Source organism: Urocitellus parryii, chromosome 8, assembly GCF_045843805.1.
Source record: "Urocitellus parryii isolate mUroPar1 chromosome 8, mUroPar1.hap1, whole genome shotgun sequence".
Taxonomy (NCBI): domain Eukaryota; kingdom Metazoa; phylum Chordata; class Mammalia; order Rodentia; family Sciuridae; genus Urocitellus; species Urocitellus parryii.
In genome coordinates, this window is record NC_135538.1 from 82,196,664 (window position 1) to 82,340,842 (window position 144,179).

Sequence of the window (144,179 nt, forward strand, 5' to 3'; positions counted from 1 at the left end):
CATATTTTCCCATGCTTATATCGTAAAGCCAGTTATCATCATTTGTGTGCCAATACTGTAAGCACCACATTGTAGATCTTTAGCATCTCTAGAACTCTGGTGCTCACCTCCTCATTTCCCATCTCCTTGTATGCAGGCTCTCCTTTTAGCAAATTACCATGAAACCTGTTGTCAGACTTTTTTTTTTTTAACAAGATCATTATTATCTTTAAAAAAAATTTTTTTTTTTGAACTCAGGGGCATTTGACTGCTAAGCCACATTCCCAGCTCTATTTTGTATTTTATTTAGAGACAGGGTCACACTGAGTTTCTAGTGCCTTGCTTTTGTTGAGGTTGACTTTGAACTTGTGATCCTCCAGCCTCAGCTTCCAGAGATGCGGGGAGTATAAGTATGTGCCACGGCACGGACTGTATCATTCAGTTTTATCATTCATTTTAATATAATGGAAATACTATGGACTAGCAAATCACTTGTTCCTCTTAGTCTCCATTCTGATTTGAGATAATAAATATTAAATTTCACGAATTAACATATGGAAAATGTTTTGTGTACTATATAGTGGATACTCTGCAAATTATTGCTATTATTATACTTACTGGATTGTGTTCCAGATTCTCAGCTACTTTCAAGCTCCATTACTGTTCTAGCTGTAGTCACAAACTTTCTGCTAAAACAACTTTGGCTTTATTAATTGCCCAAAACATTTCTTGCCTTTTGATATTTTTTTTTCAATTTCTTATTTTGAACTTTGTGCTTGAAGTGCTCATTTCTAACCTTTTAAAATCTTCCTCTTCCAGAAAAATTTCAGGCACCACTTCAACATACAGTGCTTCTTTCCTCCTATGAACTTCCAACAATCCTTACTGTGGGAGACATTTCTCCATGGTCTCTCACATTTTTGAAAGTATGTTGATTAGAGGCACTTATTGCCTTTTTCCAGATTATCTCTTTGCATACTCACAACTTTGGAAGACAGAGATAATTTCTGCCTCCAGAGCAAAGGGCGGGTTTGTTTACTGTCTAGTATAGCAAAGACACTGTGTTTCTCCAGGGCAAAGGTCCCTTATAAAGGATCCCAAGCTCAGATTTGGTTTTTGTAATGCAATTCTCTGTGTTTGAAAGGGTCACCCGCTATCTTTGCATTGTCCTGTGACTACTACTACTGCCGTGTACAATGAAATCCTTTGTCTTTTGATCCTTGTATATTCTGCCGGCATCCCTGAAATTGCTGTAGGTTAACTTGTAAGCTTGTAAGCAGGATAAAAACTTCAAATCCCTCACAGTCCTCGACAATTACTACTACTATTATTAGGTTGCATAGCTGATACATATTTTTTGCACAATGATCTATTCTTTCTTCCTTTTTTTCCCCTTGTCATTGGTTTGAGGAGAAAGTGGGTCATTTTTCCCCCCACAGAATGTTACACATTCTGTATTGACTTGATCACTTCTTGTGATGTCATTTATCTTGCTTCTCTATCTTTTTAATTTCACCCCAAATTATTTTTCACATTGGTCCTTCAGCTATCAATTATTCACTGCCTCCAGATCTCTAATGAATTTGATTTTCACAAATGTTGATTTATCATCTTTGTTACCACATTTAAGTTTCTTAGAATTGGAACTTATTTTGGTTTTCTTTTTAAAAGATCTCTCATATTTCCTAGTGAACACTCAAAAGTAATAGCACTGGTGAATGAAAATTCAGGATAAAAATGGTTAAACTGAGCCTACTCAGGTAATAGTCATCTTTTCCTCTTCTCCACCAGAGGGCGCATTCCACATTAGATTTAGAAGCATTCCAAAGTCTGGGATCTTGTCTGCCGTGAACACTTGGCTGTCAGTGTTCCATAAATGTAGCTGAATGAATTAGTAAATGTATAAAAATGCATTAAAAATTCAGCTTTTGTCTGATTATATCTCACCCTACACAGAGGCTCCAACTGAGAGCAATGAAACCTCATCATTACTGTAGTTCATTCTACTAGGTATAGTTTTCAAGATCAAAAAATAGGTTCCTGTGTTTTTTCACATTTTCCAGAAACCTAAAAGTGTATGTCAGCCTACACGTATCAATAGCTGACACTTAGAGTAGTGGCCTGTCTAGAAATTGTTTTGTAACTCAGTAGTTACAAAACAAATGGAATCTAAGTCTCCTGTGAAGACAAGGGTGACTTAAGCAGTATTGACTATTAAGGAAACAGAGGAAGAAGAGGTAGAGGGTTCTTTATTAACTCTTAAGTGGATTTATTTCTTTCTACCTTGCACATTTTGCTCAAAGAGGTCAGAGCTAACTAAAAAATCAACTCCTGCAGGACTTGACTTTTAATGAATCCAAATGGTTCATCCTAAGAATATATTGTATGTGGATGAAGCATGTTTTGAAACATGATTGTCTTCTCTAGGTTTGAGCTAGCCAACTGGTATAGTAAGATAAATATGATGCAGCTTTGGGTTTTCGCTCTGAAGTTGTTCACATTCTGGTGGAAGAGATTGTATTTCAGTACAAAGAAGAAGGTCTGTGAGCTTCATGGAGAAAGTGCTTAAGACAGAAGGAGTGCAGGGGATGCAGGGAAGGTTTGGTCTTGGCATTCCTAAGCTTTTCTAGTGCAGAGAGGGTAATTGTTGACTGCTTCTTACTTCTAATGTTAAAACACTTTGAGGCACACTCTTAAGAAATTTATTTATTTATTTTTTCCATATATACCACAATTTCTTTATTCACTTGTCCGTTGTAGGGCACCTAGTTTTGTTCCATAGCTTAGCTATTGTAAATTGAGCTGCTATAAACATCGATGAGGCTGTGTCATTGTCTTAAGAAATTTAAATTGGCCATGGGAAGTTGTCTCAGGCTTCCTTCCCAGGTATTACTTGACAGTTTTGAGGCAATTCCTTGTCATAATTGTCTTTATATCAGCTGCTCTGAGCCCTGATGTAGTACATAGGTGATGCTCATTAAATCATGATACTTGAGATTCCCACAGAGAACTAAAAGAGCATCCAAACCTTTGGTTTTTTGGTCATGCTGGTTAGATTGCCTCTCCGGGCCTGAGAACCAGAGCAGGTAGAACATCACCTCCAACCTTCACACCTTTACCTCCTGTGTGTGTGTGTGTGTGTGTGTGTGTGTGTGTGTGTGTGTTTTCTTCACCCAAGACTCTCAGAGTGTTCTGGGAGGCGGGGCATTCATAGCCATAGAAGCTGGAAAATACATACTCTTTCAGCCCAAGTTTCTTCTTCCCTGCCCATGAGGTAAATCAGCCAGAAATTGCAATGGAAATACCTAGAAACTGTCACTTGTTGCCGGGAGGACTGGCTAAGTTGACTCAAAGCACATTTCACCTTCTTAGAAGTTAAGGACAACGCTTAATAATAATTGCTTTCTGAATCAGATCTTCCCCCTTTCCCACCTCTTCTTCAAAGAAAACAGCCTTTGCGCAAGAATTTCTTTAGGCAGCCAATTAACCCGCACAAAGAAAGTTTATGCTTTCCTTTTTCCTCTTTCTCTCATCTAGTGGCCTTTCAGTCTTGAAAACCAGATCAATGTATGATATATTTTTCAAAAACTACCTCAAGACTTTTAAAACTGTCAACAATTTGCCAGATGTCTTCTATATAACTTTGACCTCCGATGCTAGACTTCGTCATGACCGCTAGATTGCGCTATGGGACAAGAAATCGGAGGGTCTGGAACCACTGGGAACCCAGGACTCGGAGGGAGAAGAGGTGGGAGCAGAGAAAACGGAATGTGAAGAGAAGGAGTTCCTGGGGGTATTGTCAGAGGAATAAAAGCCACGAGAAGCAAACAAACTGTATTAATGTAACCAGATATGCCACAGTCAATAAACACCATGAATTTATTGCCAGCCTTAACGGGAATCAAGGGCTATTAAGAACTGGTCGCTTCACTGAAAGACTGAAGATGGAAGAGAGTTGGCATTTCTTTTTCTTTCTTTCTTTTTTACCCGCCTTTGTCACTTATCCTACTAGACGCTAAAGTAAAGCCTTCAGGAAACCAAGCAACGCGGTCGACAGGTCTCAAATACCCTGAGGTGCCCCCTTGAATCTCTTTGTTTTGCATTTCTGTCCCCTGGGAATAAGAGCGCTTGGATTAGTTTGTGGATTTGAGAGTCAGTGTACTCCCAGTCCCAGGTGTATCCTCTTTCCATTTCTCCTTTTCAGCAATCTTAGAAGTTTTGCATAGGATTCCCCTTGCTTTCAGAGGAGAAAGCGCGTTTGCAGTTGTTGGTCTGTGTTACTGCACTCCTTCGCAGTAATCATTCTCAAATGCATTATATCTAAGTTTGTGAGCGAGAATGCCTAGAACTAGAGAAGCTTGCACGCCAGTTCCCAATGTGAGCGCCTTCGGGGGCAGACGCCTTTTTCACCCAGTGTGCGGTCTCCAGTCTTACAGAAGCTTGCTACCGGCCTTGGCTCCCTAAGGAGTGACTGCGCAACTCCTGGGCGATCCACGGATTAAATGAAGAATAGAAACACCCAGAGTTTCGTGCTCCTCAGTCAGAAACACCGCCATCACAATTTTTAAAAATATTTTTAAAAAAGTAAACACAGAGAGAAAACATCTGGGCGAAACGCAAACCCCAGACAATCTTGCATGGTTTGCAAGGCAGCCCCCCCCCCTCCTTCGCCCGCTGTTTTTTTTTTTTGTTGTTGTTGTTTGTTTTTAAATATTGGAACAACTAACTCCTCTGTTGTCCCGGGGGCTTCTCTGGCTGTTCTAGGCCGCAGGGTCCTCCAGGGCGTTCATCCTGAGGACTGGACACCCAGCATGATCCCTAGGACTTCCCTGCTCCCGGGTTCTGTTCCCACAAGCGTCTGTGAGCCAGGTGGGACTGGGCTTCGTTGTTGTGCATGTGGAGTGGGAGTGCGGGTTTAGGGCAGGCCCGGGGTGGAGACAGATGCTCACTAGCACTGAGGCAAAGTTGCTGCAAACCTGTCTGGGCTGTGTGGCCCACCAATTGGGTTGGGCATGTTAGATTTTTACATCCTGGGGAGGCTCTCAGGCTCTGGAGCTTTGTCAGATGCTAGAATTGTGAGGATTTGAAGGGGGAAAAGCCTGTGCACTGTGTGGGCTCTTTGTGTGAGCTGCCCAGCTGGACTTCGAGTGGGCCGTGTGTGCTCTGAGAATGTGCAGAGGTGGCGATTCCCATTTTTCTAGATTTTTTTTTTTTTTCAGGCTTCTCTTTTGCTTCCGCTGGCTGTTGCCTGGAGCAGCCTGTGCGTGGGGCGAGGTGAGTCAGTTAGGGTGGGCTCTGCACGTTTTTGACATTCTCAAGGCAAGTTTGGAGGCTATCACACCTACTGGAAGGAAGGTCAGATCTTCAGAGGTCAGCCCAAACAGGAAAGAGAAGCTTATAAAGGAGACCTGACCTCCTGGCAGTCAGTTCCAAGGACGCTACTCCTGGTTGGCTCTCCGCCCAGATACCAGGTAGTCAACCCGGCAGGGGTAAACCCTGGCTTCAAAGAGGACAAAAAGCTCAGGGCTTGTGCTGAGCGCGTAGACCTGTGTAATTAGAACCTCTCTTGTATCGCTTTTCTGATACCATGATGTGACTGCTGGAAGCACTTTCCCATGCGCCTTGTACGATTTGGCAACGTAGAGTACCAGACACCTTCAGGGCCAAGGGGTGGGGGTGCTGGAAGTGGGGGAGCTGTAAAAAGGGGCAATAATGCTGGCAGAATACCAGGCTCCTCTTTGGTGTGTGTGTGTGTGTGTGTGTGTGTGTGTGTGTGTTTTGTTTGGGAGATGTCTTTTCTCAATTCACTTTCAATTTATTCCTCTTCGTCCCTTTGACCCCAAGGAATTTTAAGAGAAGGGCTGAGTCTGAAGCCTCCGCCTGGGGCTAGGTTTTGCTCCCAATATAGTGAGAAATTTCTGCGGGTGGACTGAACTTGTCCCTGAGTGGCTTCCTGTTCTGAAGACCCTTAGGTTTCATAGCTTCCCTTTCCCTCCCTCTCTCTTGGCTCAAATTAAACTTCCCAGTTCCATCCCGAAGCACCAGGGGAGCGGGGCAGGACTGGGAAAGCCATCCCCTCTCCTGAGCCCGGTGCGGGCGGCTGTCCGGGTTTCCAATCGCCGCTTGGAGATTGAAAAAGACAGAAGGCCCGCCGCGTGCACAGACAGTTAGTTAATGGAAACCCTGTAAATCGGTTTTAAGTGCACCCAGGACGGAGGGGGAGGAAGGTGGAGGTAACGGTGATGGGGGATGGGGATGGGATGTTGTGGGGGTGAATGGGTTACACGTCTAGCAGTTCTGAAAACAAGAACCGTGTCCCCCCTCTCCATTGTTCTTAATTTAGAAAAAGAAATTTATTAAAGAAAATCGCACCGAGAGGGAAACCCGAACTCCCCAGCCCGCCCCAAGCGGAGGAGTACGCGGCTTCCCTTGGCAGGGAACCCGGCTGCGGCTGTCCCCCTCTCCTCTCCCTCCCTCCACCCCGCCCCCGGCGGGGCACTGCTACTACGGCGATCGCCACCTCACGCCGAAGGAATGCTCGAAGTATGCACACGTTCCCAAAAGTAGACCTCCTTCACCGCCGGAGGAGCATACATCACCCTGTGGCAGGCTTCCACCTTCTCAGGCGTTTCGTAACCGAGTAAACTGAGAGTGGGAACAGCCCTCTATTAAGTAGCCCGCGGCGCGGAGTCTCTTCCCACTCCGCGAAGGCGAGCCGCCCCAGACGCGTCTGTCCGCCGGCAGCTGCAGCCCCTGGCGGCGGTGTCCGTTTGTCTTGCGGCGCCGGGCGATCCTCTCTGGATCCTCCTCCTCCTGGACCTCCCCGCCGCTGTTCCGATTCCCGCCAGGTGCTCCCGGATCGCACAGCCTTTAGCTTAGGCTTGCGGGGGTCACCGCGAGGCTCCGGCTTCTGCGACGTCCGGAAGGTGCTGCCGCTGCCGCTACCTCTATCACCGCCGCCTCAGGTCAGTTTGATTTCTAACTACTTTTTATGCCCCAAAGATAACTAGGGAAACTCGCTTTTAGCCTGTACTTAGATAGGAGCCATGAAGAATACCGGGCAAGGACCTTGTAGGCTTGTAGGAATGGAGAAGCACTTGAGTTTTGCAGTGATGTATAGGGATTTTGTGGCTTACTTGGGGTTTTGAGGGAGAAGGGGAAAAAAGTCTTTTCTTAAAAGCTGATGGAGGGCGACTGTTTGCGCGCAAAGCATCAAGTCGAATATTTCCGTTTGTAGGGGAATTTCATCAATAAAGGCTGTCAATGAAGGGTGCGTTGGGTACTGTGGCAGTTCCTCCCTCAGTATCTTTGCAGGGGAGTGCCGGCGTGAGGCCGGGGCTCTGCGAAGGTATTTTAGTGACGCACCGTGCGGAATTCTTTGGAGAGCCCTCTGAGTGCTCTGCAGCTCGTCCAGGCTGCACGGGTGTGGGTGGCATCTCGAGACAGATTCCTGGTGCAGTGTTGTGATTTCTTCCTCCGGGGTATTTTGAAGCATCTGAGATAGTGGGTTAGGCCAGCTCTCGGGGACTCATTCTTGGCCCATTTTTCCCAGTCCCTGGAGAAAACCCCCTCTTTGATCCCCTTCCCCAGTGCATTATTGAGGCCCTACTCAGGGTTGGTGGGACTTCTGAGGCACTCACCATCTCAAATTCTGAGGTGGATTAGAGAGCCTGGGACGCCCAGATTATTTACGGAGAGGGGACCTGGAACTTGGAAGACCACAAGACCCAAATCCAGCATCCTCAGTGACCCTCCAGTGACCAGTTCTGGGCTTCTGGAATCCGTACCCCCCAAAACCCAGACTAGGCAGTCTTTTAAAGAATGCTGGGGAGACATGGGGCTAGAAAGGACAAGAGCGTTAAGCCAGTCGTTAGCTAAGGTTAGGGTCTCTGTAAGTAGCAGGGACGGTAGAAGGCGGGCATGGGATCTGGAGAGGCTTTGTGTGTGTGTGTGTGTGTGTGTGTGTGTGTGTGTATAAAATCTTCTTTAAAAAACTTGACTCTGGAGTTAAGAAATTGGCTCTTCCAGAGGGGTGGGAGGGAGTGGGGGAAGGGCGAGTTGGCCGAAGGGGACCAGTTCCCGTAGCCCCCCCCTCACCCCGAAACTGACTCATTTTCATTCATGAGGGTGAAGTGAGGGAATCCTCACTGCCACGTAGGGGCGGCCACTTTCAGACACTTATGTCTGAGAATGCTCAATGAAGTGTTGCTAAGTATTCAGATAAATGTTTTGGCTAAAAAAGAGAGAAAACTTTCTCTCTCTCTTTTTTCAACAAATATGGACAGAATGACTGGCTGGCGGAACTGATTCTGCGTTCAGATACCCCAAAGCGAGATGATTCATTCTTAATGTATATCAGACAGCCGATAGGTGGCGCTGTAGACCCAGAGAAAAATGCTTCTGAGCCTCAGGTTTTTGTTAAGTTTTTTTTTCCCCCCTTAAATCTGCACACGGTGTTTCCTGGGTCGATTGTCAGCTTTTAAGTTTTCACATGTACGATTGCCAGCTGGGTTGGAAATTATTATGGCAAAGTTAAGGCAAGAACAACGGGCCAGTCTCACCTCTTGCTTTTCACTGGTGTAGAAGAGCGTTAGAAATATCAGTTATTAATTAGGAAGAATGAAATTGTAGAGCTCTTGGATCTCTTGAGCAACGCCACAATTTTAATCTTGGCTTCATAAAAAGGTGCTCTGGGCAATTTGGCACCCCTGATCATCAGACATTTAAAATGTAATTTACACTAAGGCAGAGGAAAGCTGTCCTAATGCTTTGTGCCAATAATTTGGAAAGACATGGTTGGAGATTTTTTTTTTTTTTTCTCAAGAGAAGTTTGAGCTTTGGCTCATTTTTGGATTCTCAAGCACCAGTCTTTTTCCCCCTCCATTTTTCATGAGGCCTAGCTTGTTGTTGCCTTATTATAATTTGTGTACCTATAGTCAACTCTCTTTTTATGTTTTGCCACTGGAAGCTAGGTCCTAGTTCAGTTCATTCCTGGTAGCTTTTGTCTCTAGATTGGATCTTGGAATATTTTGGGAGATTCCATTCTGTTGACTTGTTTCCCTACTGTGTGTTGGTGTTGGGAAACAAAGATGAATAAGACTCTTTATCTTTAAGGAACTGATAATCTGGTTACAGAAGAAGGAAAACTCAGAATAGAACATATTCACTTCTGGAGCACATATAACTGCAACTTTCTAGGATAAATGAATAATTAAGTGCACAGATTCATTATTAGCAGATTTTTCATTAAAATGTTTTGGGAAAACAGACAAAGATATTTTGCCTCTTCCATTGCCCTCTCTTTATTATGTATTTTAGAGTTGTTTTTCCCTCATCTTGGATAAAGCATTTATCAGATGTGAAAACAACAGTTAGCAGGAGGGTTAGGTTTCAGCTGGGTCTCACATATTTCTGTATAATCCATTTTGGACCTCCAAGACCTGCGTATTTGTAGGCAGGACAAAATGAGGAAAAAAGAGAGTAAAAAGAGGTTTATTATACTTTTCCAAATTACCCTGAGACCACTAAAGTACAGTTACCTAAAGAGTTCAGCAGCTAGGAAAAAGCAGCCAAATAAAATCCCCAGCTGGAAGAGACATTTAGTTGAGTCAGGGATAAAATGACCTCTGAATTAGCCATCACCCAGGATGAAGTCATATGGGGACTGGTAAGGCCTTCCTGGGATGCTATGCAGGGTTGGGCTCCAGGAAAATAGGACCCTCTTTAAACTTGAATTCCCTCTTGGTGCCATGATTAGATTTATGTAGATGAACTTGACTTCCATGGCTCCACAATAGATCCATTATGTGCCGGTTTGGGCTCTGGGATTATTAAAGCAGATTTGGCAGGTTTCTGGATTGTGTCTAGACTCCAGTTCTAGCCTGGTTCCAGACCTGTCCAAACCCGGTTCTGATGCAGTTACTACTTCCTCCTGCAGGTCTTCATGAGGCTGTGAACACTGAGGTCGAGCATGCGGACCAGGCTTCCCACAGCGCTGGCCGCCCTGGGCGTGGCCCTGCTCCTGTCTTCCGTTGAGGCAGAAGGTAAAAGGCTTTTCTTTCCGCCTTCCCGAGTGACACTGCAGAATTCGAGAAAGTAAAAAAACCACATCTTTCCACTTTCTATTGCTTGCTCTGTTTCCCCGGCATTTCGTGCTTTCTCGGGTGGTTTCTCTCCTCCAGAGAAACGCCCCCTTCTGAGGTTTGTCCATTTTCCGGCTCTCAGGTCCAGCTCTTTTGTATTCTGCTTAAGCCATTCCGTACAGTGCTGTGTGGTCTCCTTGCTCTTGTCTCTGCGGTGGTGTGCTGTCCACACTGCCACCTCCACTGGCGCCTTCCGAGAGGACCAGCCCCCCCCACCCCGGGCGGGGGCGACGCTGCATCTAGCTCTACCAACGGGACATCTCCGGGTGGCACCCAGGAGCCTCGGAGCGCAGTTGTACTCACTTGTTGGGCCGGTAAACCATCTGAGTCAGGGATGCGTCCTTGGTGACAAAACGAAATAAAAGACTCCAACAGCTCCAGGTCTGCGCGTCTTTGTGTTTTGTAGGGAGCCCACTGGCTAGGCGGACCATGCAGGGCAATGGGGTCAGCCGGCAAACCGCTCCTGGAATGGGCGGCAAAAAGAGGTGGGGCCCTGGGCCCCGGGTGGCTGTGGGTGTTCCAGTGACCTAGGGGCTCTGCTGTCCCTGTTTGCTTCGAAGGACTCCAAGGCACGTGGCCCAGAACAACCCAGCTCAAGCAATTTGGATCTGGGCCAAGGTTCCCAGCACGGGGAAACCAGTGTGAGCCAAAGAAGCTGGGCGCCACTTCCATTGTCCTTCCCTCCTGCTTTGCTCCTGCCTTCTTCCCAGGAGACTTGGGTGCGGCTGACTTTTATAGTAAGAGACAGTCAGAGACTCTAAAAGGGTCTCCAGACATGTGACCCTTTGGAAAACGAAGGACTTTTGTTAGACTTTCAACCTGTTTTTTTTTTTTTTTTTTTTTTTTTTTTTTTTTTTTTTTTTTTTTTGGTGTGCACTTGATGCCTTACTTTCAAGAAATTCACTGAAAAAGCCATTTCTATATATTAAGTCCATGAGGACTGTCCTCAAACACCAGTGGAAGAACTAGTCATCTTTTTGTGCAATTTAGGGTAATGTCCTTAAAGACATCTCCCCTCCCCCCCAATTAAAAAGTGTTCTTGATGAAGTCAAATGAGAAATTCTGCATGTGACAGTTACTAAAGTTTCAGGGTGGGTTGTGACTTTTTTACAGGTTAGGGGAAAGTGGGGCTATTTTAAAACACTGAGGTTTTCCAGAACTTTCTACAATAAAGCTGCAGGTACAAAAACTAAGATTAGGAAAAACAGAGTCTCCAAAATGTATGCATATTTAGAAAAGTAACAGAAACTGGTTGGCTCTTCTTACTTGATCAGTCTTGTGAATGTAGAGCTTTTTTCAAGTGGCCTCTGTGAAGTAATATTCAGATGAGGTTGCCTTTGGTGCCGGCTTCCTTTGTGGTTGTTAGGAAGGAATTTTATTTGAGGATCTTTTGGAGGCACTACTGAAGATATTTTTAGATAATTCACTGAAGGGGCCCATTTATTGCTTATTAAGAAAATAGTTATTTGAAAATACAAGATTTGAGAATTCTTAGGGAAAGAATTAGGTTGGAAATGATGTAAGTGGAAAAAATCAATTCTGAATTGGCTTATGGCTAGCTAGCAAAATGCAGTTAAAAACAACATTTTACTGTCTAAATTGTTACTTCTGATTATTTCCATATTTCTCACATTTAGTCTTTTTAATTTTCATTAGTTTCCATATGGTATGGTAGTGCTTTCTTAAACTGTGTCTTTTTAAAAAATTTCCTACCCCCTTAAGTCAGTATATTTTAGTAAGATTCTAGTTTGGCACTGTCAAATAGAAGTACAATATGAGCCACAAATGCAACTTAAAAAATTTCTAGTAGTCACATGGAAAAGAAAAAAGGAACAGGAGAAATTAATTTTTACCATATATATTTATTTAACCTAATATTGTTTCAACATGTAATCAATATAAAGTTATTAGACATTTTGCATCTTTGACTAAGTTTCTGAAATTGGGTGTGTATTTTATACTTGTAGCACATTTTATTCTGGACTGGCTACAGTTTACTTGATAGCCACATGTGGCTGGTTTCTCCTGTGCTGGACAGCATAGCTCTAGTGTTAACTACCAACTAAATGTCCCCAGGAGCTTGTGAAGGTCCAACAAAATTTGTGGCCAAAGCCGTGTTGGGGACAATGGGCTGGAAACAGAATTTTTCTGAAATCTTTCTGTTGGGAGCATTCAAAATTTCAACTTGCACCCCTGTTTGGTATTATGCCATTTTGATCTTAGTCCTAAAGTATTCAGAGTTACTTTTCTTTCTTTTTTGTGACTCACACTTGAACACTTATATTGATAGTTTTCTCATCATTTTTATTTAATTAATTTTTATGTGTTGAAACCCAGTACTTTTTTGATATTAATTAAAAGTTTTTGGTATTCACTTTTGTATTTCTCCGTTTTAAAAAATAGAGGTACTGCCTTTGCCCTGTTGTTTTTCTTCTCTGTAGTCATATATTATATTTTTCATACTATTGTATCTTTTTCTATAGAAATAACTGTGAAAATGTGTGTTTTTTTTAACCTTTAATATTTGTAGTAGATACACAATAGACATCAGCAACCTTATAACTAGGTCAGTTCTCTCTGTGGCCTGAATGTATGAATTATTTTTGGTTTATATATTGCATAGTTTTAAAAAATATTTTTCAGAAAATTTAATATCTTAACATTTTTTATTTAAAGTTTAATACTCAATATTTCCTGAGACTTGGATACCTTTCTTTTATTTTTTGTGGTCCTAGGGATTGAACCCAGGGCCTCACAGATGCTCGGCAAGGAAGTGACCACCATACTATATTCCCAGTCCAGAATTGTATACCTTTCTAATTAATATAGAATTTGAAATGGAGGAAAATTTTGTGAAACACAGAGTTCTAACTTTTGTCAGTATTATTTATAGCTTATAATATATAATGAAAAATTGGATATTATCAATTCATCAGTGAGTTGAGGTCATAAGTTTTAATTATCTTATGTATTGTTTAAGAAGCTAATTAATATGTATTTCCAGAATCCTTTGTCTAGCATATCTTATAGCAGAAATTTCAAACCAAAGGAGAATTTAGAGATCATTTATATAATTATCTTATTTTCCAAATGAGAAAATGAGGCCCATAGAGGTGAATAACTTGATCAATTAATATAGCTAGGGCAAAGCACAGAGAAGACCCAGGACTTCTAGTGCTGGTTTAGTGCTGTTTTGGCCACATTATGCTTCATTTTTACTGAGCAAGTGGTCAACCTAGTCAGTTTAATGGGAGAACACATTTTGTAATGTGTATAAACTCATTGTTTGTCTAAAATGTGAATTTTTTCCATTGGTTATTTCTGGCATTTTGTAAACAAAAATTAAATGAATTTTGGTAGCATGGCAAATTTTAAATATATAATAACATTGTATGGAAAATGTAAATTAATGCCTAGGGAGTAAACTCATCACACTTTGCACACTTCTAAAAGACTTTAACATGAAGGTCAAATTCTTTCTAGTGTTATCCCAAATACTGGATGATGACTCTTAATTAGTTAATCAACATGATACTTTAGTGTATGTTCTCAGTTTTGCTTTATCTATAACACTTTAGATTCATTTATCAAGCGTATTAGAATATTTCCCTCTCACTTGTCCATTCATCCACTTAACCATCCATCCATCCATCCATCCATCCATCCATCCATCCATCCATCCATCCATCCATCTATTCATCTCTGCCATGGTTGGTAAATTTTTGGTCACAGATTCCCATTAGGTGACCTAATAAAAATTATTTTTTATTTATTGCATATCAAGGCACACACCTTAGTTTTAGAATTGATTGAACAAGTGTAAGGTTAATACACCAAATTCTATCTCTATCAGAACTGGAGATGACTGCATACCATGTATTTGTAGTTGACCAGGCATCATTTGTTCTAATAGTGGTTTATCATGTAGAAGGAAAATATGTATGCATATATTAACAAACAATTATGTATTAATATTGGGCTCTAAAGTTAATTTTTGGCTGAAATATTTCTTTTTTTTTCATTCTATCTAGTATAGTAGAAAACTGTACTTTAAAGTCAAGACCATGGAATAAAAGTGTTGCTGCCTATTAGCTGTGTTAACCTCTTTTGAATCTCACCTGTAAAAATGCCCACAATTAGGTTATTATAAGGGAAAAAGCAGGCAGTATAAAAAATGATTAGCTCTTTGCTTATTACATAGAAGACAATCAGCAAATGTTATCTAGTATTATCATTCCTAAAATGTCCTAAATTCTGCCAGCTTATGTAACAAAAATCTTATCTGAATGAGACTAACGTAACTGTGTTTTGATAACAAAAAGCATCATTCATAAATATAAAATTAAACTACTTACAAATATTTAAAATTTTAGTCTTAACTATCAACATTTAGGTTTTATGAATAGATATCAGTTATTTATAATTTTAGTTCTCTTTTGATTCAGATTCTCATTCTTTGTAACTATGGCCCTTTGCAATTATAAACCATATATAGCTACTTCATATTTGAAATATTCCAGCATCAGCATTGTTGTAGGGTATGCCTATGATCTATGGCAATGCAATGTAGTTGTAAATTTTTTTATGTAAGATTTTCAAAATTAATAAAAAAATATTTCTGGGGGCTACCAGGAATTAAACTCCAGGGCACTCAACTACTGAGCCACATTGTCAGTCCTATTTTGTATTTTATTTAGAGACAGGGTCTCACTGAGTTGCTTAAGTCCTCGCTGTTTTGCTGAGGCTGGCTTTGAACTCACAATCATCCTGCCTCAGCCTCCCGAGTTGCTGGGATTATAGGTGTACACCTCTGCACCTGGCTGAAAATATATTTTTGCATTGATTTAAGTTGACATGGGTCACATACTCACACCTACTTTACTATTATTTTTTCATGAAACAAACAAAAATGTATACACAGAATGGCAATCTTGAAAGGTTGTATATATGACACAATCAGAAGAAAGTGGAAAGGGCTCTATGATTTACACAGGCTAGTTGGCCATTTCCTACTTTTGATTACCAAGTACCACATCTGAGTTTCTATGAGCACTTTAAAATCCTCTTAAATGTTAAAGACTTTTCCCCACAGTCAATTTTTCAGTTTATCTGGAATCCTGGTCATTTGGATATCAACAAGGTGGGCCGCTGCTGACCTTCAGCAGTTTTAACCTTGTGTCCGCTGCTTCAGGTCAATTTCCTTCCAAGGTTGGTGGTACTATTTTTCCATGTACTGATTTTTTTTTAAAGCATGCTCAGGCCAGTTGTGTCTGCCTTTGCATTAAATTTGTCCTGAGCCATTGCTATTGGAACAATATTTTATAATGATATTCTTAATACCTATTGTCCTATTAACATCTGTTGCATGCTTGTTATACTAAGTGAGGACTTTAGCTAAACTTGTGATATGATTACAGACAGAAGAATGTTCAATAATTAAATATTGCATGTAGATAATTTTTTTTTTCTAATCTCACTGCCTGTGTATGGATAGTAAGAAAATAACATTCATTCCTATGCTAGTGTATTCAATAAAAAAATAAAACCATCTCCCACAGTTGCAAGCAGCAATCCATTAAAGCAATGTTTGCTTAATTTGTTTTATTTTCATTAAAACATGGTATTAATATTATGTAAATCTCTAACCCCAGTTAAATTGGATAACTTTCAGAGCTACTACTGTATTTCAATTGACCTGTATAAGACTCTAAAAGGAGTTTGTACTCTCTCAAAACATAGGCAAAAATTCTAACTCACAAGGAATACTTTCAGACTAAAACATTTTAAGAAGAATATGGCTGAAAATCGTCTTACTTATTGCCCTGCTTCAAGTGTAATAATTTTTAATGCATTGACCATGCACTGACAGTGAGTCAGTACAATGCTGCATGATGAGGCATGAACATTGTAGAGAGAATATCATTATAAAATATTTTGGAAATGTCTTTGTGTAATGACTATTGTACATGGAGGCTTTTGTTTATTGTGGGAAACTAAAAACAAGTCAACATTTCATTGACACATGCATGATGCTGTATAATTTTGTATGTAAACTATTCCTTTCTGTACTTTTCAATTATTCCTGTCATTGATTTCTTCAAGTTTTTTATGCACAGTCATGTCTTCAAATTGCTGATTCTTCTCCACTATTTTCTTTAAGTTCTGTAAATAAATGTCCATAAATATACATTGATGTTGTCTTTTCATAATTAACCATTGTTTTGTAAAGGACCATACTGGCATTTTAACTTAAAATGCCATTTCTAGTATGGAGTATACCTGCTGCAAAGGAAATAATTGTATTGGTTTACACCATGGAAACACATAGCAAGTTGGTGTAAACAGGCAGAATATTAGTTTTCAAAATACCTGTAGATCACTGTTTATATACTTATAAATTATTAACATCTCTTATTATTATGCTTGAATATTTGTCTATATGAATGTGAATATACATTTAAATGTATATTTCCTTGTGAGAAATAACCTAAGTTTCCTATGATTTCTCCTTTTCACTAAGATATAGTTTTTATCTCTGCCACAGATTGAGATTTATGAAACAACAATGAATAATAAGGCAACAGTGCAGAGAATGAACCAAAAATATCATTAATTCCTTTCCACATTATGGAAAAAAAGTACTATGTCAATGTTCTAAATTAACTTCTATTGTTGTAAGCAGGTTGTGATTTGGCATGCTTGTTCAAAATGCACTCAGCATGTATTGATATTCTTTTAATTGTTATGTGAATTGTTTGCATATGTGGTTATTATCTGTGATTTCATTGTACTTGTATGTACCTGTAACCAAATATGTTTCTATTATGCTTGATTTTGCTGGCCATTCTTGAATGACCTAGCAACTCAAGAATCCAAAGTGTTTTGTGCCTGTCCTCTGTAATATGTATACTCTCTGATGTTTTGTCATATCTTGTCAGCTTTTAATTTTATTCTTATCCAACAAGATATCTTTTATATTTGTTGGAAACAAATTTATGCAAAGACAACTTTAGTAAGCTTTGCTCAACACAATTCTTTATTAATTATATTGACCACTCTGTGACATTGGAAAATGTAACTAATATCAACTCTCTCTTTTGCAGTTGATCCGCCTTCAGACTTGAATTTTAAAATTATAGATGAAAATACTGTTCATATGTCATGGGCAAGACCAGTTGATCCAATTGTGGGTTACAGAATAACAGTGGACCCTACAACAGGTAAGTTTTGAGATGTTGTGTTTTTAGGACAGAGTCATCAAAAATGATAAATCCAGTCTTCTCCCTTTCTTCCATCTTATCATAAGGAAGTCAAGTTTTAGCAAGCCTGAGATCTTTGGTTGATGTCATTAGATATTTGGTAGACTGAGGTCCATAGATTTCCATCCCAGTACTCATTTCTATATTTTGTGGTGTTCAGATTCCTTAACATGCTTTGCTGTGCCAAGCTGTTATTAACAATGGACTTCAGCCTGAGATCTTTGGTTGATGTCATTAGATATTTGGTAGACTGAGGTCCACAGATTTCCATCCCAGTACTCATTTCTATATTTTGTGGTGTTCAGATTCCTTAACATGCTTTGCTGTGCCAAGCTGTTATTAACAATGGACTTTTGCATTGTTTAAACTTTATCAGATTATTACTGATAATTTTTTAATTTTTTAAAATAGAATTCTTCTTGAATTACTTAATATTTTTCACATTTAAAATGCTAAGCAATGAAGTGAGTTGTTATGCTTTATCCAGTGCCCTATACATCTGGTGCTCCGGAAACACTATTCATTGTCATGGTGACTGACCATGATGGAAGACAAGAATTTACCTTTGCTAGGTGGATTTAGTAGCTACAGGGGCATTTAGTGCTAATGATGTTTCCCAAGTGTGGAAAACCAAACTCTTGGTGATTAACTTTTACTTATAAAAATGGAGTGAAAAAATAATAATTTTGAACACTGGCCACTATATCTGATTGACAGATGTGGGTGATACCAATATAACTTATCACTATAGCCTGTTATTTATCTTTTGGTCTTTAAAGATACCAATAATTTAAAATGCTGTTTATCAGGGAGTTTTTTAAAATTATGGTTTAAGAACTTAAAATTGGGCCAGGAATTTACTTTTTCCTCTTTGAATCTTTTCTCCCTAAATGTATTTGCAGTTAATTAATTGATCTATTCCAAAGTAGAAAAGCACTCAAATAGGGTCTATTCAGTACCCAGATATTAGAAACTGCTGGTTCCCAACACTCAAAAACCTGGCACAATGAGTACCCAATCCAACATATTCCCAAAGCTTTGATGTCTCCTAGGGGCCTGGCTGCTTTTGCATGTTCCACATGTGAGTCAAGAGCATTTCTCAGGGGTCTGTTCCATATGCCACCTTTCTTAATTATGTTTTTTTTTTAAGTTTTTTTTTTTTTTTAGTTGACTATGGACACTATACCTTTGTTTTACTTATTTATTTATTTTGTGTGGTGCTGAGGATCCAACCCAGTGCCTTACATGTGCAAGGCAAGCACTCTACCACTGAGCTACAACCCCAGTACCTCTAAATTATGTTTTGATGAAAATATGATATAATTAAAAATATTAATACATTTAGTCGTTAGGAATTATCATGTTTTCTGATTTAATTGAGAATTAGAATTTAAAAGAAAATACATTGTCAATATATTAGTAAACATTCAGGATACAGTACCTTGAAATATTTGGACGTTAAATCAATTTAGCAGACATTAAGTTACCCTTTAAGTTCCTATTTGAGCATAGTCTATTATTTCCACACAAGTTGTTTCCTACTGGGGTTAATTTAATTTAATTTTAAAATTTTTATATTTTTTGATACTGGGGATGAACTCAGGGGTGCTTTACCATGGAACTACATCCCCAGCCATTTTTGTTTTAAGACAGGGTCTCACTAAGTTGCCTAGGGCCTTGCTAATTTGCTGAGGCTGGTCTTGAACTTGTGCTCCTCCTATTTCATCCTCCTGAGTCACTGGGATTATGTGTATATGTCACTGCACCAGGCCTAGTGGTTAATTTTAATCTATAAGATTGTATTTTCTGGGGCTGGAGTTGTGGCTCAGCGGTAGAGTGCTCACCTAGCATATGTGAGGCCCTGGGTTCGATCCTCAGCACCACATAAAAATAAGTAAATAAAATAAAGGTATTAAAAAAAGATTGTGTTTTCCTTGAATTTCTTTTTTTTTGTTTTGTTTTGTTCCTGGTTTAATTTATGCTAAAGATTAATTTATGTTTTAGCATATGCAAGAATTCCCTTCCTTTTTAACCCATTGAGTCCTAAGTTTTCAATTCTGCAAATATTTCAATAAAATAGGTTGGAAATAATAATCCAGAACTTATATATCAATTATTATGATCATTAAGAATAAGAATAAGAATTTATTTCTCTTTTTCTTTCTCTCTGCTCTCCTCTAATGTGTAACTTAAAATTAAATTATTTCTGCTTTATATCTCATTTATAACAACTTTTAAAATCTACCATTTGTCTTCAAAACCAAGGAGATTTTTGGTTTGTTATTTTAGTATCACTTAAATCTAGAAGAATCCTGAACCTTCAAAAAGTATTGAAAATGATTTTAACGAATAAAGGCAATGCCATTGAATTTATTGCATTTCTAAAATTCAAGGTTTTAATCTTGATAGATGATTAAAAATAATGTTGGATATCCTGAAAATTCATATATTTAATTTTTCAAATTTTTTAGTACATTTGGGATTGCAATATATTGTGTTGTGTTATATTTTAAAAAGGTTTCATTGCATTCATATTTTCTCTTCCATATTTCCAGATGGGCCCACTAAAGAATTTACCCTTGCAGCAAGTACCACAGAAACTTTATTATCAGACCTTATACCTGGAATAGAGTATTTGGTAACAATAACTTCATATGATGAAGTAGAAGAAAGTGTACCAGTAATAGGCCAACTAACAAGTAAGTTCACATATACATTCAAACTTTTTTATTTTTATTCTGCAATATGTTTTTCTATCTTCAGATTTAATCTCTTATTATATAGAGTAAATTTGCTATTATTAATGGATGCAAATAAATTAATTCCTGGTTTATAACCCTGGTCTCTGGAAGCAGCAGGAATGTTCTAAATGAACATTATTTAGAACACTAAATTTATAGGCAAGAGTGCTAATGTCTTTTTGAAATATCTCTAAAATTTCACTAAAAATAATTTATTGCAAGGAACTGCTTGTTTGGAAGTCTGACCAGGAGGGCATAACCATACTTTTGAAAGACCATGGCAAAATAAATATGTTTATTCTCTTTTAATGAAACATTTGTTTGAATTAACTTCCTTTTCTAATAATGAGATTTTGGTTTAGTTCAAACAGGTGGTCCTCCAAAGCCAGGGGAGAAAAAACCTGGAAAAACAGAGAAACAAAGTAAGTGTTTCCATATGCTTTTCCTTGGATTTGAAGTTGTAAATGTAGTAACAAGCGGATGTGCCAATTATATACAAAGATTGATCTTATTCCTATATTTTTATAAGTTTTATCTAAAAAGGAGCACAAACAATATGAGAGAACTGTATAACTAAGTACTTACAAAAAAGTTCTGACTTTCTAGTTAATTTTTCATTCTAAACACACTGATAAAAATAGTTGGGACTTAGAGCTATATAATAAATATAAGGCTGGAGAAATGCCCTCAGTTATTGTCTGACACAGTTCATCTGCTGCCATGAAAATACACGTCCAAGTCCAGGCATATGTTATGTTCATCTCCAGGATATTTGTGTTGTCTTAGTTGGCAGTTTTTCCAATCTTTTTCAGAGATTCTGTGAGACATCTCTGCTATATTGTTGCATTTGTAATCAGATAAAAGCATGGTGGTTTTGTGATTATCAGCTTCCTTTTATGTTATCCTGCTTTGTCTGACTTACTAGGATGAACTTTTAAGGGATTTCTTGGACTACTGATTTTGCCACTTTGTAAAAGTTGAATTTATGACCTAGAATGACAAGTAAATATTATAAACACAAAAGCCTCTCTACCTGGAAATTTTCCTTCAGATCACTATTTATTATTCTTTTAGCGGTCTAAGAATCTGGAATGAAGTTTATAGTATTAAGTTACAATGCTAGTATTTTCCCCAAACCATCAATGTTTATTCTGCATCAAAGCATTATGCCCCAAATAGACTTTTTAATTTGCTTAAATTGACTTATTAAATAGTGTGCAAAAATTTTTTAAACATATCAACTGTATTTGGCTTGCAAAATTTTCCAGGACCCTTTTCCTCCTCATCCTAGCCAAATGTTTCTTTTACTATCTATACATGTCTTGCAAGAACAAAAATATCTTCAGAAAATCTACTCTGTGTTGCCTTGCAAGTAGAGATTTTCACGAAAACTGACCTGCCACCTCCACTGTAGAGAGAAGGAAAGATGACATCCAGTTATAAAAGTCAATCTTTGTATTTCAGTACTTTAAGGATTTCATATGAATTATCTATTTTGGAGTAAAATGATTATTTCTCCTCTTTTCAGTAAGGTGGGTTTGTCAAATTTGAGTATATTGATGATTAGGACAAGATGTTTTGGTTACTTTGCACCATTTTATGCTTATTTTTACTTCTGTTAGGTTCCATTACCTCTTTAGACTAACCCTATTTCAAATTAGACAATTACATTGAAAAACACACATTAGTTTTTAAAAAATTGCTCTTTTTCTCAATTCAACTGCATTTGCTTGAATTGCACAAGTAATAAAAACAGTTAAACTTACATTTATTTTGTGTATTTCCAAGATACTTCATATAATTTTTACTTGGAGAGAAGAATCAGAATATAGTTCATAAAAGTAGATAAGTTGATAGCAAAAATACTTGGACCACAGTCTCCTGGATAGCACATCACATCTCTAGTTATCTCTTTTTTTAATATTTATTTTTTAGATGTACTTGGACACAATACCTTTATTTTATTTATTTTTATGTGGTGCTGAGGATTGAACTCAGGGCCTTGCACATGCTAGACAAATGCTCTGCTGCTGAGCCACAACCCCAGCCCTCTAGTTATCTCTTAATGCAGAAAGTCTTTTTTTTTTTTTTTGTTAAGTGTGTGTGGGGGGGTACTGGGGATCGAACTCAAGGACACTTGACCACTGAGCTACATCCCCAAGACTATTTTGTATTTTATTTAGAGACAGGGTCTCACTGAGTTGCTTAGTGCCTTGCTCTTGCTGAGAATAGTTTTGAACTTGCAATCCTCCTGCCTCAGCCTCCCAAGCTGCTGGGATTACAGACATGCATCGCTGCTCCCAGCTTATTGCATAAAGTCTTATTTAGCAATTTCAAAACATATAGTTCCATAAATACATCTTGAAAACACTGAAATGCTACCATGTGTTAATAAAAATTTTTAATTCTTTTGTGTGTTTGGATGAAGAATAAGGAAGAAATAAGTTATCATGAATAGGATGATTCATTTTTGCAATGTTGGCTTGTATTTGTTAATAATGGATTGATTGACTAATCTATCATATAAAAATGTATCAAATGTATTTCAGAATGCTCTGTCAGTGCCTGGACTGATTTAGTCTTCCTCGTGGATGGCTCATGGAGTGTGGGAAGAAATAATTTCAAGTACATTTTAGACTTTATTGCTGCTCTTGTGTCTGCTTTTGACATTGGGGAAGAGAAGACAAGGGTGGGAGTTGTTCAGTACAGCTCTGATACCAGGACTGAATTTAACTTAAATCAGTACTACCAAAGGGATGAGCTTCTTGCTGCAATTAAAAAAATCCCATACAAAGGTGGCAACACAATGACAGGTATGGTTTTACAGATTTTATTATTGTTTCTAGTAAATGAATGTTTGTTTTGGAAAGAAATTAAGCATTGCTTAGTAATCATATATTAAATACCTTTGAAATTAATCACATAGTTTTTGACGTTGGCAAAATAGCATAGAGTGAATGAACATGTTTTTTTGTCCTTTTAGGGGATGCCATTGATTTCTTGGTTAAAAATACTTTCACGGAATCTGCTGGAGCAAGAGTTGGCTTCCCTAAAGTAGCAATTATCATTACGGATGGCAAATCTCAGGACGAAGTGGAAATTCCAGCCCGAGAGCTTCGTAATATTGGAGTTGAAGTTTTCTCTTTGGGTGAGTTAGGTTTGGCTAATTATTTTCATTGTAGAACTGCTATAGTACACTTAATAATTAGGAAGATGTGAATTAATTACTCAAGGAAGGATACTATAAGAAGTGTTTACTGCATTTTATAGTGTGGCCATTAAACCAAATTGTCTTTGAGTAAAAACTTTTGTTTATCTCTTTCCCTCATGTAACTCCCTTGGCTTGTGTATTAAAGTAAGGGTATATATACATTCTTTGTTAGCTCTCTACTTTTCAAAGGAAACTGGGCCAATGATTCTAATAAAGATCTTCCTTGTATTATCATTAAGTGTTTTTTATGCGTTTCCTATATTATGTAATACTTGAAGAATTCAGAGGGCTCCAGCTCATTCAGGACTCTGGAAGAGAAAAGTATTATCTTTACAGATGGCAGAGACAAATAATGGTGTGGTTGGGATGAGAGCTTGATCTGTTTTACTAACCAGTCATTTTTCTCTTTGGCTGTTCATTTTATGTGAAATTATAAAATGCTTTTGTCATCTGAACAGTTGCACATTCGTTATGAAGCAAAGTAATTCTGGCTTATGACTTAAGGATTTGAAAATGTGTTCAGCTGTGAAAGACTGAGAAAGTGAAGAAATTTAAGTAGACACCTTTCCCATTTTAATATATCCTTGACTTTTTGTTTTTAAGGCATTAAAGCTGCAGATGCAAAAGAGCTCAAACAAATTGCATCCACACCTTCATTGAATCATGTTTTCAATGTGGCCAATTTTGATGCAATTGTGGATATTCAAAATGAGATCATCTCCCAGGTGTGCTCAGGTGTTGATGAACAGCTTGGTGAATTAGTTAGTGGAGAAGAAGGTAAGTACATTGTTTGTTAACTATTTCCCATGTGTTAGAATTTCCCATTTTTTTTTGCTAACACTTATAGCTTTACAGATATCTTACAAATAATCATATTTAAACATATCCTCCAGTGATTTTCTAATTTCATATTCTATTTGTTTTTCAGAACTTAAATTATTAATGCCATTTGTACTAACCTGTCCCATCAGTGAGCAATTCAATAAAATATTTATGTCATTGTTAAGTTCTTAAAACTTTGGGGGACAAGTTTTGATTTGCTCTGTTCTTTAATACTCGTGCATATTGTCTATCCATAATCAGGCTCTTCTGACACTTGCTTTAATTATCTTTACATTCTGATGTGAAAATTGGCTTGCTGAAAAGACATTTATTTTAGCATTCTATAATTTAAAATAATAACAATGTTTCTACTAATTGACTAAAGACAAGGGTTTTCCATCAAGATACTCTACTTATTATTTTCAAAGCTTTTAAGGATATTTAAAAAACCAGTCAATTTAATACTCCCACATCTGGAAAGCTTTTCCACTTCTATCAGTTATTACTTCTAAATATGTGGAAGAAAGAAGAGACATTTCAAAAAGATGTTTCACAAACATCATTTTGAACATCGAAAGTCACAATTCAAGGTGTTTATATTTTTCCATGATTGTTTGCTTTTTAGTCTAAGAATTGACAAATGATATGTCTCTAAATAGCTACATCCTCGATCCTATAAATCCATTAGTCTCCAAGTCTCAAATATTTTGGCAATGTTCATTGTTGCTAACTTTATCTCACAACCTCTCATTATTTCATGAACTCTGAATCTTTTTCTTTATTTTACTGCCTAATTCCTGACTTTTTGCTCTGTATTATTACAAAATCCATCTCCCCCACAACCACTTTCCTTGAATGAACTGTTTTTACTCTCTTTTTAAAAATATGCTAATTCTTCACTAAGGTGAGGTTGTGTGTATGTAAGGGTAGGTATTTTAGTTAGTTTTGTGTTGCTGTGACCAAAGAACCTGACAAGGACAACATTGAGGAGGAAAAGTTTATTTTGGCTCATAGTTGCAGAGGTTTAGTCCATGGTTGACTGACTCCATAGCTCTGGGTCCAAGATGAGGTAGAACATAATGGTGGAAGGATGTGATGGAGGAAAGCAGCTCAGGACATGACACTAGGAAGGAGAGAGAGAGAGAGAGAGAGAGAGAGAGAGAGAGAGAGAGAGAGAGAGAGCGAGCACTCCATTCACCAAGTACAAAATATAACCCCAAAGGCACACTCCCAGTGACCTACTTCTTCCAGTCATATCCTATCTTTCTACAGTTACCACCCAGTTAATTTGTCTTAATGGGTTAATGCACTGATTAGGTCACACCTCTCATAATCTAATCATTTACCTCTGAAAATTCTTGCATTGTCTCACATATGAGCATTTGGGGAACATCTTATAGCTAAACCATAATAGAAGGGCAAATTTCATCCTACCATGGCTTAAATTCTTCTGTATGGGGACCAGGGGCCACTCCACAGTTGTTCACACCATTCTTTGGTGTTTCTCCTTTTCCTTTGGCATTGGTTTGAGACTTCTGTTCCCTGTACTGTCTCTGTACCACCCAACAGTTTTTGCCAAACTTCCAGTTGGAACATTTATGGCTCTCCTCCTGCTACTTTTCACTAAAACATCATTTTTAGACACTGCATCTGATTGACTGTTTTTAGGAGGTAATGAATAAACTTGTGCCTGTTTTTGCACTTACTTCATCCAGTCTGATTTATAAAAATTTATGATTTTATCTTCTGGGAAGTCAATTCCATTGGCAAGCCTAGAATTTTGGAGACTTGTCTGGAATATCTTTAATATCATAAATACTTAAATTTAAATTACATGACTATGTTTTACAGTGACTAAGGATCAACATTTTTTTACATGATCAATATTTACATATCAAAATATGCCTGTTAGAAACTGTTATTTCACCTCTTGTTTGTGGCATTTCGAATGTAATTGAACTTTTTCTTTTATTCAGTATTAACTGGGGTTAAAATTGTTAAAAAGAACCTGTCATTTGAAAACTGCTAAGTGCTTCTTATTTTTTTGGAATCATATATAGTGTCTTCCAAAGATCAGTTTTTCTCTTTAATGACATTATTAAAAGAGAAAAATTTTCTAATGGATTGTGTGAATCATCGATTTAACAAATATTTATCACCTTTTTGGGACTCTGAGAATAAAGGCAACAGGTGAAATGCCAAAACCAAAATGGAAATCTTGGTTCCAGAGAAGAATCAGGCACCAGGGGCCCTATTGTTAGTTTCTTTTAAATACTTTCTTTTTCCCTAAAATTTTCATCAATCTGACTAAAATCCAGGCACTAGTCACTACTGGTTTGTAGGTACAGATGAAATTAAGGGAAAGAGGGTGTCGGGCATATCCTCATCATTACTGTGAATAAGGAGAACTGAAGGTTCAAACCTAATCAACTAATTAATACAGTTGCATTTTCTTGTTATTAATCATTGTCTACTTATTTATAACTTTTTAGTTGTTGAGCCTCCTTCAAATTTGGTTGCCATGGAAGTCTCATCGAAATACATTAAGCTAAGTTGGGATCCATCTCCCAGTGCAGTGACTGGCTATAAAGTCCTCCTCACACCAATGGCTGCAGGAAGCCGACAGCACGCTCTGAGTGTGGGGCCTCAAACAACCTCGCTCAACGTTCGTGACCTCTTAGCAGACATGGAATACCAGATCAGTGTTTCTGCCATGAAGGGACTGACATCCAGTGAAGCTATCTCAATAATGGAGAAGACTCAGCCAATGAAGGTTCAAGTGGGTGAGTGAGTGCATGCACCATTGGGTTTGTAATTTGTGTAGGTCCATTTGACAGTAAGCCCCACTGGTCCAGACTTGGTTTCAGGTAAAATAATTTGCAATAGTTTTCTTTGAAAGAAGCATGCTAGGAAAGGCAGTACTTATATTTTAAAGATGAATTCATACTTGTTGAAATTTAATGGGCTTTTCTTCTCTTTACAGAATGCTCACGTGGTGTGGATATAAAAGCTGACATTGTGTTTTTGGTTGATGGCTCCTATAGCATCGGCATTGCAAACTTCGTTAAAGTTAGAGCATTTTTGGAAGTTCTTGCAAAAAGTTTCGAGATTTCACCAAACAGGGTCCAGATAAGTCTTGTCCAGTACAGTAGAGATCCTCACACCGAGTTCACTTTGAAAGAATTTACCAGAGTTGAAGATATAATCAAAGCAATAAACACCTTCCCCTACAGAGGAGGATCTACGAACACTGGCAAAGCAATGACTTATGTCAGAGAGAAAATATTTGTGCCTAACAAGGGTTCAAGAAGCAATGTACCAAAGGTTATGATTCTTATCACTGATGGGAAATCATCAGATGCTTTCAGAGATCCTGCCATAAAACTAAGGAATTCAGATGTTGAAATCTTTGCAGTTGGCGTGAAGGATGCTGTTCGCTCGGAATTGGAAGCTATCGCTTCTCCTCCTGCTGAGACCCATGTGTTCACAGTGGAAGATTTTGATGCTTTTCAGAGGATATCTTTTGAACTCACACAATCTATATGCCTTAGAATTGAGCAAGAATTGGCAGCTATCAAGAAAAAAGGTTTGTGGAGTACAAGTTATCTCTTCATGACCAAAGCCTTTTGATTCTAAACCTGTGGATGATAGGCTTCTTCAATTCTTTTTATGAATTGGAGAGAGTAACATTCCTACGTCATTGAAAACTACTGGCCTTAGTCTATTTAGCTCTGAGTGATGGCTGCTGGGTATGGATCATTTCTTTGTTGGCTATGCTCACCCATAAGAGTTGTGAGATGTTTTTGCTCCTAGATTCTCAATCAGGGGTAGGAACCAACTTTATCTCACCTATTGGCCATAGCAAATCAACACCAATTTATTGAGTGTTTATTATGTGCTGGATACTGAGCCAGGTCCTTTGAACAAAGGTGACTAGAACAAAGTCCTGAACCTTTGAATTCTTTTTAGAAATTTACTTTTCTGGATAATTTTTGGGCATCACTCCTCACATCTGGAGTTCCCTATCCTCTTTTTCTTCATTTAACTAAATTCTCTTTCAGTGTTCAGTTAAGAGTTCCATCTCTTGCGTCCTACCTTCCTTAACTATTCTAGCCCTGGAACGCTCACTATTGCTTTCATTCATTTGGCATCCACATGTGTTGCCGTTTTTGTTTATAACTATGCACTTGCTCATCTCTCCAGTTCGAGTAGTATTTCCCTGGAGGACAGGCAATGTGCATTAAGCATTGTCTCATTCTATGATTTTTAAATGCTTAGTTTAATGAGTGTTCTTTTTTAGGAAAAATTTTCTGTAGTTTTATTTTGAAGTATCTACCTACCTACCACCAAAGGTTTATATCCAAGTCCTTGGGAATGAATGGGAAAATCACAGTGGCTCTTTTTGGCTTTGCTAGTACTGAAGTAGCCCACACATGAAGAGTACCATTCTATTACCACTTTGTCTTAAGAAGCTCAGATTCAATTTTAACTAGGCGTTTACATTTCTCAGTAATAATGGATGGTCAAGGCAAATCATCAGGACCTCCTTGTAAGGCTGTGAGTGAAGGGCCCTCTCTCAGTGGTTGTGTGTGGAAGGTTGACTCAGTACATTGGCCTTAATGGCCACTTTCCTAAATTAATATAAGCCATTTCAGAAACATGAAGTCATTAGATCCATTTTTGTTTTATAAATTTTAAAATTTTAAATCAAGTCTTTTTTTTTAATAGCTTATGTGCCTCCAAAGAATATTAGTTTTTCTGAGGTGACATCTTACAGTTTCAAAACCAACTGGTCTCCTGCTGGAGAAAATGTTTTTTCATATCACATCACATACAAGGAAGCTACTGGGGACGACGAGATCACAGTGGTGGAGCCAGCCTCAAGCACCAGTGTTGTTCTCAACAACCTGAAGCCAGAGACCTTGTATTTGGTTAATGTGACTGCAGAGTATGAGGACGGCTTCAGCATTCCCACAGTTGGAGAGGAGACCACTGAAGAAGGTGTGATGGGGTTTCTATCATGGTTTATCATTAACTAGTCATTTATTGCAGAACAAAGTTATAGTTATAACCACCAGCTTTATAGTCCAGAATTGTGAACATCTTTGTAAAATTTGGTATCTTTAAGATACAGCTATTTATACATCTTTTTTAGAAAGAGAAAAACAATTTTAAGTAAAAAACTCTAGATTTGTTGTGATGAATTCAAGGTTAAGAGACAGAGAATTGTTAATACTTGTGGAACTAACTTTTGAAATACTGCTTTTCCATCATGTTCTGTTGTACATTTTGGCAACATCATGTTTTAAACCCTTCTGCAATTGCCTTATATTGCTAATGGAGCTAACTACAGATACATATTGCCACATATTTTCTTTTTTTAAAAAAAATATGGTGAAATATATATAACATAAAATTTATCATTTTAGCCATTTTAAGTGTACATTCATTCCAGTGGCATTAAGCATGTTTATTTTGTTATTCTACCATCACCACCATCCATGTCTAGAATGTACAGAACTGAAACTCCGTAGCCTTTCAACTAAAATTCCCCATTCCTTGATTCCCTCTGTCCTGGAAACCATCATGTTGCTTTCTGTTTGTATGAACTTTTTCACTCTAAGTGACTCATAAGAGTGGAACCATACAGCATTTGTCCTTTTGCATATAATACTTATTTCACTTAGTGCAATGTCCTCAAGATTTGTCTACATTGCAACGCGACTCAGATTCTCCTTTCTTTTTAAGGATGAATACTGTTCTGTATATGTATACCCCATATTTGGTTTATTCATCCGTTGATGGATATTCAGGTGGCTTATACCTTTTAGCTTTCATGAATAAGGCTTCTGTGAACATGGGTGTGCTAATTTTACCAATGCTTTAAGAAGTATTTGTTTAGATGGGTCAACTGGGTAGAGCTGAATACTTTTTGACATAATATTGACAATTAAAGGGCACCAATGTAACCTGGTTAGGACAAGATTAAGACAAAGCAATTACTCTTAATATAAAGACTGGGAATATTACAAGAGGTGTTGATTGTTCTCTATTTTGACTGGAGATATAAGGGAAAGAGCCCAAAGACCAGCATGAGGAATTTACAATAGTTACAGAATGTTTACTGATAGATCTGGCACACATGGCCATATTCTATTGATAAAAGCTAAGGAATTTTTTTTCTCAGAAACTTTCTTTTCATAAAAACAAACTGTAGAAATAAACACGTTAAAACTTGACCCCTCCTCTGAGAAATAGTTTTGGAGTAGAGGCCACTATATTCACAGACACTCTAGTTTTTGGCCGTTGGGCTATTACAACAGAATTTGGCAATGCCTTTCTAATTATACGGTTTGTAGCAAAATCTAAGATGTGAATTTTCTTTAGTCAATAGGGAAATTTCTGATTCAATACTTTCATTAAGATAACACTTTTTGAGCTCCTGCTATGTGTCAGATGCTATGCTAAATATTTTTCCATGGATTATCTTATTCAACCACTTCAATAATCCAATAAGTGGTCCTGTCTTACCGCTGGGTAATCTAAAGCTCACGGTTACATATATGTTAAGTTTCAGAGCCAGGAGACAAACTCCTCAGTCTATCTGCCTCATTTGTTCTGACTAATTTAGTCTTTTTCCTTGCCATACAAAATGAATCATGGCTGTAAGTCTGCCAACCACCATTTCTTTCTTTCCTTTCTTCCTCTTTGGATTGATCTATTGATTTTTAAGTAAAGTTAAATTTTTAAGTAAAAAGTTCTAATTAGGAGGAAGATACAGGCATGTTTCTCTGTAGTGGACTGAGAACACAATGACCTTGAGTTTACCTTTTCTCAATATGTTGTCCATATGGACAGTCTGTCCCCTTGAACAAATAAATGTTTACTAGACATGAAGCCAAATCATGCTCTCATTTGGGCTTAATGAAAATTTCATTGAAGACTGTGAGTCTGTGTATGTTATCCATGTTGCAATTTGACTTCAAGATATAGATCTAACTAGTGTTCATTAAGTACCCATCACATGCTTTCTCCCTCACATATATAGTCCAGTTATTCTTCAAATCAAATGACTGTACAGATAAAGTTAGTTAATGTATTGTTTCAGAATCTATTTATTCTGGCTAAATGAGTGCAGAAACTAGGATGTTTGTCCAAAAACTGTAGATTTAATTAGAGAAATGCTTTAATTTAGTGTATAAACGCTAGTTTTTGTATTTTTTCACATAAATTCTGCTAACTTTTTTTTGAACATATATATGATATATAAATATATATACACATACATACATACGTTGTTTGTTTGTTTGTTTTAGTAAAAGGAGCACCTCGAAACCTAAAAGTGACAGATGAGACTACTGATAGCTTTAAAATTACCTGGTCTCAAGCTCCAGGAAGAGTTTTAAGGTATCGAATTATATATAGACCAGTTACTGGTGGAGAAAGCAAAGAAGTTACCACTCCAGCCAACCAAAGGAGGAGAACGCTGGAGAACCTGACTCCAGACACAAAGTATGAAGTATCTGTAATTCCCGAATATTTCTCAGGACCTGGCACTCCACTGACTGGAAATGCAGCTACTGAAGAAGGTAGAGGAAATATATTGATTATATGGTAACAACCAAGATCTTAAACTGAGGGGAAAGTTTGGATAACTCTCCAGATAACACAAGTCATGAGACATTTTGTCTCAATTATCTGAGTGTATTAGGCCATACTTCTTTGAAATTGAAGTTATTCAAATTTTTTATTTACTCATGACATCATTTGTTTCAGGAGAACTTGAATTCTATGATATGGTCTTAATATTCATTGAAAATGATATTATTAAATATTTTAATTAAAAATTGAAGCATGACTAAGGATTAAAAATCAAACTGTTTGGCACCATGAAAACAGATCATATTTTACTTCTTTCGGAAGATTTTTAAACATTAATTTGTTTTTATTTACTGTGGCAGTTAGACTTCTGGGATCTATTCTGACATTTGTTGTAAATAATTAGTGTTTAATATATATTTCATTGAAGGAAAAAGGCATATATAATCTTTATTTTATGTCTTATCTGTGTAGTTTTTAATAATAATAAAATGCTAAGGACATATTAGCAAAAACAAGCAGTTATTGTGCACCTATTTGCAGTAGACTCTGCAAAGATTTTTTTTGCATATTATCTCATTAAATTCCTGTATAGACTATGAAGTTACTGTTATTGTCCCAGTTTTAGAAGGAAATGAGGCCAAGGGAATTAAATAATAGCTCTGAGTCATGTGGTTCATAAGTCATGAATCTGAGTTTGTGTTCTTCACTGCTATTTGTCAGATGCCACCAAGGAATATCTACTACAGTATAGTGTGGCCTCTGTGTCACTCCCTCCCCTCTACTTCATTGCTCCCCTCCCTCCCTGTGCAATTTAGCTCATTAGCCTTTTCTAAGGTAACCCCTTCTCCTTCTGTGTCCTTTCTTCCTCCTTTCTCTTCCTTTGGGAAATCACTGTTTCATTTTTTCTTTTACTTGTTGGGAATCTGGGATTCTTTGTGCTGGTCACCATGAAACAACCCAGGAACTCTTCATCTTTCTGTTTTCTGGAGTAAAACTGGCTGGGTGCTATGTTCCCAGTTAGTAACTGAGTACCCTGAGACTCTTCAGAGATGATGTGGCCAATCTACCTGCAGCCACGAGATGCTAGACATCATAGTTGAGAAGGGATAGGTGGCCCTCTCAACTATACCCAAGCTGTACCCAAGTTTCTGTCTCAACTTATTTCTTCTCTTTTCCCCTTAGGACAAGATCATTTTAATCACATTTATTCTATCAGCATTATTTCCTGGATATTACCTTTAGATAATTATAGCCTTATACCAACAAAGTGTTTGTCCTGAGACATCTTGGAGGAGTTAAAGTCTCCTCCATTGTAATACTAATCAATATGGGTGCATTTTATAAAGTTTTTTCCCACTTTCAGGGAAAATTTAAGAAAAATATTTTATACAAAATATTCTAACATGAGAATTACACAGATTAACATGAAAGATTTTAATCTGTCTAAATTCAGAAAATGAATGTCTTTGGCCTTGTTTCTACTAACACAGAGGTCCATATTTAGAAATGCTTAAACTTTGTTGACTGTTTAACAGTTTAAATGACTAGCCTCATTCAGGATATAAAGTAACCAAGTGTTTTTTCAAGTCAGTTTATTAAATAATGGATTTTAATGTTGTTATTGTCATTTTTAATGAAGTTAGAGGGAATCCAAGAGACTTAAGAGTTTCTGACGCTACAACATCAACTATGAAGTTATCTTGGAGTGGAGCACCTGGAAAAGTCAAACACTATCTCGTCACATACACCCCAGTGGCAGGAGGGGAGACTCAAGAGGTCACTGTGAGAAGAGATACAACCAATACCACGCTGAGAAGATTAAAGCAGGGGACACAATATGCCTTATCTGTGACAGCTTTGTATGCATCTGGGGCTGGAGATGCCCTTTTTGGAGAAGGAACAACACTGGAAGGTAATCACTGTCATATTTTAATGAAAATTGTTGAACTTGTTTGTGATTCTGCATTTAGGTAGCTTAACACTTTTTCAAAGAATGAAATCTGGAAATGTGTAATCTTTATTCTTAAAAGGAATTTATAATTGAAAATGAATAATCATAAAATTGCCTGTTATTCAGAGATATAGAAGGTAAGAAACTGAAAAAAAAATTTTAACTTGATTAGGAAAAAGTATCTTTGGGGAACAGTCTGTATAGTAAGGCCATGAAAATGTGTTTATAGTGCCTTGGGTTGGTTTAATGGAGATTAAAGGTGCAACATTCAGGGAGGGAAGGAGCCTTGGGAAATATCTATAGGTGAAGAGTATCTGAATTGCTGAAGGTCAGTGTCAACCAGGGCCTGATAGGAGCCATTTTCTCTTTCGGTCATGTGGTCTTCTCTTTTACTATGCACAAAAGCACTCATAGTAGCTTGAGAAATATGAGAATCAACGTTTTTGTTTGTTTTCTAAGTAACTTCTAAAATTCAATTCCATGTTAGAATTTCAGAGTTAATGCAATACTTAGTAAGCACAACCAGCAAGACTGTCTTCTTGTTTTTTTTCCACAAATTGTCAAAGTGTTTCATATTTTTTAGGTTCTTTGGAGATATAATGGCAGCTTAGGTTTAACTCACCACAAATAAGTAAGTAGTGCATGGTAGAGAAAACATAAATTCAAGTTAACCACAAAGAGAATGATTGCAATGCAAAGAAAAAGTGTTATCACTAGATGATTACAATGATGCTGATTAGTAGTGTAGGCTAACAAGCTTTCCTTCTTTTTATCATCACATTTTATATTACTTATTTAAATCATTATTGGGAGAAAATGAATCTGAAATACCTTTTGTGATGTAAAAATTCATAGGAAATTAGGCAAAATACCCATCAAATTTGACAAATTCAGGAGCTTGGAGGATTGTAAATTGGAACTGGCAGGGACAAACCTATAATAAGTAATTCTGATTGGATGCTTAAAGACCTAGTCAAGAATTAAAAACAAATAAACAAAAATTTTTCAACTCAAAATAACCATGATTGAAAGTTTAATCTCATTAGTCCCCAAAAATCTGTTCTTTGTAAAGGATTTAAATATAAGATTACATACCAGTGTGTGAAGTCCTGATAACCAGAAGATTGGCTGAACTACGTAGCTGAGCAAACTTAATAAGCTTTTTACCCCTCTGAACCTCAGTTTTTCCAGCTATAAAAGGGGATGATCATCCTCCCTCCTTCTTCACAGAATTACAAATTGCTCTATGTATATAAAATTCATCAAGAGGAAATACCTTACTAACTTCAGAACTGATATTTAAAAATACAGTGCTAGTATTGATTGGCTTCACGAAAACTTTCAAAATGAGAGGCAGAAATAAAGATTGCCTTAACTACAGAGGCATAAACATAACAATAAAAGCATGTGAACTCAGCATCTGGAGCAACATCCAGAATTTTGGAGAAACTAGCCCTTCTCTTTTGACCTTTTGCAGATTTCTTTTTCATATGCTTTTTATAAGTTTTTAGCCTAGAGGTTCATAGGATTTTTTTCAAAGGATAAACTTTTGGACTTTTATTTATTTATTTTTTTAAAGAATAAGTGCGGATTATTTACATTTGTAAAAAATTCTCCTTTAAATTTTTTCATGGTCCTGGACATAACTTAATAGTTTTTCTTTTGGTTGTACCTTTTAATCTTCTTATATTCATCTGTACCACTTTCTTTTAAAAGTATAGTCACATTCAAAATTTCTTAATTCTAAAAATTAAGGTATTTTCTTCAAGAATGAAGATGGGGATATAGCTCATTTGGTATAGTGCTTGCCTTGTATGCACAAGTCCCTTGGTTCGAACCCCAGCACCACCAAACAAAGAAAAAAAAACCCCTGAAAATCTTATATAATAAAATTCTCTTTAAAAATTTTACAGCAAACACATTCTATTAGTCTGTAGTTTTTTTGGGGGCTAGATGTATAGTTAATTGTTTATGAATGTTTAACTTTGAACCAGTGGTATAGATAGTCTAGTCTAGCAACTTGTATTCATGTTTGAGTGCATATATGCACATGTATACTAGGTATTTGATCAGAAATTGTCTCTATGGGATATACACAGGAAACAAAATAAAAATTAAGCACTACAGTTTCTCATTTCCTGAGATGGAGGAAAGCTAGATGATTTTCAAGTTTGCTTAAAAATATAGTTAATTTGTTACTCAATTGTAATAATAAAAATTATTTTTCATTTACACTAGAGCTCCTTACTGCAATGAAAGATTACCAAAAAAAAAAAAAAGTTGCCAGCCTGATTTTATGAACATATTTGTCCCATTGCATTATGTGTGGTAAACTTGACAAATATGTGAAAGCATAGTTGTGACTAAATTAAAATAATAGAAGACTTTTGCCCCTGGTTATTCCATTTCATTTTATTATATTAACTCAGCCAAATCCACATACCATATACAGGAATAGGATATGATGGTAAATGCAGGGAGTGGAAAGCCCAGAAACAGAGCCAGGCAACTGCTTTTGAGGGCTGCTGTTTTTCTAATCTGTTTTTCTCCTGGAAGAGGAGGTGGTAAGAGCAGACCTTGAAGGAATGTTTCTTCTATCCAGAGGCATGGAGGCAACCATAAGAGCTTTCCCTAGGTTGAAAATTGTACAAATTACCTCAAGTGCATTGTGGCTTTCAATTCAAAAAGCAAGAATGCATTTTTAAAAAAATATTTACTATAACCTACAACCCTCCCTAACTTGAATCTGTTTCCTAGTACTTTCTCCTTCCTTCCTTCCTCTTTCCTTCCTTCCTTCTTTCCTTCCTTCCTTCCTTTCTTTTTTTAAAAATGCAGCTGAAGATCAGAAAATTCCCCTGTCTCTGGAAGAGAGATTTATTAGCATTGGCATTGGGGAAGTTCATGGTTGGCTCTAGTATTGTATGCAATAGAATCACAAAGGCAGAGTTTATTACTATTTCAGATTCAAATTCAGAGGAATTTGAGCACAAACCATTAGTTTTGATTTACATTTTTTTTTTTAACCGGAGTGGTTGTTGTTAAAATAGGTAGGCTTAATGTAATTTCTAAAACATGATTATACATGTAGGTGCATGTTAAATATTAATAGAAACCTTTGTAGTTACTGTTAATACTTAAGAGGTATTATAAACCTCTTTTATAGACCTCTAAATGAATAGTGTTCATTTTTATTCAGAGAGTTACCACAAATGAATGAAAATATCAGTTCGGAAATAATATGGCTCTTTTAAAAAATTTCTGAGTGTTGTTTTTTGGGCTATGGAAAATATGACTTTTCAGAATTTTCTTTGTTTCAGTTGCTGTAGCAACTTGCCAATGCCCTAGACATGAATGGCTTCCTACAGATCAAACCAAACTCAGTTGACATTTTGTTGCAATGAGGTTTTTAGCATATCACAAGAATTCTGCATGATGTTGAGTAATATGAGGCTTCATCAAGACCAACTAACAAAGCCTCTATGTTTCCCGAGATTTACTGCTGTCTCATAATTTGAAAAATCATACATTTAGGGCCTAACAACTTTAATGTTGCCAAGGAACTTTAGCACAATCACAGGACAGTCATTCACAGTTCCTTTTCTGTGAATTAATTGTTGATCCGAGAAAAATCTAAATCAAACAGGAAGATAATTTTTTTTTTTGCTTATGCAGGCTCTGAAGTTGAATTACCATTTAATTTTTACCATTGTTTTTAAGAACTTATTACTTGAAGTGACTGAGTTAACTTATTGACAGTGAACTTTGTCCTTTGGAATGGTGGTTCTAGTTCATTGGTTGTAAATCAAGTGTATTTCCACATGAATGTTATCCAGAGGCAGGTCTTCTGCATTCTGCTGTGGAAAGTTGGATGGCTTTTGAGCTGAGCTCTAACGGAAAAGACAAATTGATTTAGAAGAGAGTTTACATTACATTTTCAATTTAACTTCTATTTTTGAAAGTGGTATGTGAAACTTAGTGAAAGCTTGCTGGAATAATCTATAAGATGAAATATAGTTTCATTTTGGAATGATTAATTTTTCAGTTATCATTGTTGGCTAATTTATATTATAATTACATTTGAGTTGGATGATAACTTACTTTTCAGAAAGCAAATGGAAAGGGCTAAAGAAATATATGAAAGTTCCTTAAATGAAGTATTAATCTTTGGCATAGTATATGGAAACAAAAGTGTGCAAATCAACCCCTTGTGGATATGCAGATCATGAGAAATGCACCTGTCTGAATTACTTTCCATAGCAGCAGCAGTCATGAGAACAATGCTTTTGAATATATGTGTGAATGTGTTTTATAATCAGGACAGAAATGCTGCGTGCCAAAATTTCAAAGCCTGATAGAATTTAATACCTTTAGCTAATACCATCATATGAATGAATTGTTATTCACGGTGCTTATGCTGATACATACACTAGTGTATGGGAAAACTATTGACATGGAATCAAAGGAATAGAAAAGATGCATACCATCATTATAGAAGATGACTTATTTAAAATAATTGCCAGAAATTCTATTATGAGATAAACATAATGAAGAAAACACAGCATGTAATCCAGAACAGAAGTCAGTAAACATCAGGAAGCTAAATGTTATTGAAAAAAATGTCATTTGGGTAAAAAAAAGAGAAAATATCTTAAATCAACCCCTACATCATAAAACATACATTTGAGGGCTGGAATTGTGGCTCAGTGGTAGAGCACTTGCCTCCTAGCATGTGTGAAGCACTGGGTTCGATTCTCAGCACAACATAAAAAAAATAAAATAAAGATATTGTGTTCATCTAGCAAACAAACAAACAACAACAATAACAACAACAACAACAAAAAACCACGTACATTTGAGGGAGTGAGGGAGCCTCTGCTAGAGCAGAAGTGGGTCCAGGCTCAGGGAAAGGTAGTGGGAAAGAGGCAGAAAGTCTGCTGGACTTGGCTTCTGCTCACTGCCCCTGCAACTGTGCCTTGCCCTCTTGAGAACCAATAATCTTTCTTAGAGACAGGGTAGGGACTGGAATTTTAATTTGACTTCTTTTCCTGTCTCCTTTCTCTAAGGTAAAAAGGAACTCTTTCTCAAACTTAGTCTGATCAAACTAAACCAAAAGAAGCCAAATAATCTCTTTCAGTGGTTATTGATGTGTGGAGTTCCTTAGATTGAGAACAAAAGCTACAACATATTGGCAGAGGGGAAAAGGGAGGGGTGAACTTCCTCTGTATTTTATGGGATAGAAAGGATGTGATGAGGAGCTAAATAACTTCTCCATTATCCAATGACTTATCCATTATCTGGTCATTTGTGAACCATCAAGCTATCCTACAGAGCATCACCAGGACCAACATTTGGAACAGTTTTGTTTTTCACCCTTTGTGAAAAGGTAGCCCTGTTTCTACACTTTTTTTTTTTTTCTACAGGGCTACCTTTGAAAGTGTGAAGGTTCTTTCCCACACTGACCAACCATACATTCCAAGTAAATGCTTCTCTAGGCCTCAGAGAGAAGCAGCAGAAAGAAAAGGAGGGGGAAAATTAGAGATGGGGAAAGAATAAAGAATTATAGATGAATTAGAACTACGGGGCAGATTTTAAAGATTTCTAGAAAGCATCAGCATTTAGGCCTGGATGTTCTGATTTAATGGATAAAGGCAGGATGGAGCCTTTGGCTCTCCAGGCAGTTCTGTGTATTTGATCATGTACAGTCCAGTTATTTTGCTACTGAGTATCCAGGGCCTCAGGTACTGACATGGTCTGCTGGTGGCCCACTCAGCTGGTTGTACACCTAGCCCCAAGACCAACTTGGTCACTTGCCAACCTGCATCCTGCCAATTGTGCCCCAGAGTGCTTAAAATTTCTTCTTCTTCTTCTTTTTTTTGGTAATCTAATGTTTGGCCAAGCCAAAATCCCATTTTTAAAAACTTGAAGGTTTGTAGATCTGATAAAACTTAAGTGTCATGAATTTATAACTTCTTCCATGTTTGTGGGTGTAAGGCAACAATACTTAAGATATCTTGCTTTTTTGGAGAAAAAAAATGATGTCTGAGAATAGTATAAGCTTATGTTTACGAATATTCTTATCAAGCTGACTGATTGACATAAGAAACCCATGTGAAGGAGTTGTCTTTTCAATCCTGGCTATTGAATAGAAATACCTTTTACCTTTCTTTGAAGTCTGTGTTTCTTTGTAACTAATATGAATTGGTAATGCTCTTCCCTACAAATAATGCCTTTGTATAGGACAGGCAAAAACTATGACTTTATAGAGGATTTTTTTTTCTGTGATTGAGAACCTACTCATGTTCATTAAAATTAATGTTGTCATGACATTCATGAGAACTCAGAAATGATTTTTTAGTTGCTTTTTCATTTGCATCTTAAAAAGTGCTCTTGAAGATTTCATCTTCAGGACATTGATAAACCTGGAAAAGGTCTTTATTGCAATTTTATTAATATTTTGCTCTAGCTTTATATGTATTGAGAGTGTTAAAATAGTTGGTTAAAATGCATGGGGAGACATGTCTAGTGATATGAGATCCTTTTGTTTTAAGCTCAGAAATGTCTTTGTGAATATATTTTTGCTTCAGCCATAATTCTCTTCCTATTATTATTATTTTTTCTCACGGTGAAATCATTAACTTGTATTTGTGTTTGTGAGATGTCTGTTGTCATGGAAACAAACAATGTCACAAATTCAGTGATGTAGAAAGCAGGGAGAAAAACAGTCTGAGAAGCATAACCTTTAAGAAAAGTAGAAGCTAAAGTTATTGTTTGTGAATTATCCCAGTATTAATTTGGAATAGAATTCCCACATTCTAACTTTGTCTTATATTTTTTGGAATGTCATTAATACAGTATTTAGCTTATTTAAACTCAGAATCACTTTCAAGAATGGTCATTCTATAGCAGCTATTTCTGACCGCAACTTGGGAAATGTTGAAGGAGGCACATTTGGAAAACTGGCATATATGAAACAAAAGGAAAAAAGTTTTGCACATTTGAAGCTTAGAGACTAGTTTTTGGGATATCAATGATCAATATAAATAACAGACAAATAAAAACCTCAATAACTGAACCAAACAAAACAAATTAAACAAACTACTTAAAATTGCACTTTTATCTTCCTGTAGGTAGAGAAGATATAAAGATGTGTAGCCATTTAAGTAGCAAACACAATGAAGAAGACTTTCAAATGAGAATTAGCCTTGTGTACTTGGGGGAGAAAGTCAGTATGTTCTTGAAAATAAGTATTCTTGCAGCAAAATATGCAACTAATTTCCTTCCAGAGATGAGATGTCCTGTCAGCAGTTAAAGTTATTTATAATAGAATTTTCCACTTAGGCTTGACTGGTAGGCTGTTCAACTCGTTTTATTTCTTTTTTTCCCTTCCAATTTAATGATATATTGTAGGTTTTTGTCTATTGATGTTTCTTTATTGTTCATTGTTATCTTTACTTTTTTCGTGTGTTGAAATTTATTTAATTATAAATAGCTTTAAGATATTCACTTTTACTCTTTGAGCCAAATAAATGAATAGCTTCCATAATTCTTGTAATAGCATTGTATATAATTGGCATGAGTATACAACAATTACTGGCAAAGTGTATGCTGAAGAAGCAGATAGTTTCATAATTATGTCACACTGTGGCACAAGCCTTAGTAAAGGTAGCCAATATAAAGTGATCTGTATATTTATCTTACATTTAAACTATGGAGAGCGAGAGTTTTATTGGAAGACATCTGTGCCTCCCATTAAATTGAGGTTTCCATATTTTTCCATTTTTTTTTCATGAAAGAGCCAGAATTTAGTAGCAGACGTTTTTGATCAGCTAGAACAAGTGGTGTATTTTATTTTGATGACTATTCACTTTTAAGTTTTCTAGAAGAATTATTCATTTTTTAGCTTTATTAGGGTTAAGCTATGATGAAAGTTAGTTCTACTTTTTTAACTGTATGAGCAAACAAAAATTTCTCCAGAACATGATTGTTAGAATTTAGGTTTGCAAATGATATGAGATTGATGCAGTTATTGTTAATCATACATTGAAACTGAGCTTATTTAAATTAGATCTGGGAGGAAAAGATCATGAAAGTAAATGAAGATCTTTGTGAACAATGGGCTATGTCAACAGGCAGACTGAAATGTGACAGAATTTTGGGATTTAGATGCTTTATTTTTCCTTTAAAAAAAATTAAGACACCTATTCCTTCAAATTTGGGTGATAACCTTTTCCTAGAAAGTCTTGCAATCAGACTGGGCATGAGGGGTAAGGCTGATACATAGGAATCAAGTATAATTCTGAAGTTTTATTCCATCAATCCTACTCCACTGACAGAAGGGAAAAAAAACTCAGAAAGGAGAAATAGCAATTTTTTAGACAAGTTGAGTTTGTGTTCAGCAAGTTAGGATGTCTCCCAGGATGAATGAATGTTCAAATATTTAGTAGTTATTTAAAAAAATGATTTCCCTTTAATTTCTATTGTAGAACGTGGTTCACCTCAAGACTTAGTTATTAAGGACATCACTGATACATCAGTTGGTGCTTATTGGACGTCTGCTCCAGGAATGGTTCGAGGATACAGGGTCTCATGGAAATCTCTTTATGATGATGTTGAGGCTGGAGAGAAAAATCTTCCTGGAGATGCAATTCATACTGTAATAGAAAATCTGCAGCCAGAGACCAAATACAAAATTTCGGTCTTTGCAACTTACAGTAGTGGAGAAGGAGAACCTTTGACTGGAGACGCCACAACTGAATGTAGGTAACATCACAGGTGTGTTTGGGAGTGTATTAGTGCTACCTAATAGCTATCAGCCCAAAGGACATGTAGTTTATCCACTTGATTTTTTTTTGTTCATATGCTAAACAAGGACTGAACAATTACAATATTTAAAGAATGCAATTTAAATTCAGATTGATTAATACATGAAAAAATATGTCAGCCTAACATGGTGGTGCTTGTCTGTAATTCCAGTGACTCAGGAGGTTGAGGCAAAAGGATTGCAAGTTCAAGGTCAGCCTCAGCAACTTAAGAGAGACCCTGTCTTAAAATAAAAAAAACAAAAAGGGCTAGGGGTGAAGTTTCGTGGTAGAGCATTCCGGATTCAATTTCCCATACTGCAAAAAGAAGGAAAAAACTCATATTTTGAAATACCAAATCCCTTTCAACTACCTTCATTTAACTTCCCTCCACCCATCTCTTATCAACTAGATAGGACCCCCAACCAGGAAAAAGATCAGGACCCCTGGAGACAGAATTCAGTCACATTTATAGTTGCATTATCTGACTAACTTTACTTAACCTTTGAATCTTGATTTCTTAATGTGTAGAATGCAGATAATAAATCTTGTCTCTTAGAGTTTTCATGAGGTTAAAATGAAATAACAATGTACAAAGCATCAAGTACAGTGACTAGTTATTTAGTAATAATTTATAAATGATTACTGACTATCAACATAATGATTTTCATATAATAAGACCAATCCTAGATTCTTTGCTTTATTCCTGTTATATTTGATGAAGTTAAAATCAAAATCTCACTCAATATTATAGTGACTCTGCCTCATTAGTATTCTTTTTGGTGAACAATTATGAATAATCTATCATCATTTACCATCACATGGCTGGTGCAGGATGTGTCAAAATTTCTTAATTCTCTTTCCTAAAGTTATTTTTTTTGATAATGAGTGTACCTCTTTGGTAGGGGATGTTAGGAATGAGGGAGGTCCTGTATGTGTGGGTCAGGGAAGGATACATGGGGAATCTCTGTACTTTCTTTTCAGTTTTGCTAGAAAACTAAAACTGTTATTAAAAAAAATGTATATTTAACCCCCCCTCCCCAAAACACACACACACACACAAATTCATTTGTTAAGCATGGGTACTTCTAAGCTTTTGTAGGGAAAAAAACTTTATTCCTTTTGTTTTGGGAGGATTTTAGAAAAAGAGGAAAGAAATGGATCATCTTTGCATTTTTTTCTGTTAGAAAGAAGTAGAAGAATTTTGGTGATCTTTCTGGCAAAGAGAAAGAGGGAAGTGCCATGAGGATTTTCAGTTAAGTCCCATATCCTGATTTGAAATTGTCCTTTAACAAAAATCTTTTGGTCTGAGTTGTCTGAGAAATTCATTTTCTTTTTACCACTGAGAAGCTCAGTTGGATATGTTTAAATTTAAATTTGTCTAAATTAACCAGCTTTCAAAAAAACCAAAAAATCCCTGTATGAAATTTAAATTTGTGTAAAGGCATATTGCTCAGATATTCACATGATTAGTTTCTATGGTACTAAATGAAATCTTGTGTCTGGAATAGATTGGCTGATGTAGTTTAAGAAACTCTATTTCTTTGTTGTAAGAGAAGCCATATTGCAAACTCAGGGCAGATATTGACACATAGAGCTAACCTTATTTATAGGATTAAAGATAAAATTCATATAGTTGAGAAATTATTAAAGTAGTGCATTTAGAGGATTTTCTTTCCAAAAAATTCTCCATTATATCTTTTTCTAAAAGTGGATAATTAGGTTTGAAAATCTTCATAAGGAATGTGATTTAGCCAAAAGCAAGTATGTTAGCAGAAGCTGTAAATAAACTTTTGTTTCTTAGAAGATGAGCAACTGAGAACTTTTTAGTATTTTTTTGGCTCTTTGATTTTAAGGCTGGTGAACAGAGAAGTCTCTTTTGAATTAGAAGCAGACTTGGAAGGAAGGAAACATTGATTTCTCAGAGTATTCAAAACTGCTTAAATGTCTAAGTAAATAGAAGACATGAAGCTTTTTGGCTCTACTGCTGTTTGGTTGTTGTGTGTTGCTTTGTCTTTGGGGAAAGGAAAGCCACAAAGCCACAAAGTCCTTTCAGACATGTAAGGGTTGGCATTTAGGTGACTGATGAATCCTAACGTATGGGTAGCTCAAGAGTCACCAGATTATGCTTTAAGAGTTTCATAGGCGCTCTCAAGGGATGTCTTAGAAATGTCTGTAGGATCAGGATCACCTGAAACTTAGAAGAGTATGGTGTGCAATCTGTTGATACCATGGAAACCATATATTGACACTCGAAAGCTGACAGAGGGCAAACTCTCTGTTGCTCCTCTTCATGGCAGTGGGATCAACAGTCTCTTCCTTCCTTTATAGAGACACTAATTCCATTAAATTAGGGCCTCACTTATACAACCTCATTTAATCCTAGTTATCTCCTCAAAGGCCCTGTCTGCAAAACACTAGCACATAGAACACATTGGACTTTTGGGGGAGACGTAATCTTTCCATCCATAACATGGGCCATAGTTTTTTCTTCTTGGCATGCTCAATAATTTTTATTTGAAGCCAGACATTGTGAATTTTACCTTTTTGGGTGTTATATATTTTTATATTCTTATAAATATTCTTAAGCTTTTTTCCTGGAATATAGTTAAGTTCCTTGAAAAATAGTTTGATCTTTCTGAAGTTTACTTTTGAGCTCTGTTTTAGTTTAGGGCTAATTTTGCTCCATTATGGAAGTAATAATCTCCCAAGTATTCTACATGATGTCTCCAGAGTTATATGGTTTTCTCTTTGGCTAGTGGGAATAATTTCTGGCCCTGTGTGAGCTCCAGAAATAGTTCCCTCTATTTCTTTTGGGTGTTTCTTTCCCTGGTTTTGGATGGTTTCCTCGCACTTGATCCCTGATTAACACTGAATTGAAGACTTGGGAACCTTTTGGATGTTTTGGGGACATTTTTGGTGGTGTGATCTCTTTATAGTATTTTGTTTTGCAAATTCTGCTTTGGACTCCTCAGACACTTAACATCATACTGTCAGTCAAGGGAGACCACCAGTGTCCATCTGGATCCCACCTTCTAATATTAGGGCTAGAATCTGGGTCATTCATAGGGTCTACTCTCACTTCTTCCTTCTTGCTTAGGGAATCACTGTTCAGTGCTTTCTGATACCCATTGTCTAAAAACTATTTTTAAAAAGAGTTTTTAGTTGTTTAATAGGTTCCCCCCCATTTGAATATAAAATTTCTCTTAAAATCAGAAAGATTCTTTGCTTATTTTGTTTTCTTCAATAAATTAATTTCTTTCAATAAATGCCTATGACTTCTTGAATATGAAAGTTATTAAATCTGAATTAAATGATCATGCTTATGAACTCTACTTATGTATAAGAAAAGGGATTTCATAGCTGGGTGTACACACACCTAAATTCCAGGAACTTAGGAGACTGAGGCAAAAGTATTCCGAGTTCAAGAACAGCCTCAGCAACTTAACATGACATTGTCTCAAAATAAAAATAAAAATAACAGAGGGTGTAGCTCAGTGGTAAAGTAGTCCTAGGCTCAATCCCTTATAACCACAACCCCGAAAACCCCCAAAATACAAAAGGATGTTGTTGGCTATTGGTGTTATTTAGGGATCTGTTTCTGATAAAGTAATTAACAATTATAAAATAGTAATACAAGATCACTTAATAAGTAATATTGTCTATAGATTGTACTAATAATAACATATAGTGCTTCCTAAATATTAAATATATACTAATTTATCTTTAGAGCCCTGTAAGTATTTTTATGTGTTAGAGTTTCCTGTTCTCTTGTGTCATAGTTTTACCTGCACATGGCAATCACAAGAATAGTGTTAACCATACTAATTCTGTCTAGTCATTTGTAGACAGCAACTTCTTCTGAAATGGCCTGAGTAAAATTTCTAACCCTGCATTCAGAGCTTTTAGTATTCCCCATGGCATTGTGATTAGAGGAATTCCTTACAGATGAAAATATAATAAAAAGTCTAAAACTTCATTTCCGGAAATGGATGTTTTCTTTACTGAAGTCTCCAGGATGCAAATAGGAAATCCCTGAAATATGAACTTCCATTTTTTTAGTATTAGCTGGATAAAGAGAAAACATCTTACTGATATCTTGCTGAGATTAAGGTTCACACGCCATCATAAATTTATGAGATTACAAGGCTGAGTAAGAGAACAGTGTACATATTTAAGAAACCACAGATAGTTTCTTTTTGAATAATCAAGGAACTGTTCTCTCTCTCTCTCTCTCACACACACACACATACACACACACACACACACTCTTATAGTATATATATTAATTTTCCTTTTATTTCACAGTATCCCAAGATTCCAAAACCTTGAAAGTGGATGAGGAAACAGAAAATACAATGAGAGTTACGTGGAAACCTGCACCAGGAAAGGTTGTCAACCACCGTGTTGTATACCGACCCCAAGGGGGAGGGCGACAAATGGTTGCTAAAGTGCCCGCCACTGTCACTTCTACAGTGCTGAAACGGCTTCAACCCCAGACCACATATGATGTCACAGTTCTCCCGGTCTACAAGAGAGGAGAAGGAAAGCTTAGGCAAGGATCAGGAACAACAGGTACAAAATAATAATGCTTTTATTGGAGGGGAAAGTATATGTAACATTTTAAAAGAAGACTTTAATATGTCTACTTCATTTGTAAAAGTTTGAAATTGAATCTGTAATAAATTCAACTCTAATTATTACTTGGAATACCCAATTAGCATATTGTTACCAATCCCCTGGTAAAGTAATTCTACCTATTAATGTTCTAATGCTAAACCAATCTGAATTGTAAGGATTGTTTATACTCTTGGGTAGTGCTCTGTTATCAGGACTTTTGTTGCACATGTTATATGGGGTCACAACAGTTAATGCTTCTTATAAATATGCATTTTTGTAGGCACTAACAGAAAATGCCAAAAGGCCAGTCTTATGGATATTATTTTAAAAATCGTTTTTTATCGTTACAGCTTCCCGATTTAAGTCACCCAGAAATCTCAAAACATCTGACCCAACTATGTCAAGTTTCCGAGTGACTTGGGAGCCTGCCCCTGGGGAGGTGAAGGGTTATAAAGTCACATTCCACCCTACGGGGGATGACAGAAAACTAGGGGAGTTAGTCGTTGGACCATATGACAACACAGTCGTTTTGGAGGAACTTAGGTAGGAACTAATTATATTTGTGTTAAGAGATTGAATCAACTTGTGTTAAAAGATTGAATCAACCTATGTAAATCAATAGACCCTATGTCAATAATCACTCATATGTCTCTTTGTTAGCAGAGTATTTAAAAATCAACTAAATCTGCTTTCTTGTGCTTCATGATACTGGAGTTGAGGTTAGTCAGACGTTAGCAACAGAATTTTGGCCTGAGCAAAATGTACATAATATTTTAATGATTTTGTTTTTAAGTGATCAGGAATGACATTTTTTTCCAATAGCACCCTGTTTTAATAAAACGTACATATTATACCATTTCACCAAAATTGTAGTCATTTTACTAAAATTATAGCCATGTAGAAATGTGGGGGTTCCTGTGCCTTCTGGAAGGGCCTGGGTGACTCATGGTGAGATCCCAAGTGTGGGTCCTCCTCCAGTGTGACACACTAGAGCCAGAAGGCAGGACTCTCTCTGTGCTTGGTGCCAGCTGGCAGGCACCAAGCAGGCTCACTGAAGGTCAAATTTTAGGCTGTGCAGTAGAAAACAAGGAAGTTTGAGTTTGAACAGCACCCTTCATTTATTACAGTAAAAAGAATGGGCTACTGTGCATTGCCTCTTGGAAAGTTTGTTTAACTGTTCATTCAGCAATATTGAAAACTATGTAAATGCTTGTTATTGACTTTTACTAGTATAGGAGGGATAAAATTTATGAAGCACACTATTTGCCAGGCTTTGTGCTAGGTGCTTTATGCTACCCTGCAAGACACAACATTTCAATCATATTCTTAAAGCCCATTGCTTAGAAACAGCAGAGTAGAGATCCTGATCCTTTTCTGACATGCTGAGCAGCATCGTAGGGACTCTCCCTCTGATAGAAGGGCAAGGCTGAAATGGTGCTCTGAATCCCAGAAATTCTCTGGAGTGCTAGGTGGCTAGTTTTTCTTGATACCTCACAGGGTAAACAAACGAGAATGAAACTCTTTTTCTTTTGTGAAAATGCTGTACTTTGTAAGTTACTCTGAGTAGAAGTTTATTAGTCAAAATAAATGTCTTTAAGAAAGCAAAATAATGCCTTGAACCAATGGTCCATACAGACTATTCACTTTGTCATTTCAGGGCAGGTACCACCTATAAGGTAAATGTTTTTGGAATGTTTGATGGAGGAGAAAGTTCACCTCTTGTTGGACAAGAAATGACAACTCTTTCTGACACAACTGTAATGCCAATTTTATCCTCTGGTAAGACATTGAGCTATATTCCCCTAGGAAAATTTAGCATTATGAAACTATTTCAAATGTGAACTATTAGATTATTATACAATGAGAAGTAACTAACATTATTTTTTTCACTAAAATTTATTTAAATAATTTGCATGCTTCCTTTTTGATGTTGGAAAAAATGCTTCAAGACATCCAGTCAAGCATACTTTAAATTATTTTTTAGGATTCTTTTTAAACATTGTGTTAGTGACATTATACTGCATTATTTAAAGATTAACAGATAATAATAACAACTGTAGATGACATCTATACTTTTCTAACATTTTTCTTCTTTTTAGTGACTAAGAAGCAATTTTATTTTGTTAAAGTAATTATATATCTTTACTTAAATGATATATTTGGGCTGGGCAAGCAGAGTTAGGTTAGAAACAAGGGTGGACAACCGTGACTTGGGAAGCAAACTGGTAACATAAACCCCTTTAGATGTTCTGCCCCTGCTCAATTATGCCTTGATGTAAATAGAGATAGTTTTTAACATTCTTAGAGGAGATGAAGTGGTAGGTAGAGTTATTCAAATTTTTTATCATTTATTAAAAAACAGTAGTTATAAGCAGAGCAGGAACAGGTTTGCAAAGTCTTAAGTGCTTAGAATAGTATTTGGAAGTCTTTAGTCCTGTATATAATACATGAATGGCACATTGTACTTTGTAGTGTGATGAGCATTACTTAATTTTTTTCAATGCCTTTTTTTCATAATGTCAAGATCAGATGTTAACAATAGAAGAAACTGGAAAATTCATAGCCGTTAACACATGCTCTTAGAAAAGAGAACACTTGAAATCTTGGATGTGCATAAAATAAATAAATGTATCAAATCTTATTGTTTTGCATTAATGTTTTATTGTTTCTCTTATGATGATATTAACTGACTTATATTTTTATTTTGTAGCTTTTACACTGAGGATATTGGGATTATTTTCTCTTTCCAAAGCACCCTAGCTTTGTATCAGTGTTTGTGCTTGTCTCTACAGCTCTCAATTTGTATATTTGTGTACTTTTCTAAATTGCCTTCCTTCTTTCTTGATTCTTTAAATGTGCAAACTTTACCATTTGTATTGATCTGATTTTTATATATGGTAGATGATAAAGTTAAATAATTAATAACTAAATAATAGTGTGTCAGGTTTTTAAAATATTTACTTTATAAAGGTGTAATTTTAAGAGTCATGTATCTGGCCTTCATAATATATGTAATAGTTACCTGGGAGTTTAATTATTTTAAAAGATACCTTTGGCTCACTAAAACCATTTCTGGTTAACACATTTAATCAGTCCATCTCAAACTTACCTGTGAACTGCTATTAAATATTACAAAAGAATGCAATACCTTATCTTTAGATCACATTACAATTTTATTGAAATTGTAAATGCTGTATTGTTAGACAGCTCTGTATTCTCATTTATTTCAGCTCTTGAGTGTGTGAGCTTTTCAAATTTATAATGGTGATCTAATTCAGGTCTTCAGGTTCTATATCTAAGGACAGGAAATATAGTCAAAGATGAAGGAAAGATTTGCAACTGAAATAATCTTTGAAGGAATTGATTCTGGAGAATGTTATTTAAGACTAATAAGTCATACTTGCATATTTATAGAGTCTTACACTCTAAATCATTCAGTTGAGCTGCAGTATCACAACAGGCAGTATGGAACACCCAGTTGGTGGCAGAGGCGTGGCTAGGGAGAAATTTGCTTCTCACTATCTAATCTAATGATTGTTGCGTCAGGGATGGAGTGTCTCACCAGAGCTGAAGCAGACATTGTGTTGCTTGTGGATGGATCATGGAGCATCGGCAGGGCAAATTTTAGAACTGTGAGGAGCTTCATTTCTCGTATTGTGGAAGTCTTTGAGATTGGCCCCAAAAGAGTACAAATTGGTAGGTTCTGACAATACTGATGACATTTAGACATTTTCATGGTGTTCTTTTATATGCCCTAACGTCAATGGTATTATTTTAGCTCTTGCTCAGTACAGCGGAGACCCCAGAACAGAGTGGCAATTAAATGCTCACAGAGATAAGAAGAGTTTGTTGCAAGCTGTGGCAAACTTACCATACAAAGGAGGCAATACTCTCACAGGTGAGTGAAGATGCCCTGATACTCTTTCAAAAGTTCATGCTTTGGTTCAACATGTGGATGAGAAGTGATGTGACTGATTCTCTTTTAAAAATCCCACTAGGCATGGCTTTGAATTTCATTCGCCAGCAGAGCTTCAGGACCCAAGCTGGCATGAGGCCTCGTGCTCGCAAAATTGGTGTTCTCATTACTGATGGAAAATCACAAGATGATGTGGAGGCACCTTCCAAGAAGCTCAAGGATGAAGGCGTGGAGCTGTTTGCCATTGGTAAGTGCTAGAGTGAGCAGCAATGTCCATGGGGTTGCAAAAGTGCTGAGGACATTTGAGAAAAACAAACAAACATATATTCTCTATCACATAATTCATCAAAATGATGTGCCAGAAAGTGAGTTCACATTCTTCTTTTCTCTTTGTAATGAGACACAACTACATGGCTTTTCAGAAGGAAAATAATGGATTAAGAGAAAAAAATGTAGTATATTAATAGGATTCAGGAAAATTCCTGTTTGATTTTTCACAGAACTATATTTATCTTTGAAATCCATTATTTTGCTTTCCAGAAAAAACATCAAAAAGACACTTTTTGGTGAGACATTAGTGCTAGAAGCATTTAGAAAAAGGCAGTTTAGAATACTTTTCAGATGATATTATTATTTTTTTATTTCTATTTTATAACTGCCAATAAGAAATCATTCTATCTTTTTATACCCAGACACACACACACACACACACACATATTTCGTTTTTAAAAAATCTCTTTTTATTTTTTGGTTTTCTAGGTGTCATTTCAGTCTTGAAGAAAATAATAATATATTCTAGTTAATAAATTATTAACCTTCATAGTTGGCCTAATTGTCATTGATTTAAAAAGTTCTAAAATATTTGCTTAATTTATTTGATTTTTTCTAAGAAGTGCTTTTAATTTATCTATCTATCTATCTATCTATCTATCTATCTATCTATCTGTTTTAAGGTATTAAAAATGCTGATGAAGTTGAGCTGAAGATGATTGCAACTGACCCCGATGATATCCATGCATACAATGTGGCAGATTTTGAGTCCCTCTCCAAGATTGTGGATGACCTCACCATCAACCTTTGTAACAGTGTAAAAGGGCCAGGTAAGTTTAGTCCAGGGGTTCTCATCTTCAGTCCTGTTGATATTTCTTTCTAGGATGGAGAGAGGGTGGTTTTATGCATTGTAAGATGTTTACCAGAATTGCTGGCCTTTGCCTATTGGAAGCCAGAAGCATTCCTTGAGTTAAGATAATTAGGAATATCTTTATGTTTATGTATGGTAAGCACCCAAATTGAAGGCTTTCAGAAAATTAATGATAAAAATTATGGTGGTCCTTAATATATGAGAAAAACTTCTTTTAAATAAATTTAGATTATGATAAAAACTTTTCTTCCTTAATTTACTCTGATTTTTAAAATTTGTTCTAATTAATTGTACATGACAGTAGAATGCATTCTGACACATCATACATAAATGGAATATAACTTCTCATTCTTCAGGTTGTATATGTAGGATCACACTGGTCATGTAGTCATATAGGCACAGAGGATATTAATGTCTGATTTATTTATGCTTCTTATCCCCAATTTACTCTGGTTTTGAGAAAATTGCAATGAATATAACAAATAATGTATGGTAGAAGTGATTCAGAGGCTTTGGGTACTGAGGGTGCATTTTTTTTAATGTTTCTTCTTGATTTTCTCCAAACTTTTGCAGATTTTCTCTATTGTCAAATGTCTGCTGGGGGTGGGTGTTGGGAATTGTTCCCAGTTGAAAATCACTTTTTTAGCCCCTGATTTTTTTTGTGATTGTTTCTTGGAAAGGCACCAAACTAGAAAAGGGCTTTTAGCTTTTCCAAGGATGTACTTTTTGCATATATGCTTCCACCTCCAGCAAAATACTCAAGGAGAGAGAAAGAGGAGTCAGGGTGAGGGGTGGGGAGAGGTGAAGAGACCTGTTTCCTTTTTTGTGACTATCTCTTCTCTAGTAACTCTAGTTAAGTATTGTTATGTTGCCATTAGATGGTGTTTATAAACTTTGTTGTCTAAAATTGGTACCTTTTTTGATTTCCTAATTCAAGTAGAATGGGAAGAGGGGTCTTATATCTGATTATTTTTTTTTTGCCTCAACTATAGATGGTTATGCTTATAACACCAGAATATAAAAGGAAATTACTAATCTTAGGATTTGGACTTTTAGAAATTACATAATTTCTTTTTACCAGTGAGATCAAGTTAAAGTACTTGGTCAGGATAAAATGGTTAAATACGTTTTTAGGGGTCTTTGAGAGATATGGATAAAAAATTAAAATTTAGAAATGAAACTCTAGAACTGGATTTGTAATAACAGAGGATGGTGCAGAATGACTATTATCTGTATAAAAACAAAGGTCAAAACATGGTAAACACCACAATGGTTGTTCTTTTTGAAAACCAACAATAAAAATTATGGTTCTTATTTTATGAGAAATTTCCTTTTATGAATATGTAGATTATTGTAAAAACTGTCCTTTAACTTATTCTGGTTTTGGAAAGGTTGGAATGAGTTTAACAAATAATGTGGTAAAAATGGTTCATGTGCTTTGGATACTGGGACTACTTTTTTTTTTTTTTTTTAATGTTCCTTCTCGAGTTTCTCTCTCCAAACTTTTGCAGATTTTCTCTTTTGGATTTTGAACAACAGACTGACCTTTTCCCTGGAGAAATAGACCAGCTGGGCAGCCAGAATTTGTAGGCTCCTGGCTCTGGATTAACTGAGAGAGTTGTAGTTTTATTCAATTGAAGAGAACTTTGAGTGGGGATGAAAACATCTTTTATCTGTTTTCCTTTATTTTTTTTTATCAACTATGTAATAGTTGCATTCATTCTAGTTTCCCAGACAGTAAAACTGCTTGATAATTTTGCAAGCTTGACTATGACCCAAGTACAATAAAGGTTAGGATACTAAGAATGGAAATGCTCTCCCTAGTTTTGGCTTACAAAAATTGAGAGTTTATATGAAAATGATTTGCCATGCTCAGAGAGGCATTGAACTAATTCTTCTCCCTTTAAATTATTATTTGCATTGAGCTTGATACTTCTATTTTCTTTCTTCTTCTTTTTTTTATTTTTGAAGTATTAGGGATCAAATATTGGTCTGAGCTATCCCCCAGTCCCATACTTTTGTTTCATTAATATTTATTTTAGATATTATTATATAATTTTATTTCACCTGTATCTACATGTGGGAGCAAAATCACAGGCAGGTGGGCTCAGTGGCACATGCCTGTAATCCCAGCAGCTTGGGAGGCTGATGCAGGAGGATTGCGAGTTCAAAGCCAGCCTCAGCAAAAGCAAGGCTCTAAGCAACTCAGTAAGACCTTGTCTTTAAATAAAACAAAAAACAAAAAACAAAAAAAAAGACCTGGGGATGTGGCTCAGTGGTCAAGTGCCCCTGAGTTCAATCCCTGGAACCTAAAAAAAAATAAAATAAAATAAAAAAAAATAAAAAATTCACAGGCAGTAGAATGTTCCTCAATGGTTATTTTTTGTTGTTGTTGTTTGTTTGTTTTTTAAGTGCTTCATACTAGACTATTGCTGAGCTACATCAAAGCCCTGTTCCCAAATTTTAAAACCACATTTATTCTTATGGAACATAACTTTTAGCTAAAGAGATAAGACATGAAAAAAAATTACATACACACATATAAACACTACAAAGTGATAATGAGGGCAGAGAACTCTGGCGGTGTCAATGGTGATAGAGACAATGGAGAAGCTAAATTGTCAGGACCCAAATTCTTTCTTATTATCAATTATATGTATAAGGGTAAAGGTGGAAGGAAATATTCGAGGATGATGCAGAAATTTGGGTCTAGGTGATTTTAACTGGTGGTGTCTTAAAGAAGAAGAGGATGAAGTTTAAGGAACTACCCATTTAGAGTGGTCTTATGGGCAGTGGGCCTCTGTATTTACTTATTATTTACTTAATATGTGAAAGGAAGTGTGTGAAAGCTTAAAAAAAAAGAGAGATTAATACTGTTTCAATTAAACTTCATCACCTTGCTGCAATAATGAAAAAGCACATGCACTTTATTTCCACTTGTAGGTGACTTGGAAGCTCCTTCCAACCTAGTGATTTCTGAGCGAACTCATCGTTCCTTTAGGGTGAGCTGGACGCCCCCTTCTGACAGTGTGGATAGATATAAAGTGGAATACTACCCTGTTTCTGGAGGGAAACGTCAAGAAGTGAGTAAACAACACCTAATTCCACTCTTTTCTCATATTGAGATTGGGTCCTCAATAGTGCTCTGGGAAAACTACTGGGTATGGGGCAAGAGGGCTGTGGAGAGGGGCAGAACTGAGTTGGGAATGGTGCTTTCTGTTCTTGGCGAGGCATACGCTTCCATTTGAGCTTAATGAAAGGGAAAAAAATTTTTGATTAAATTATTATGGTTTCTAAGAATTGTAGAATATCAATGTGATTTTTAAATTTAAAATAATTTTAGGATGCCAATTTGTTTGTGAGTTTGTATTAGAATCATGGAGTTGATAAGGAACATTAAACATAATCTAGTTTTACAAATGGAGCCACCGTATGATCCAGCTATACCACTCCTTGGTATTTATCCGAAAGAATTAGAACACAATAGAGATACAGACATGCCTGTGTTTATAGCAGCACAGTTCATAATAGCCAAGTGTCTGTCAACAGATGAATGGCTAAAGAAAATGTGATATATACACATATACAGAGTGCAATTTCATTGTCATAAGAAAGAACTAAATTTTGCCATTTTCAATAAAATGGGTGGAACTAGCTGAATAAGCTAGACCCAGAAAGACAAGTATCATATATTTTCTCTCATATGTGGAAGCTAGAGAGAAAAAGGAAATATAAGGGATTCCATAAAGCTAGAAATCAGAACAATAGGGTGAAGGAAGAGGATGGGGGAGGGGGAAAGGGAGGTACTGTCAATGAAATTGATCAAATTATGTTATGTGCATGTATGAATATGGTACAGGAAACCTGTTGTTCTGTACAACTAATATTCACCAATAAAAAAGGATAAACCATAAAATTATAATTTAAGAATTTAGTTTTACTCACTTATTTTATAAATAAGGAAGTAATACTTGGGAGAATAATTGATGTTAATTGTCCAAGATTTCATTGTAACCCAATTGTTTCCATAAATGGGGGACAATGGCCCCATTGAAATATAATTTTCAAGCTCATGGCAGTTAACTACAGTAGAAAAGAGGAAACTGGTTTAAAAATATGTTGCTATTATTTTTTATTGACCTGCCCAGTTTTATGTGAGTCGACTGGAAACTAGCACGGTACTGAAAGATCTGAAGCCTGAGACTGAGTATGTGGTCAATGTATATTCTGTGGTAGAAGATGAATATAGCGAACCTCTGAAGGGCACAGAAAAAACCCGTAAGTCAGATTTTAAAAAATCCCAAACACACATTTTCTCATTGTCTTGTTTTCCAAGATAAAGTAGTCATGGTCTATGTGAGATTTTTGCTAGCCTTTGAAATCATTTCTTTATTCAGTATTCATTGAACAAATATTTACGGAATGCATCATCATGCAGGTGCTCAAAAAACAGTGGTTTTTCTACTCTTACTGGCTGTTCATGCCATCACAGGATCCCACTGGTGGGAGGTGGCCATGGCCATAATAATATACAAGGAAAATCCTTCTAATATTGTCATACATTTCAGGGACTTCCTGATTACAAGAAAATCTCTTAAAATGAAAATATACCTTTCAGGGGGGTAATACTTACAACTTGTTACATAGTAACTATTTATTGAGGAACTAAGCTCTTCAGGGTCAAGATACTAAAAAGTGCCATGGAGAGAGTACAGCGTAGGTGAGGAAGAGTTACTGTGCAGAGATGACCTATTTTACCTCTGCTGATTGCCAGACCTCCCTGCTGGTAACAAGGTCTGCCTGTTTTGTCTGGCCTCTGTACTTTGCTTTGACTTTGAGTGAAGCTTTTGGGGGAGGTATTTCTCGCTCCTATTCCTGGTAGAGTTCCCAAGGCCATATGAAGTTACTCTTTCCTTGGTTAGATATTAGGAACAAGAAAAGATTGTTTTTTTTTTTTTTTTGTATTGGGAATTAAACCCAGGAGCACTTAATTATTGAACTACATCCTCTGCCCCTTTTATTATTTATTTTGAGACAGGGTTTCACTAAGCTGCTTAGAGCCTCACTGTTCCTGCAGCTGGTCTTGGATTTGTGATCCTCCTGCCTCAGCTTCCTGAGTCACTGGGATTACAGGCATGCACCACCATGCTTGACTGAGAAAACTGTTTGAGGAGTGAGCATCATTGTTTTGTAGGGCAAGAACTGATAGCACTTACTGCTCAATTCCTGAGGTCCTTATCTCTTCTCTTTATATTCAATTATAGGAGATGGGAAGTAATGCATTTTATAGTTGGCAGGATTATGCGATAATTTCTTTCTTTTTTTTAGAAGAGAGAGAATTTTTTAATATTTATTTTTCAGTTTTCAGTGGACACAACATTTTATTTTTTTTATTTTTATGTGGTGCTGAGGATCCAACCCAGCGCCCCATGCATGCCAGGCGAGCTCGCTACCGCTTGAGCCACATCCCCAGCCCCAAATTTCTTAAAACTTTTAAATCAATCTTTGAATAAAAAATAGTTGAAAACTATATGGTATTAAGTGAAGAAGAGATTGTAAATTTGTTACGCTGCCTCATGAGCTTATCTTTAAAAGCCTATGAATCTCCATGTTCCAGTTATTAATGTATAACATGCTCATTTTAAATGTAATTTTTAAGAAAGATGAAATAAACTGTGCTGATTACTATGTCTGAAGTTCTATGATTGAAGAATAAAAAGAGCCAACTTGATTATGTTTCAGAAAGGGAGATTAAAGTCTCAGAAAGTTATTATCTATTTTGGCTTCTATAGGAACCCACTGGAATGTCCTTTACAATCTAAACTTTTGAATTATTTTTCCATTTACTAGTTGTCCATGCAGTCCTGAGTATTAAGTGCAATGTGCAATGAGATTGGAATTTTTGCGTGGGGGAAGAGGATTATGTTAACTGTGATTTATTTCTTATGAACCCATTCTCTGTTTAGTGCATACAAATATGAATAAAGTAAAAAACAAAGGTTAAAAATGTAAGTGGAATGAAAGGAAGTAGCTGATATCTGATTTACTTACTTATGATTTTGATTTTAATAGTGCCTGTTCCTGTAGTCAGCCTGAATATTTATGATATTGGTCCCACCACCATGCATGTGCAATGGCAGCCCGTGGGAGGAGTTACTGGCTACACATTGTCACACCAACCTGTTAAAGCCCCAGAACCAACCAAACCCAAAGAGGTGAGACATTTTTTTTTTCATTGCTGGGCCCTTCTGAGACTTTACAGTTTTACAGTCTCCATTATACTTCAGTTACTTATGAAATATAGAAACAGAAATATAGAAAATTAAGTTTGTAGCCCAAAACACCTTTTAGAAAACATTGGCATGAAAAAAGAATGCAGGGGCTAGGGATATAGCTCAGTTGGTAGAATGCTTGCCTTGTGTGCACAAGGTAATGGGTTCAATCCCCAGCACCTTGCACACACACACACAAAAAAAAAAAAAAAAAAAAAACGAAAAAAAAAACCAACCCAAGTGTATTTCTTATAAACGAAAAATAAAAGCTGTGTTGCAATCTAGTGATTACAAATAGGCTTCAACTAGATATCCCCAGGAAATGGAAATATTTGATTTGAACATTTAATAAGCTGCTTGGCATTTTCATATGTAGATGCGTGTTGGGCCAACAGTGACTGATGTGCAGCTGACTGACCTTCTTCCCAATACTGAGTACGAGGTCACAGTTCAGGCTGTCCTCCACGACCTCACTAGTGAACCTGTCACCGCTCGGGAAGTCACCTGTAAGATGCTGCTAGTTTTCCTTCCCTTCTTATTGCTATAAACTTGATGTTCATTAGAATATTTCTTTTACATGATGCTATCAATGATTGGTTATTCATGTGTAAGTTACAGAGTTGTTACTTTAGACAAATGAGTTTGAGAATAAATACTTTAATTCTAGGTTTACAATAGAATTTTAAATAGATTCTAGGATGCACATTTTTTTTTTCACATTTATCATGGCTGGTATTGAGAAATGTTTTACGATCCATAGTGTATTACCAAGATGTTTCTGTCAAGCCACAGAACATGAAATAATGGTGCATCTTAAAATTGATGTTGTTTTAGACTCTTGAAATACACTTTGTAGGAGAATGACAATATTGGGTAAGTGAGGTTTTGGAGGAAGATATTCAGGGTTAAGATCAAGGTGTTTCAAGTTCCTGGCAAAGTAGAAACTCTACTTCTCATTATTTACCTCCTTCTTTTTAAGATAAAGTTTGTTGGATTTGGTAAAAGATCTATCTATCTATTTATTTATTTATTTTGATTTCCCTCTAACCATTTAGGCTTCTGTAGCTTTTCTTGGAAGCTCACTGGGTACTTACTGTTCTTTACTCTTGTAACTACTTATTTTTCTATCATACTCTTAAGGGAGCATAACTCAATTTTGTTATCTATCATAACTGACTTAAATATCTGATAAACAAACATGAGCTATACATTTATGAGGAACTGTGATTCATTATTAAGGCTGAGCAGCAAGTTATTTAGAGTGGAAGAAAATTAACATAAATAAGAAGTTAGTATTGTGATAAAATATATCTTATTTTTAAAGTCTTCATAGGAAGTTCTTTCTGGTAGAATGGTGGCCCTTTTATCATTATAATATTTTTTTCAGTTATTTTGCTGCACATACTTTTAAGTTTTCCCCAGACAACTTCTTGAAATTTTAGTGAATGATTTGGAGTTTGTGGTTGAGAGGCACATCTGGGTCTCATATCTTATGCTTCTCCAGTGCCTTTACCCAGACCTCAAGATGTGAAACTCAGAGACGTGACTCACAGCACGATGAATGTCTTGTGGGAACCTGTGCTTGGAAAAGTCCGTAAATATATTGTTCGATACAAAACACCAGAAGAGGATGTCAAAGAGGTAGGTTGAGAATTAGAAAGGACATGAAATATTTGCTTTCTCAGAAGGCTTAACAAAATAACTTCATAAATTATAGATGACAGTGGGACTTAAACACTTGTCCTTTTACTCATATGGGGTTGAAAACTTGTGATATTAATAAAGCACTTCTTGAAAATCATAACGTATTGGTCTGTCTTGGATGTAGTTCAGAAATGTTTTGCTGTGTGATATTAATCTCAAAAACAGTGTGGTCTTTATTCCTTTGTAGATAAAGAGCTATAAGAATTTAAATGGTATTTCCTTCTCATCCCGAGGCCTTATATGGTGCTCTCATTTTATGAATGACTAAAAAATGCCATCATGTTTCTAAAAATAAAAGATATTAAAAAGATGCAGGAGAGAAGAATGGAAGTGTGTCAGATGATGGGAAGATGGGACAGTTAAACAGGACAGAGAGGAAGGAGTAATATGTTGTCCCAGAAGAGCACCCCTTTAGGAATGATCTTTTTTGAGATAACTTGGGGATGGAGAGCTCTTTTCAGGACAACTTGATTCAAAGAGGGAGCAAATAGAGTGTTTTTGGAACACGGAAATAGTTCCTCTTAGCACCCAGGCATTTGTAAATGCTGCTAATTTGTAGATTATGCAAAAGTTAATTTATACATATGCACACAACCATGTCATTCTAGTTTCCATTTCAAGATCTAAATGGGTTTCACAAGATTCTTGTGCATAGCAAAAGAGACAATGCATAGGAGAACATTCCTGAAAGAAATAAGGTGTAATATGAAGAGAGACAGGTGAAAAATGGTTAGGTTATGTAAATCCATATGCAGTCATCATTTACCAGTTGGGTCAGATCTGACTCTCTAGTACATACATTTTTTCCCCCACTTTGGAAACATTTAGACTGTATCTGGTTCTCTGAATTCTTATACAAATTGAAGCATACTGCTGCTTTTTTCTTACAATAATTCTTATGTTCCCGTGTTGAGAGTTTTAGTAAACAATTGAGAGATTCTCAAATCAAACCCTTTGTAAAAATAGCTCTGCTGCTCTGTTGTTATTATAGGTCGAGGTGGACAGATCACGGGCCAGCACCTCCATTAAAGACCTTTCCTCACAAACCCTATACACAGTCAGTGTTTCTGCAGTGTATGATGAAGGGGAGTCTCCTCCAGTGACTGCTCAAGAGACAACCCGTGAGTTGTGCCTCTGCTTTATTGATACTTGGAAAACAATACTCTGCATTCATGTGTACTGCAACTTACTGGGGCATTTCATTTCTTAATGTTCTTTTTGCTAGTATTTAATGCTGCTTGGGTAGATTGTCATTTTAATAATTAAAAACATTTTTTTTTGGTACCAGCAATTGAACCCAGGGACACTACACCACTGAGCCACTTCCCCAGCCCTTTTTATTTTTTATTTTGAGACATGGTCTTGCTAAGTTACTTAGGGCCTTGCTAATTTGCTGAGGCTGACCTCAAACTTGCCATCCCTCCTGTCTCAACCTCCCAGCTCACTGGGATTACAGGCATGTGCCACTGCATTCAATTTAGATTGTCTTTTTATTCATCTTCTTTGTATTCATTCCTTTATTATGCTATCAGTCACTTTCCTTAATTTCTCTTGCTACTTAATTGGTGTGTGCGTATAGTGGGGGGGGGGAAAGCATATTCTAGATGCATGTTGGACATTTTCTTTGGAAAGTAGGAAGTACAATTTTGAGATCTCATTATTTGCAAAGTGATATCAGGGTAACAGAAGAGAAGTAAATTTTTAATTTTCTTTTAGTACTAAGGCTTGAATCTAAGGTCTAGCACATTGCAAGCAAGTACTCTAACTTTGAGCTACATCTCTAGCCCTTTTTAATTTTTATTTTGAAAAAGGCTCTCGCTACGAGAACGTGTGATATTCCTGTCCTAGAGTCCAGGGAAGCTGGGGTTACAGTTGTGCACCTCCATGCCTGCTTGCTTGTCTTTTAAATACCTATTCTGTGTTCCCTTTGGTCTCTCCTCATGAAGGCAGAGAGGTTTATTTTTCTCAGCTGCATGTTTCCAGGGCCTGGCACATAATTGTTTATTCTAGGGCTCAGCATACAGTTTTCTAATTTAATGATTAACCTGTAATAACCTAATCCATTGAGGGCTAAAATTATCGAAGTCTACCCCCAGAAGTGTTCCAAACAAATATAATGGGAGCCACATAAGTAATTTAAAAATTTCTGATATCTGTATTAAAAAGATAAAAAGATAAAATTAGTTTTAATATGTTTTATTCAACCCAATTTAACCAAAACTATTATCATTTTGATGTTTCAGTTTAATTATTAATGAAATTTCACTTTTTTCTGTAAGAATTCTTTGAAATCCAGTGTGTATTTTTATACTTGCAGCACATCTCAATTCAGACTAGCCACATTTTAAGTGCTAAATAGCCACATGTGTCTAATGGTTTCCATAGTAGACAGCATGGGGCTAGAGAATTTAAATGACTTGCATGGCCTCATTTTGTAATCTAGAGGTGGGATTAGTCTGGAACTAATGTTCCAGTGCTATAGTCTGGGACTTTCACCTCCTATCAAATATCCCCTCATGGTTCTCAGTAGCTTCTTCTTTAGTGTCCAGCTGTCTACGTCTGATGAGGGCATCTTGTCAAATGACACAGCCTGCCTCCTTGCTTCAGGTATATCCACTCCTCTCTTTTTGACTCTGCTATTTTTTTTTACTATGGGATCTCTTAGCAATTTTAGTTGTCATCTTGGCATATGTTTTTACCTGGTAAGAATCAAGGCTAGGATGAGGATTGATGTATATGAGTAGATTGGCAGCTTCGTATAAACATAATAGGCATCTTAAAGAGAAAAAAAGTCAAGAAAAAGGCTGATGAAATAGTAATTAGTATTTCCAATATATGTATTGAGTCCTTAAGATTTCCAAATATATTTTATTTTGAGATAGGGGTTTCCTATGTTGCCTGGCCTACTTCAAACTCCTGGGATCAAGTGATCCTCTCCTCTCAGCTTCTAGTATCTGGGTCTACAGGTGTGTGACACTGCACCTGGATCTAATAAATTTTGATATATGCAAAGTGCATCCTTAGTAACTGGTTTGTTTTGCAGTTGTGCTTGTGGACACAGTATAGCCCCCTGATCTATTGCAATTGTTCTTTCATTGTACTTAGGAACAAATTTTTGATGGCTCTGGGTTTCGGTTACCAGGAGATAGGAAAATAATACATAATGAAAGCCTAGGACCATGGCAGACATTCCAGACTGCTTATGCTGCAAACTGACCAGAGGGCCTGGCCATCCGAAGGACTGTGTGATAGAATTTTAGCAGTTATCAGGGCCTTTGGGGTTTCTCTGGATTGGGTCAGTATGATCAGTTTCATGTCATGTTTAGGTTTAATGATGTGTGGAGAAAAGCATGTGCATTGCTTACTTAGATCAAAACATGTTCAGAGTTTCTTTCCTCCTAGGTTTGATTTGATTATATGTTAGGGTAGGTATGTTCTGACCAAATGTCAGAGTGTAATATGTTAATGGTGTTTAAAAATCAAGGTAGACATTCTCAGTTTTAAACTACAGTGATGTATATGTTTCTTAAAAAATAAAATGAAGCATTTTCTTTTGGATATTAGAACAACAAGTTCTGAAGTACAAATGAGTACCTATTTCTATTAGCATCTTCTTGAAGTGTAATATAGCAGCCTGCTTAGTTTGTGACATTCTTGGGTAAGAAAAAGGGTCTCTTAACTAGGAGTCCATGTCTGTCCCTGGGGGCTCTGACAGACTGGACAAGGTTTGTGAGCTCTCTGATATTATGTGACAGACTTTTGTTCTTTGTATTTTTCTGTTTCACCAGAGTCACAGGATTAGAGATCGAAAAGGTTAGAAACCAATGAGTTAGGAGAATATTATTAAGTGGCATCTTTAAAAATATCATCATTTTACCTGGAATGGTGGGACATGCCTGTAATCCCAGCAGCTCAGGAGGCTGAGGCAGGAGGATCACCAGTTCAAAGCCAGTTAAAGCAACTCAGTGAAACCCTGTTTCTAAATAAAATACAAAAAAGAGCTGGGGATGTAGCTCAGTGATTAAGTGCTCCTAGGTTCAACCCCTGGTAACCACCTGCCCCATCATCATTGTAATAGAACGTCAATAATAACTTATTAATATCCATACAGTGCTTGCCCTATATTGTATTTATTTTTCAAATGAACTGAATTGGTAAAATATTTGGTTTTAAAGCAACATAGTTCATCAATTTCTGCACATCTATTAAAATAAACAAAGCAGTTTTATTCTATTAAAAGAAATTGATACTACACTTAGTTCTGCCTTTTATTTCATGATAGGACCTGTTCCAGCCCCAACAAACCTAAGGCTTACTGAAGTAACACCAGAGAGTTTCAGAGGAACTTGGGATCATGGAGCTTCAGATGTGTCTCTCTACAGAATAACCTGGGCACCTTTTGGAAGCTCGGATAAGATGGAGGTTAACACACTCTCTTTTTCTCTGTCTCTTTCATGTCCCATTTAATTATAGAGAAGCTTATTTGAAATGTGCATTATTTCTATTGCTAAATAAGCATCCCTTTCTACTAGTGACATCTGAGCTCATGGCATGCATTAAAGCAGGAGGAACATCTTTCTAAATGATGTCAATGAAATGCCAGTGTGTATCATATAAATGGAGACTTATTGTTGTGAACACATGTTTTTGTCTTCTTTCCCCAAGACCATCTTAAATGGAGATGAAAATACCTTGGTGTTTGAAAACCTGAACCCCAACACTCTCTATGAAGTTTCCATTACTGCCATCTATCCTGACGAGTCAGAGAGTGATGACCTGAGTGGCAGCGAACGCACATGTAGGTGTTCAGTTTTTAAATAGGACCTTGATATTTTAAAGTTCATTGTTAAAAAGTAGGGCTAAATTCGTAATGCTTCCCCAAATTCTGTTTTCTTTTAGTGCGTTTGATACCCTTAACAACACAAGGTAAGAATTTTAATTTGTTGAGTTGTTTGAGTGAACAAATAATAAATGAATGAATGATATGGTAACATACATTTTGAATACACCTTCTATTTTTTAATCGTAAGTGTGAAGACCAGGGTCTCTTTTAAATAGGCTTTTCTTGAAAAACTTGGTTTTACTACTACTTGTTGAGGATAAGGAGTGTATTGGTTAGCATCTAACTCATATCAGGTTAGATGACTTAAACAACAAAAATTTATATTCTCTTAATTTTGGAGAATGGAAAATCCAAAATCAAGGTGCCAGCCCATTCTTTTGTTGATGAGGGCTCTCTTTCTGGATTGTGGACAGCTTCCTTCTCCCTCTGTTGTCATATGACATATATAGAGAGGACAGTCTCTCATGTCTCCTCTTATAAAGACTAATTTCATTTTGAGGTCTCTACCTTCATGGCCTCATTTAACCTCAAAGACCACATCTTCAAATACCGTTGTATTGGAGGTTAGGGTTTCAATGTATGGAGGAACAAGGTTTGGGGGAACTCAAGCATTGAATCCATACCATGTAATCATTTAAGAGATAATAACCATCTGTATTATGAGCTTAAATTTAATTCTACACCTCGAGGTACACAGCTATATCAATTTCCTTGGGAACCACACATATTTTTTTAGGGAGGCCTCGTTCTGTGTGCTTACTCTGTCTTTAACAATCCTCTTTCAGCTCCAAAAAGTGGTCCACGAAACCTTCAGGTGTACAATGCAACATCTAACAGCTTGACTGTTAAGTGGGACCCTGCTAGTGGTCGTGTGCAGAAATACAGAATCACTTATCAGCCTTCAACAGGGGAAGGCAATGAACAGACGGTAATTTGTTTTTCAAAAACTACAACTTGGATAAATTCTACCTATTCCTTTTCAAATTCCTTTCACCCTCAATGTGAATTCATGCTTATTTAAAGGTTAAAAGATTTTCCTGTATTGAATGGGGTTATTTGACCCCTTAGCCAGCGCTCACATCTGGAGGGCATCATGGAGACCCAGTGGATGTTCTCACAGGGGATGACAGTTGCTCTTCATAGTAGCTTTGGAACATTGGGTACACACTTCATTAATAATCCTATTAATGCAGGATTATTCATGAAGATATCAAGATATGTTCAGAGTCTGTGTAGATCTTCAATCTATCTCTCTCTAACTTAATCAAGCACTGAAAATTTGCTAAACTCACCAATAAAGTTTCTTTTCTGTATCCCTATTTTTCTGGATTTTGCATGTCATGGGATGTCTTCTAGATCTGAACTAAAAGTCCACTCATCTAATTCAAAATACTTACCATTTTTATATTATCCAAAGGGAGGTACATAAGAAAGATGATAGAACTGCAAACTCAGCTGCTGTCATCTTTATCTTCTGAGTCCTCCCTTAATTAATTTACCTTCTCCCTTTCTAACTTTAGCTGTCTGCCTTTGGGCTTTTTACCAGCTTTGCCTTTTAAGTGCATGAGTAGAAATGCATACATTCTCCTAGGTCAGGAAGCACCACAATTTTTATACAAATAGGATTATACTGATGTTATTTCAGATACCTTCCTTGGTGAGATCTAGAACTTTGCTGACTTTTTTTTTAAAGATAGGTATAATATTTTCTTATATAGCCTTAGAGAGACATGAGTTTTTAATTTAATTATCACACTTGCTGAGCATAAGCAAATGGTGCATACTTCTTATGAGTTCAAGGTGCTAGCAGAGGTTGAGACTGTCAGTGATAAGAGTATGTGTTTAGAGCCCTCTGCTCCTCCCTGAATGGGTTTAACTGGATCAAAAACCTTCCCATCTTGTTTCAGTGCTGGTCCGTGAAATAAAATAATGAAGCATGAATGCTGGAATTATGTTGGAGAGTTCAATGAGAGAAGTAGGAGACACCTCTTTACTTACTCATGAGAGTAGTTCCCCTAAATAGATGCTTTCCAATGTGTTATATATCAAAATTTTACGAAAATGGCTGTACTAATATTGATACTGCTCTCCCATAACCTCAAATGTTAAATTTTTTGAAATTTGCCACTTTAATTCAATTCGCTCATATTTAGGATGACTGCCGTGATTCACTGAGGTTTTCTCTGGAATTCAGACTACTTGAGTGGATGGGTGCTATGTGTGAAACATCTGGTCTGTACTAGCACATCCAGCCATGTACATGTGCGCTCATTGTGGGCAGCATGCCATTTTCATGCGATTTTAATTAATATGGCATAAACATCTGAATTCGGTAGACTGTTAACAAATCGAACAAATTTTCTTTCAACAAGATAGCTAGATGGCCTTGAGCAATGAATATAAAACTGCAGACTCCCTAATTGGAGTAAATTGAGGCGCTTCATACCACAAGGGTGGTATCATGGAGACCACTAGGAACCCCTGCCTGAGTGTGGCTTGGCAAAGGGTCCAGTCACGTCGTTTACACAGCTAATGCTGTTAGAGTGGCAGTGTTTGGGGGAAACACCAAGAGCTTTAGATCTTTTGCTGAATCATTTTAATGTGTTTCTAAAGCAAATAAAAAACATCTGTGAAAAAGTAAGAATAATACAGAATGGTGTGGAGCTTCTAAAGTTATGCAGTTCTTTGGTATCTTAAAGTTCCTTTGTAGCTCACTTAAGATTAATGCCCCTTTTTTTGAAAGAGTTCTGTGAAATGTGTTTTGCATGAAATTTTGCAGTGCTGGCTGCTAGCAAGTTGAAATATCTTTTTGAGGTCACCGGTCTGAAGCTTGGAATCCTTTTAATGATTTGAGGTGCATACTTTACATTTAAAAGTATACCATAAATTATATTTAAACCTTCACTGTGGTACATGATTCCAGAAGTTGGCAGGGGTCTCAGAGTGTTCCCTAGTAGAAGGAATTTTCTGACATACTAGTGAGATGGAGAGAACAAAGCTAATGCTTATTAAGGCCTGTTTTATTTAAGACCACCATAGGAGGACGACAAAATAGTGTGGTCCTGCAGAAACTGAAGCCTGACACTCCTTATACAATCACTGTGTCCTCCCTGTATCCTGATGGTGAAGGTGGCCGGATGACTGGAAGAGGCAAGACCAGTAAGTAAAACCCAAGTTCCTGTAGCTTCTATAATAACTCCTATTGGATTGGACTCTCACTTTTATCTGTAAACACTGGGGTGACACAGAGTTTTCCTAATTTTTAAAAATAGTATTGATTGCTTTTAACATTCTTTCTTGGAATTATCTCCTTCTATTGATGAAGAAAGATACTTTTACTTTTTAGGATTAAAAAAAAAGTCACTGGGGCCCAAATGTCTTGTGGATAAATGAGACATGTAAGAATTTGTGGGGTGTCTGCTATATTAAGGGTCCCTTAACTCGTATTTCAGGTGTGCTTGACTTTTGGGGCCATACGGTGGTGTGATTTCTGTTTATTTCAGAACCTCTGAATACCGTGAGGAACCTAAGAGTGTATGACCCTTCTACCAGTACCTTGAATGTTCGCTGGGACCATGCAGAGGGAAATCCTCGCCAATACAAACTCTTCTATGCTCCAACAGCAGGCGGCCCAGAGCAATTGGTAACTATTTTCTAGTTTTTTAAAACCACCTCTGGCTCTTTATAAGTAGAACTGAAGGAGTTAACTATTTGCTTCAGAGCTGAAGAAATTCGTATTCATGTAATAAGATTTGACAGAGGGTAAACAGTTGGTGCCTTAGAGTCTGGGGAGTAGGGGAATTGTGGGAATGGGGATAGGAGAAGAAATAGTCATTCTAGGAAGTTTGAACAAAATGAAGTGAAGGCATAGAGAGAAATCTTTGTAACCTCTTGTAACAGTTCACTTGTGGGAACATTATTATTTCAAAATACTTCAAAACTTCTTGACTTAGTCTTAAACTGGTTATGATAGTGTTTGAAGTATTATTTCCTTTAAAAGTTTTTCAGACTTAAAGTTTTTTATTAAAATCTTTAGGTACCAATCCCTGGGAATACCAATTATGCCATTCTTAGGAATCTGCAGCCAGATACTCCATACACAGTTACAGTAGTTCCTGTCTATACAGAAGGTGATGGGGGGCGCACATCAGATACTGGAAGAACATGTAAGTCAAAAAGCAGGAAAAAAAGACTTTTCATCATAAATTTTGCTTTTCATTCTAAAAGTCATCTAGGTCCAGTAGAGAAAGGAAAATTCAGAATGGTAAAATTAAAAACAGAAATTACCCATAGTTCTCGATCCAAACACCATCAACTGTTAACTTCGTAGTGTAGGAAATAACACATTTATAATGACAATTACGATAATTTCAGGATTTGTGAATGTGTACATACTCACCAGTATTCTACTTTATTCTCTCTCACTGACTACAGTTCACTGAGCAGTTCTTTGTGCCTTCCTTATTTGTGGAAGGCCCTGTTTTGTGCTTGGCTTTCATTGTGTAAATTGAAATCTGTTCATCACATTAGTCAGTTGCACATATCTCTGGTTTACTAATGAAGTGCTTTTGGGGGTTAAAAATCTACATGCTTTCATTTGTCATTAATGTCAGAAGAAATCGGTTTATAATGTTTTACTCTTGTTTGTAGTATTGCTTAAAGTCTTAGGTGCATGCTTATAAGTATTTCTTTGGCTTTAAAAATATACTTGCTGATGGCTAAAAGGAAGCAGGCATGGATGGCTTCCTTTGGTAAAACACTAAAGGTCTAGAGACATGATGTTATTGACTAAGCTAGAATTTGGGATTATTCATGGATTTAATTTGCAAATTTTCTAAGTCCCTATTGAGAACCAAATATATCTTATTTCTTCCTCTTTTTTCCCCCTTTCTCTAAATCACAGAAGGCTTTCAGTAGCTATTTGTTGAATGAAGTAGGAATGAATGAAAGAATGAAAAATTCAAACTAGCTGATTTAGATGGGCTCTATAGCTTTCACCAGGTTTTCTTTAAAAGACAGACTGTATAAAATTCCTCCTCTTCATTGTCTATACTAGAAATAAAAGCTCATTTTCTTGTTTCCTTTCCCTTTTCCTGTGCCCATTTATGACCAGTCCAGTTCTACTGGTCACATTGTTGTTTATTGAAAACAACATTGCTTCCATATAAACAAAGGCCACAGCTGGCTAACTTTGACTGAGCTTGGATTTGGAGAATTTTAATCTGCTTTTTACATGTAGATAACTAGAAGTTTAAAGAGTGTTTTACCATATTACAGAGTATAAATTGTGGAAAAGTGATGAAAACTTGACATGCATAAACAGACTTAAGAAATAGGCATTGGCTTTCATTTCCTCAGTGGTGAGAGGACTGGCAAGAAATGTCCAAGTGTATAATCCTACACCCAACAGCCTGGATGTTCGCTGGGACCCTGCTCCTGGGCCTGTGCAGCAGTATCGCATTGTGTATTCTCCTGTCGATGGCACAAGACCCTCGGATTCTGTAAGTAATTTTGTCATCTTAGAGCTCAGCAAAAGAATTTTGTAGATTCTGTTGTGGCTCCTGCCATGGCAGCTGGCTAAAAACAATAAACCAATTATTGGTGTGACACAGCCTCTCAAGGAAGCTGCTTTTCCTGATGAATACAGTTGCATGTTTGTGTCACGTTTGGTGCCTGTGAGAATAAAAGCCACAGTCATGCCAGTGTGTAATACTTAAGTGATTGGTTTTGGTCAACTAAGGCAGGCATCTTAATGATAGGTTTACTTAGGGGAAAAAAAAAAGGATTTTGGGAAAATGTAAGTTAGCTATCTATGTGAGTTAAAAACCTCAGTAATAAATGTAAATCATTGCTGGACCTTGTCAAGACGAGCTTTTGTTGTAAAGTATAAATGTCTTTGTTATGAAAATATGTTAAAGTCTGCCTTTACTGGCTCTTACAAATTGCAACCTATCTTCAATTTATAATACAACTCAGCTTGTAAGTAGATTAGTAAATTAGAACTCAGAAATTATTAATGTGAATAATAATAGTGTCAGGATACTTACGTGAGAGTAAATTTATGGACTAATTCAATTTATAAGTCTGCAAAACTAAACAATATCGGTGAACAAAGATAAACAAATGATAAGCAATGTGTGCATTCTATGTGAATACTGATTTTCATGACTCTGTATATGGCCGGATATATTCTCTCTCTCTCTATATATATATATATATTCTATATATATATCTATCCCATGGAATTGCTCTCTATCTTAATACAGAATATCCCTCCCACCAATGTGGTGAGTCCCTTGTCTTACATGTATCTAACCCAGGATGTTCTTTGACTAAATTTCATGAGTCCTAGATATTATAAATAAATAGAAATGGGAGATAATTGAAGCAACTAAGGGTGAAGGATGAATTAGCTTTTTTGGAAAGGGAATTTCTGAGCATAAATTTTGTCTAAATGGTGTGGCCTGGGCAGCTCACACGGGGAAGCACTCTTGGCTTCTGACATGTCTGGGCTCAGCCTTTTATTATAAATATTATTATGCTGACTAACCAAAGACTTGGTAAGCATTTGGGCTGTTGTCAGGCTGAATTTGGCATTTTCTCCCCCTACAGATTGTGGTGCCAGGAAATACCCGCACGGTGCACCTGGAGAGGCTCATTCCTGACACACCCTACTCTGTGAACATTGTGGCTCTCTACTCAGACGGAGAGGGGAATCCCAGCCCCAGCCAGGGCCGAACACGTGAGGAGGAAATCCTTTCTCCACCCTGTTCCTTGTATTTAGATTGGCCAGACTTCTCCCAGGGAATAAGGGGTGGGTGGTGGTGAGTGAGGGGTACAGAGAGCTTTCTGTTTTGGTGCAGGGCAGGGCAGCCCTCTGCGTGAGACTATTCCTGGGCTTCCCTACTTCCCATGCCAGGCTGAAGCTCTGGGTCCAGGATTCTGTTTTGTTTTGAATGAACTTCAGTCTTTTTTTCCCCCCAAATCTGAGACCTAAATTAAGGAAGGGTTTCTTCCTTATTCTGCTCTGTAGTGGTTCTTCTCACCAAATGGGCGCTTTGGAAATGTGAAACCTCAGTCTCTATGTGTCATTAAAGGAGATGCTTGCAGTAGTTAAAACAACCCCTTTCTTTCCCAGTCTCTACACTAGGTTCAAATCCAGCTCTGTGTCACTGAAAGTTTAGCATGTAACTGTAGTTATGAAATCTAGCACCTTGTACTGTTTATGATTTCACTTACAATCAGAGATATGAAAAATTATGCTCTAGATATGTAATAAGAATTGCAGTGCACTCTGCTGTCATATATAAATAAAAAACAAAACAAACAAACAAACAAAAAACTCACACAAAATATGGACATCTTATCGGGAATGAATCTCATCATGAATGGAGAAATACCTACAAGCACCTTCCTTAATGTCCCTTCATAATGCTTTCAGGCAGGAAACAAATTTTACCATATTTTATTTATTTAGTTCCACGAAGTGGACCAAGGAATCTGAGAGTTTTTGGAGAGACAACCAACAGCCTCTCTGTAGCCTGGGATCATGCAGATGGACCAGTTCAGCAATATAGGATCATTTATTCTCCCACTGTTGGTGATCCCATTGATGAATATGTAAGTGTAAGATTCAGTTATTAACGCACTCTTAGCTGGTTAGAGGGTAAAGTCAAATTTCTACTTAAGAAGTAGGTCGTGATTAGAGTTGATCCTTGAGTATTGTGTGGTAATCAGATTTTATATATGATATACATGGGGACCACCCAAATGTGCCTGGTCTATTTCCCTCATCACAGAGAAGCAATGATTTGGGGATCACTTCTTTTCTAAGGACATGTTTGAAAAACTGTCTTACTCCTGATCACCTGCATATTTCCAACCACCTACTTATAGGAACACATTAGTGAATATGATACTCTTATAATGGAATATCTAAGTGAATGTTCAGATGATATGAATATACAAACTGTACCTTTTCTTCAAATCTAATTCTTCTTCAAGGTCTCCATTCCATACTGTGATGCTAATTGGTCTATCTTCTTTCTAAACTTAACATTTTCAGTACACTTTTATTTTGGGATATATATATATATTCTTTTATTAGCTCCAATTCCCCCCGGCTCTCCCCCCCCCCCCCCCCCCCGTACTGGGGATGAAATGCAGGGCTTTGAGGATGCTTAGGCAAGTGCTCTACCACTGAGCCACACTCTCAACCTCTCCTAACGTTTTGAGTGTATATTTTCTCTCTAGATCCTGGCTCAAATTTCTTGTAGCTTCCATATAGCCCTCACTCCGCATATCCATTTGGTATGGATGGGAAAGCACTCATCTTGAAGATTAGTGATTAATTGCTGTGATAGGCCCATAGAAGATCACCCACAATTATGATTAGAAAAGAGTTAGGACTGAGGTTTGCATTCTTTTTGCCACATAAATCCTCTTAGATCATTCTTCCTTGATGAACTTCATAGGATGAACCATTTCATCTACTTCAACTTAGTATGGTAGGCTTTAGTTAAAGTCCCTTTTTTATTAATAAGAAACATGCATAATTGCCACTTAGAGTTTCTGATCAAAATGAGATAGATGATTTTAACTTTTTGCTACAGGAGAAAAGCTTATGTTTAGTTTTTGTTCAGCCTTGCCATAGTCAAATGTGCAATTGGCATTTATTTTATGAAAACATTAAAAATATAATTTATTCTATCAATTTGTTTTTAGTTATGATATTCTATGCTGAGAATCACTGGCATAACTGATCCCTATTGTTTGTGGAAGCAAAGCACGGGATTGGAAGAGAAATTGAGATGACTAGTTTATTTCCTCTTTGTGGTTGAATGTGTTTTCTATTTTCTCTTTCCCATCTTCTTTACCTTATTAGTGTCAGCAAAACTTATATTTTTGAGGGCAAAAACAATCCATTTTTGCTTACCCAGTAGCTAGTACCATACCTGGCTCCCCTGTGTAGGGTACATGCTGTTGAAGGACTACCTGAACACCATGCTCGACAATGAGAAGTGGAGACAAACTTATTGCAGAGCGCTATTCTACTCAACAGTGCCTTCTGAGTTGTGTGTGTTACTACCTTTAATCCACAGGTTTTTCTTCAAAGATATTTAGCCACATGGTTATTAACTAGCTGATCTGGAATCTAAACTCACATCTGTTGGACGCTAAAATCATTATCCCATATTGCATAGAGACAGTGTAGACAATTAGTCTTTCCATGAGTGTTCTGAAACAAAAAGAAAATTTAAATAAACCATTATTGTTTATATGAATGCATAAAATAATATTGGCTTTTGATCTTGAAGCAATCTGGCTTGCAATAAATGTATAATTTAATTTCCCTACAGACTACAGTCCCAGGCAGAAGAAACAACGTAATACTGCAGCCCCTGCAATCTGATACTCCATATAAAATTACTGTTATTCCTATTTATGAAGATGGAGATGGTGCCCATCTAACAGGAAATGGAAGAACTGGTCAGTGTCTGACACTTTTTTGTTTGTTTGTTTGTTTATTTGCTTTGAAATTGTAGGGATTTTAATATTATTTCTTATACCTTTAAAAATCTTTTAATTTGTCTCTACCAATGTATCTCAGAGACTACTACATTAACATTGCATTAACATTTGTACTTGACACTGTCTTTTATCAAAATGATTACATGAGAACACAATTTATTTAAAAAATTTAAAGATCCATGGAAAGAGGAAAAAAGAAGACAAAAGGATGCATATTTTTCTTTGTTTGAGATAATCTTATTTATTCTTTGAAAAACCATTGTATATTCTCTGCATAATGTTATGATTTGGTGTCAAGACTATAATATTAAATATCAGCTAAAATAATTCTCTGCTGTGAGTGAATCTTAAGTGATAAAAATGATTAGCATTCATCATCTTCCTAAAAATTTAGCTATTTAAAAATTATTATACCAAAAATTTACAAAAAAATTATCAACATTCAAGCCCCTTTCTAACCTACATTGATGACAACTTCTTATGGGTTAGAGTAAAAATTCTCTAATTTGATTGCTCATTGAGGTCACTAGATGAGTTTTAAAAAATACTAGTCCCTGGGAATCACTCCCAGAGATACTAATGTAACTGGTCTGAGGTGTGGGCTGGGCCTACAGATGTTATAATGTGCAACCAAGGTTGAGAGCCACTAGTCAGGCAGAAAGGCAGGTTGGATTCCTGGTCTATTACTGGTAAATATTGGCATTCCACTTTTCTACTTCATTCAGCAAAAATCTACTTAGGTTTCTTTCTTCACTCACTTGCTCAAACTCTTTTTGTGCTTAAATTTTCTTGATAACGTTACAGAATTTGGGAGAGGAAAGTTCCTAAGAGAAAAGCAGGGCTAGAATTGATTCAGCCTAGCCTCTCAAGATCAGGAATCTATATATTGATTTACTATCATCTGTAGGACTAAGTCAGTGGAGACAGTCTAGTGACTCAAGGTGATTTTAATTCAACAACTTCTCCTTTTCCACCTTTTAAACTACATTTTAGTGACTTTCTGGGAAAATAGTATATTTCAGAATTTTGTGCTTATTAAAATGTAAAACTAACACAAAACAAAATATTTAATGCATCTTGGATTTTCTAGAAACGGTCAAAGTCATGTCTAGTTTCTCTTATAAAAAAGGTTTTAAGATTACTGTATCACATCAGTTACACTTCCATTGATTTACATAATGCCATTCTAGTGTCTGATGTATTCTGCTTTTTATCCTATTCTCTACTATCTTCCCTCCCCTCCCCTTCCCCCCCCTTTTCTCTCTCTACCCCCTCTACTGTAAATCATTTCTTCCACTTGTATTATTCTTCTCTTACCCCTCCTTTCCTCTTAGTAATCTGTATACGGGGTAAAATTGGGAGTTCATAACCCACCTGAATCAAACTGTGACATATGATATATTAAGAACTATGTAATGTTTTGAACGACCAACAATAAAAAAAAAGAAGTAGACATTATTGATGCCATTCTAACTTGCCTAAAAGTTAAATCATGAAGTATATAGTTTTTGAAAAATGTTAAGTTTCACTAATAAAAATCTTTCATAATGTAAAAAAAAAGAATAATAAAGTAAAAAATGTGTGTGGAAAAAAAAGGTTTTAATGTGGATTATTTTTGTAATGCTATAAATAATAGCAACTGTTTGTCATGCCACCTAAACAGCATTGATTTTGCAAGGTGTAGGTTTGGAGGCTGTGCCTCTGGAGCATTGAGAATGCAGTCTAGGTTATGTTGGTGGAAGATAAGGAGGGGTAAGGGAAGAATAATGTTTCGGTCACTAGCTAGCTGTGTGGTCTTGGACAAATTATATCTTATTTATGTGATGTGTGGTCTAACCAGATAGCCTCTAAATTGTGTTCTGGTTCTGACAATCCAACCTAAAGCATTCTTAAACAGATCTGAGATCTATTTTCTATAATTTTGTGTCTTATTACAGATCACCTCTGGATCTTGCCTCCTGCTCAGGAGGTTTTTCTGAAAATTACCAGGTTCCTGAATTCATTTGAATAGCTGTTTGAATTTTGTAAATTACCAAGCTACTATGAACACTTCAATGGTTTTTAGTTAATTTCTGGAAAAGAAAATTAAGCTAATTAAACCAATAAGGCTGTCCTAATAATACCCATAAGGTTCTGTGCTCACTCTGTGCCAGGTTAATAACACAAGTTGATATTTGTTTTCAGTGGGACTGCTTCCTCCTCAGAATATACACATCTCTGATGAATGGTATACAAGATTCAGAGTGTCCTGGGATCCTTCACCCTCTCCAGTTCTTGGATATAAAATTGTGTACAAGCCAGTGGGTAAGGAAGCATCTTTATCATAATAGAAATGCATTGGAAAATTATTTGCATGTTAGGATATTCTCTATTGCATTCAACTATTAGATTCTCCTTGCAGTTCAGTTATATCAAGTCCATTATCACCAGAGTTAATTTTCTCTAATGGATATTTTAAGTCAGTGGTCTAAAGGATCATTGTTACTATGGGTGTAGATGAGACCATCATTAAATTTTATGATTGAAAAGTTTGATCTGATCTGTAAAGTTGTATAAATCAAAGCTACATGTGTTCAGTCATTCTACATATTCTAATGATCATGAAAGCTTTTTTCTTATTGTCTTTATTATTTTTTATTCTAATTTGTTAAACATGGCAGAAGAATGCATTTAAATCCATAGGACACATGTAGAGCACAATTTTTCATTTCTCTGGTTGTACACAAAGTAGAGTCACACCATTCATGTCTTCATAATGAAGTCCATCTCATTTCACCATCTTTCCTACCCCCATTCTCCCTTTTCCCCTCCCTCCCCCTTGTTCTATCTAGAGTTTGTCTAATCCTCCTATGCTCCCCACCACAACCCCATTATGAATCAGTATTCTTATATCAGAGAAAACATTCAGTGTTTTTTTTTGGGGGGGGGGATTGGCTAACTTCACTTAGCATTATATTCTCCAACTCCATCCATTTATCTGCAAATGTCATGATTTTATCAATATAAACTTTAGTACTTTACTCTTGTGTCTAGGTATTATTCTATTTTGGGCATAGACTTTGTGAATTTTGTTTTTTTTCATGACAAGCTTGCTTTCAACTCCCCACTGATGGTTTCACCAAAATCAATATCACCCTGGTAAATTATTTGCTATCTGTTTCCATGTTCTGCCTGTATGCTTACTAAAATCAGAAGAAACATGATTTTTGCATCAAACTTCCTAGGGCATTTTCAATGTACCCAGGAAGACTATGAATTAGAAACATGAAGGAGATAAAGCAAGAGAAAGAGAAAGTGAACCTGTATAAGAATAGAAAACTTTAGGAAGAAAGGGGAGTCGATAACTGAGAAAAAAAAAAAAGTGAAATGAGGTCCAAGATAGAAGGTTTTGGATTCTCTCTATGATAAATTGAAAAAAAAAAAGTTAATTGAGCATCTCTTCTCTGGCAAGGTGGATTTAAAAAGAGTCACGAGAACATATTTACTAAGAGAGCATTGATTATGCACCTACTGCATTCAAGGTATTGTGTTGTGCTTTGAGAATAGGAGACTGAAGAGTCAGTCCTTGCTGCAGTTTCAGATTCATTATCGAATGTGGCTTGTGCCACAGTCAGTCAGTGGATGAAGTGCTATGGGAATGAATGGTGTTCCCTACCATTTGACTTTAGGGTCTTTAGTGCTGAGTGAAATCTGAGGCTATGATTGCATCTTTCTAAATTGTTTTGTGGTTGTTGTAAAGGTTCCAATGAACCCATGGAAGCCTTTGTTGGAGAAGTAACATCCTACACGTTACATAATCTCAATCCCAGTACCACCTATGACGTGAATGTTTATGCTCAGTATGACTCTGGACTCAGTGTTCCCCTCACAGATCAAGGCACTACACGTGAGTGATGCATGTCTTCACGGTTGTAAGAAAATGTGTGATCCAGCCTGTTTTAACTTCACTTTTCTTAATTTATGCATATCTCTTCCAGTCCAGCCTGTTTTAACTTCACTTTTTAAAATTATGCATTTTTCCTAAGTTGTACATAGGCAGTGATTTTGTATCCAGTTAAACAAGGTACTTATCTAAATCCTAAAGGAGTTGAATATATAAGAAAATATGGTGTTTGCTTTATGGAGATTGTTATATTTTGAATCCTAAAATATAAAAATTGTATAATTTGGCATTTCATATACGTACAATCTGTATAAAGTTGTAATGCTAGTTCTTCTTGACATTTGATGTTAAGATATATATTACCTGAATTCATTAATATATTATTTGATTGAGTCATTGAATCTCTAACTTGTCCCACAAATAGATTTGTTTTTTTGACGCTTAGTGCTTTGATAGCTTTTTAAGGACTTAGTAGCTAGCCTTCTAGGAAAATTTACTGTTTTTTATAAGATGTCTTTGACATTCATATTTATGAGCGGGGCTATGTGGAATTTTCTTTTTCCTGAAAATCAGTGACAGAAAGGAAGGTCCGTTTTGGCTCTTTCTTCATGTATGTTTTCATATATGCTTCATCTCTTTTTTTCTTAATATATATATATTTTTTAGTTGTAGTTGGCCGCTATACCTTTATTTTATTTTATTTATTTTTACATAGTGCTGAGGATCAAACCCAGTTTCTCGCATGTGCTAGGCAAGTGCTCTACTGCTAAGCCACAATCCCAGCCCCATGCTTTGTGTATTTTTCATGTATTTTTCTTATAAGGAAAACATTACAATTTTAGACATATTTCAGCTACAGTGAAAATTTGAAAATTGTGTTGTGATTAAAAGTATGCTTTTTTAAAAAACTTTATTCACAGTGAATCTTTTTTTCCCTTTCTTTATTTTGTAGTGTATTTAAATGTGTCAGATCTGAAAACTTACCAGGTTGGGTGGGACACATTCTGTGTCAGATGGTCACCTCACCGGGCAGCCACCTCCTACAGACTGAAACTAAGCCCTGCAGATGGTATGTGCACCTAAAAAAAAAAGAACTATAGCCCATAGTGAAAACATTTTGAACTTCAGTGATGAATATTTCATTTTATTTATTAAATGATGTATAATTTCTTTAGTTGTAATAGATGATAATGCTGGCATTTCTCGTTGTTGTCACAATCAGGAACCAGAGGACAAGAAATTACCGTGCGTGGATCAGAAACCAGCCACTGCTTCACGGGCCTTTCACCAGATGCTGATTACGGTGTCACTGTGTTTGTGCAGACACCAAATCTGGAGGGGCCAGGTGTCCCCATCAGAGAACATACTAGTAAGTTTTTGAGCAATTTGGGAATCCTCCAAAAGGCTTCAGAATAGAACATTGTAGGAGAGGGGGACTGGAGAGATACCTGCTCAGGTGCTTCTCCCTGTGAGTGGAAGTAATGGTGGGATGATGGTTTCTCAGAGTGGAGTGAGAAGGAGACTATGCATCCTTATGAGTGACTTTTAGTCATTTGGCACTCTCTGAAGGCTTTGCATTTTCCCATTGAATCTGTGCTTTCTACAACTGTAATTCATGTGAAAAACTCAAGGATACCAAGTTTGTATAGAATAGAATTCCCAGTATTTCAATGCCAATGAGCCTGGAGCCTTATTTTATGAGACTTGATTTGTTGCTGAGGATTCAAATCGTCCTTAAGATTTACTTTTTGGAATATGAAATGAACACATGTCGTATTTTTCTAATTATTGTTTTTAAATTCTAGCCTTAAAACCAACTGAAGCTCCTACAGAACCACCCACACCTCCTCCTCCTCCCACTATTCCACCAGCCCGGGATGGTAAGTTCAGATAACTATGCAATGAATTGAGGGATTTGCAAATTCTTAGTTATGCCTTATGTACTTATTTACAATTGATCTGGAGTGTTTTTGATTTACTTTTCTTGATGAAGAGTTTTCAGGTAGAAAAAAAAGATCACCAGTAGTTTGTTCCTCTCTCTTTCTGGGCACATTTTAGTGTGAATAAAATCAGTCATAAACTTCTCCAGCTCTTTGGCTGGAACTCCATTTTCTCAGTTTTGCAGGTTGAGATCTAGAAATACCTTCCATAGTCCATATGTAGGACTTTTCTTTCTGCTGGCTGCTAGTATCAAGATGCACTGAGAACCTTTTTTTGGCTATATCTGCAACCTAATCCCTGAGGCTTTTGATTTTGGAATTTCTGGCTTCTGACTTGAGAAGAGCCCTGGATCACACAAAACTGAAAACATTTCCATTCACTAAAGTTTGAGACATAATTGTCAGTTGCAGAGAACTGGTAAAAAGACACTCTGAGCTGGTAGGCTTGGCTTTCAGTAAATTGGGGGCAGTTCTTCAGAGCTCCATCAAATTATGTTTAAGCTAAATAACCTCTGGGGTTATTCTTTTTTTTTTTTTTTTTTTTTTTTTTTTACATTCTGCTTTTCAGAAAGCATTTCAGATTTCAGAAGTATTTTTCTTACCATATTAGAGGACCTAGATTGTTGCAAATTTGTTAAGCCTATTGTATGCCCCTCTATTATTACTTACCTATTATAAAAGCAAAATTAAAAAATAAAGTATATTTTTAAAGGGTAAAATAATAACAGGTTTTAAAAAAATTGTACTGTTGAAAGAAATGCAATAAATAATCTCAGCTAAAACAATGATGTTGGAGTTTATGGTTGTAGCTCAGTGGTAGAGGGCTTATCTAAGAGGTATGAGGTCCTGGGTTCAATCACCAGTACTGAAAAACAGAACTGCCAAACAAAACATGTTGTTTTTCATAGATTTTATTTTCTAGAGTATTTTGGTTTCACAGCCAAATTGAGCAGAAAGTATAAAGAGTGCCCATTAACCACCCATGTCCTACCTTCTCAACCCCATCTATCAACATCCCTCATCAGATTAGTACATTTGTCACAACTGATGAATCACATCAACACATCATTACCATCCAAAGTCCATGGCTTACATTAGGGCTTACTCTTGTTATAGTACATTCTGTACATTTAATTTTCATAAACTAAAATTTTATTAAATTTTTCTTTAGAATTTTTATTTGGCTTCCAAATCTAAAAAGACTCAAAGTTATTTCTTTATTTTACTTCTCTCCTTTCCCACACATGACTCTAGTGGCTTAACTTAAAATTGAAAAACAAAACAAAACAAAACATTTCATTCGCACCAAATCTTTGATAATTATATTCAAATTCTCCAAACCACTGAGGACCCATTTCAGTTCCAGACATCACTGCTTTTCATTTGATGTCCCCTCTCATTTATTGTTTGAAGCTACTCGGAGACTTTTGGGAGGCAATAGCATATTTTTGCATAATGGATCTAAACAAGAGTGAACCCAGGGCGAGAATCAGGGTCTATTAGACCTGTGCTTCTGTTTTTGTACTTGAGTCACTTGGACATCTTATTATTGCTGATTTTGAGTCAGGAAGTCTAGGGTGAGGCCAGGAGTCTGCATTCTGACATGCTTTCAGGCTGTGCTGTTTTCATTGAGCCACACTTTTAAGGAGTGAAGTTTCATCCTACATTATTACATGAACTTATTTGAATAGAAAGAGTTAGTGAGACTGGGGGCTTACCCTGTATTTTTTTTTCCAGTATGCAAAGGGGCCAAGGCAGATATTGTATTCTTGACTGATGCCTCTTGGAGTATTGGGGATGATAATTTTAACAAAGTTGTAAAATTCATCTTTAATACTGTGGGAGCCTTTGATGAAATCAGTCCTGCTGGGATTCAGGTGAGTATCTTTCTGCTAGTGGTTACTTCTTTGTAGTGTCTTGCTCTTTTGAATGTTTATTTTTAGCTAGAAAGAGATTTCCTCATAAACTATGTTTTGACCTTTACTCTTTGCTATTGCTATTGCACATGTGTTTTTAGGAAGGGTTTGGGTGTTAATGATAAATAAATAGAAAATAAATATTCCTCTCCTTTTTATCTTTGGCTACATGATATTTCTGTTGGAGAATTTAGAACATTCTGATTTTAATGTGATTAAAACTTCCAACAATGATGAATTTCCATAAAAGGTCATTCAAAGTTCTAGACATCAAATGGATTATGATTGTCATGCCCTGTAAAGTGAGAAGAATGCAGTGACTGGAGTGGCTGTGTGGCCTCTGCTGCCCCCTCTATTATTACATTACACATATTATCCTGTCCAGAAGAATGTCTATTATTGACCTGAAGGGTATTTAATTTGTTTTCCTAAAATGTTAACTACCAATTATATTGCTGGGAAGTTGCTTCAGATTTATTTGTTGTACTGGATTAGGAACTGAGAACAGCTGTATTTCTGTGAGAGACCTCCAAGAGTAATTCATCAGTTAGTCAAAACCTGCCTATAAAGCTGAGAATCTCATCCACCATTCCCAACATACCCATGAACAGATGAACACTCAAGCCTAGGGGCTCTAAACTATTTTGGACAGTCTCCTCAGACTTCTTTGAGAATCTGATTCAGTCTATTATTAACTCTTCCTTAAAGACTCCTTCCAATTCAACCCTTCTGGTGAGGTTCCCTGAGGCCTCTAGGTGTTCCTTGCTCCGGAAGTATTTTTTCTATATTGCCATTACAGCAGATGTCTTGTTACATTGTCATTATTTGTGTGGCTCTCTTCTATCTAAATATCTTAAAATTCTCTTTTCCTTTTCTTCTTTATTCATTTTGGCGAATTTTCTTCTTTATTTTGGCAGTTTTTACGTCATTGTAGCATCTTTGAGACATTATAAAAATAAAATATGTTGAAATAAATGACAAGTAATTTCATAGAGAAACCACGTCCTCATAATGAAATAGTACTTTATGAAATATACTACATTTCAAACCCTCAAATAATCCCGTGGACATTGTTCAACCCAAGAAGAGTAAAAAGTCTGGCCATATTCTTCTTGAAATGTGTTAACAATTAGGCTGTTTTTCACCCTTTTTAGAAATCAAGATTTCTAATAGAGAGCTATTATATTTGATTAACGTCTGTGTACCAATTAGTCTGTATGTGTGATAATTAATCCTTAAAGCAACCCTAGAAGGTAAATATGAGGATCTCCACTTTACTGATGAAACTAAAGCACAGAGAACTTGCCCAATGTCACACAGCTGTTAATGTATAGAGCTAGGATTTGAGCTACCATTAAGCCTATACTCTTTCCACCAAAATCACACTCTTACTGTTAGTCATGAGTTCTGATTGTCATCACACTTGCAACATTTTTATATTACAGTTAAGAATGAAGGTAGTCAATGAGAAGGAATGGTTGGCGCAGAACTCTTAACATTCAAGTTCAGGATGGTGTGTCCTTGTTGCTAATGCTGAGACCTCAGTGTTACCCAGATTTACACTTCTCTGCCTACATCCTAGAGAAAGGCACATATGAATTACAAAATATTTTCATTGTTAATGTCAATCGTGACAATTTCCTTGAAGGATTGGAAATTAGAGAGTTTAATGAGACAACAGAAGTCAGTGTTAAAATATCAGCCATATAATATTTTGCCATTCTGCAGCTAGAGGAAGCTCTCAAAGATTGAAATTGTAAAATTAGATGACTAATACTCATTGGAAAACAACATTTCCTTTCAGGTTTCATTTGTACAGTACAGTGATGAGGTCAAGTCTGAGTTCAAGCTGAATACGTACAATGACAAGGCCCTAGCCCTTGGGGCCCTCCAGAATATTAGATACAGAGGAGGAAACACAAGAACAGGTACAGTTAATCAGGGTTTATGTGGATTTCACTCCCCAAAGCAGTCGGGGTAGTAGAACAGAATGTATCATCTCACCCTAATGTCTGGACTCTTATCAGTTGGGCATGACTCATGACATTTAGGTATTTTTCAGTGAGATGATACTAAAATGTTCCATGCCACACCCTGTAGGCAAGGCCCTCACATTTATCAAGGAGAAGGTCTTGACCTGGGAAAGCGGCATGAGGAAGAATGTACCCAAGGTGCTGGTTGTGGTCACGGATGGGCGGTCACAAGATGAGGTCAAGAAGGCGGCTTTTGTCATCCAGCAATCAGGTAATCACAAGCATGTATTTGATTGCACTCATTATTTTAAGCTTCTGATGTTCAGCAATGATTTCAAAAGACCCAAAGTCCTGATTTTATGTTATAATTCCATTTTATTCTGTACACCTGTAATGTTAATTTATATTTAATTATGGAAAAGTTAGATAATTGCTCAAAAAGGACAGCAATGATAATGGGATAATCCTTGAGCAGCTCCCTGCCATAGCAGAAATAAATCCTAGTGCTGGTTCTTGGGCAAGAGAGACATAGGATTCCTTCAGCTGTAGCTCATCTTTTCAGAGGCAGACTTAAAGCAGACTGCTAAGAGATGTACTGCAAGCTATCTCTTGGGTGTGTGTGTGGTGGGGGGTAGATCTTGCTAACAACACACTCTGAGAGCCCCTTGCCTTTTGGATTAGTTATTTAGGATTATTAGAGATGAAACTAGGTCTTTCAGTACTTCATTAACACCCTCCTTGCCCCTGCAGTCCTAGCAGGGTCCAAGGTAGATGTATTTTAGAAGGAATTCTATGTCATACATGATCTGTGGCAATAAATTATAAGGCACTTTGTTACATAGAATTTGTCATCTGCACATACATAATTCTTTGACTAAAATTATGAATCATGATTAGTGCTGTTATACTATCTTCTTTCAATAGAGATTGTTCTTTGCACTAATCCTTTATTAGTTTATTGCCATTAGGTTATACACTTTCAGCAGATTTCCACATATTTTGGGTTTCTAGTTGATTTAAGTTTGGGATTATGAATGCTTGCTTCTTTAGTTGCTACACACACACACACACACACACACACACACACTCTTTATATTCCTTTCATATCCTTTTTTTTCTGATGTCAAATTAAGCTTTTGGAATGAAAACTTTGTTTATTTGCATTAGTCTAAATAAAGGAATATTTATTGCCACTGGGAATTGCTAATTTTGAAGGTAGTCAAATTGCTGCCATTTTTTTTGAGCCTGAATTTGTTGAGAAAAATCAGTCTCAAGAATTCAAATTTAAAATAGCCCATTCTTGGTTTCTGAGTCACATATATTTAAATTGTTAATGGTACCTAAGAGAATTACAGTATTCATGTGTACATTAGGACAGTGGATTTGTGGAAGCCTGTGTGCCTTACACCAAGTCTCTCTGCTTTTAAAAGCTTTATCTTTTAATTATTAAGTGATCTAATGAATCAAACTTTATAAACCAGATAATAGATGAACCCAAGAGTGTTTAATAGCTGAAACCCTTAATTTTTTTGTTTTGAGACAGGGTTTCATTAAATTGCTTAGAGCTTTGCCAAGTTGCTGAGGCTGGCAACCTGCAATCTTTCTGCTTCAGCCTCCCAAGCTGCTGGGATCACAGGAGTGCACCACCATGCCCAGTGCACATCCTCATTAAAAGAACATATTTATCCATTAAAGAGAGTTTTTGTCAAATACCAGAACTTGCTGCACATGCTAAGAAAATACAGTATCATTTCTGATAAGATTTTATTTTGAATTGTTAAAACAATAAAGGGCAGAAAAAGGATATACAATTTACTCTATAAATGCTACTTTGCAGGGTTCAGTGTCTTTGTAGTTGGTGTGGCTGATGTTGACTACAATGAGCTGGCCAACATTGCCAGCAAGCCAAGTGAACGGCATGTGTTCATTGTGGACGACTTTGAATCTTTTGAGAAGATTGAGGACAACCTTATTACATTTGTTTGTGAAACTGCCACTTCGAGTAAGTCATGGTCAACATAGATCCATAACTTTATTGTCTTGGGAAATGGTTACTTATACACTAAATGGAATTATACTATATGGGATCAAGTCTGTGCAAAAATAGATCCTGGGAAATCACTTGAAAACCTGATGAGTCATTGTTCCATTGAGATCCTGCTAAATGTGTGCTTGTCAGAAATCCGTTTTTAGCCTAGAGGATGTAATAACCCTTATATGGAAATAAAGCATATTTTAATATACTATTTCCCAACACCTCAGTGCCTGTGACATTTAGGAAAATTAATCATCAACTTAGAATTGCATATATAGAAACTCTTCTGTGAGATGAAGATTTTCCCTGTTCACTACCAGCTGGTATTCTGTCAACATTCATGCTTCAAGAAAGCAATGGGCCAACTGGCTTGTGCTTGCGTGATCCATGGAAATTCAGTTGATTCTCATTTGTTTGTTTGGGTGTAGATTTTTCTTATACCAAGTTCAGCTTTTGAACTACAGTGAAGGACTAAAGATCAATTAGGTCAATTTTTCTTCTTCCTCATCCATTTTGGGGTATAAGATTAGGGAGACAATTATGTGACCAGTCTACACTCCTAATCCTAGGCAGGGCTCTAGTTTACAAGTGCCATATTTTCCCTATTAAACATTAGATTATAAATATAAAATTCTGGTTTGAGATGGCAACAGTGAACAAAACTCAGGGGTTTACTGTTAAAACTCACACTGAACTCCAGAATGGAGCTGCCATGGTGAATGTGGGTAGAGGGCTGGAACTGTCTCCCTTCCACTCACTCCTGGATGCAGCATTCTGGTACCTCTGGCTTTGGGAGATCCAAGGTGAAAATTGTGCTATACTTGTCACTGTTTTGTTATGTGTGGTAGACAGTGAGAGGCTAGAGGTTTGGCAGAGAAGAGGGTTACGGATGAATGAACTTTTTTTCCCTTTGCTTAAATCTCACATTTTCTGGGAGAAAATTTCTTTCTGAAAAACAAGTGAAAATTTTCCTCTTCAATTCCATTTTATTATTTTTAAGAACAATTTAAAATTCCAATTTGACTAGAGAATATTCAGAAAACTTTATTTTCCCTATTAATAATAATAGCATAATTATTATTAATATTACATTTTTCCTATACACAAGAAGCCTATAAGAAATAAAAGGCTAAATCAACAAGTTAGCTTTTATACATAAATGAACAGATTCATGACTTGATGTGCATACATTTCTGCTCTCTGTGTGTGTGTAGAGTTTGTACATCATGTTGGTGAGTCATACTTAAAAGACTTCTGTACATTTCAGGTTGTCCTCTCATTTATTTGGATGGCTACACCTCACCAGGTAAGCATTTATGTCCTTGGACTAACTTCTTTCTAGATTTAAGGAATAAAATAATTAAAATATACTCATTTTAGTAATTTCTTCTTTGATATAAAGGATTTAAGATGCTCGAAGCATACAACTTGACAGAAAAGAATTTTGCTTCTGTCCAAGGAGTCTCTTTGGAGTCAGGGTCTTTCCCCAGCTACTCCTCTTACAGACTTCAGAAGAATGCCTTTGTGAATCAACCCACTGCGTAAGTGTGAAAAAAGGAGGTTCCCTTTTCCTTATAATGGGCAAGAGGTTCTTGAAATCTTTGCTGACTTCCTAGAATCTTGGAACTTCAGAATTGTCAGAAGACTTGTTATGGATGACCTACTCTGTTTTCCTTAAATAGAATTGGGTTAATTGTCTTCCATCAAGCTGTGTGGCAGGTTGAAAGCAAGGAACTGGGACTCATGACCCACTATTCCCAGATCCAAGAATCTGAACCTGATTCTTTGGAATTGAAAGCCAGGGTTGTAGTTATACTCCTTTTAAGAGAGGCTGTTAAAACAGGAAGGCAGCTTATTATTGTGAAAATATCCCCCTGTGGTACAGAATGACTGGCTGAAATAAGTGAAGAACAAAAGCAAGAATTCTTTTTAGTGTTTCAGACCTCTAGAAAATGAAGGGCTGCAGTAATTTTGCTTGTCTGTGATCAGACAGGCAGCAGTTAGTTTTTATTGGCTAATACTCTAGCAATCTGTTGGGTAGCTCTGGAGGTTTGCACCTGGATATGATAACAGAAATATGTATTTCTTATTCATTTTAAAACTAAAACTTTTTAATGTTGAAAATATGTGTTTGGCAACTTACGGAGAGAAAAGAATAAGAAGAAATAAAGCTTTCAGAAACTTAGGACAGGAACAGAAAATAATGTCTGAAATTTGAAATGCTCTCGGAAAGCTAGTGGAAAATTCAGACTAAAACCAAAGCTGATTGATTTTAAGGAGGTGCAGATTGTATTGTAGTTCGACCACATTGTAACTCCTGACTCTTTTATGGTTAGCCATGTTGGTTTGAAGTGCTTGAGTTTTCAGCAAACCTCAATAACCAATGTTCAACTCTTTCAGTCACCTCAAGGTACATTTTAACTTACAACATCCTATTGTGTTTGCAACAGTCAGAACTTTTGAATGAAAGGAAAGAAACATAAATGTAATTGAATTATTACTATTTTTTCACAAGGGCTTGTTAAATAGGGAAAGAGAAAAAAAGGGCTACATGAGAGATGAGGTAATAGGGAGAAAATATTATTTTTAACATGGATGTGGATAGATATTTCTTGAATATATAAATGGCATCTTGCCAGCTTTCTCAGAACATTTGATGATGCAAAGCAGCACTATAGTCCAGAAGTATTGGTTACACTGTAGGAGGTCACAAGACACATTTTATGCCTTAGGTCAAAATTGGTAGAGGCATAGCTTCTTTTCTGTCCAAGATTCGATTATCTAGGCCTTTTTTTCTTCCTTCAGGGAGAAAGTGTTACATGGTCTCAGACACAAAAGGATCAAATCTGCTTAAAAAATTCTTCCAGGACAATGTTGACTCAACTCTGGAAGGACACAGGGGACTGAGTTTTTTGTCTCCCAGCCTTAGAGCCAAGAAACGTTTCCTTTTAATTGACTCACATTTCTTTATCAGCACTAAACATTTGCACATGTACATGGCCTTAACATTTACAACTGGTTTTATTTTTGGGAATATGTAGGCTTCTTGAGGTGATTTATTTGATTTCAACAGAGGAATTTGGAAGTGCAAAACATTATCAGTGATAAGGAGAGAGAAATTAAAGTCATAACCCACTTGCCTGTGATCTTATCCCCTTGACATTGGAAATTAATGTTTAGTCAGATTCATTCTCTTCACACGATATCTATAGTAATAGTGTTTATCACCCTAAAATTATTACATGATATTATAGTCCTCTAAGTGTCTAGAAGAAATTCATTATTAAGAGTAGAACAAAAGACTATTCAGTAATTTCCCAGACTTTTGTGACTTTATCAAATAAATAATCTGCTATTTTCATAATGGGTCTTTAGTGTTTATTCTTTTGATGTATTTTATAAAATTTTCTCCTTTTATTATTGAATTGGATGATTGTAAATAGTCCCTCATAATGGGATTATGGTCTAATGGTTTTCTCTGTTTCTGATGAAAAAAAATTCTTATTTATTCATTTTATTTATTTATTAACCTATTTTGTTTTATCTCACAGAGACCTGCATCCAAACGGACTTCCTCCTTCATACACAATTATACTATTGTTCAGACTTCTCCCAGAATCTCCCAATGATCCTTTTGCAATTTGGCAAATTACAGACAGAGACTACAAACCACAAGTTGGAGTGATTGCAGATCGTAAGGATTTTATCCTGTTTTAAGGCACATGCAGACATAGTTTTGATTATGTTTTTCCCTTTCCTTCTCTTTTCTCTCTAGAGACCTTCTGAATATAACTAAGTTCATACTGAGTACTTGGTTATTCAGAATTTGAATAGTATATGTTTTAAAACTCACACACATATATACTTAGTATATGCTTTTATATTAAACTTTTAAAAATATAACATCAGTAAATATTCTACTTTTATATTAGTGCAAGTGAAATTATTGAAATTTTTAGAAGTTTTCCAATAAGGGTGGTTTGCTAATACTTACAATAAAAAGTATGCCATGCGTGTGATTTAATAACAATCTCATATTGCTTACAGCTTCTAGTAAGACATTATCATTCTTCAATAAGGATACAAGAGGCGAGGTGCAAACAGTTACATTTGACACAGATGAAGTAAAGACATTATTTTATGGAAGTTTTCATAAGGTAAAAATGTAAGATTATCTAAGTCTTATTTCTAAAAAAAGGATATGACTTAAAAATAAAAACTAATTTCTTTTATTATTTATTAAGATGTCATGTTAAATTGGTAGAGTTCTAGCTATGTCTTTCAAAAGGATAATATTATTTTAGATAATTTGATTAATTCATAAATTTGAGGTAATGATTCTATTAGTCAAGAGATTATTGCTGGTGGGTGTGGTGGTACAGTCTGTGATCCCAGCTACTTAGGTGGCTGAGGCCAGAGCACCTCAAGTTCTAGGTCAGCCTGGGCAATTTAGCAAGACTCTGCCTCAAAATAAAAAATTAAAAGGGCTGGGGATGTAACTCAGGAGCAAAGTTCCAGGATTCAATTCCCAGTATGAGAGAGAAAGAGAGAAAGAGGGAAGATGGATAACTACTATTAACCTATTAATCTTTTAATTTATTTTCAAAGTTTATATCTTTCAACAATTGAATCAGAAGGTTACAATATTGTTCACCTATTTTTCTACTTGTCATTTTGTTGTGAATATTTATGTCTTCAAGTTTGAGAAGCTTAATAATTTAGCAGATTATATTTTAATTGATACTATTCTATATAGAACAGGAGCTTTTTGCTTGCTTGCTTATTGAAAAGTTACAAACATGCTAGTGAACTATAAACTAGTTCAACTAGTTGACAAATAAGTATTGAAGTTGGGAGCATTAGGAAAAAAAAGGGTCAGTCTAGGTTAGGAATAAACCTTTTATGATATCCTTTCATGCACTGGAGTATGTTAACAAGAACCAGTTATTGCACAAAAGGTCTAAATTTTCTACAAGTATGACATGCAGAAAGATAAGCCCCACATATAAAAGACAAATATTTCCAGTTCAATCTGACCTTCCTCTAACTTGAATTGGTTTAACATGATTTCTTGCTGTTTCTACTCTCAATGAAACCTCGTTTCTCTCCCGAATGTTTTTCTAATTCATAAATTAGATTCATGATAAGGATGGTAAAAGACTTTCTTTATTAAGTTCAAAGAGGCTTCAAAGTGCACATCATTGTAACCAAAAAAAGAAAAGAAAAGAAAAAACCCTTTTACTATATTTACTTAAAATTTTATTGACTTTCATGTAGTACAGTAAAATAAATTCCTCAATGGGAAACCAAATTCTAGTTTGGAGGATGTTATTGGTTTCAAGTGATCCTTTTCTGATAATAGATGTTAAATCGGGCATTTTTTTGGCCCATTGGGTAACATGCTAAGAAGGACTATTTTTATTTTTTCTTTTGTATCCACTTAAGATGTTGAGAATCATCTTCTACTAAACAACCAATAACCACTTAGTAACTATTTAAAAATTTCCAATGTTCATGGAATGCTTTATTTGAGCCAAAAAGGCAGTGTTTTTCAGAGATCTATAATAATAGTCATTAATTACTACACATCAAGATAAGTTTTTTTTTTCATTCCCTTCTTCTTACTATTTGTCTTCCCATGGAGGTATTGCACTCTTGGATTTTACATAATATCCCTTCTTTCTCCTTCTTTGTCTTCTCTTCCTAAATTTTCTTTCTTTTTATTTCATAATCAGTTCTTATTTTTTCTTTCCCTTTTCACTAAGTCCTTTCCCTCCTTCACTGCTTAACCTCATTCTTTTTTTTCAAAATAGTTTTATTAAAATATTTTTAAAAAACTTTTATCTTTAATTTTTTATCTTTATGTGGTGCTGAGGATCGAACCCAGCACCTCACATGTGCTAGGTGAGCACTCTACCACTTAGCCACAGCCCCAGCCCTTTTATTCAAATATTTTTGACATATAAAATTATATATATTTAAGGTATATGAAAAAGTGATATACATTGTGAAATGATCTTCACAATCAAGATAATTAATATTAATTAACATTACTTCTGCATAGTTACCATTTTCTGTGTGTGTTAAAAAGACTTAAGTCTAGCCTCTTAATAAATTGTAGATATACAACACCCTGCCCATTCCTTTAACCCACTCTCATGTATCGCATCAGTGCAGTACTGCCTGGGATCACTACCAGCTACTTGCGTTCTTACTGAGCTAAGGATTCAAGCTCTCTTTTTTAACTTTCCATCTAATTTCTGAACTGAGGTTCTTCAACCTTGTCTGGGAATGAGCAGAAGACAGTGATGATGGCAGGAAGAGAGCCCTTTGGAAAGAAGAGAATAGCTAAATGAGTTTAGAGTTGACAGTTATCACTTTTTGTACAGTCTCTTGAAAAACTTTGTGTGTGTGTGTGTGTGTGTGTGTGTGTGTGTGTGTGTGTATACCTTCTACTGATAATAGATGAGGTAGATCCATGTGAGAAATAAAGTAGGTGAAAAATAGAGCTTTAGGAATTGTCAGAGCCTGGGAAGGGAGATGAGTGGCAGTTGAGAAATAAGTCAGTACCTTAAATACTTGAGACAGTGATCTGATGAGTCCATCTGAAAGTAACTATGTATGTGTTTAAAACATGCAGTATGCAGTAAAATGAATAATAACTGAATAAATAATCACAAAATGTGTCTTTAGGTTGTGCTTCTTATGGTTAGCATAAATGACAAGTGCATTTGGAGTGATTCTGATACAAATTTTTTTTTAAATTTTGATTTTGAAATAATTTTTGTGGATACCATGAGTTTTCACACTATGAATGTTTGCTTCTGTGGTTGTTCACCTAGAGTCAATAAAATTCAAAGAGTCTAAATCCTATTATATGATAAATATCCTTGAAATGCTTATACAATGTTCATTTTGATTTCAGTATTAGTTGATTTCCTTGAGGATCTTTAAACTTTATTTTAGCCAGTTGTGTATCACTTGTATATAAAAACAACATGTAATTCATATTTATCATAGATATGATAAAATAATTTTTTGGTGGTAAATCCATGTGGGAAAATATCTACTTTAAAAATAAAACTCTAGAAATTGTTCTTAAGCTTATTGACTCAGAACATTTAAGAGAATTTCTGTTCTTTTTAACTTTCTGCCAAACTTTTCAAAGTAATCATCAAGTGCTCACTTGAGTATTTGTGCTGATATAAGTGGAAACTATGAGCATAACCATCAAGTCAAAGATTACCGACTATTCTTTACATTGTTGAAATACAAATGCTTTATTAGTTATCTGTACTAATAGATTTCTTAACATTCTGTGTCTTCAGAAGCAGACACAAAATTAATCAACATAAGTGCTTTTTATCCTTAAGAGGAAATGAATCCAAAGTTCTATTAATTTCCAGGGTTGAATCTCTACAGAAGATATTTTATGGCTTATAAAGTATTTTTGACTGAGACTGGGAAATAAGCTAAAAATTGAATTGAGCAAATTATTGGGAGACATTTGAAGCTCCTTTGTACTAAGCATACATATAAATGGTTTATCAATTCTACTTTGTTAGTTCTTTAGAGTTTGCAAAGTCCTTTTACCCACTACCTCCTTTCTAGTCATCTCAGCAAGGGTACATAGTGGGCAAATAAGAAAGTATGTGTGTACATGTGGATGACATAAACTGAGACCAGAGAGGTTAAGTGGCTTGTTTAGTTTCATATGGTTAATAAATGACATTGTTGACATTGCAACCTGGTTCTTGGTTTTGAGTTCAAGACTCTTGGTTTGGGATGAGAATAGCTAATTTTTTTTTGGTGGAATTTTTATAATGGAAACAAATTTGTTTCCATCTTTTTTAGATTCATATTGTAGTGACTTCAAAAAGTGTTAAGATTTACATAGACTGCTATGAAATTATAGAAAAAGACATAAAGGAAGCTGGAAATATCACAACAGATGGTTATGAAATTCTTGGAAAACTCCTTAAAGGTGAAAGGAAATCAGCCACAGTAAGTAATGTCTTTATGTTTCTTGGTACTTTGTGCTCAAAGATTGATGTGTCATTTTCTAAGTAGCACAGTAAGTTTTATTTATTTTTTCTCAGTGAGTTCTAAATTGCCAAGTCTGAAACATTGGAAAAGTGACATTCAGAAAATATGCTACCAGCAGCCCATAACATTGTGCCTTACTACTAGAAACAAAAGAAGTTGTCCAGGCACCAGGAAACACTTTGTAGTTGTCTTTAAATAGGATCAAGTTGCAGGAAAACAATGCAGAGTTGCCAGCATACCCAGTGAAATCTAAAATAGCTCCTTTTTTTTACTCTTCAAAGATAATAATTTTTTAGTGCATTTTTGTGCAATCGGGACATTAAACATTAAACTAGCAATGACTGTCCTGGGTCTGCTCATAGAGGAGCCGTTAGTCTATCTCGGAAGGATCAGTGTAGCTGAGCACCCAGCTGATGCCTTACTCTCAGGTTTCATTGCCAGCTTTGCTCACAATGTGATCTGGTAGTAAAGACCTCAATCTAAAGCTTTCACTGTACTGTACAAGGATAATTAAGCCATATTAAATGTCAATCAATAAACATTGTCCTAAAAGCTAATAAAGTTCTTTGGCTTCTCTTATTATTATTTTTAATGTCATTATTTATTTAATTTGGCTTTGTTCCATGAGCAGGATTTTCTATCAGATTCAAAAGGGAAATTTTTAGTTTTCAGTATAGAAAGAATTAGCTCAAAATTTAATGAAGTTATGATTGAAACCCAAACTTTTTGTTGAATTTGGATTTAATATTTAAATAGAATGATTACATTAGGTTTTTAAAAGAATGAATACATCTAGACAACCCTTTTTCTTTTTGCCAAAAGAACTATATTTTATATTTTTGAACTATAGGAGGTATATGCTATATTAAAATAATTGAGGGCCAATAGAAAAGTTATTTGTCAATCTGTAGCCTACAGTTAGAAGTTAGAACAGGTGCACCTTATGAAACAGAAATCATGAGAAAAAAAAAATCATCAATTTTAGAGTGAGAAGTGATTTTTTAAATGTAACTTTTCTACAAGGCTGGATTCATAAAAATTGATTTGAATATATGTAGTCTTAAAATTCATTTAAGCATATAAATGAATAAACAACAAAAACTCACTCAAATATTACTTTAAAAGTTCATTTAAAAAACAAAAGCCACTAGATTGCATTTTAGCCAAAGAAACAAATCAGGAGTGGGAATTTCACATATGCATTTCACTTTATTATCTTTCTCAAGCATATATTTTAATGTTCTTTCCTTATGAAGTAAGGGGCGCATTCTCTGAAGGCCTTGCATCCTTGGGAAAATCTGTGTGAGAAGTTAGCAAAGATTAAAACTGGAGACATTAATATAAAACGTTCTTCAATTGTCTGTAGCTAATGTTGCTGTTGTTTTTTGCAGTTCCAAATTCAGAGTTTTGACATTGTCTGCAGTCCGGTGTGGACCAGTAGAGACAGATGCTGTGATATTCCTTCTAGGGTAAGTGAAAGGGAATGATCTGAGTGGTCCCCCAGGACTAAGTCCTTGTGATGCAGATGGTTTGGGAGAGGAAGTGCCACTCAGCAGCTGCATTTCCAAATTGGAGCCAAGGGACATACAACATGTACTCATTGGCTACATAGTCCAGGCCAGTGCCTGTGTGACTTCCTTGTAAGCTACGAATGTACAAGACCATATCTGGAAATTCTCTAAAAGTCAGAAAAGCCCTGCTGAGTCAATGTGTTTGACAAACCTACTTATTACTGCAAAGCCCTCCTATTCCTTATAAAATATGAGAATTTTACAGAATCAGTCTTCATCTTTCTGAATGTCTAAGGATTTTTAGATAATAGAAATAACCATATTTCTTTTTGAGGTGCTGGCTTTCCTTTTTAGTATCTCTGTAGGAGGTAGTAATAACAAAATTGAATGTTCGTGATGGATTTGAAGCTTTGCAAGCAGAGAACTGCATACATTCATGAGTGTACATTATTTAGTCAAGAAGTACTTATTGAATATTCATCATAAGCCACACACTGTTCTGTTGCTAGGGTTATAGCAATAAAAAGTGAATGTCCTTGTGAAATACAGGGGGAGAGAAATAATTCACAAGAGATATATAAAGTTGGCTCTCCTTCTCTGTGGATTCAGTATCTATGAATTCAATGAATTGCAGATTGAAAATATTTAAAAAATTGCATCTGTACTGAGTATGTGTAGACATTTTTTCCTTGTCATTTTCCCTTTAACAGTATAATGTAGCACCTGTTCATAGCATTTACATTGCATTAGGTATTGTTAATAATCTAGAGATGATTTAAAGTCTACAGGAGATGTACTTAAGTTATATGCAAATATTGCATCATTTAATATGAGGAACTTGAACATCCTTAGATTTTGGAATTGGCAGGGAGCCCTGGAATCAATCCACCACAGACACTGAATGAGTGAGAATCCTAGGATGATATACAAATCAGGGTAAAGGGACAGGGAATGAGTGTAGGTATCATCAACCCTCAGTGATAAGGCTGAGAATTAGGCAGAGCCTGAATAAAGTGAGGGAGCAAACTATGTGGATAATGGAGAAAGAGCATTGTATATTCCAAAAAGCTGAGAAACTCAGGATCAATGGGGCTGGAGCAAAGTGAAAGTGAGGGGTAAAGTGGTAGGCATTGAAATGGGCTTGATGGTGGGGAGTGGGTTTGCAGAGCATGAGGGAGTTGTAGGTCATGGAAAGGTTTTGGATTTTTTTTTCCCTGAATGAAATGGGACATGATATTTAAGATATACAGTGTTTCTCTAACACTGGATTAGAGAAGATTGGATTAAATTACTAGTGGTCCTGGTGGTCTTGTAATGTCATGTGTGGTTTCCTCAAGTAAAATGAAAATATAAAGGAGTCAAACAAGTTTCAATTTAAGACTAGTTTTGAAATGTTAACAAGAAGTTATTTCTTCAAGTTGGTAAAAAAGAATTTCTTGGGGGTGGGAGATGGGAAGTCCTCCCCAACTTTTAAATCTATAAATAAATATTCTTTTCAAATTTTCAGAGAGATGAAGCAAAATGCCCTGCTCTTCCAAATGCATGCACATGCACACAGGATAGTGTTGGACCTCCAGGGCCTCCAGGACCTGCAGTAAGGAAATTGAAATTGTTTTTTATCTTAAAGTCTTTGGAGTGATCATCAGTTTGCCAGTATGGCGTTCATAAAATGCTTCTATGCATCTGTGTTTTCTGGCATAGAGCAAGTTCAATTGGTTAATTGTCTAATCTTTGAGAGTTTTTCTCTTAAAGATAGGAATCTTATAAATAAATGGGTTTATATCTATAATTATATGATTTTGAAAATTCCTTCCATCTTCTGAAAATTTTTGTATGAATGGAGTAAGGCTGTGTTTGAGATGCTGGCCTGTAGTTAGAACAGGTGAACCTTATGGAGCAGAAATCCTGAGCACAAGATTTAAAGAGGTCAGTTCACACGTGTGATGTCATAAACTCTGAGTGAAAGTACTGGAATTTGGAATAACTTGAATGAGAAAACTGTGGCCAGGTCTATTCATGGGTAGCAGGGAGACTGCAAGGCAAAACATTGATGATTGAAGTGATAGATCTCATTTAGTCAGTTCAACAATGGACCTGAGCCACTTTGGGAAATGGAAGTGATAGCTCTAAGTCCTGTTGGCTTCTTTTAACAAAATGGATAATTAAAATAGGAGCAGCTCAAGAATTCTCAGAATGCCAAATTTTACTGTACTTGGGTCATGGCAAATAACAAAGTAATTTTAGGTTGATTGCAAAATAGCTTTTCAAATACAGAATAAAAATGCCAATTGAGTTACTATTTTTTTAAGTGACAGTGACTTACCTGATTTATATTTATAAACATAAAATTACATATTATGTGTGACAGATGTTTTTGAGTAGTTTTTTCTCTAGTTGTGAGATCATATTCATGGATGTCACTATCATATTTATTTAGTCTTTGCTTAGTGGTTTCTGGTTTCATGTTAAGTACATTTTTAGTTTCTGAGAGACTTAAGATCGTATTTTGTTGATATTATTTTCCCTGAAAAATACAATTCACATGATTCTTAAACATATTTTTCTCTTTACTGTAGTCAGGTAATGTTTGCTTTTCCTAATTTTCAAATTCCTTAACCTCAAATTTTCAAATGAACTTTACATTTTGATATCAGTACAGAATGTAAAAAGTTAGACATTTAGAATGTTCAAAGTTTTGAAATTCTCTTTCTCCTCATATTTCACATATTTCAATGACATGACTTTGTGTGTGTGTGTGTGTGTGTATGTGGTACTGGGAATTGAACCACTGGGCTTTACATATGTTCTACCATTGAGCCCTCAGCCCTGATGTGAAATTTTTACTTCAGTTCTTTGCAAGTAGCTATGGAAGTATTGATTTTTTTGAGACTTAATTTCTTCTTGAAGCAATTTTTACTTTCTACTTTCCTATCCAGAAACTAAAATGTACCCTTACTATGTATTTTAGGGAGGACCAGGTGCTAAAGGTCCCAGAGGTGAAAGAGGTATTAATGGAGCAATTGTAAGTATATTTTAGAGTGCATTTAAATGTTCACTATATGTTGAAGTCTGGTTGTTCAAATTTCCACTAAAGAGGGTATGTGATCTTGAGCAAGATAGTTCATGTTTAGCATGCATTTTAGTCAGCTTTTCTTTGCTGTTACTAAAAGACCTGATAAGAACAACTTAGAGGAGGAAGAGTTAATTTTGGCTCATAGTTTCAGAGAGTCAGTCTATGGTTGGCTGACTTCATAACTCTGGGCCCAAGGGAAGGCTGAACATCATGGCAGAAGGATATGGCAGAAGAGAGTGGCTCACAACGTGGTGGGGCAGGGCAGGGAGAGCACTCTGCTCTCCTGGGCAAAATATAAACCCTAAAGGCATATACCCCCAGTGATTTACTTCCTCTAGCCACACCCTACCTGCTTCTGGTTACCGCTCAGTTAATCCATGTTGGTAGGTTAATCCACTGATTGGGGTACAGCTCTCATAATCTTATCATTTTACTTCTGAACATTCTTCCAATGTCTCATGCATGAACTTTTAGGGGACACCTCATATTCAAACTATAACAGTATATCTCAGGCAATATAATTATGTTTGTCTTTTCTCCAGAGGCAAGTGAGGGTTGAGAATAGTTGGAAAAAGAAATGCATGCTGTAGCAACGACACATGGGAAATCTGCAGAGGGTCCCTAAAGAGCTCTGCTGGAACATGGGGAAGGAGAATGGGTGAACCTGCCATCAGTTAAAGATCTCATAGGCAGCAGAGTCCCTCTAGAAAGCTGGAGCAATTTGGGAGCCATTTAGCTGCTCTTTTTTCATTTGTTTCAGAAAAATTGCTGAGTGGCCACATATGAGTTCACTAGGGTTCATTAGCCCCTTCTGCTAGTTATATGCACTGGTCTTCTCTAAAAAAACTGAAGTTCTCTAGAGACAAAGCTAACTTAGTCAGGAAAGGGTGAGATTGGGTTGCTTACTCAGGTTTGCCTGACTCCAAGTTTATGCCCTTTCCAACAAGACAAATTGCAAAAAGAACTCCAACTTACAGTATCCAATCCATGGATATCTGTTTTTTTCCTTACTTCATTTATGTATACTTTAGTCCTAGAAATAAGCACAAGTCTAAAAGAAATAATGACTAGCTTAAAATACAATTATTATTCACCCCTATTTTTAGTTTCAGTTACCCACACTCATTTAGGGTTCAAAATATTAAATGAAACATGTCAGAAATAAACAATGCTAACTTTTAAATTGCACATCATTCTGAGTAGCATGATAAAATCTTGCACCTGGGCTGTAAATCATCTCTTTGTCCAGTGCATCCATGCTATATACCCTACCCACCCGATAGTCACATATTTATCTTGGTTATAAGATTGACTATCACAGCATTACAGTGCTTATTTTCAAGTTTTCCTTATTTTTATTGAATGACCTCAAAGCACACTCTTTTATTATAATTTGATAGTTATAATTGTTCTATTTTATTATGAGTTATTGTTATTATTCTCTTACTGTGACTAATTTATAAATTAAAACTTTATCTTATGTGTGTGTAGGAGAAAATGTAGTAAATATAGGGTTCAGCACTATCCTTAGTTTTAGGTATCCACTTCGGGTCTTGGAATATTCCCTGAGGATAAGGGAGACTACTTTAATCAAACTCAATGAAATTTAGGCTTTGAGCTCATATGAATATGAAAATATAAGTGCTGTTGTGAATTTATTTTACTTTCCAACTATTCTTTTTTTTTGGGGGGGGGGAATGTGGGTGCTGGGGATCAAACACAGGGCCTCATGCATACTAGGCAAGCACCTCTATCACTGAGCTACATCCCCATCCTTATTTATTTATTTATTTATTTATTTATTTTGCAACAGTTGTCCAGGCTAACCTCAAACATGCAATCTTCCTGTCTTAACCTCCCAAATAGTTGGGATTATAGGCATGCACTGCTGTGCCCAGCTTACAGTTGTTTGTTTAATGAATAGTAAAGGGAAGAAAAGAATGGCATTAATACTTTCATAGATGTATATATTTATGAAATGTGTGCACAGACTATATGATTGATGTCTTAGAGTTATGAATACAAGTTTCTGTTAGCACTGGAGGACATTACGTTACTTGTGGTCATCTCTCTGTTGTGTATTTTAGGGGCCTCCTGGTCCTCGCGGAGATATAGGTCCTCCAGGCCCCCAGGGTCCTCCAGGTCCCCAGGGACCCAATGGACTGTCTATTCCAGGAGAACAAGTAAGTACAAAAGCTTTCTGAAGGAAATGAGATTAGTGAATTAGTTGAGTATAACTGGAACATTTTCTGTATTTTGACAAACTCAAATGTTTTCTCAGAAAATTCAGCAAAATTAATCTCTTAAATAATGTCATATGGTAATGATGATTTTTGATATGTAAATAGTATATTTAATAATATAAAGTGTGTAAAAATATTGTTAGATATTTGACCTTTAAAAAACTTCTTATAAGTAATGCATATATCCTTTCTGTTAAACTATGTTCTTTTAAAGTGGATATGTTAGCCCACAATTACATAAAGTCACCTCATAACATATTAAATGGAAATTGTAATATATAGCATATATAGTTTAAAAAGTGAGCATCAGTCCAAAAAAAAAATGGCTTATCCATCTCTCTTCAAAAATACTCCTTTGTGTCAATCTTTGATTTTGGATTTATAAAGTGCTGAAAATTTCATAAGTAATTTATAACTTTCCTTTGTACTTAATCTCTGTAAAATGCCTTAGAACTGTCTTCTTATTGTTTACTCCAGGGTCGCCAGGGCATGAAAGGTGATGCTGGAGAGCCAGGACTTCCAGGCAGAACAGTGAGTTTTCCCACAAGTTGCCTTTTCTTTCACCTGCCATGCATTATTTGAAACGTTGCCTTTGTCATGCTTCAAAAGGTGAACCAAGGTCAGGCAGCGAAACACAAGCCTGGGTATGTTCTTCACATTGTTTCGATTTCATACCCTGGTCTTGGTCTTCAAGTTTGTGCTGTTCAGCTCAGGGATTTGCTTGTTGATTGATTATCTGTGTGTTTGGCCCCGGTTTCATGTTTTTTTCTAGAGTCCTTAGAACTTTACTTTAAAAATATTTTAGAGAATAATAAGAATTTTTTCCCACACAGGAAGTACGTTACAGTGATTCACTTTTTTGTTTCCTTCTGTTGTAGGGAACCCCAGGATTACCTGGCCCACCAGGACCAATGGGACCTCCAGGAGACAGGGTAAGTTTTCCTGGGCAGGCCGTCATGATATCAGAAGTGATAGCACACTTTTGCCTAGTAGTGCTATCACTACTAGTCAGCTATCACATTTCTAGTCAGTTTTCGTGACTAGAAATGAAGAGATCACGTACCTGTGGAAGGCTACAAGGCCTGTGTTAGTAGGCCTTCTGACATTAGATCAATTTCAGACTCTCTGAAACAAATTGGTTGGGCTTTCGGGGAGTTTTGACACTTTAATTTGGGGATTTTTAAATTATATTGGATTCAGAAAAAGTAATTCATTGAAGGAGTATTAGCTAATTAGGAGGAGATTCAAGATTTTTAGCAAATGGTTTTAAATCCTGAAATCAAAATCTATGTTACAAGGCAAATTTTTTACAGACAGAGAGTAACCTTGACTTTCATGGCATTCTCTACCAAGTCAGGACATCTTTTGCTACATCTTTGGAACTCAAGTGCCACTTCTGAGGCCTCAATGATGTTTGCTGATATTTAATAGGGTCTTTGCCTATTTGCAGAAGATTTGATTCACTCTTAACTCAGGGTAGAAGAGGTACACATACCTTGGAAACCCAATCTTTCTAAGAGAAGTAAATGAAAAGCCCGGTGAATATGACCACTTTGCTCTGTTCATTAATATTACAGAAACATTTGGTTCCAGAGCAGAACAACCTAGAGCTTTTAGAGTTGCTCAGAATAAACAAAAAATAATGATTTTTCAACATCTTATGTTTAGACTAGTGTGTACTCTGACCAATCAAGTTAAAGCATATGACTAGCAATGGTATCTGAGGGGGCCAGAGATGTAATACCTGTTACTAAACTTTATTACTCCCAAAACACCATTAGGCAGGAGGTGATTATTCAGAAGGAGCAAAGATTAATCCAAATGATACAAAATAGTGGATGATATGCCAGTGAACTTTATTTATCTGCTCCCACGCCTACTTTTGAGTTTGGAGGAGGGAGTACTAAAGGGAGGTCAAAGAGAAAATTGTATTTTCTGAGATCTAGAACCTGGAGGTGGTACCAATGTATACATTCCTCTGACTCTTTTTGAGACTGGAACCTAAAGGGTTTTTGTGAATTTTTATTTTACAATGAAGGACAACAGGGAGGATATAATGGTGACAAGTTGATCTTTTCAATTAGAAAATAAAACTAAAAATATTGCAATCAATAAGAGATGCTAGGCTGACTTGCATGCTGCTATTACTGAAGGCTTGCTGTGCCCATCAACACACCTTGGTGTGAGCTTTAGGTAGACAATGCTGGGTCCTGAATGCACATCCCATCCATACAGACAGCCATCATCATTGCCACGGCATCCCTGAAGAGTGAGGGATCAGGAGGAACTGTGTTTTTCTACTCTCAAACTCCGATCTTTGTTCAGTTTTGTGGTGAGGCCACCCAAGTCTCCTGGGATGAGCATGTGAAAACTTTTCAAGAAATTGTTCTCTTCTTTCCTCCACAGTCTTGTACATTTTCCTATTGCTTAGTAAACTGCTACTGGAGATGAAAGGAGAATAGGAGAGTGCACAGCTGATGAGACAACAAATTTGGAGAGTGAGAGAGTTTGGGTATGGGGATCTCAGCTGAAAGAGAAGAAAAGAAATTTGATTTTGTGATAGACTTGAGAAAGTGGGAGGAGGAGTGAGAGGGAGAGGGAGAGAGAGAAAGAAAGAGAGTGCATATGTGTGCCCAAACACAAGGCCAGGGACCCTGGTGAGAAAGGAAGACTTGTTTCCAGGACTGTATGGCTGGGAATGGGATGCATGGATTGTCTTCAGCACAGACGCTTATCAAAATGAGGAACATCTTCAGGGACTACTCGAAAGTAACAAAAGAACCATATGTACAGATATCTTGTACATGGTATATATGAAAATGATCACTGGTATCTTAAGCCACCCCCATGTGGGTGGACATAGCACTAATTACATAGCAACAAAAAGTGAATAATAAAGTAAAATTATAACACAAAGTTCTGTAGACGGTTCCATGGGTAGCCCTTCTGAGGATATCAGAATAAAATTGTCCTCACCCTAACTTAAATACATGTTTCTCCTAGAAGAATATGGTCAATCAGAAAGTTTCTAGGATGACTTGAATATTATTAAGAAATATGATCCTTATCTAAAATATAAAAAAGAATGTACTATGTAGCAGTTGGAGAAATGCAGATGGAAGAAATGCTGTTCAAATTGTCCAAGCAATATCACGGAAACATTTTTATTTCTTAAGTGGCTCTCAGAAGTATCAGATGGACTTGGTGGCTGTTTTTTGTTAAGCAGGCCTAGATCTTTTAGAAAACAGCCTGAAATCTTATCCCTATAAGTTTCTGAAAAAATTTTGCTATGGGGCAGGGAAAATATTTCTAACAAAATTTAAAGAAATAATTTGAACTTCTGTTGTAAAATCAATGGACTAAAAAGAAATGTGGATATCTAATGCAGGCAGAGATCCAAATAATCCTGATGTTTGACACAGTTCAAGAATATGGATGAAATGATCACTCTTATTTTCTACAGAAAATGAGACAAAAAATCTCCTATGACAGAGGAATGCAACAATCATAAACAACAACTTGACTCAGAAATCCACTGCTGAATTTCAGAGATCAGCAGTTGGGAATGAATGTTAACTAGGTAGCGGGGTGACTCATTCCAGGCAGAATTCATTTGGCAGTGTACTGAGAGAAAAAAACAACACATGAATGTTGGTGGACCATCCAGAGAGTGAGCCTGCAAGGAGATGCACTCTGTCCTTCTTTCTTTGCCAGATGATACCGATGTAGTTCTTGCCTTTATGTGTGATGGGGAGACAAATGCCACTAAAAGGTTTTCCTCTCCTGTGGGTGTAGGGCCAGTTAAGACAATCTTGCTTCTTTTTGTGGGGAGGAGAGACTTCACCAGCAGTGGACACAAACTGTCCAGCCTAGCCATCTGGCAGTTGCTCAGGAAACCAAAGAGTTGAATGGATTGGCCTCTCCTTCATCCTGCATGAAACCACTCACTTGTCTCAATAACATTTCGTTTGTCCCAGGCTGTTTGTGGACTTGACTTTTTGGTAGAAAGGATCTTTCTTCCTTTATCCCTCTTTATACTTTCACAGAAGCAAAACCTAATATCTTTATGAAAGAAGTCTGCCTTCTTTGGAGATTACTTTGACTTTTAAAATGGCTCTATTTATAACTATACAAATAAGTGGACATAGAAATTAATTATTCAATAGAAAACATAGGCAATTTGAAATGTTTTTTTTTTTGGTATGTTTGTCTTTATATTGAAACTTTACTTGCCCAATAGCAAATTCTCATCACATGTGATCCTTAGTAATCTGTTTAGCATCTTTCTTCTCACTTCTTCAATAACCTCCCTAATCTGTACTTAATTTCATTTTTACAATAGGGCTTCACTGGAAAAGATGGTGCAATGGGACCCAGGGGCCCACCTGGGCCACCGGTAAGAATCAAATGGGTTATATGGTCGTCTTCCCCATGCCACAACCCCCTTATGCTCTATTCCTGCTAGAGAAGAGCCAGGCAACTTGATTTGTGGGAACATTCCATCTGTGCTGGGGAATATATTAGTCAAGGGAGCTGTTTTAATTTTCCTAAATCAAACCATGCCAGAGAGAATAGATGTGTCAAAATATAGTCTTTATGTTTCCAGTTATATTTGGAAAATAATAAAAAAAAAGAAACTTGGCCACTAACTGGTTACTGCCTCAGTTCCTTCCTCTTTACATTGAGTGGTTAGGTTTATGATTTTATTGGTTACCTCCTGTTTTAGAATTTTAAGAGTCTTATGCCTATGATATGTTAATGTCAAAGACATTTAGTACTGAGCACTATCAGTGGTTCTGAAAAATAAGCTTTATCCACAACTAAAAAAAGGGTCTTCTAATTAAGATCTGTAGGAAAAATGCTGGTGACTTTGAAATTGGTGTTGGTATCCCTCCATCCAGGTGAGATCACAAATTGTTTGAGGGGATGGATATTATCTATGTCTGTATGGCAGGATATGAAGACTTGAGAACATATGTAAAATAATTTTATTATTTATGTTTAGTACATATGTTTTCAGGTAAGGAGGATTTAAGTGCATAATAATCATTTAAATATTTATGACAGAGCTTAAAATTTCCATAATTGATAAAGAATTGTTTTACAAAATCTGGTTAATTCTATTTTAAGGAAATTTGAGGCTTTAGGACATGGTGTATTGACTATTTTATATATAAATATTTTATAAATATATGTTTAAGATTTCTGGAAGTTGTGTGAAAAGCAACAGGGAGAAACACGGTTTTAGAGGGGTGAAGGATGCTGATGTAATAGAAGAGAATTAAGTAGAGTGTGTTAGCTTTGCATCACTGTGACCCAAATGCCTCACAAGAACAACTTAGAGGAGAAAAAGTTTATTTGGGGCTCACAATTTCAGATCTCAGTCTGTAGATGATGGACTCCATTGTTCTGGTCTGAGATGAAGCAGCACATCATAGGGGAAGGACCTGGTGAAGAAGTGCTGCTCCTTTCATGGAAGTTAGGAAACAGGGGGAAAGGATCACAGGAGAGATGAACCCAGGGCATGCTCCCAGTGACTCACCTCCTCCAGCCACATCCCACCTGCCTGCAGTTACCACCTAGTCAGTTCATTCAAACTAGGGTGGACTGATTAGGTTACAGTTCCCACAATCCCATCATTTCACCTCTGAACTTTCCTGTATTAACACAGGAGTTTTGGGGGACACCTTGTATCCAAACTGTAACACAGGGAAGGGAATGTACTTAAGAAAAAAAAATGAATTTCTAGTCTGAGTGCAGTTCCCAGTAGGGGAAGGCTGCCCTCATTCTGCTCAGCTTAGCACAAAATTAGACACATATTGATTCTTCCCCAGCCAAAGTTTTCAACCCCTGTCTTTTGGAGGGTTTTCTGGCTTTGTAATAGAAATAAACTAAAAAGTAGGAATTGCTTTCTGCAAGTTCACTTTGGAACAGATTTACTGGGATCATAGTCTATAAATTGTGAAACTGATTACATTATATGTGCATGTGTTTTTCAACTGGCCTCAAGATACATTATAGAATTGTACAGTCCACAAATTGAACTGGAATTTTCAAGATTTTTTCCCTTCATGTTACTTTAAAGTTTGGTTTTACCCTCCTTAATGGGTAATTATGTGCTGTTTCTTTTAAAAGCTTTTAAACCTGGCTACAGTGCGTTAGTTTACTGTGGCTGGGATTTTCCCTTTGTCATAACATTCCCTTCCTTGGCCTGTGTATTGTAGGGAACTCCAGGCTCTCCAGGAGTCACAGGACCAAGTGGGAAACCAGGAAAACCTGGAGACCATGGCAGACCAGTAAGTGGCAGCTCGAATGTCTACCTACCTCCATTTCCCCATGGACATAAATAATGAGAACTGCAAGGCTTTGGCATGTTTAGGTTATCTTTGCTATAAATGTGCTTTTGAAGCATTTGTTGAAACTATGCTAAATCCATGGATTTGACTTGGTACTAGTTCTGAATTTTTTTTTCTCTCTGGGTTTCTATAATATTCAGGGATGAAAATTGTGGCCATTGGGTTTCTTTAAAAGGAGAAAGAGATTATGAGCCAAGACACATATTTCTGTACTGTATAAACACTCATAGTTTCAGAGCTGGGTCAGCAAAATGATTCTTTTTATTTAGAAATAGTATGCTGTTGAAGACAGAAAAATACATGATGATGGTGCATGGCGCCTCTATCCTTAGTTGGCGGAATGTTAACCCTTCAGCAGCATTATCCAGCTGTGCCATTTTTTCTTTTCTCTTTCAATGCTAGTATATTAATTCCAGACTTAAAAGGTTTACTGGCTAGGGTTGTAGCCCAGTGGTAGGATAGCATGTACAAGGCCCTGGGTTCAATTCCCAGCACTATTAAAAAAAAAAAAAAGAAAGAAAGAAAAAGAAAGGATTTATCAAGTTTATCATTTTACTTTTTAAATTTTGTTCTTTCCCAATTTACATCCAATTTAACTTTCTCTTACTCAGAAGTTTTGCTTAAAATAATGGTTGAGATAGTATTGTATGTACCAGGTATTTTCAAATTAGTAACTCCAAAAGTGAATTAGAAAATTCTAAATTAGCCATAAGTGTTGGTGATTACTATTGGGCTTTTATCTTCTATATGTTCTACCTTATTTGTATTTTTCTTATGTAAGGATTATTAGTGTAATTGGTATATCTAGAAGCCTGAAAGAAATGTCTGCTACATTTACTTGAAATGTGATTGCTAAATACTGACCATAAAGATGACCTCTGCAAATCATATACAATTGGACAACTTCACATTTAAAAAAATCACCTTAGAAGCCAGCATCAGCAACATATGGAGGCTCTAAACAATTTAGTGAGACCTGTCTCAAAAAAAAGGGGGGGGAGGGCTGGGGATGTGGCTCAGTGATTAAGTCCCCCTGGGTTCAATCCACAGTACCAAACCAAACCAGACAAAACACAACATTAGAAAAAGTTCAAAATAGCAGAAAAATTTAAAATCCCTATGATTTACAAAAGATCCAAATTTAATAATATTTGTGTTTCCACAAAAATCAACAACTTTTTACAAAAAGATAGCAAAACTGAAGTTTTTCTTATGATAATTGCAATTTGGTGTTTTATTTATTTGGACTTCATATATCCTCCCTTCATCTTTCTCATTCTAAGATGGCAAATTTCATTTCCTTTTCTTCTTTATTCTATCTTGTCTTCCTCTGAGGTCTGAAACCAAATATAGTAGATGAATGGTTAAAGGTCTTGGCAGAGAGCTTGGCCAGATCACTGTTAGCTTATGTTGTTAGCCATTAAAACTAGTTAATGTCTTCTTGTTACTTCTTGATGTTGTATGATGTATGTTTCTAGAAACTGCTTGTGGAACATTGCATTCATTTAATTGACATGTATTTCTTTAATTCCTGCAGTGTGCTACCTAGTGTTCTTAGGTCAGGAGATATAGCAGCAAACAAAACAGAGTCCCTGACTATATAGATATTGTAGAGGAGGAGACAGATGAACAACATGTAAATGAATAATATGGTTTCTAGTGATAGGAAGAGACAAGAACCAAAGCAAGGGTTAGAGAGTGCCTGTGGTAGTGGGAGGTAGCTGTTTTAGACATGGTGGTCAGGGAACCTCTCAGGAGGTGGCATTGGAATGAAGCGAGGGATCAAGCTCTCTTATTTATGGGAGAAATATTTAGACAAAAGGAACAGCATGAATGAAATCCATGAGTAAGGTTGAGTCTGGCACATGCAAGAGGTCTGGTTACCCAAAGTAAAGGAGTGAAATAGAGAGGATGAAGGATAAGGTCAGATAGTTGGTCTTGGATGACCATGTGGTCCATGTAGCCCATGAGAGGGAATTCTTTTATTCCAAATGTGATAGGAAGCTCTTGGAGCCAAAGGAGTGACACATATGATCCAATTTTCCCAAACAAACAAACACCCCTACCCCTCCAACATCATTCTGGCTTCTGGTGTGGAGAAAAGACTGCCAAGGGGCAATATGGGAGGAAGGGAGAATAACTAGGAGGATATTGGCAAAGCTAAGGTAAGAATCTTATTTTAGACTACAGTGGTTTCCATGGTGATGGCAAGAAGTGGTTTGGTTTGGGATATTATCCGAACATCCAATTTGCAGTGATTTGTATGTTTCTCTTATGATAGCAGTTGGCAGCCTGGAAATTTGTAACTTGAAAGACGAAAACTTTATGCCTTCTAAGGAAAACTTTCCACCAAGATTTCTCATAGCCAGTCAGAGGCTGGTGACTGAGTAGAGGCAAAGATTCTATGGTTGTGTGTGAATGTGAGACTACCTGGATGGAGTTATTTAATAAGGAAGACACCTGGTTCCTTTTCTACCCAACATATGAATATTCATAAGAAGAAGCTCGAGTTACATATTTAGCTGGGAGGCTGACAAACGCCTACTGGTTCTTTGTGGAACTGAAAGGACATTCCACAATAACCAGCTGAGCCAATCAGCCATGATAATGTTAAGTATGATGGCATAGCACAGGCTTCATGTGTATTTCAGTTCCAAGGCTGCATTATGAATGACATTATAAAATGTCATTTACACTTGGCATAACTTTAACATTGAAAATAAAATATGCATCTGGGCACTGTTTTGGAAAGCATGTGTTTCCAAGAGAGAGAAAATGATACTCCTTTTTACAGAAAAGGAAAACTTGAGTGATATGGATATGCATGTGATGATGTTAGTTTGCTCATTCATTAGACAATAGACTGAGCTCTCTTTACATCACACATCGTTTAGACCATAGTTATAAGTTTCTAATACATGAAATTTCTATATTTTAGGGTCCATCTGGGTTAAAAGGAGAGAAAGGCGATAGGGTATGTATTTCTTAACATTTGGTGCTCATGTTTATTTTCTGTGTTAAACATTGAAGCCTGAAACTCTAGAAATAATATGCTAATAATTCTCTTGATTTCATTAACAAGGGAGACATCGCTTCCCAGAACATGATGCGAGCAGTTGCAAGACAAGTCTGTGAACAATTGATAAGTGGTAAAATTTATTTTCTTTTTATTCTGTGAATGATTTAAAAAATATTTGCAGGAATGCAGAGTTTGAGCCATACACTTTCTAAGTGAATATGTTTCTATTTAATTTTTGACGGGCTCTGGTTTTTACACAGTGTCAGTTTTGTATCTGATTAGATAAACCTAATGAGATTTTAAAGATTGTCATTAAGGTAAAATAGTAACTCAAGACAATATAATAATAGTCTGTTATTTATATATTCAGTCTGATAACAAAATCATATTTTAAAAGGGCTTTTTAGTTTCCGAGTTAGAATTTTTAGTGAGCTTCATCATGGTATATCCAGAAGCAGCAAAGATTTTAAGTATTAAGACACTGAAAACATTTCAGTTACAAACTTTAAGTTATTCTATGACCTTAAAGAAGGAGGCCCACTAAGATTAACTGGATCATAGAAAGTCAATTTTGGTGGGAACTTTTTCCTTGCCCCTATTTTTCACAGACTCTATGTCATAAGGCCTATTCAATAATAAAGCTCAGTTTCTGCAGACTGAGTGCAAGCTTTAAACTCAGGGTTCCACCTTTGGGAGGTTTTATGGTGTTTCTTGAAAGTGTGGTCCTGAGGATACTGACCTTAAAATCACTTATGTTGTTTGTTAGAAATGATAGCTTCTGGGCTGTGGCATAAACCTAGTCAATCATTATCTGGAGATGAGGCCCAGAGATGTCTATTTTTCAGGGTCTTGCTAAGTTGCTTTGGGTCTTGCTAAATTGCTGAGGCTGGCCTTGAAATTGCAATCCTCCTGTCTCAGCCTCCTGAGTCACTAGGATTGCAGGCATGTGACACCATTCCCAGTGATATATCTTACAGGTGTTTCTAATATGCACCCAAACCTGATTATCATTGCCTTAGGTTCATACAAATATGGTATAATTTCTTAATTTGAAAAATATTCTATTTTGAGTGACATCAGATGGAGCATCTCAAGTCTTTATTTCAGAGCCATGTTAATCTTTAAGAACTCTTTTATATTTATAGTAATGCTTGCAGTGTATAGGTCAGCTTCTTTGGAAATGATTACTTATCTCGGATCATTTTGTATTGGGTAACTAGCATATCTAGTTTATTTTTGGGATTTTAATTAGAATGTTTCCTGGAGGGAAGAGGTATGGAGATGGATTTTACTAGACACAAAGAGAAAACAACTTCACTTTCTCACCCCTCCTTGGAGACAGGGACCAGTGCATTGGATTTCTTACTAATAAGCCTAATTTCTATTTGCAGGCCAGATGAGCAGATTCAACCAGATGCTGAATCAGATTCCAAATGATTACCACTCCAATCGCAACCAGCCAGGTCCCCCAGGTCCCCCAGGTCCTCCTGGCAGTGCTGGAGCCAGAGGAGAACCAGGGCCTGGAGGGCGACCTGGCTTCCCAGGAACACCAGGGATGCAAGGACCCCCCGGTGAACGAGGTGGGCATTTATGGCTGCTATAGGCAGGAATTTCAAGTATAGGAACTGGGCCAGGTTAAAAGCATCTGAAGTTGCCAAGCTACTGTACCTAGTCTTATCAGGACAGTCCTTCCAAAGCCACTGTCCATGAACTGTTTCCCTCTTTAGGCAACGGGCAGGTCATAGAGATCTACGTCTTGGAAAAGAGGATGCTTTTGTCAGAAGATCTCAGCAGAGCTATTGTTATTTTCTGATTTTTGCTGTTCTTGTAAAGTGGGAAATTCTGTATCTTGGCAAGCTAAACCAGCAGCAAAATCTTAATAATTGCTGTGACGGTGGATTGCTGTGACGGTGGCAAGAGCTGAGCAGCAACTGAATGCACTTAAGCAGTCTGATAGCTTTAGATCCAAATTCTTTTTGTTCCTTTATTTAGGGCTTGGCACTGATCTCATATGCTTGTTTGACTTTAATTTCATGGTAGATAAGTGAAATTGAAGGAAAAGAAAAAAACCAAGATTTTCTTATTCCAGATGTTTTAGGACTTTTGGATGCCCACATTGGTCAAAAGTGTAGTTAATGTTCAAGAGATAACTTACATATAACTTGGATACCCTGTAGAGCTACTAAAGATTAGATACCTTTAAGATGTTTTTCAACAATTTGTAACTACTTATTCAAAATTTCTGTTCTTAGTTACTATTTAAAAATATATTAGACATGTTTGTTTCCTTCAAATAATTTTCCCTCTGTCTTGTAGCCAGATTTGTTTCTTGGCCATGAATCTGGAATTACCCAAATGTCTAGAAAGAATTTGGCTTAAAGACTGAACTTCTTTGAAAAATTATGTTCTGCTTTCACTAAGGGAATGAATTACTTGAACCAAGTATTATCATATAAGATGAAAACTCCATGTTTCCATATAATGCTTCCCTGTGTTTTCCTCTTCTTATTTTTCCTTAGGATTGCCAGGGGAGAAAGGAGAAAGGGGTATTGGATCTCCAGGACCTCGAGGGCTGCCTGGCCCCCCAGGTAGGTTTGCTAGTATTCAAGTGGGTAAGGATCATAGATGCTAAGAAAGTACCCAGTCCCCAAGAGACCCATGTCACCTCATTAACTTCAGGCATGTGCACCACATGATATGTCTTTTAGCAAAAAATTCAACCTGTATAGCTCCTGTTACAAAAATGAGCAAGTTCTATTAGGCAATTACTATAACCCTAATATTTGAGAGTATGAATTTTAGTGATACAGAAGGCTACTATTTTCTTTTTTAGGGAATTCCTATTTGTTTTGTTTGCCTTCTCATTCTTTTTAAGGATATTTACTAGACTGGGAAAAATGTATTTCTTACTAAAAGCCTTGATACATTGCAAAATTTCCTGTACAGCTTCTAATACTTTGCAAAGAAATAACAGTAGTCTGGTTGTTTATGCATTTGGTTTGCTATGTTGAAAATGATTTTTTTCTTCATTATAAGATTTGTGAGACCCTTGCAACCAAGGTTAGCTCCATGGATGAATTTTTACATTTATGTTAACCATAACTATCACTTGATCCAGACATAACATTGCTGTCTTCACATAGTCTGGCAGTGTGGAGCAGACACACCAGTGTCTTCATGGTAGTCCGGAGTGGGTGCCAAGTAGAGGTGTTTCCTTCAGGTGTGCTTATCTCTGTGAGAGTGGGAGCAAACCTGAGAACTCACTGATAGCTTTGTTTGGCTGAATTCTTGCTAAATCAGTTTTCCCTTAATGAAATTGTTGAAGTTGTAGATTTCTGGCATTAACTCTTGATGAGTCACTGGCAAGAAAGTTCCACCAAGCTTTGGTTCATATTAGGGGTTTCTTAAGGAAATATTTTCTTACCATGCACTAACAAATAGTCTCAAGTCAGTGGAGGTATAATTTCTTAATTTTTTAGTGATACTTTAAGTATTGCTGACTGCCTCAGGAGGGGAAATATATTTTTTTTTAACTCCACCCTAGGTCCACAAGGAGAATCCAGAACTGGTCCCCCAGGGTCCACAGGTTCAAGAGGTCCTCCTGGTCCCCCAGGTCGTCCTGGAAACTCAGGTATCCGAGGACCCCCAGGTCCTCCTGGATACTGTGATTCATCCCAGTGTGCCAGCATCCCATACAATGGGCAAGGCTATCCAGGTATGTTGTTGCCATTGTAGGAACCCAGTTTTCCTGAAGTGAAGACCCTATATGGAAATGAAGGATTGAAGGAAGGTTGATGTGAGGATTTCTTGAAGATATCAACTCTTTCAATTCTGTATTTTGATTAAGAATAGAGCTGTCTTCTAAAGCCTAAAACATCTTACTGTTAGACTTCAAATAATGATTTTCTCCTTCTATATTTCTGTGTTTACCAAATCACATCATAAACCTCTCCTTATCTCTTATGGGAGTTTGAAGAATGTTAATTGACCAATTGACTTTTTTTTTTAAATATAAAGGATTTGTTGAATACAATAGTAGAATCCCAAGAATGTATATAAAATTTGTTGTGGGAGTCTAAATTTGTAGGCAAACTATTTGGTAATATAGTGCAGACAAGGGAAAATAATTCTTCATCCCACATTGTCCATGGAGTTAATATTTAATAAAAATCTGGGACTGATTTTTTGAAAAAGGATTGTTTGAAATTCTAGTGTTTGACAGGTATAGGAGGGCAGAAGTCTCTTATGACTGACTTTGGAGAAAATGAGGACTGAGAGATAGGCTGATCTGGATACAAAATAGTTATGCAGTGGTCAACAGTGACTTTTTCATTAGTGCCCTCTTGAGCATCTTGCAAGTTTAAAAAATGATACTGCTGTTTGATATGGTTTGCTACTAGCAAATAGTGCATGAGTAGTTGAAAATCTAAATATCTATATATCTATATATTTATGTGCATAATTATATGTAACTGGAAGTAAGAGTGAATAATGCATATTTCTCATGCAACGTATTTACAAAAATTACAATTTAATTTTTTATAAAATAAATTTAAATTACCAGTGCCTATGGCATGTGTGATGACAGAATATATGGATATATATATATATGTATATTTTAACCATACATACTTAGATGGATGTTTATATATATATTTTTGCATAGTAATTCAACTTTTAAAAACTATCATCTTTGACCTGTTTCAGGTTCCGGCTAACAAATTTTCTAAGTCGCCAGTGCTGCTTACAGTTTGAATACATGAAAATCCTGTTTCTGAGATGTTTGCGCACGTGCTTATTAGAAAATGAGTCTGTATGGAAATCTCACCACAGATATGGTTAACGAACTGGGTAGACATCATAAAGGAGGGTGGAGACTCTTTATACTAACTTGAATGAGACAAAAGCAGTGGTGTCAGCCTGATGCATTTCAGTAATAATGTAGAAAAATATTTTTTTTAAAAAGTTCAAACACACAGCCATGAAGAGCATCAGTTTTGAAAGAGATGCCTAATAAAACTACTAACCAGCAAAGACTATGCCATTTTAGGAAAAACAATTAACCTGGTTAAAGAGAAAAGTCTTTTGTAAATAATAAACTAATTGTGGCTTGTAAATGATTTGTATGTAATCCTGTCCACTAAAATTACTTAACAATTCTACAAAAGCTTCTGCATCAAAGCCTGCTGCTTGCTCTATGCCGGAATAACACCGAATGGAATCTCCTCATCTCTTGCTTGTTAGCAATGTGTCTGATTCAGGGCATGTGACCTTTTTAGTGTTTTTTTTTTTTTTTGTACTGTGTACTCTCATTTGGGTTTTGTAACTGCAATTTTCAAACCAAAGTTTAAATTCACCTATTTTTTTTTCCTGTTTTGTTGTAGTCACTGGTGTTTCTTACCCACTAGCTATAACTGAGTCTGTGTGAGGGACAGACACAGGAAATGTCATGTACTGTATATTACCTGGTGATGGTTGATTTTCACCTCCAGAGTTCAGTTTCTAGGAGTCAATAAAACTTATCTTCACCTCCTCACTTTTCCAAGTTGTTCTTTGACTTGAGGAGTTTGAAGTTGGGGATTTGCGAAAATCCTACCTACGTATTGTGTTTACAATTCTTTGGCCCAGTCTCTGGTCCTTCCCAGGTATTTGTGCAATGATTGTATTTACTGCTGGATCTCTGAAGGTTTTTTTTTTTTTTCCTTAAAGTGCCATTTCATTATTTGATCACCAAATTCTCTTTGCCAATGGAAGTAATCAGAGCATTGTAATTTATCTATTTATGGTATTGAGGTTAAGACTGGAGTGCCATCACTGCCGGTGATGATTTAGCTTTTGCTGTGTGTGTGTGTGTGTGTGTGTGCCTTCCGATCATGCCATAACTGTGATGTTGAATCGGACAGAGCCCTACGTGCCCGAGGGCGGGGCCTACCTGCCTGAGCGCGAGCCCTTCATCGTGCCAGTGGAGCCCGAGAGAACCGCAGAATACGAAGATGACTACGGCGCCGACGATCCTGCGGGGGAGCCACCTCAGCGCGCGCGTTGGCGGCGTGCTGCGCTGCGCGGCCCGGGGCAGTGAACCTGAGACCGCGCACCGCCTGCTAGGCAGGGGGGGAGGTGTTGGGATTCTCATTTACAGGTCAGATAGAGCAATGTATGTCTTCTGTGATGTTTTCTCCGGCGTTGCTTCATCCACGAGTAACCTTTCTGACTGTAGAGAACCTTGTTTCTGCAGGAAGCCTATCTTGCAACACTCAATTCTGTAGGCATCTATGCCCTTGCCCTTAAAATGCTTGCAAAATGCCTTGTTCACCAAAGCTGCCAGGAGAGAACGTGCCCTGCGCGGGCAGCCTCAGTGAAACTCTTTGATTAAGCAGTAAATCTGGAACCCTGAGCTACTGTGTATTTAGAGAGGGCAGTTTAGCTTTCCCAGTACTTATCTGCAATTTAATTACACCACGATTCAAGAAATTCCCCTCCTAAAATCAGAAAAGAGTGAAAGTTGAGCTCCATTTAAATTTTTGGTCTTCCTCTTCTATCTTCTGTTATACATTAGGGCACAGAATGCTCTTACACATCTCCTTTATAAAGCAACCACAGATCTTAAGTTCCATAACTGAAGCTATTGTATCATCTGGATACAGTTCCATATTGCCCTAAACTTCCCTGTTTTAGACACACTAACATTTATGCCAAATTGCAGATTATTCTGCAGAGATGGAATTGCATGTTTGTGTTGTATATTTAGTATGAACTTTTTTTCAGAACATAATGTTTCTTAGTTATCAAAAGCAGTTGGAAAATGTTTGCAAGACTATGAACATAGAATTGCTGCTTTTATATTTTAACTGCAGATTGTGAATTTCACTGCCTTATATTATTTATTTCTGAAACAAAAGAGGCATTTTTCAATAAAACTACTGAAAATTTCACATGGTATGTTTTTTTTTTTTTTTCTTTGAAGAGCTTTTGGACCACTTAGGCAGTTGTTACAACAAACAAACTCATGTCCTTGGATACACACTGTTACAAATCTTGCTAATACTATTAAATTATGCTAAATAACTTTAGATTTTTAATGATATGGTGAAGTCATAGAAACAGAGTGGTGAGAACCTTAAAAAGCCCAGCAGATTCCAAAGGCTTTATTAGGAATGTGTGGGTTGGTGGAAAACAACTAAGTATCCTAGGAGACCCCAAACAACCAAATAATCTCTAACATCCCACATGATTTTGCATGCATTTAATTACTTTCCTATACTATGCTTTGCCCAATCACAAATTTAGTTGCAAAAAGGGAAATTCCTTAATGGAAAATTTTATAGTTAGTGATGTATTTCTTTTCCACTAACAAATGTTATACAACCATTTTCAATATCATAGAAAACAATGTAAATGTTGGCTTGAAAAACATCAGTTGAAGAGAGTGAGAAGGAATAGAAAGTTTTCCACAAAACAAAACATCTGAATTAAGTATTTCCTGGAGTCCAATATCAAAAGGAAGAGATGATACATGCGTGTGTTACATTTAGGAGGTTTCAAGCACGTCAATAAACTTATAGCAATCACCTGCAATTCTCAACATGTTCACTTTTACAACTAGAAGAGACCACTGAGATTATCCCAGTCCAACTCTTTGACCTGCATATAATAAGAACATATTAATTAGTATCAGAATAAGACTGAGACTCTACCCCTTGTGGTTCTTAATCTAGTTTATCACCTGATGTTCTTCAGCTCCCACTCCTGAACCCTTACTCTCTGGATAGGAGTTTTCAAACCTCAAAGTTCTCTCAATTTATTTTATTAGCTCCTGATTCACTTGGTTTTCTGAAGTTCCTTGCTGAAGAGCCCCTGTATGAGAAGCCTGAAAATGGTTCCTCATGCCATTCACTCATGGTTCCCAGAGAGCCTCCTGGATTTGAGGCACAAAAGAACTACTGGCTAGATGGGGTTTGATTGGCAGCTCACTGCTTCCCTACATTCAAGCTGGTGCTGGGAGAGGGAAATGGAGGCTGGGGCATTCCTAACCAGGGGCTAAGCAGGAAAAAACTAAGGTGCATTTTAAAAATTTATTTATTGGTTCTAATTTGTTATACATGACAGCGGAATGCATTTCAATTCATAGTACACATATAGAGCACATTTTTTCATGTCTCTGGTTGTACACAAAGTAGGTCATACCATTCGTGTCTTCATACATGTACTTGGGATAATGATGTCCATCTCATCCCACCATCTTTCCTACCCCCATAGTCCCTCCTTTCTCTTCCCTCCCCTTTGCCCTATCTAAAGTTCCTCCATTCCTCTATGCTCTGCTCTCCACCCCCATTATGAATCAGCATTTGGCCTTTGGGTTTTTGGGATTGGCTTACTTCATTTAGCATTATATTCTCAAATTTAATCCATTTACCTGAAAAGGCCATGATTTTATTCTCTTTTAATGCTGAGTAATATTCCATTGTGTATATATACCACAATTTCTTTATCCATTCATCTATTGAAGTACATCTAGGTTGGTTCCACAATTTAGCTATTGTGAATTGTGCTGCTATAAACATTGGTGTGGTTGTATCAATGTAGTATGCTGTTTTTAAGTTCTTTGGGTATAAACCAAGGAGTGGAATAGCTGGATCAAATGGTGGTTCCATACCAAGTTTTCCAAGGAATCTCCATACTACTCTTCAGATTGGTCGCACCAATTTTCAGTCCCACCAGCAGTTTATGAATGTGCCTTTTCCCCCACATCCTTGCCAATACTTATTGTTGTTTGTATCCTTGATAACTGCCATTCGGACTGGAGTGAGATGAAATATTTCAGTTTTGCATTTCTCTAATTGCTAGAGATGTTGAATATTTTTTTATATATTTGTTGATTAATTGTACATCATCTTCTGAAAAGTGTTCAGTTCCATAGCCCATTTATTGATTGGGTTACTTGTTTTTTTGGTGTCAAGTTTTTTGAGTTCTTTATATATCCTAGAGATTAGTGCTCTATCTGATGTGCATGTGGTAAAAATTTGCTCTCCCTTCACCTCACTGATTGTTTCTTTTGTGAATAATTAGCTTTTTAGTTTGAATTCATTTATTTATTCTTGATTTTATTTCTTGCACTATGGGAGTCTTGTTAAGGAAGGCAGACCTAACCTGACATGATGAAGATTTAGGCCTAGTTTTTCTTCTATTAGGTGCAGGGTCTCTGGTCTAATTCCTAGGTCCTTGATCCACATTGAGTTGAGTTTTGTTCATGGCAAGAGATGAGGGCTTAATTTCATCTTGCTGCATATGGATTTCCAGTTTTCCCAGAACCATTTGTTGAAAAGACTATTTTTTTTTCCATTATATGTTTTTGGTGCCTTTGTCTAGTACGAGATAACTGTATTTATGTGGATTGTCTCTGTGTCCTCTATTCTGTACCATAGGTCTAACAGGTCTATTTTGGTGCCAATAAAATGCCAGTTTTGTTACTATTGCTCTGTAGTATAGTTTAAGGTCTGGTTTAATGATGCTACCTGCTTCACTCTTCTTGCTAAGGATTGCTTTAGCTATTCTGGGTCTCTTATTTTTCCAGGTGAATTTCATGATTGATTGCTTTTTCTATTTCTATGAGGAATGCCACTGTGATTTTGGTTGGAATTTCATTAAGTCTGTATAGTACTTTTGGTAGTATGGTCATTTTGACAATATTAGTTCTGCCTATCCAAGAACAAGGGAGATCTTTCCATTTTCTAAGGTCTTCTTTAATTTCTTCCTTTAGCATTTTGTAATTGTCATTGTAGAGGTCTTTCACCTCTTTTGTTAAGTCAATTCCCAACTATTTTATCTTATTTTTTTGAAGCTGTTGTAAATGGGGGTATAGTTTCTTTTTCAGAGGATTTGTCGCTGATGTATAGAAATGCCTTTGATATATGGGTGTTAATTTTATATCCCGCTACTTTGCTGAATTCATTTATTAGTTCTATAAGTTTTCTGGTGGAATTTTTTTGGGTCTTCTAGGTATAGAATCATGTAGCTGCCAAATAGTGATAGTTTGAATTCTTCTTTTCCTCTCCCTATTCCTTTAATTTCTTTTATCTGTCTAATTGCTCTGGCTAGAATTTCAAGACCTACATTAAATAGAAGTGGTAAAAGAGGACATCCCTGTCTTGTTCCAGTTTTTAGAGTGAATGCTTTCAATTTTTTTCCACTTAGAATGATGTTGGCCTTAGGTTTAGCAGAAACATCCTTTAAAATGTTGAGATATGTTTCTATTATCCCTAGTTTTTCTAGTGTTTTGAACATAAAGGGCTGCTGTATTTTGTTGAATGCTTTTTCTGCATCTATTGAGATGATCATATGATTCTTTAAGTCTATTGATGTGATGAATTACATTTATTGATTTCTGAATGTTGAACCAAACTTGTATCCCTGGGCTGACCCCTACTTGATTGTGCACTATATCTTTAATATGTTTTTGTATTTGATTTGCCAGAATTTTATTGAGAAGTTTTGTATCTATGTTCATTAGAGATATTGGTCTGAAGTTTTATTTCTTTGATGTGTCTTTGTCTGGTTTTGGAATCAGGGTGATATTGGCCTTGTAGAATGAGTTTGGAAGTATTCTCTCTTTTTCTATTTCATGGAATAATTTGAGAAGTATTGGTATTAGTTCTTCTTTGAAGGTCTTCTAGACCTCAGCTGTGTATCCATCTGGTCCTGAGCTTTTCTTGGTTGGTAGGCTTCAGATGGTATCTTCTATTTCATTGCTTGAAATTGATCTGTTTAACTGTGTATATTATCGTGATTCAGTTTTGGCAAATCATATGACTCTAGAAATTTGTTGATTCCTTCGATATTTTTTTATTGGAATACAAATTTTTAAAATAATTTCGAATTATCTTCTGTATTTCTGTAGTGTCTGTCATGATATTTCCTTTTTCATCGCAGATGTTAGTAAATTGAGCTTTCTCTCTCCTCTCCATTAGCATGGCTAATGGTTTATCAATTTTATTTATTTTTTCAAAGAACCAACTTTTTGTTTTGTCAATTTTTTCAATTGTTTTTTTTGTATCAATTTCATTGATTTTAGCTTGATTTAAATTATTTCCTGTCTTGTACTGCTTTTGGTGTTGATTTATTCTTCTTTTTCTAGGGCTTTGAGATGAAATATTAGGTCATTTATTTGTTGACTTTTTCTTCTTTTAAGGAATGAACTCCATGCAATGAACTTTCCTCTTAGTACTGCCTTCATAGTGTCCCAGAGATTTCAATATGTTGTATTGGTGTTCTCATTTACCTCTGAGAATTTTTCAATTCCTTCTTTGATGTCTTCTGAAACCCGTTGTTCATTCAATAGCATATTATTGAGTCTCCAGATGTTGGAGTAGCTTCTATTTTTACCAGGTACATTTTATGGTTTTTATTTTCATAGTATATTTTCCCCTTAATTATGTTTGCTAAATAATCTTCCTCCTCCTCTCCTCCTCCTTTTTTTTTTTTTTTGGTACCAGGGATTGAACTCAGGGGCACTTGCCCACTGAGCCACATCCCCAGCCCTATTTTTTATTTCATTTAGAGACAGGGTCTCACTGAGTTGCTCAGCACCTGGCTTTTTTGTTGAGGCTGGCTTTGAACTCTCAATCCACCTGCCTCAGCCTCTGAGTGGCTGGGATTACAGATGTGCATTAACCGTGCCTGGCCATGTTTGCTGAATTCTATTTTAAAATTACTTTTGTAATTCTTGATTGAGCACATACTAGACTGAACTATTGAGAAGAGGCCAGATAGTCTGGGTTTTAAAACTCATGGTAAAATCCCAGGATATCACATAAATAGGCATTGGCTTATTTATTTAAATATTCTTTGAGAAGTAAACAGTACTACTTAAAATAATTTTTCTAACTTTTTTAAATATGGAAGCATTATAAGAAATTCATTGTTTATAATTAAAATTAAGGCTGTTATTTATAAGAAAACACCTTGAAATTACTGTGGAAGTAAGTCCCAACTGCTAGTGAGGTCTATAGTGGGGAAAATTTTAAGATTTACAAATAGCATTTACACAGATCTTAATTTTCTGAGTATTTTATAGAATATTTTATTCAATAGAATTAACAATTTAGCAAGTGTAATATAGAGGTTGCATGTGTATTTTCTCAAATACATGCATTTTCATTTCTGGGTCTATAAATAATATTATTGTTCATGTATTTGCTCAAATTTATGTTTTATTTTCTGTACAAATAAGGTCAATATAATTTTCCCTAAATATTTTCTATCCATTATATCCTTTCACTGTATTTGATACATCAGATTCTTTTTTTGCTTGTTAGTTTGCACTTATCTATATCCCAACCTACATCTTATACCATCATGTCTTCTCTCTAGTGCTCAGTCCACCCTGCATTGTTTCTTTATTAGCAAAACCAAAGTTAGGAAACAAATGAGAATAATAAATGTGCAACTCTCAATCTAACTTTAAACCACATTATTTTGAGGAAATAATGCTGTTCTTCTAAATTAAGCTTTCTCTAAGTCTCTTGGTCCCCTGGAATAATATTCTAGGCGAAACCCTCCATTGTTCCTACGAAGCTTTTTATTTTTAAAAATTATTTTTTGTTATCTATGACAGCAGAATCAATTTTGGCAAAAAATATTTACATAAACATAGAGTACACCTTGTTCTAATTTGGATCCCAGTCTTGTGGATGTATACCATGTGGAGATTCACTATGGTATATTCATATATGTACATAGGAAAGTTATGTCAGATTCACTCTAGTGTTTTTCCTATTCCTATTCCACCTCCTTTCCCTTCATTCCCCTTTGTCTAATCCAATGAACTTCTATTCTCTCCCCATCCCCTTGTTGTGTGTTGGCATTCACAAATTGGAGAGACCATTTGGCTTTTGGCTTTTTGGGATTGGCTTCTTTCACTTAGCATGATAGTCTCCAGATCCATCCATTTGCTGGCAAATGTCATAAAGCCATTCTTCTTTATGACTGAGTAATATTTCATGACACGTCAGATTCTTTCTCATTTGCTTTTAGTCATTATTTCTCCACAAATGAAGGGATTTTGATTAAATTGTCCTCATGTGATCAGAGTACCTTATCAAGGTTAGCCAATTATACAAAGAAATGTTCTGCTAACTTTTATTTTCAAAGTCAATCATTTTTTTTTGTTTTTTTTTCTTTCCACATTTTTTATTGGTGCATTATATTTGTACATAATGGTGGGATTTGTTGTTACATATTCGTACATGCACACAATAAAACCAATTAGTTTGACCAATATCACTTCCCAGCACTTCCACCTCCCTCCCCACCTTGTACCCCTTTCTTCCTTCCTTCTACTGATCTCCCTTTGATTTTCATGAGATCCGTGCTCAACCCCCATTTGTTTTCCTTTTCCCTCTCTAGCTTCCTCATATAAGATATACAACCCTTGACCTTCTGAGTTTGGCATATTTTGCTTAACATGATGGTCTCTAGTTACATCCATTTTTCTGCAAATGACATAATATTGTTAGGTAGTAGTTGGTAATGAACAGTGGAATGCATAGCAAGGTCACAGGTTTTCTTTATATCATTCTTACAGTTTTCTTAAAGTTACTGCCAAAGTAGTAAGTAGCCAGAGTAAGTAGCTTGTAGCAAACATCCTGTAGAAAAAATATTGATACATAAACCTTGAAGAAAAACAAACAAAAGTAAAAGGAGATCATGGCAGGGGGGATACCTCAAGAAAGAATGATTAATGGGACTAATTCCTGACAGGACCCATGAAGGTCAAGATAAAACTAGGAGTTATGGCACCAAGTATCATCTATCTCAGAAGTGGGTATTCTTTAGGGGTACTGGTGCAGTAAGGTAAGCTGTTGCTGACTCCAGTAGCCCCTCTCCCCAATAGGGTGGCCTCTAAGCCACTTCTGGAAGGGACCAACTAAGGTCAAACACTCCACTGCATGACATGAAGAAGGAGATTGACAAGGAGTGCAGAAGATGGACCCTGGTTCTCAAGGCAGCCATCAAACAACAATACACTTGGAAGCAGCATTGTTTCCTTTGGTGTTCTCTGCTTGCGGACAGCCCAATCTCTCTCTCTCAAGAGTGCTCTTCACTTGAGCCTTACTTTACCTTTACTTAGAATAAAGTTCTTTTGCATGGCTTCTGATGTCTGACTTTAATTTTTTTTTTCATCTGAACACAAGAACCAAGGTTTGGAGCTTTAGTTCCCTACTCTCCTGAGACAATTTCATTTTTATTTATGCCCCCCCCCCTACTCCATTGTGTATATTTACCACATTTTCTTTGTCCATTCGTCTACTGATGAATATCTAGGCTGGTTCCATAGTTTGGCTGTTGTGACTTGTTCTGCTAGGAACAAAGGTATGCATGTATAATTCTTCATGATAAATATTGAGGAGTAGTATAGCTGGGTCATGTGGGAGTTCCAGGCCCAGTCTTTTGAGGAAATCCATACTGATTTCCATAGTGGTTGTACTAGTTTATAATCCCATGAACAGTGTAAAAGAGTTCCTTTTTCTCCACATCCTTGTGAGCATTTATTATTGTTTGTATGCTTGATGACTGTCAAAGGCAATCTTTTAAATACGAAATAATACTGAGTCCTGAATTACCTTATATTTAGATATGAATATTCTTCCAAGCAAACATTTACTGATCTTTTCACTCTTTGATCAGGCTGTTGAAGATTTAGGGGGGAAAATCACATGCCCTCACTTTCAGGGAATCACCTGCATTCTCTATCTGCAACCCCCATCTCAGTATCCAACTGTATATCCCTCCTCAAAGTTTCACAGACACTTTAAACTTAATATATCTTGTATTTGTTAGGATTAAGTTCAGCTGTGACAGAAAGCTAAAAAATGACAGTGGCTTCAAGAAGTAGAAATTTCTTTATTTCTCATGTTTGAGAAGGCAAGGACCCAAGGTTTCTCTTACTGCTCTGGTCAAGTAGAGCTTATGGTCCATGATAGTCCATGGAGCTATAGCTATAATGTTCCTATTACCCTAAAGGAAGGAGAAAAGGATGAGGAAAACATTCTCCTTTTTTTAAAAAAATTGTTCAAAATAGATAGACAAAACAGCAGAATGCCTTCCTACTCATTGTACACAAATGGAACAAATGTTCTCCTTTTAAGCACACTTCCTGGAAGTCGAAAGTACAATTTATGCTACATGCTGTTAGCCACCGCTTGGTCATTAGGTTACCTATAAAGGGAAATGAGAAACGTTACCTTTATTTTTAGTGGCCATGTGCCAAATTAAAACCAGCTACTCTATATGTAAGAAGGGTAAAGACAACTCACAGTCAACTCAAGCTTTAGTTTTTGACACAATATCCAAATCTATATGTAACTCTAAACTTCTACAATAATTTTGATTTTATTTCAGACTTTGGGATTTTTTTAAACATGATTAAATAATTAAGAGTCTCCTAATGGTCTCTCTTCCTGTAGCCTGGACTCCCCTCAAAATGGTCTTCTCCACAGATCTAAGAGTGATTCACCGAAAATATAAGACTAACATATCTGTGTCCCTGCAGAACACACTTCAAATGGTGAACACATTTTTTTTTTTTTTCTGAAAATCTTGACTTTGTCCACTCATTCCCTGTTTGGTTTTTCTCATGAACCTTTTCACTAGATGATCTAAAATTTCTCTTACATTTGTAGCAAACTCTTCTAAATCCTCAGTCTCTTTAGTTAACCATCTCAGTGTCTACTAAATAGGCTCTGAAGACACTGCTGAGGCAACCAAACGATAATTGTTCCTTGTCTTACAAAGAGCCTTTATCATTGGAGGAACATGCTGACTTCAGATCACTATCACCTATTTGCTTCATGGCTACTCCATCCACTTGGTAGACACTTTAGAATGTGCTCCTCTGTGCATATCTGCCATATTCTGGGGGGGACTTCAATATCTATGTTGGACCTTCTCAATTTAAAAGATTTTTTCCTTTACTCACCTTTGACTTTTAGTCTTATCAAGGTTTAAATTTGAATTCATTACATACTGCCACCACCTTGAAAATACTATTCCAGACATTCCACCCTTTTTGACCTTCTAGTTCATCTTTCCAAATGCCCTTTTGCAACTATTTAGCTTCATGATGGCCAGATGCAGTCAACCTTCTATGTTGTTCCCACCTACCAGCCCCTTCTTTGTCTTCACTTCTTATTAATTCAGCTTGTATTCCATTATACGATAGCATACCAATTATTGAACAGCCTTAATGTTAAGAGGTGACAACACTAGTTTTATTCCCTTAACTAAAGCCTTTGTCTTCAGGTATGTTCTGTGAAAATTCTTTTTCTATCCCTTATCATACATTGAACAGATCCCATTGCTTTTGAATCCTTTCCTCCAATTCAGTTCAGTCCAGTACAATCCACCTGAAAACATTAATCTCAAATCCAGTTTAATATTTGTTCTGGCTTGGATGTGAAGTGTCCTCTGAAAGCTCACATGAGACAATGCAAGAAAGTTTGGAAGAGAAATGATTGGATTATAGGCATAGGCTATATAGTGGTAAGATATGGCTGGAGGAGGTGAGAACTAGGGCATGGCTTTGGGTATATATTTGTATCTGGAGAGTGGAATTTCTCTCTCTGCTTCCTGATCACTGTGATGTGAGCTGCTTTCCTCTGCCACCCTCTCCTGCCATGATGTTCAGTCTCATATAGAGCCCGAAGGAATGGAGCCGGCCTTCTATGGACTAAAACCTCTGAAACCTGAGCCCTCAAATAAACTTCTCCTTCACTATAGTTGTTCTGGTTGGGTCCTTTAATGAAAAAGCTTACTGAAACAATATTCTCTTTCCTTTTTATCTTAAAGCCAGACCTGAGACTAGTTAGGGACTTGGACTGTAAAAAAAGGGCATGTCAACTCTTTCAGTCTAGCTTCTCCAGGGTTCAGGACTGAGCAAGGTTTAAATTAATTAAAACCTTGGTGAGACTGAGAAGTCAAAGTTGAGTAAAGGAAAAATCTTTGAAGTTGAGAAGGTTCAACATGGATATTGAAGTCCCCCCAGAATACGGCAGATGCTTGGGTAAGAAAAGCATGGAAGACCACATAAGTGTCTACTGATTGGACAGAGTGGCCATGAAGCAAATAAGTGATAGTAATGGGAATTCAGCATGATCCTCCAATAATCATGTCCACTTAATCCGTGCCACTGGTATCCTCAGTTAGATGTCAATGCTTACAAAGTGACAAGTGGCTAATGCTGTCACTCTCTCAGGAGTTTGTGTATGATTTTCAGGGGTTCTACAGGGTCTCTGTCCATTGCCCATTTGTTTTCAAAATGACCCCTCCCAATGCCCACTCAGCTTTTACTTCCATGGAATACTTCACAGCTACTTATTCCTAAGGTCCTCTCCCCTGACCTGAAGTCCTCTTAGGAGGGATGACTGCAAAATGACCGAAATCTGGCTAACTTCTAAGTGTCCATTTGACCACAGAAGACTCAAGTATACTTGTCAAGTCAAATGAAAAAAGTATTTCTCCACAAGTGCTCCCTATCTTTTTCTCATTGGGTCTTATTCAATATATAGGCACATAGGTTAGGTCAGCAGGTCTATTGTGTGCTAGATATCCACCCACAAAGTAACATCCCATCCCTCAATCTTTACCAGTGATACTCTTTTTACCCCAAAGTAATTCACTTGGGTGAGGATTTGAAGCACTCTCTCCACAATGGAAGGTAAAAGCCACAACTGGTCCCAGAGTGATTAACCTGCTTCAGGGAATTCTTGATTCTCTGTCTTTTGCAAATATAGTCTACTTGGAGGTAAGTAAGTGATAGTTTGGATGGCAGAACCAATTCTTTCAATTATTAGAGATCATGTGTGAATGAGCTCTGTAACTTTCATTAGAAAGCACGTGGTAGATAATTATTGCTTTCATCTTTATAACCATTTTCCCAACTTTGAGTTGAGGGGAAAAGTTCCATTTAATATCTTATTACCCAAATAAGCCAAATTATCTTGCTCCTTTATCCTTCTGTCATATTTGTGTAATAAACCCCTGATTCCAGATTATTCCTCCTGCTTTGTCATCTACCTGGCTATAGGAGAAATTGAGCAGAGTTGCAGGAGGTCATCCATTGGGGAAGCTTATGTCTATAAACTTATGATGACAAATCACAATTTACTTGTCAAGTAATTTGATTCATCCTATTCTTGACTATCTCCAAAAAAATTTCAAACTTTCATCCTGCTTCTCATAGAAGTAGTTATGTCTATAGGAATGAGAAAGTAAATTGTAACTTTACCTTTCTACATCTGGCAACAAAACCACCTGCATCTGTATCCTTCCTTTTCTCCTGTTTCAATAAAAGGAGCATCTCATCTCTACTCCTTGAAAGCTGAATGGCTTTTCACTCCTTCCTCCCATAGGAAAAGAGTAGGCACTAATTGTTATGTGCTGTTCAAATGATACTGGGTTCTACGGTGAACATAGGAAAACATAGGCAAACCCTCTTTATGAGGATAACATTTTTAGAATGCAAAACAGATAATAAATTAAGTGGCATAGAATATATAGTCAGAGGGTGATAAAAACTGTGAAATAAAATAGAGCAGGGCAAGGGGAGAGAACTCTGAGTGTAGAAGGTCCAAGTGCCAGTTTAGGTGGAGTTTCTAGGAACTGCTTCTTTGAGTAGAGGCCGGAGTAAAAGGTGACTAAAAGTCTGAGACTCAAATCTGTCTGGTGATTGCATAATTTGAATGCTTTTTCAATTATATAAATCACCATTCATATCCTTGGAGTGGCAGATCTTAACCTTGCCTACACACTGTAATTGCTTGGAGAAGTTTAAAAAAAAAATCATGTCTGAATCTCACCCTCCTAAATACTGGTTAATTATCCTGGGGTGGGGACTGATGATAAAGATTTTTAAAAGCTCCTTAGGTAACAACAAAGTATAGTAAAAGAGCCAAACTATTCTGTAGAGATTCTTATTCAGTGTGTTGGAGATGGAGGTCCAAATAAATTTAAAACATATTCTTCAAGTGAGTCACATGATTATCTGGTATAGAAAGTTTACTTCTTTTCTCTTTGGTTTTGAGAATCATCCTTATCCCCACAATTATATTTCTAGCCCATGACACGCTTATGAGCTTTTAAGCATGTATACCCAAATGTCCTGGTATATCTCTAGTTGGATTCAGGCATTTCAAATTTGACAGAACAAAGTGTAATCCTTTACCTTCCCCTCCATATTAGCTTTTATACAAATGTTATTATTTTTGTCTTTGGGAGGGGACACAATCATCATCTCAATTGCTTAATCCAGAAACCTTGGAAATAACACCTCCCTCATCCCATCAATTGGTCTTTTTGATCCTACCTCCTAAGCATCCTTCAGCTGTTTACCCCTCTGTCTCCCCATGTCCCTTCTCTTCCTCTAGGCCTCATTGTCTTGTTTGGACTATGCAGCAGGCTTATATCTGATCTCTTCCATATAAATTCCTTCCAGTTTATTCTTTTCACACAACATAGCAGTCAAAATGGTAATTAAGAATGCAAATGTGGTCATATCATTGCATTCCTTAAAATCTTTTAGTGGTGCTATCTAGAAACCTTATCAAGACTCATATGGTCTCAATATTTGGGCTCTTCATATATATATATATATATTTTTACATTACAATACTCACTTACCTCCTCCACTGATTTTCTCCAACTATATTGTGCTTCTTGCCTTAACTTTTCATAACCCAGAGCCATCACAGTTGCTATTTCTTTTACCTAAAACATTCCATTGCTTCATTTGGTCAAGTTTCATTTATTTTTTTTACTTATATATGACAGCAAAACACATTACAATTCTTATTACACATATAGAGCACAATTTTTCATACCTCTGGTTGTATACAAAATATATTCACACCAATTTGTGTTTTCATACATGTACTTTGGATAATAATGATCATCACATTCCACCATCATTTCTAACCCCAAGCTCCCTCACTTCCCCTCCAATCTTTCTGCCCTATCTAGAGTTCGTCTATTCCTCCCATGCTTCCTTCCCTATTCCATTATGAGTCAGCCTCCTTATATCAAAGAAAACATTTGACATTTGGTTTTTTGGGATTGGCTAACTTCATTTAGCATTATCTTTTCTAACTCCATCCATTTATCTGCAAATGCCCTGATTTTTTCTTTTATCGCTTAGTAAAATTCCATTGTGTATATATGCCACATTTTTTTTATCCATTCATCTATTGAAGGGCATCTAGGTTGGTTCCATAGTTTATTTATTGTGAGTTGTGCTGCTATAAACATTGATGTGGCTGTGTCCCTGTGTATATGCTGTTTTTAAGACCTTTGGGTATATACCGAGGAGAGGGATAGCTGGGTCAAATGGTGGTTCCATTCCCAAGTTTCCAAGATATCTCCATTTAGTCAAGTTTTATTCATCCCTTAATTTTATGTGGCAGTATCAGTTCCCATGGGATGCCTTTCCCGTGGCTTGCAAAGTTCACGATCCTACAGTGTATCATTAGTACTAACTTTTCTCTGCTTTATTTTATCATATTAATGATTCCTTATTCAAACTGTCTTCCCTGCCAGATGACAAGTTTCTATGAGGACAGATACCATATTTATTTTGCCACTCTTGTATACCCAGTAGCCACCACAGTGCTGACATTTAGATAGTATGCAAATATTTGTTGAATGAATGATTTTAGGTGAAACATACTCATTTCTCTGATATACTAGGCTCTACTTAAAATTCATCAAAGTGATGTACAAAGGTTGAATAAATTAAGGGCACTGGGACTTCTTCATGTTCTCTTCCTTGTGGAGCAGAAGATGCCACTGGGGGTATGTTACCCTTACTCTGTGTGGGTGCCATTAATGACAAGGAATCTTAATTCTTCATTTCTTTGGGCTATTACCTACTTGTGCTTCTCCTAATGGCACTATCCTATATTTGTGAATTAAAGACTATGAGAGTGAGGAAGAGTGGGGTAATTGGCTAAAGTACAGAAAAAATTTTCTATTTTTTTCCAGGGAAATAACAGGAAAATATACAGAGAGGCTACTCCAAAACTTCACTGAGTTCTTAATGAAAAAAGCCTCAGGGGTTCCAGAAATGCCATAAAGAAGAAAAGATGTTTTATCTTTTTTCATTAAAAAGAGTTCTCTTGCCCAAGCCACTCCCCAGTCAACACCTGGCAGGATGGTTAGACAATGGAGTTAGTTACAGAGTTGGTTTTGTTGAGAGAGCGACTGGCGGAAAGTGTTGTCAGTCATTGGAGGTTTCAAATGTAGCTAAATAGGATGAAACAAGCATATCAAATGATAAATATCTTTAATCAGAACCTTTCCTATGGTTGCCAAATTAAAGCAGCTGTAAGATATTCATCACTTCAAATCTCTCCGGTTTAGATTACTAAAAACAAATGCCACTGGAACATGTTGTTTAACATAGTTTTGAGCGGAGCCCAAATAACAAAGATGATTTACTCATTTTTCTTTTTATCTTTAGGTTTTCTTATAAAATGTAATTTGCTTATTTTAAACTTTTTATTTCTTAATTTCTCAATTTATACCCAGAACAGAATCAAGATAAAATGACTGCAAATGTATATTAAGTGGATATTAAGTAACTCTTAATAAGTTTTATTTTCCATGTATTTTTAATATATATTTTTTAGTTGTATATGGACACAATACATTTATTTTATTTATTTTTTAATAATGATATTGATTATTCTAAAGAGTTTTTTTTTTAAGAGAGAGAGAGAGAGAATTTTTAAATATTTATTTATTTATTTATTAGTTATTGGCGGACACAACATCTTTGTTGGTATGTGGTGCTGAGGATCAAACCCGGGCTGCACGCATGCCAGGCGAGCGCGTTACCGCTTGAGCCACATCTCCAGCCCCAGTACTTTTATTTTATTTATTTATTTTTATGTGGTGCTGATGATCAAACCCAGTGCTTCACACATGCCAGGCAAGTGCTCTAGCACTGAGCCACAACCCCAGCCCCTCCATGTATATTTTAAAGACAGAAAACAAATCAGAATTATGCCTTATTTTGTTATTTCCTTCCTGGTATGTTAAATGTCCCCACTTAGGTAATCTTGTGTTATTATCCCTATTGTGCAGATGAGATAAGAGTTTTAAGAAAATTAATCTGTTATTGTAAGTCATGTAGTTAGTAAAGGGAGGAGGTTCCAATCTATTCCTTCCTATGACACTGTGACACTAGGCAGCCTTACTGTTTCCCTATGGTGATGCAAGCGTAATCCTGTCTATGTATATGAGTACAAAGTTTGCTCCAAGATAGACCTGGATACGAATGTTGTTATAAATTCTTTCTGTGATCTTAGGAGTTTTCTTAAGGTGTCTGATTCTCAATCCTGAAAACTTGGCCTCATGCTTAGCTGTAGAGTCATGGGAAGATTAAGGCTAGCATTTGTTACGCTATTTAACATAGTAAAAAATTTAAGCTCAGTATAAATATTGTAAGTTGGCATTAGAAGCTTTTCTTTGTCTTTTTTTTTTGTTAAAGCATTATAGTTATACATAGTAGTTGAATTTATTTTGACAAAATCATATATGCATGGAATTTGATTTTCATCTTTTTTCCTCTTTTCTCCCCCTATTCTCCTTCCCATACTGATTTTTCTTTCACTTATGTATTTATTTTTTATTGGTACTTTCTACATTTACATAAAGGTAAAATTCTCTGAGATACATTTATATATGCATATAACATAATTTTATTAAATTCATTCCATATATCCTCCCTTTTCTGATCTTCTTTCCCTCCCTTCCTCCCTCCCTCTGTCCCTGTTTGTTCTCCTTCTTCGACTCCATTGATCTCCCCTATATATTTATGATACCCAATTCTGCCCCCTACCCCCACTTTCTTTCCCTTATTTTTCTCTAGCTTCCATCCATTTGACCCTTGATTTTCTGAGTCTGGCTTATTTTACTTAGCACATGTTCTCTATTTCTACCATAATTTTACTGGCAAATACCATAATTTAATCCTTCTTTATGGCAGAGTAAAATTCCATTGTGTATGGATCCATTTATCTATTGATGATCATTTGGACTGATTCTATAATTTGGCTATTGTGAATTGTGCTGTTATAAATATTGAAGTGACTGCATCACTGAAGTATGCTTATTTTCATTTTTTTCTTTTGATAAATACCAAGGAGTGTCATACAGTGTTTCTATTCCTAGTATTTTTAGGAATCTACACATTGCTTTCTAGAGTGGCTGTACTAATTTTTAGTCCCACTAATAATGTATGAGTGTACCTTACCCCCCCCTGCATCCTTGCCAATATTCATTCATTATTATTTGTGTTCTTCATAATTGACATTCTGATGGGAGTGAGATAAAATCTTAATGTAGTTCTGATTTGCATTTTCCTGATTACTAGAGATGTAGAACACTTTTCATATATTTGTTGGCCCATTTTGTTTCTTCCTTTGAGAAATGTCTGTTTAGGTTTTTGCCCATTTATTGATTGGGCTATTTGGTTTTTTGGCATTGAGTTTTTTGAGTACTTAATCTGGATATTAATTTCCTGTCAGAGGAGTAGCTGGCAAATATTTTCTCCCATTCTGTAGCTTCTCTTTTCATGCAGTTAATTGTTCCCTTTGCTATGCAGAAGCTTTTTAATTTGATGACATCCCACTTATTGATTCTTGTTTTTATTTCTTGAACTTTAGGGGTCTTGTTGAGGAAGTGCTGGCATATATATAATGGAGAGTTGATCCTTTGTTATTTTTCTAGCTTTTACATATTTTCTGATCTAATTTCTATGTTGTCTTTGACCCACTTAGAGTTGAATTCAGTGCAAGATAAGAGACAGGGATCTGGTTTTATTCTTTTTCATATAAATAGTCAGTTTTCCCAGCACCATTTGTTAAAAAGGCTGTATTTTCTCCCAAATATATTTTGACACCTTTGTCAAGTATCAGATGACTGTATCTAGGGGGTTTGTCTCTGTATCTTCTAGTCTATTCCTTTGGTCTTCATGTCCATTCTGATGTCAATACCATGCTGTTTCTGTTGCTATTGCTCTGTAATATAATTTGAGATTAGATATTGTGATGCCCATTAGAGGCTTTTCTCCAGTAGTTGTTCCTGCTCAAAAAAAGGTTGCTCCAGTTCACTGTACAGCTGCAGCATTATTGCTTTCTTTTCAGTTTTCATTCCATAATTTTATGCTTCAGCATTGCTTCTCCATTTATAACTCAGTAACTTATGGTCACTTCTTCTTCTTATCACCAAAATGAGGAAAGATAATAATGTGACTATGCCTAGCCTACTGACCATTAAATAACCGCTTTCTTTTCTACCCATTGTACTCATCCAATAGTTCTGATCTTAATGTACCAATCAGATTTCTTGGTGCTTCTCAAAGGTCATGAAGATATTTATATAGGATTCTGGTAAGGATTTTAAACCAAGGCCTTTAATTTTCTTTGTTTTGACTTCAAAAGATGAATAACTGTGGAGGAGGAAAGTGAAAGGGATGTATGAAACAAGAAAACTCTGGGAATAGTCTTTTTAACCTCTTCAAGTTTGTTAAGGAGGACTGTTTCACAATTTCTGAAGTCACTGGAATTATGTCTTTCTTAAATAAATTGTGTTCTTTGGTTGTGAATTGAAAGTTTATTTTTTAAGTATAAAAAGTGAAGGTAGCAGCCCACCTGGGGATTGGTAGTGAAATTGTGGAAAAGGTAAGTTTCTGGAGCCAGGAAGAACTGGATTGTGAATCTGGACTCACCTATTAAGAAGTAACCCAATTTCCTTGAGTTTTATTTTCCTAATCTATAACTGGGTATAATGACACCCTTGCAATGTTTTATTAGAGAGAATGATATCAGAGTTTTGAGATGAAACTCGGTTTCTATGTTGCAGCAGACCCCAGCAGCTCACCACTAGCTTCTTCTTTCTGGGTTCTTGTCTCATAAATTCAAAAAACGAAATCCATAGACCTGGATGAATGAGTATAAGAGTAGGATTTATTCAAATGTGCATAGAAACAGAACTATCACAGTTAGAGAGGGGACCCCACAAGGGTAAACTACCAGAGTGTGCCAATCTAGTGGCTTATATAGCACTTGGGTCAACACTATTGGTCCAAAATTATACAAATCAGGGGTTGGGAAAGTACTAACACAATTGGTCCAAATTTATGTTAATTATGGTTTGGAAACGTTCTAACACTCTTGGTCAATCTATAGTCCCAAGAAACTCAATGGATTCCAACTAGTATAAATGCAAAGAGATTCATTTAGCAACATACTATAGTCAAAGTGTTCAAGCCAGAGGAAAAAATAAAATTTTGTAAGTAATTAGTAAAAAATGACTCGTGATATACAACAAGATTAACATATGATTACTTATCAGAAAGAAAGAGGTCAAATGGCAAGAGAATGGCATACTGAAAATGCTTAAAGAAAAAAAAATACTGACAACCAAAAACTTTACATGCAGCAAAATTATTTCTCAAACATAAAGATGACATAAAGACATTTAAAAATGAACAAAATAGAGAATTTGTGGCTAAAAGACCCACTTTATTAGAAACACTGAAGAAATTTTTCAGGCTGAAAGCATCTATTTCCAGACAATTCTTCAAATTTTCATAAAAAAACAAAAAGCACTGGCAAAAGAATTGTAGAAGACAATTCTTTCAAATGCAATAAAGAAAGAATTGTATAGTTGAAAACATGTATAATAGATTGTATAATTATAATAAAATTGTATAATAGAAAACGTGTATACTTAGATTGTTGGGTGGATAGCATATAAATGTGACATATTTGACAATAAAAGAACAAAGGCAGTAGTTGGGAGCACAGCTAGACTGGAGTAAGGAAATTACATCAATTGAGAACTTGAATCTAAAAGAGCAAATAAAAAGATGTAAAAGTGATTAATAAGGGTAATATAGCAAACTCTAAATATATGCTCTCCTGTATTTCTTCAATTTCTTTAAAAGACATAAAATTATATAAAGTAATAATTGTAGCAATGGAATATATTTATAAAGCCATTTAGCCATTTGTGAAATACTTGAGGACCTTTTCTTGGCATGGAAGCCAGGGGAGGGAATAGGTCTGGCATTGGAAACTTTCTGTGGCTCTCCCATGGTGACAGATCACCCAATGCACATGACCTTCCCCTCTGCTCTGCTAGAAAGGTCCCTCATAGTAGCAAGGGAGATGGGCATAACCCATTAGGAAGTGAGCAGCCTACCTGCCCCCACCTTGGTGGTGAAGAACATTCTATAGAATTTCTTTTATGTCTTTCAATATAAATAAAGCAGGTGCGGTGCTCCTTTGTGTTAGAAGCTCCTTTGTGTTAGAAGCTGTCTGGTCAGCTTGTCCGTCCTGTCCTTGCTTTCAAACTACCTTCTGTGTTCTGTGGTTTTTTTCATTGCTCTATTTTTCTTAGCTTTTATTTCTCAGTCAGCCCATTCCACAGAGGGGAGCCCCATTCCCACTGGCTGTGGGGTAAGTGGGATAAATATAGAAATAGGGTATAGTGTTATATAGGAGTAATGTTTCTATATCACATTAGACTTAAATTACATAAGTATAAAGCAGATTCTGATAACTTGAGATGTATATGGTAAGTCCTAGAGCAACCACTAAGAAAATGCACCAAACAAAATAGTGCAAAAATCATTAAAGAAATTAAAATATTGTATTAGAAAATGTATACTTGATGAAAATAAAGGGAATCAAAAAGGTATAGAGGAACACAAAAGACATAAGAGATAGAGAAAACACACACACACAAAAATCAAATGGCAAATATAAACCTAATGATATAAAAGTGACATTTAATGTGAATTATAAAAATCCAATCAGGTATGATGGCACACTCCTGTGATGTTTGTACTACTTTGAAAAGATCAACAAAATTGACAAACATTTAGTTAAAATGACTAAGAACAAAAAGACTCAAATTACTTTTGTCAGGAATGAGAGACATTACCACTGAATGTGTGAAATTAGAAGGATTACAAGCAAATGTATTAACAATTGCATGCCAAAAATTTTTGAAATTTAATTGAAATGGACAAATTTCTAGAAGAACACACACTGTTAAAATGAACTTGAGAATAGACAATTTGAACAGACCTGCTTGAACCAGAGATATTAAATTAATAATTAGCAATTATTTACAAAGGAAATATCAGGCACAGATGATTTCTGTGAACTCCACCAAACATTTTCAGATGAATGAATATCAATTAAAAAAAAAATCTTCCTCAAAATTACTAGAAAACATTTCTGGTCCATTCTGTGAATCTAGTGTCACCATTATACCCAAACCAGACAAAGACATCATAAGAAAATAAACTAATAATCCAAATAACCCATTTGTGTTGCTATACCAAAATATCTGAGACCATATAAAGAACATAAATTTATTTCTCACAGTTATGCATGCTGGAAACTCTAAGATAAAACCACTGTCAAGTTTGTTGTCTGTTGAGGGCCCTGTTCTCTGCTTCTAAGATGTGGCCATGTTAGTGCATGCTCCAGGAAGGACAAACACTTTGTCCTCACTGGCAGAAGGTGGAAAGGGCAAGAGTGACTTAGGTTAATTCCCTTTTGTAAAGAAGAGACTAATCTTTTCATGACAACTCCAACCTCATGAATTAATCACTCCCCCCAAAGATCCCTCCTCTTGCTATCATCACAGTGGGGATTAAGTTTCAGCATGAAATTTGGAGGGGGATATATTTATACCACAGCACAAACAAAACTGCAGCCCAATATCTTTTTATGAATATGGATGCCAAAATCCCCAACAAAATCCTAGCAAACCAAATTCAGTAACATATAAAAACATTACAAGTAGATTTTATCCCAGGAATTTGAAGAGAGTTTAGCATTTAGAAATAAATTAAACACAGCACGTCAACAGAATAAGGGGGCAAAAACCAAGAAATCTTCTCCATATACTCAGAAAAAGCATTTGTCAACATCACTTCAGGATAAAAACATTCAACACACACCTGAAGTAGAAGGGGATTTCCTCAACGTAATTAAGGGAATCTACAAAAACTCAGTTAAAATCAAACATCATGGTGGAAAACCAAATGCTATCTCCTTAAGATAAAGAAGTTCATTTTTGTCATTTCCACTTAATATTATACTGGAGGTGTTATGCAGGCCAATTAGGCAAGAAAAAGAAATAAAATTCTCTCAGATTGGAGAGGAAGAAGTAAAACTATACCTGTTTTTGGATGACATTGTATAAAGAAGTTTCAAGCCTGTGCATGGTGATGCACACACCTGTAATCCCAGGTACTAGGAAGGCTGAAGTAGGAAGATTCCAAGTTTGAGGCCAGCTTAACCAACTTATTGAGACACTATCTCAAATTAAGACTTTAGAAAAAAGCTTGGGATGTGTGGCTCTGGGATAGAGTACTTTTTCAGCATGTGCAATTCCCAATACTAAAAAAAAGTCATATATATATATATATATATATATATATATATATATATATATATCAATTGAGTTTCTGCACACTAGCAAAGAGAAATCTAACAATTAAATTGAGCAAACCACTTCTCTGAAAATTGCATTAAAATAATTTGACACAAGAAGTTCAAGAATTATATTCTGAATATTAAAAAAAACTGAAAAAGATTAAAGAGACCCTAATCAACTAGAAAGATATATTAATGGATCTGAAGACTTAATATTGTTAGGGTAGCAACAGTATTCAGATAAATCTACAAATTAAATACCCTCTTTATAAAATTCCAGCTCCTCTTGACAAGCTGCTCCTCAAACTTACATGAAAGTTCAAGGAGCCTAGAAGAGCTAAAATGATCTTGAAAAGGAACAAGGCTGCAGGGCCTACATCTCCTGGTTTCAAGACCTACTACAGAGCTGCAGCACTCAGGAAAGCATGGTACAGGCAAAAGGATAGATGTAAGGAATAATGAGGTAGACTTGAAAGTTCATAAGTAGACCTTTTACTTTACATTAAATTAATTTCTGACAGTGGTGCCCAGGTAATAGCTAGACAATCTAATGAGGAAGGAATATTCTTCAATGAATGGTGTTAGGACTCCTGGGCAACCCTATAGAAAAGAATGAAACTGAAATTCTTCCTCACATTGTACACAAAAATTAACTGAGAGCAGATAATAGAGCTAAATTTAACAAATAAAACTATGAACCTGTTAAAAGTAAATGTCCGGGACAACAAAAATGTAGATAACTTGGAGTTCATAAAGTTAAAAATGTCGTGCTTCAAAGCATGCCCTCAAGAAAGTAAAGAGAGTGCGAACAATGTTGAAAAAAAAATTGTTAATCATATAAGGGACTTATATCTAAAAATATAAAGAACCTTTACAATTCAATAAAGAATAGTAACTCAAATAAAAATGTCATGGAATCTCAATAGACATTTCTCCAAAGAAGATACAAAAATGGCTAACAGGAACAAAATGATGATCAAAATCATTATCCATTGGGGAAACGAAGGACAAAATCACAATGGGCCATCTCTTCACCCTAGTATGATGGCTATAACAAAAAAAGATTGTAACAATTACTGGCAAGGATGTGGTGAAATCATAATCACCACATACTGAAGATGAGAACATAAAATAGGTCAACTCTTCTGGAAATATACTAAAGAATTTACTACACCATACATAAACATAGAAGCATTACTAAATATACTAACTATGTAAAAACCATTGAATTGTACACTTTAACGGAGTGAATCGTGTCTCAATAAAACTATTCTATTAAAAACAAAAACCCAAAGGAGGCCAGGATCCAGGCCAGGGAAAATTCTACCATGAGAAGTTCAAAATAGTCAAGGCTGAGCAATGATCAGAAACTTGGAATGTGGTGTCAAAGACTTTTGCTTTGGGAGATCAAGCTCAGCCTCCACAGATCCTAGGCTTACTCCTCACCTATCTAATTTTAATCCTTGCTTAAATTAAAATTCTGCTGTGGAAGTGGGGTGGATAATAGGCTATGTTGTTACTAGTGATCTATACTCCAGGGATAAAAAATATTGGAAAAAAGTTTGGATAGGAACAATCTGAAAAAGCACCAGGCACCTATGGAAAAGAGGTGAATGAAATTGTTAGGCACTGAGGAAAGGAATGTCAGAGTTAGCAGAGCCTCCCTTTTAATATCACAGAGCTTTTCCTGGGTTGCCATATTTTTGTAGACATGAATTCCCACAGATAAAGGTTCCACACTATATGAGTGAGGCTGGCCAAGAAAGTCTTTGCCCCATTTTAATGAGAAATCTTGGAGCCAATGACTGTGCCAGTTGTACACGTGTGGCAGGCCCAGTTTAGGCCAAATCATGAAAACTCAGTGGAAATTCCTTCTATCTTGATGTTTACTTGCAGGAGAGTATCAGGCTATCAAAACAGGAACTCTATATTTTCAATCGGAATGCTTTACCCCTGTGCAGCCTGAGGACTCTAGTTTAGTGATTCTCAATTATCAAGGGAAACCTCATCCTGGGGAAGGAATGAGGATCATATTAGAACTTGAGAGATGGCAGTGCATAGATATTTGAAAATTTAGGTTCAATGTACTTATTCTGTTGTTAAAACAAATTTTAGACATTGGAGTTCCATAGTCAGTTTGGTTAATGAAAATACGTCAGAGACAGAACAAGAAACACAGAGACACAGGATAGAAACCATGGATAAGTGGTGCTATAAACCAGAGGGGAATGAAGAGATCTGGGAAGGAAGGATGTTCTTCTTGGATGAGGCACAAGGGTCCTTTGAGTTTTCAGAGTAGTGGAGCTAGGGCTTCACAGGACACGGCTTGGCAGTTGAATGTCCTGGGTTGATTACAGGCTTGGGCCTGTTGTGGTTTAAATTAGGTGTCTCCCAAAATCTGATTGTGAGACAATGCAAGAAGGTTTAGAGGTGAAAGGATTGGGTTATGATAGCCTTATCCAATCAGTGGAGTTAATCCCCTGACAGGGATTAGCTAGGTGGTAACTCTAGGCAGGTAGGTGTGGCTGGAAAAGATAGGTCCCTGGGGGTGTGCCTTTGGGGTATATATTTTGTCCTGATGAGACAGAGCTCTCTCTCTGCTTCTTACTGTGATATCTTGAGCTGCTTCCCTATTACAGGCTCCTCCATCATGATATTATGACACATCTTGAGCCCCAAATAATGGAGCTGCCAGGCTATGGACTGTGATCTCTGAAACCAAATAAGCTTTTCCTCCTTAAAATTGCTTTTGTCAGGTCTTTTGGTCCAATGATGAAAAGGCTAACTAAAAAAAAAAAGGCTAACTAAAAGTGCTTCTCTTCAGCTTGGAATCTCTCCAGAGAAGGGGCATGAAACGTTCCCACATGGTTTACCTAGATTCTCCCAGGGAAGCCCATGCTAGTAACTTGAATTCCCCGATGCTAAAGAATTGGTTGGCCAGGAAAAGAGCCTTATAGTTTTAGGAATACTTGAGTCATAAATTCTTTTTATAAGTAGGACCTAACAAGGATGAAATTTCAAGTTAAGTGTTAAGAAGACCCTTAAATTGGAACAATCCATAACTCTAGTGGCACGAATTATCTTAGAAAATGGAATCAGTAATTCACAAATATGCCTAAATAAAATGTGGTAGTTAGTATCCCTTTTTTCCAACCTCTAATCCTACTTCTTAGATCTATTCTGCACTCTCGGATTCTGGAAACAGACCCTTTAGGAATAAATCTTTCTCTGGCCTGCTGTGGGCTGGGTTCAGGAACTGAGAAGCGCCAGCAGGAGAGCACAGGGAGGAGATGGCTATTCTTTGATGTCTCATCACTGGCAGAAACTCTGTCCTACCACACTGTACCTCCTGCAGGGTTCCTTCTCTCTTCAGCTCCAGCTCTCACTGAGACCCCACAAGGATGTTTCCTGTCTACTTCTCCTCTCTCTCTCTCTCTCTCTCTCTCTCTCTCTCTCTCTGTGTGTGTGTGTGTGGGGGGGTGTTGGTAGTGGTAATGCATGTTCCTATTTCTGTTTCTGGATGCCTCACCATCCTTTGTTTATTTTAACTTGCTTACACCTCTGCAAATCATCTCTTTATTAAATTCTTATCATTTATACCTTGTGGGAGAAATTTCTTTTCTTCTGGGATGCTGAGTGTCTTACAAAGAGACACAATTTAAGAACATTGAATTGAAATTAGAAGTGGATTGTTCACTAACTTGTTTGGTGGTTATTGAGAAAATGCTTTACTTTTGTGAGTATGTAATTTTATGTTAAAAGGGCAGGAAATTATACTCTGATTCAAAAACAAGCATGGAATAAATAAATGGCTGGAAGTTTAAACTGGATGACATGCCATGTCATTTTTCAATAGTGGGAGCAGATATAAGCACAGAAAGGCTAAATTGGAAACCATCTCAAGGACTGCTGGGGAATTTTATCTTTGCAAAGAACCCAAGGGAGCACTTGCTTTCAAGCCACACCTAATATAAAGCTGGATTTTCTCTGGATAGGGAAAACTGATGAGATGGCACAGGCAGTTCATATAGAGGAAGCAGGCTTTTCCTTCATTTCAAGATGCTATAATTAAGGAAAAACAATACTGACGAGGTATTATTGACATGTGTTGAGAATTGCAGCCTGAAGATTCCATGCTCCCTGTAGACTTTCTTTCCCAGCACTCCACATCCAGGCCTGGTATCTTCATTTATTCAGGCCTCAGGTTTTGTCAGGTTCCACTTTTCTACTCCTAGTGAACTGCTTTTTTTTTTTTTAAAAAAAAAAAAAAAACACCCTAATGGTCTTTATTGTTCTGTCCCCAGTTCTCAGAAAAAAGAAAATGGTTGAAAAACTACAATTACTTTGTGTTTTATAAAAAAAGTAGACACATTTTTAATAAAACCACAATTATGTATTAGGTTTGCAGAGTTCTGCTTCTCTGGAAGATTCTAATGTATTATTATCTTTGAAAGGCAAGCTACTAAATATAGATGGTGGAGATAAATGAGAGAGTGCTGAGGGAAAGTAAACAGAGAACAAAGAAAGAAATTGGTGGACAAAATACATTTGAGAAGAGACAGAAATTCTGTTCAACAATGTAAAAAGGAATGATGACTCTGGTATGTCATATTATTGACTTAATATAGAAAGAAAGAAAAATTATCTTAGTTTGTGACAGTTTTGAGAACTTTTCATTGAGTATTTAATTTGAAGTTAAGAACCCCCCCAAATACTGAAGATATTACAAAATTATAATGTTCATATAAATATTGAATGAATGGTCAAGGATAGTTGTCTAGCATGGTGAATTTTAAAAATATGAACAAAGAGAATATGACCATCATTTGATTTTTCTTATTATTTTCTACTCCTCACAAAGAAGGAAGGAAGGAAGGCCAACTGGGATGAGCAGAGGCATTCTCACCAAGAGTGAGTACAATCATTCAATTGTTGTCTGTGCTTGGAATAGCTCTCTAGGTAAAAGAATCCTTTCACTTCCAAAGCTGAGGGACACTGTACAACATCAGGGTTATATGTATTGCTTTTTGAAGTTCTTCCAGCTTTTATCAGTTGTGTTTGATTCATTTGGAAGTTTTTTAAATTTCCAATTAGCATCATCTGCACATTAAGGTTCCAAAAAGATCCTTATTTCAAGAGCAGCT

The 144,179-nt window shown here is 36.3% G+C and overlaps 1 protein-coding gene across 1 annotated transcript; it reads left to right on the forward strand.

Moving 5' to 3' along the window:
• Positions 1–6,696: 6,696 nt before the first annotated feature.
• Col12a1 (collagen type XII alpha 1 chain) lies at positions 6,697–116,690 on the forward strand. Its single transcript, XM_026409531.2, has 66 exons — positions 6,697–6,944; positions 9,917–10,022; positions 17,225–17,341; positions 19,936–20,079; positions 20,484–20,543; positions 22,671–22,934; positions 23,105–23,269; positions 23,936–24,109; positions 26,647–26,937; positions 27,138–27,740; positions 28,883–29,155; positions 31,471–31,743; positions 33,396–33,668; positions 42,191–42,463; positions 46,814–47,080; positions 47,476–47,668; positions 48,783–48,904; positions 50,672–50,821; positions 50,904–51,023; positions 51,124–51,288; positions 51,995–52,141; positions 55,126–55,265; positions 56,331–56,460; positions 58,255–58,397; positions 58,831–58,960; positions 59,959–60,095; positions 61,150–61,279; positions 64,441–64,580; positions 64,824–64,956; positions 65,058–65,084; positions 65,787–65,929; positions 68,031–68,160; positions 68,505–68,644; positions 69,038–69,167; positions 70,360–70,502; positions 71,614–71,743; positions 72,479–72,621; positions 74,361–74,490; positions 76,717–76,836; positions 78,272–78,418; positions 79,368–79,484; positions 79,638–79,784; positions 80,221–80,295; positions 82,093–82,232; positions 84,076–84,199; positions 84,372–84,515; positions 86,082–86,246; positions 87,547–87,585; positions 87,682–87,820; positions 89,831–89,973; positions 90,327–90,436; positions 94,134–94,283; positions 95,717–95,794; positions 97,344–97,430; positions 98,805–98,858; positions 100,997–101,092; positions 101,630–101,683; positions 102,031–102,084; positions 105,495–105,548; positions 107,377–107,448; positions 110,447–110,482; positions 110,591–110,657; positions 111,919–112,107; positions 113,047–113,115; positions 114,072–114,242; positions 116,431–116,690. Exons 2-66 carry the CDS (start codon positions 9,950–9,952, stop codon positions 116,604–116,606), a joined length of 9,363 nt encoding a protein of 3,120 aa, XP_026265316.2. The 5' UTR covers positions 6,697–6,944; positions 9,917–9,949; the 3' UTR covers positions 116,607–116,690.
• The last annotated feature ends 27,489 nt before the right edge of the window (positions 116,691–144,179 follow it).

Bases quoted from the DNA above. Each gene is read 5' to 3' on its own strand.
- Col12a1 (XM_026409531.2), top strand. From the start codon at position 9,950: ATGCGGACCAGGCTTCCCACAGCGCTGGCCGCCCTGGGCGTGGCCCTG. The intron at 47,081-47,475 runs GTACAAAATAAT...TTATCGTTACAG, and splicing joins GCAAGGATCAGGAACAACAG to CTTCCCGATTTAAGTCACCC. The intron at 79,485-79,637 runs GTATGTGCACCT...TGTCACAATCAG, and splicing joins GAAACTAAGCCCTGCAGATG to GAACCAGAGGACAAGAAATT.